Source organism: Amblyomma americanum, chromosome 6 (assembly GCF_052857255.1).
Source record: "Amblyomma americanum isolate KBUSLIRL-KWMA chromosome 6, ASM5285725v1, whole genome shotgun sequence".
NCBI classification, from domain to species: Eukaryota; Metazoa; Arthropoda; class Arachnida; order Ixodida; family Ixodidae; genus Amblyomma; species Amblyomma americanum.
In genome coordinates this window covers 96,214,841-96,336,736 of record NC_135502.1, presented here as the reverse complement: position 1 = coordinate 96,336,736, position 121,896 = coordinate 96,214,841, and the positions used below count along the sequence as shown (strand labels likewise).

Here is a 121,896-nt window from a genome sequence, read left to right as displayed (position 1 = left end):
TTCGCCGCGTAGCTGAGTGGCGCTTCTCAATGTCTAGAGCGCTTTTCTTCTTTCTCGCTGCATTGGAAGCTTTAGCGTGCTCTTACGGGAAGGTCGCTCGCTCGCGCCGTCGTCTCAGAAAAGAGCAGAACCATTTCTAGGTCGCCACAGCCGCGAATACCGGTCGCGCTTCCATAGATACAAAGGAAAACGAAGACCCGCATCGAACTGCGTGGCTGGCACGGTTGGCGCCCAGCACGCAGAAGGTGATAGCGCGAGAGGCAGCCTTGACTTTGTTCCTATATTTTTCTGCGTTTGCCGCGGCTTCGAAAGCCAAGAAAATGTGAGTTGGATTGTTTTGCTTATAGGACGAGGGTACAAGAAAAGAAGACACGTGACAAAACAACGATGCCGTACTGCGGAGTTATTTTATTGCTCACTCTATCCTACCCCTTCATTCTACGTTTCGAAAAAGTAATCCAGTGCTACATTTTAAAACGAGGACACCGAAAGAACTTGACAGGGCGAGTGCTGTACTCGAACTATTTTTATTGAAGCAGACGCATGTTAGATTTAGACAGAATGAAGGTACTGAGCGCATGCGTATTCCGTATAAGTGTAACATGTTTCTGCTTCAATAAAAATCGTTCGAGTACACCGCCCGTCCTGTCAAGTTCTTTCTGTGTTGTCATTGAAAATGTAGCCCTGGTTTACTTTTTCGAAAACAATGCGTAAACAACTAGCCCCACAAAGTGCGTTGTTAAGCAAACCTTTATTGTTACGTTTATTGGTTCAAGCAAATCGGGAGAATGCGCACGAGATAGGGTTAGCCGTCAGTCTCCCTTTTACTCTGCTGCGTTTGTGGCGGTTGCACCAGATAACTCTGAGCCCAACAGTCCTTTTTTAAACGTTCGGCCGCTGATAAGATGGTTTTTTCAATGCTGACTGAGGTTGACGTTTGGGCCTCGGGTACACCTAGCCGCATAAACATTGTGAAACAAGATAAAACCAAAGACATCCCGCTCTGGCGTAAATATCAGAGCCCGTTGCCTAACAATCCGCACGTGGGCCTAGGAAACAGCAGTGCTGATGAGGGAGACGCCACGCCTCGTGCAGCCGTTCCCTCGTTGTCGCTTCATGCAAGGAAAATCTCCGCGACTCACTCTGGAAATTCTTCCACGCCCACCGAGCCCTCACAGCGGTTAGATCCTCATTCGACGCGAAGCGAAATGGCAGCTTGAGAAGCTGACTCAAACACTATACTTTCTCCTGAATGAGCAACACGCACTCCGCGGGCCAAAGTGGAAACGCAGAATCAACTTGGCCGACACGCAACAAAACTTCACCCGGAAGCTGCGCCCCCAGTGGACATCACGATCTGCGGCGCGTAGAACTGAAGTGACTCTCGTACACAGTTGACCAACAGGTCCGCCTCTGAGTCAACAGCACCCTTCTCGCTTGACCACAACAGCCGGGCGACCGCGCTGGGTAGCTTGTGCGAGAGCGAGCTCGTCAAAGGAAAACCAGTGCAGAGGCAAACACACAGGGACGTGGGTCGGTCGCTTTCGGGTCTTTCCTTCATCGCCGGTGCGCGCCTGGCGGGGAAAACCCATTCGCCGCCCCTCGCTGGTTGTTGCACGCTCCGATGCAAGCACGCGTACGAAAAAAGGGCCAAAGGACTGCACGCCGACCTTCGCTACGGCGTTGGGGGCGTCACCTGGCCGGAGAGGAGGAAACGGCTTAGACTAGACCGGCGCTCTGTCAGGTGGTGTGGCGCGTCGTAGAATCGTCCCGTTCGTTGATGGTATCTCGCTCCTCCTGGCGTCCATGGTATCACATCTGCACAGCATCGCGGCGCGAGGATAACGCTCCTTGGCGGTCCGTCCATCGTGACGACTGAAACGGTAAGTTTGGTTTGGTTTAAGGGGGTTTAACGTCCCAATGCGACTCAGGCTATGAGGGACGCCGTAGTGAAGGGCTCCGGAAATTTCGACCACGTGGGGTTCTTTAACGTGCACTGACATCGCACAGTACACGGGCCTCTAGAATTGCGCCTCCATCGAAATTCGACCTCCGCGGCCGGGATCGAACACGCGTCTTTCGGGTCAGCAGCCGAGCGCCATAACCACTAAGATACCGCGGCGGCGAAACTGTAAGTGTGAACGGCGATTTCTCCGCTGTATTAGGGAGTTAGACGCGAACGGCCTCATAGCCGGTCATGTAGTGGAGGACGTTAGGGAAGGACAAACTATAACAAGGTGTAGTCATTATCGGTTGGATCTACACAAAGAAAATCAATGGCACGCGTTGAGAATATAGTTGAAGGTGTAGTCGAGAGTGTGACGCTTGTCTGTGCCTTTCTCCCTGTGATCGTCTGCGTACCGCTGTTCTGCCTGTTTACGATTATGAACCAACTCGCCCGAAATCTAGTTCCGTTTATTAAACGGAGGCCCCAGGAATTGAAACTAAGTATTACTTCTTGTATACTTAGTTTCTTTTTTTTTTTTTAGTCTCTTCGCGCGACGCCTGCTGAAAGCGCGGTAGGAAAATGCTTTGGAGAGTCAACAAAACTATAAAACAGAAAACATGTCGGGTTTCACACGCAGTCATTTTGTATCAAATGCCTCGAACCGCTGTCATCTTTCTTTCTGTCCTACCGACTGTTACCGTTATCGTTACACTTGGTAATTATCCCATGTTGCCAATGAAATGCCTCTGGCGCCTGCCGCCGATCATTCGACAGCGATCTGTATTCGTTTTGAAACGCGAAGACAATGCATTCCTGTGCGTTGACTGCCGACAGTGGTTTTCAGATGCGCGTCAGAAGCTAGCAGCTAGCTTGCACGAGTAGTCAGCACTTATTTGAGTTGCTAACCGCACATTCCTGGCTCTATTGTACTCTCTAAGCCAAGCGCTAACCACATGAGGCGATAATTCGCAGCGACACGCCGGGCGATGGGCTGGCAGGCGTCGAAGCAGTGCCCGGAAGCAGCTAGCGAGACTAGCTAATAGCGGGAAACTTTGCGGGCACGTAACTTCCGGTCTGGTTATTTTGCGAGCAAAGTATGTTTTTCTAGCACAGCTACATTGAAGAAGCTGCCTAGGAGGTCCATGTTACTAACGCTCGCTTCGTCACCAATGCACTATAGGAGGCGCTGTCAAGAGCCATACATCGAAACTATTCAGGTAAAACCTGGTAGTAGTAGTGGAACAAGAAAGGATGTTGTGGCCCATGTCTCTACCACTACTTGCTAGTGCCACCACAACAAAATATAGTTTAGCGCCACTGCGGTGTACCGCTTTGAAATGCAATGTATTGCCAACCAGAGAGTTTTACCTTCACTTTTATCAATCTTTATGCTGATAAGTTTTAAAGACTGTTTGATGACGCGAGGCGACTGAATTATGAAACGACGGCAGCCGATACTGCGCTGAAAACGCGCCGCTCTGACGCAGTCTCGTCGCTTTGTGCGGGTGTGCCAGCGAATGGTGACGGCTATCGCCATCGTGTACTTCGCGTCGCGAAGAGCATCCCCTCATGCAACTGCTGCTTTAACGTGGTCTCACAACCATGGAAACGTTTCTCGCGTGTTTTTTTTTGTTTGTTTCGTTTTGTTTTTCCAGTTCGATAACTGCTAATTATGTTCCAATCTTCCCAGTCAGGGCAGCATACGGGCGCCGATTTCCGCACAGTAGAAGGAACGGAAGTTATAACGTTGCGTTATTTTGCAGCTGCAAGAGATAAACTTGTTGTGGGCTTTGAAGTGATTCGCGAAGATTCCGGCGTATTAGTTCTCCCCGGAAGTGATTAGCAGTATTTCACCTGGGAGACACGCCTTTCACAACACGCCCCTGACACGACACGCACGCGGCGTTCTCTGGTCTTTGTTCTATAGCCGTCGCCGGGTTCAATGCTCGACCGCTTAGATATGCTGCCCAGGGTTTTGTCCCTGCCCTCCCCCCTGGCGTCCTCTTTTTCTATTTCTCTTGTTTGTTTGCGTCTTCTAAGCTTCGCTACTGAGAGCGTGTAGCTTCGCTGCAGCTGGTCGGCGTCTGCGACGCGCATGCACAAATGCTGCGCGGCTGGCACGGGCGCATTGCGCGCTCAGCCTTGTCCGCAAAAACGCGCGTTAAGCGGCGGCACTGCAGCTGCCGCAGCGTCTCCGCGCGTTTCATAAAGTTCGCGAAGCCACGCTAGGCAGAGCAGACGCTGGCGAGTTCAAGCAAGAGGCCAGACCAGAGCGTCCTATCGAAGGAGGTGCCTGCTGTGCAGTCTTGAAAAACTAATGGTGGTCATGGGAGCCAGAACTGTAGGTATTATTTTGTTTTTGTTATTTTGCCGCGAATTTTTTACCTTTCACAATCTTCACAGCAAGAATGATAACATTTAGTTCCTTTGTGGCAAGAACAACTGTAAGGTCAAAGAGCGCCAGGCGCAAGGTTAATCATACAAGGTCGAAAAAATTCGTGGCACTTAGCGAAAAAAAAATCCCGGCTTCTTTTTGCTGCACGGTTCGATAGCAGGTTATTGAACAAGAGAACACGTTTTTTTTTTTCCCCTGCTGTGAACCAGCAATTGTTGCCATGGGATGATTTGCGTTGGACTTCCAAAGTTCCGGTTTCTCATAGACGCCGAGGCCCCAGTTTCCCATGTGATTCGCTGCTGTATTTTTCGCTGCACCCACGGTAAAGCGCTCTAGCAGCAACAATTTTTCACGATTTTTGCTGCATTCTATGGAGCTGCCGGGACAGCACAGTGTCGAAATGAATGTCAACGCAAAATAAATCTGATTTCAGAAGACGTCGGAACGCGTCTTGCTTCCTGCTCAAGAGCGCATATAGCAGCCTGCGACCCGAATCGAGCAATCGTCGCGCTAAAGAGATCCGCACAGAAGTAAAGCACGCTTCGTTACGCAGCTATAGATGGCTTAGCCAGCGAACGAGCATGTGATAGCGAGGAATAGGTTCCTGTCCTACTTTCTTGTAATGCTCCACTGCGCTGCGCATCCTATTGCCTTTCCTTGCCCCCTTTTCATGTAGCGCTATCTTTAGGGCATCATTTGTTGTTGCGCGACTCCCACTACAAGAATATTTCTTGTTAAACACGCTCTAGGGCCCGCTTCGAAAGCGCGTCGCTTCGCACGTTGAATCGTATGTATTCCCAGCAGCCGGGGCGACGAATGTGGGATGTCTGGGCGATTAAATCACCGAACACTGTATAATGCCAGTGAAGAAGCAAGCAGCTCTACTACTTCGCGCGATTCCTTTAATGTTCCTTCAAATAGCGTTCCTGTTCTTGTGTAAGTAACGCGACCTTCGGGACATTTCTACGCGGCCGAACCGCGACGAGCAGCTGCTTGGCAGCGCCTTTTTTTCAAGGCTAACTTGATTCTAACGTTGTGAAGAAGTTAGTGGAGAAGAATCTCACAACCAGCCATCCATAATACTTGCCTACTTGATGAGGCTTCATGCTGCGCGGGCGTCTAAGGCCAAGGACCGCAGCTGGCATTACAGCACGAGTATTAGTGTGTTGTGCCGATCTCGGAGGCCGCCTCTGTGTGCGCAATAAGTAACCTCGCTCTAACGAGATGGCAGCACCCTGCGCGCAGACGAAACTGGCTCTATTGATCGATCTTTGCTCAACTTTCATGGCGCGCTGATGCTTGTTTCAAAATGTGACCTGTAATAATGAGCCCACAATTCCGTACTTATATACTGACTTATATACTGATATACTGACTGGGTCGTAAGCCAGCAAGGTTTTTATTTAGGCTCAGAGGCGCTGTTTAGCAAGAGGCGCCTCAGGCGAGGCAGTTGCGGAGCTCGGCAGGTGATGTCTGGCAGTGGAACGCCTCGCCGAATTCTGGAGTCAGGTCCAATGCAGAGTTCATCTCGGTCCACTCAACGCTCCTGAGGGCGCTGTGGTCCCTGTCACACCAAGACTTTTCCACCATGCGCATAAAGAAGAACTGGCCGTGAGAAAGCCTCCAACGAGAGTCTAAGGTCCGAGGTACGTAGAGGTTCTTCTGGTCGACGCTGTTGATCATGGACCTCAGCGCCAAAACAACACCTACGCTGCGCGAAGTGACTGTGGAAGGCCGCGAGTGCAGCCTGCGGAAGCACTGGCGCACAGCCATGAGGTTCTTCATGGTTGCTGTGGTCCAGGACATTTCGGCGATCAGCAGGTCCCACACGAAGTTGGCGATGTTCGTTCCGAGCCAAGGAAGGTTGTGCATCACTGATGAGTCCGAAAGGTGCACGAGGTCCCGGTAGAAGGACGTGGGAACGAGCAGTTGGTTCCCGGCAGATAGGGTAAGATGATGGACACGGGACTCTGGAGCTCCGAAGACGTGCATTTTCGTCTTCTTGTGCATAAGCCGATGTTCGTACTCGAGCATCCTAAAGTGGTCTTCTAAATAAGCCTCAGTCAGGTTCGGTGGATGGTTGTCAGCCGCTGCGTACTCGTGAGGGAGCAGCAGCTTCAGGCTCCTGAGGAAGGCTTTGGCCGCCAGGTGATCGCCGGCGGCGAAGACACTACTGTTCGTGACCATTTGGGAGATCGCCTTGGTGACTACATCGAAGATGGCGTGGATCTCCCAGCTTTTGCCTATGTTGGAAGACATGTCGGATCGGAGCTGCTCCCAGGTGTGTGACAGCTCGTGAACGCTCTGGTTGCAGAACACCGCTTGACTGCCGCTAGCGTCCAGTGAAAGCTCGCGTTCAAATTGGCTGAACGATGCGAGGACGCTGTACACGACAATGAAAGCGATCGAGGTCGGCTGCTTCGACGAATTCGACAGGCTGCGCATTATGTTTCGGAGCAGTGGCTTGCCTTCGACGTCAACTCGGTCGATTTCACGCAGGTCCACATACGCTGCCGCGAGCGCGTTCTTCCACTCGACTAGCGACACGGATTCGAATAGGTCGGCGAGTTCTCCGAAGTCGCCAGTTTTATTCGTCGCGTTTCCAGTCTTCTGTGTCCCCAGCTCGTTTCCGAAGTGCAGGAGATCATTTTCTGATACGTTGCAGCCGATCTTATGATTGAACTGCTTCAGAACGAGGCTGATGCAATCACTGCACCGGCTGTAGAGCTCCGTTGTCGTGTGAACCCTTTGCGTAATAGCAATATGCGTCGTAGCATTGTTGAGGGCATTGAGGATAAGCCGTTGCTCGGTGTAGATGGTCGTAGGGAGCCGGTATTGCAATGACATCTTAAGGAAGAAGCGAAGGATCTCACTCGCTGTCATAGCCTCCTGGACGTAGCCCCTGCCGATGACAATGGTCGTCAAGTTGCGGAGGATCACTTCCTTCGACCAGGGCATCGCCATACAGGTGCTGTGGAAAGCGGCCAGCGTTCTAGCAGCCGGGCTTGTCCATCTGGTTGAGCCGACTCCGCCGAGAACGTTCTCGAGGAGCCTCCGATGCACGTCCGGGAGCGTGCTTCGGTTACGGCTGGCATTGTAGCAGACGTATCCTGTGAAATTGGCGCACGGGTTGATGCTGTTGTTGATGGACTGCACGAGGTGTCGGGCGCCATCGGCGCAGCAAAAGGACGTCGCCTTGTGGTGACCAGTGGAAGCCAGTACGGCACCGGAAACGTACCAGATGACCAGGCCGAGCACCAGCGGCGTGAAGACGGCGAGAAAGACGCTGAGCGCCGGCGGTAGCGAATTCAGGCCGGTCTCGTCGAGCGGGCGGAACGACTCGGTTGGCACGTCGGGTACGGGCGAGCCCGTGCCTCCGAAGGGTCGCGCCGAAGCGGTGATGACGCGAATTCCGGCATCACTCATGACGGCCGTCATCTGCTGGCGCAAGATAGTTCAGGGCGGTCGTATAGCTGCGAGTTACGGCGACGAGATGAATGCGCCCCAGGCCTTTGGAACCGGTAAGAAAAAATGCGCGAGACGCGTGCTCACCTCCGATCTCATCCTCTTCGCTGGAACGTAGACGGCTGCACATATGTCGCTGTGAAGACGATTCGCTGTGACATAAGCAGTCCAGGTGCTGTTTGTTGTACTGATTTTACTTGTGGAGCAAACTTATTTCGGAAATAAAATTAAGGCAGAGCATCAAATCGGTCCCTTGCCGCCTTCAGATGGCCCTTTCAGCGGCGGGGAGTATGGCGGCACGCTTCCAAGCGAAGGAAGAGGAGAAGGAAGAAAACAATTTTATTGGGGGTCGGTGTTTGGGCCTCGCCGATCGTTTCATAACTGATTCCTCCTTTCGCTCACTTTGCTTTGCGCTAATAAAAAAGCAAGTGGCGCGTCAGGTTCTCGCTGTGTCTCGTAGGTTCAGCGTCACCAAGTTTACGAGACATTGCCGGCTTGTATTCTCCATCCTCATTTCCGAGAAACGATCGAAGCTTTATAGGATGTTTGGTATTGTGGCTGTGGAATTAAGGCGCGAAGAGGAAAGAAAAGCTTAAGGAATGAGAGAAAAATAGTGTTGAAAGGAAAAACACTGTGAAAGGAAGGGACAGATGTTAGAGCCCTGAGGAAATTTAAGGAGAGCCCCGCGAGGAAAAATAGTGTTCAAATTATGGGCCCGCGTTTAGTGACCAGAGTATATAGTTGGCGGTAGTCAATTAAGAAACCGTATGTTACTTACACGATGGATATATTCGTCCTAAGCGCGGTGCAGCGAAACACGTTTGATACGCAACGTCATTGATCAGGTGATGAACTACTAAGCATGATCAATGAGTTAGACAGGCCGAGCAGAACGGTGGGTCTAAAAATTCACACGCAGAAAACCAGAGTAATGTTTAATAGTATCGCAAGAAAACAGCAGTTAGAATTGGCAGCGAGTTGCTGGAAATGGAAAAAGAATACGTCTACTTAGGTCAGGTAATGGCCGCTGATTCGGATCAGGAGGGAAGTGACTAGAAGAATAAGAATGGGGTGGAGCGCGTATCGCAGGTTCTCTGAAATCATGAATGGCAGTTTACCGATATTCCTCAAGAGAAAAGTATACGGCACTTGTATCTTACCGGTACTCACCTATGGGGCAGAAACGTGGAAGCTAACGAAAAGGGTTCAGCTTAAGTTAACGACAACGCAGCAAGCTATTGGAAGAAAAATGATATGTGTAACGTTAAGAGACCGGAAGCGGGCGTAATGGGTGAGGGAACAAACGCGGGTTAAGGACATCCTAGTCGAAATCAAGAGGAAGAAATGGGCTTTGGCAGGGCATGTACTGCGAAGGCAAGATAACCACTGGTACTTAAGGGTAACAGAGTGGATTCCAAGATAAGGCAAGCGTAGCAGGAGGCGGTAGAAACTTAGGTGGGCGGATGAAATTAAGACGCTTGCGAGCATACGGTGGCCGCAGCTGGCAAAGGACAGGGTTAATTCCATGGATATGAGAGACGCCTTTGCCGTGCAGTGGACGTAATTAGGTTGATGATGATGACGATGATTATGCTGATATAATAACTACAGTCAATCTTTTCAGGAGCTTGTGATGTTTTGTCAAAGCCACCTAAAGGGGACGAATTGGACTCCTAGGGACGAATCTGACTCTGTCTCCTAATTTTATCCTGGGAGAACTTCCCCACCGCAGTGAGGAAGTGGAATAAAACTGTTTATTCCACTAAAAGTGGAATAAAAGTTATAATCTCTTTCTCTCTCTGAGACCACCGAAGAGCAGAAGGCCGTAGCTTTTGGTCACCTAGGAGAGTAACATGCGCAGCATGATTCTTATGTTCATGCTGCTTTGTTTACGTGAAGCACACCAGCAGGGAATGATTGGTTGCACTGCAGAAGGGGCATCACAAAATTATCACGTTGTAGGCTTCCTACCCCTTTTCCACGCTCTTACTTCCACCATAGGGCTGTGGCGGTTTGCGCGCGTGGAAAGGGGCGAAGTCTCTCGTCAACATTTCTTTGTGACCCCTGAATAGCCGATGCACTGACAAAAGAGCGAAAGTGGCTGGCGCGATCGCATGCACTCAATCTTTGCATTATTCCAAACCGTAGTGGCAACCGTTACGGTAACTCCTCATGAATGGCAGCTGTAGCCTCCTGAAAAATATGGGGCATACCAATATGGCGAAAATAATATTTTGCACATCCCTCTAGTGTAACCAGCATCATTATGGCCGATGTTCGCGGAGAACTGAACTTTACAGACAGCCTTTCCTCGCCATTTTTAAGTGCAGTGCGCTCATAAGCTCAAGAATATTCCCTTTAAACTGATTTCAACGCTGTACTTGAAGCAGTGAGCCTTTATTTTTCATGCCCCTTTTGGTCCAAACATGTTTTAAAAAAAGAGATTGTAGTGACCGAACACCTGCGGATAGTTATGATAGTGTCATTATTGAGCCGCTAGCACTTAATAATAATAATCATAATAATAATAATAATTGGTTTTGAGGGAAAGGAAATGGCGCAGTATCTGTCTCATATATCGTTGGACACCTGAACCGCGCCTTAAGGGAAGGGATAAAGGAGGGAGTGAAAGACGAAAGGAAGAAGAGGTGCCGTAGTGGAGGGCTCCGGAATAATTTCGACCACCTGGGGATCTTTAACGTGCACTGACATCGCACAGCACACGGGCGCCTTAGCGTTTTTCCTCCATAAAAACGCAGCCGCCGCCGTCGGGTTCGAACCCGGGAACTCCGGATCAGTAGTCGAGCGCCCTAACCACTGAGCACTTAGCGCATTCTTTTCTCCGCTCTTTAGCCTCCTGCTTTTCAGAATGATGTTTCAGCGCCGCAGGGAAACAGCGGCGAAACTCGTAGTAATCAGGTAATTCCCCTCGTCACACGTGATACACCCGACGGGCTGTTAGTCGATCTCCGGTGGCGTGTGCCTTTACGCACGCGCCTTCCTTCCGCCGTTGTCAATGAAGCGCACGTGTTCACCACGCGGCCATTCGCTGGACGTATACGCATATCCGTGTTTGAACGACACCGTGTCGCGTTTCGCGCTACGAGCGCATGGGCTGCGTTACAGTACACCGTATAGCTGCATCCTCCGGTCTGGTTCGGCTGACAGGAGACGCTGGCACGCGCATGCCGCAGTCTATCGTCCTGGTTCTCTTGGTTGTCATGTGCGGTTGCGTCTCACGCAGCTGCCTAGAGGGAAACCTTGCGCTGTGGTTCATCGGTCGCGGGAGTGCCGGGAAGAGTGAAATTGGCGTCTCGTCTGACTTGCGATCAGCTGAAAAACCTGGACCCGTATTGTGGAAGCGTGCACTAAATGCAGATGTCCAAATCATCACCATCGTTCTCGTCATCACCTCAATTACGTCAACCGCAGAGCAGTGCTCCAAATGGTTCTCCAAATAGCCCAGCCCCGAATAATACCTTGCTATAGACATTACCTTGTGTTTAAATCCACTGCGTTACCCTATGAGACCATCTGATATCCGCTATCCGAGCTACATGCCCATGCACTTGTCTATTTCTTTTTCTTAATTTCACCTACAGCACATCGTTAACTCGCATTTGCTTCCTAGCCCACTCTGCTATCTTCCTGTTCCTTAAAGGTACCCCTATCGTTTTCCTTTCCACTCCTCGCTGCGCCGTCCTCAACTTATTTTCAAGCCTTTTTAAATCCATGTGGCTCAAACTGGATATTCTCTTGCTTCAAAAAAAAAAAAAACTGCGAAACTCTGGCGCCGCTGTTAGTTGAGCAGCAGCTACCGCTGCCTTAGATCTAATGCAGTGTCCTGTTCCTGCTTTAGAACTTTTCAGTCACTATATATTTATTTATTTTACAATACTGCCGCTCTAAGCCGAGAGCCTAGCAGAAGGGCATGAACAATGAATTCTTGTTCGCGTGCAAGTATACGCGTGAGTGACACAGATAACGGCGAAACAGCACAATTCATCAAAAATACAAGCAATAAGGTAATACAAAAATACAATAGAAAACAACCTAGAATACAATGAACAAAAAATGTGCACGTCATACATCAGCAAAAACTGGAAATTTTAAAGAAACTACTGCATTTTATATCTACTTATTGAGTGCTACTTAAGAGAGAATCGGGAACAAACATTAGAATATCTTAATCATTTGTGATAAGCTCTAACTGTGAAACGAACCTGGATAATAAACTTATCGTTGTTAATGATGAGCTGAGTCCATTCCATTCTCTGATCATGCGAGGAAAAAGTGAGTACCTGAATGTGTCGTTAGAAAAAAAAAAGCTCAGTTAGCGTATGCTCGTATTCATGTCGTGTTTTTCTAGCTTGCGAATATGAAATGTACTTCGTGGTATCCATTTTATACTGACGACGCAGCATTTGAAAAAGGAACTCAGATCGAGCTTGTTTTGCTTTCGTCGATAGTGCGTTAAGGCCCGAACAGGCTAAAGGACGTGAGGGTGAGTCAGTAGAACGGTATTTGCTGTGAATGAACCATGCGGCTTTTCTTTGCACGCCTTCATGTTTAGCTATGTTAGTTGCTGTGTAAGGAAACCAAACTGTGCTAGCGTATCCTAAATTAGCTCTCAGAAATGTTTTGTACACCAGAAGATTAATATTCATTGGAGCGAGCTTTAGGCATCAATTTAAATATGAATCGGAAATGTTTACAGCGCAGGTTCACTAATATTCACTGTTGCCCTCAATTACTTACATTATGGCAAGTGCAGTTTCAGCTCAGATGTAACAGGAAAGACGAGTTCCCTGCACTTTAAACGCAAATGCGGCTACATGGGAGTAAAAAGAGATTAAGCTGTCCTCTAGCGCGCTGCCTTTAAAAGAGAGTGTGCTAAAGGAAAAAAAAAGGAAATTGGTTTTGAGGAAAGGAAGTGACTCAGTAACTATCTCGCATATCTCGGTGGACACCTGAACCGCGCCGTAAAGGAAGGGATAAAGGAGGGAGTGAAATAAGAAAGGAAAAAAGAGGTGCCGCAGTGAAGGTCTCCGGAATAATATCGACCACCCGGGGGATCTCTAACGTGCACTGGCATCGCACAGCACACGGGCGCATTTTGCGTTTCGCCTCCATCGAAACGCGGCCGCCGCGGTTGGATTCGAACCCGGGTACTCCGTACTCCGGCGCTGACCAGAGGAGAGTTTACTTCCTTTTTACTCTTTTCTGTTTAGAGTGTGTCGTCATGCAGGCCTCACTTCCGCATTTCGTGCGCTAGCCAATCGGTGCGGACAGAGAAAAGGTCGTAGATTCGGCGGCGAAATATCTTTTTTCTTCATGCAAACGTTGACTTTAAGTGAATTAGACGTTATAAGCATACCGGAGACGTACTAGCGTATACGTATACCAGTTTACCGGACCCCTCCCGCGCATTCGCAGTGGCATTGTTGGCGTCAGGCGGGACCACTGCGCGTGCGCAGGAGGGGTCCGGTAAACCGGTGTACGTCTACGCTGGTACGTCTCCGGTATGCTTATAACGTCAGTTGTCGGTTCTGTTGACGTGCACCACGATTCGTGACATCGACGATGATTTTTCTTTACTTGCCCTTCTCGACAAGTATGCTGTCAAATAGTGCACTGAGGAGGAGGAGAAGAAGAACTTTAATGGAACAAGAGAGGTCTGCCTGGTTGTCGGCCTGGCACAGTGTACCGAGATACTGTGAGTGTCCATACTAAATAGCCGTCAATCAATTCAGGGTGGACATATCTCCAGGGAACCCTTTTCCGACATTTCTTTCTGCTATCCCTGCTCTAATACATGTATTCCGTATGGCGATAACGACACTCCTGTCACACAGCACGTCAAAAATGAGCGTTAAAATGCAAAATTAGCAAACGCTCATGGTAAATACGAGGCAAGCATTTCTGGACATCAAAAATAGATGGGACGGACACTATAGTGAACTTGCACAAGCGCGTGTATGTCGAATCCAGTTTGATCCGATTCTTTTTGCATCTTATTTCCTAAGGCCTCATGATGCTGGATCGCTAACCATTCCAGACCACTTCACTCACCCAGTCGTTTTAGGACAAAGCTTCACATGAATCACCTTTAAGAAGGCCTTGTGCGCCTGTATATTTTCTCCTTAGAAACCGCGGAAGCAAAGAATGACGGCGGTAATTTCTTGTTTTCCCCCAAATTTCAACCGCAGGTGGTCTAAATTAGTCACAACCCCTCCGTTGAGCAGCTTTGGGTGCTAAACTCCATGTACCGTACATTCCTGTATTATTCAATAAAATCTGCAGATCAGCTGGATCATGCAGTCAGGGTGGACCGGCAACGATGGGAAAGTTAAGAAATCTCCGCATGAGCGCACGTGTCCTGTCACAAGTGAGACAGTGCAAGTTTGTGCTTGCGTTCATATCTTGTGAAGCCTGCAGATATCATGGAGCGGCAGATATCTGCAGAACAGTGAAAAAAGAAGCTGGAGATAAGTACTGCAGCGATAACAAGCGCAGACATATTGGGTGTCGGCCGTGAACTCCAGTCTGGCTGCATCGCACAAAAGCCGACGGCGGAGATTGCGTCTCGCTCTTATGTAACCGCATGCCGCTTTATTTCACAACCCTTGCGTTCAAGAAACTGAGCTAGCCTTCGCTCTCCCCTTCTATTGAAAGTAATTTAAGGCTCCGCTGCTTGAAATATGCGCACGCTACTTTCTCGAAATGAAAGTTTTCTCCACGCCACGTTTTCTTTCATTCCTTGCCTTGGGTCGAGGTCGTGACTTCTTTAATAACATCTTCCAAGTAAATTGAATGCACAGGGTAGCTCGAGCATTAGTTGACTACTCTTCTTAGAAGGTGCAAAAATTACAAATCTTTTTTTTTTCTTCGAAGTTTTGGCCGTTAAAACTAGCAGAGTGTGACAACCTTTTCATTGGACCGGTTGAACGATTGCTGAAGAAAGGAAACATGCACGCAGTGAGCACTTTGGCTGTATTTTGCGTTTAACTTGGAAAATATCGAAAAGAAATCTTCACCGCTCGAGGCCATTGGCGGCGGTGTTCGTGACCACTGGCCTAATGTACTCTTATCGGGGGTCGACGTTAAGGAAGGCCTTCAACAGTTGCTAAAAGCCTTTTTTTTTGGCATCAAGCCTTCCCAAAAAGAAAAAAAAAAACTCAAGAGTTAAGCCAAAACAGATAAACTTTTTTTTTTTTTGCAAGCGAAAGCTGCAGAGGGAGGTCATCATGCCTACAATGAGTTTTTCTCCTAGTATAACTTGACCTTATTTTGCATCGAGGCTCAGGAAATTTCAGCTTTATAAAATATTGCTAGGCGATGTTGTGGAAAGCACTAGTGAAGCTTCCCCGCCATGTGTCGCGCAGTGTATCCATGTCAAAGAAATTGGAAATAAATAACAAAAATAATTTTAACAGGGAAAGAAAAAAATAGATTTAAACATACTGATATTGTTCAAATACTTTTATTTCGATTTTGTTCTCCATTTCGAGATAGCTCAAACTGCCGAAATAATTGAAACCACCGGCATGGTGATGACACTGTGAGGTGGAAAATACCAGGATGCAGCATTCTTTCGAAGGGCAGACGTTTTAAATTTCGCCGGCAAACCTCCCTGGTTCATGTCATCATTCTGCGTCCCATGTCGAGCGTAAGATGACGTCACTGGCAGTTCTATACTATCTGAAGTCAAAGCAGGGACTGCAGAGCAAAAATCTTTTTCCGAAAAATTGTTTTTGGTACATTTACTCATGTGGTGTATACTGATCCAGAACATGGTGGCATTATTTAGTTGAAAAAACACATAGAACGCAGATCTGGTGCCTGTCTCATCCAATGAGTGCGGCCGTTTTCTCTATAGTGTCATCTGATCCCTATCTGTAATGCTAAATAATGATAAAAAAAACAGGTGGACGACTTCGTGCTCCAGCGAGCGTATCGTGTGGTGGCTCAAATTTCACTTTGGCACGCCACCGCTTTTTCGCACTCAAAATATTCCCGCTGTGCTTTATTTTAGTCTGTGCCGCGTGGAGAATGTATCTAGCTATTTCTTTTCACAGACGGTTGCAACAGTTGACAAGACAATGCTTGCACATTTAAAATGTATAACGATATGCAGGGTCACGCTTTTTTAAGGGGGTGTAACTATACTAAATTTCTATACTTACTTAGATGTCCCGTTTGGTCAAAAAATAAAAAATAAGAGCTGCACAATACTCAATGTCGTAGGCCGTGATCTTTCTTTTTTACTTAAAAAAAAAGCCTTCAAGCAAACTTACACCTTTGTCTACACAACCCGGAAGCGCAACTGGAAATAGAAACTGGGAAAAGTTTTGGATATTATTCGTCCATAAGAACGCTATACTTTCGTATTCCTTACGCCCGTGCGCTCTACATACCTCCTAATGCCTATTGCTGGGTGTAAAATTCCTCGTATACGAGCAACGTTGCAGCATGGTCTTTTAGAAAAGCGCACTCCCAGGAGTCAATACTGTAATAATAATAATAAATGCCTTTATTTTTCAGAAAACGTTTACAACTTTAAGACAGGCCTGCCCAAGCCACAAAGGCTTGTAAGGCAGCACCCGGCAGTCGGTGAATAACAAAGATATTGCAATACAGACGTGACAAAACAAGCAAACATGAATAACCTTAATACCAAAAGTAAACAAGAACAAGGAAACAGTGTAAGTTACCGACATAAGAGTTTTTAAGAGATGCTTTAATTGTGACATCGAAGAAACTGAAAAGATTGAATCAGGCTGAGAGTAAAAAAATTTGGGTATATAATAATTGCGAGTGAAGTGGCCATAAAGGATGTAGCAGTGAGGTACCGTAAAACGGTGGTGCTGTGGGAAAGGACGAACAGGAATGAAAGGAACCAAAAATTCACTCTCCCAAAAGTGAGCACGAATAACTACATGATGGAAGAGGGCATCAAAAGAGGGCAGCTGTAAAACGAAAATAAATTGCAGTCAGGTGAAACGTCCATGTTGCATGCCACGGATCGAAGGATGTTCCTTCGTATAGCATTTAATTTCATTCCCCACGGTTTTGAGCAGTGATAATACACAGTGACTCCATATCTGAGGATACCATAAATAAGAGCATGTGCAATAAGCTTGCGAGTCTGAAAAGGTAATGGATATCGAGCATTGTATAGTACACATGATAAACCACGAAGTGACTCCATATCTGAAGATACCATAAATAAGAGCATGTGCAATAAGCTTGCGAGTCTGAAAAGGTAATGGATATCGAGCATTGTATAGTACACATGATAAACCACGAAGTGACTCCATATCTGAAGATACCATAAATAAGAGCATGTGCAATAAGCTTGCGAGTCTGAAAAGGTAATGGATATCGAGCATTGTATAGTACGCATGATAAACCACGAAGTGACTCCATATCTGAAGATACCATAAATAAGAGCATGTGCAATAAGCTTGCGAGTCTGAAAAGGTAATAAATATCGAGCATTGTATAGTACACATGATAAACCTCGAAGCTTGTTGCGTACTACGGTAAGATGATTATTCCAAGACATATCTCTGTCACAAAGTATACCAAGGTACTTGACGCTTTTTGAAAATTAATAGGAATGCAACAACAACTAAGACAATGCGAAGAATGTAAAAACAATGGTTCAACAAAAGAAAGATTTTTGTTTGGATTATGAAAACTAACGAGCTCAGTTTTTTGTTGATCAATTGAAATAGAATTATTTAAAAACCAGTCCATAACATGAACCACATCCGTTCTAAGAGCATCCATGGCCAGAGGCAGCGAAGCATTGTTGGAAACAATAGCGTGTCATCGGCGTATTGAAAAATGTAACATTTTTTTTTACGGCGTTTGATAATTCATTTACAAATAAATTGAAAAGGAAATGCGATGAAACAGAGCCCTGTGGAACACCTGCTGACAAGAATGATTCTGCACTTCGATTCCCGTCTATTTCAACAACTTGAGCCTGATTATAAAAAAAAAAAAGTTTTTCAGCAAATCCTTAAGAGAACCCCAATATCCCATGACATCATGTGTTTTTTTTTAGCAGCAGATCATGCCGAATACAATCGAAAGATTTGCAGGCGTCCAAGAACAGACCACATGCGGATTTGTTACTATTAGAAATGAGTAAATAATATAAGTTAAACTTTCTAATAACAAGACCGTTCCTTTACCTTCAATAAAACCAAAGTGTGCCTCCGATAGGATGATATTCGCGAGAACAAGACTGTAATAATAATAATAATTGGTTTTGGTGGAAAGGAAATGGCGCAGTATCTGTCTCATATATCGTTGGACACCTGAACCGCGCCGTAAGGGAAGGGTTAAAGGAGGGAGTGAAAGTAGAAAGGAAGAAGAGGTGCCGTAGTGGAGGGCTCGGGAATAATTTCGACCACCTGGGGATCCTTAACGTGCACTGACTGTGCATAACTCGGAATAGGTGCTATTCGAGAATCTGCGCAATCGCGGGTCGAATTAAAATAGGCCTATAATTTTCAATAGCCTTTAACGAGCTACTTTTATCTAGTGGTTTAACTATGGCAACTTTTAAATTGTGTGGAATGAAGCAGTCAGCAATTAAACTGTTCAACATAAAAAGAAGTACCGATTGCAATACCGTAAAATTACGTTGGAGGTCACTCATTTTTATATTATCAATACCTGCAGCTTTCTTTGAATTGAAGCTAAAGATTATGCTATGAAAATCCAAGAGTGCAATAGAGGGGAGAAAAGCTGAATAAGCTGTGCAATATAAAGACCGTGGAATTTCATGGTGGGATAAAGGAAAATTCCTGTAAACCTGAGAGAAAAACGCACTAAACTCAGAGGCCACAGAGCGCAAGTCTTTGAAGGATTTAGAAAATGAATCGCTAATTGATTGTTTTGGGTTTCGTCCAAAAGTGCAGTTAATAGTTGACGAAGTTTTACGTGAAGTGTTGGTTGTTATGAAAAGCCGTACTCAAGTAGTTACGTTTCGAGGCTCGAATCATGGCAGTAACATTATTTCCAAGCAAGGCTTGCAACGTGTCCAAAGGGCGCCTTTTTCTGCAATGACCTTTAGAATGTCGCGCGTTAACCAAGTAACATTTGTGTTGAGTTTTTTTATCATTTTGGCCTTTTGTGATGAGGCAGTTATGGAACTGATAACCTGTACAAATATGTCATACACGTTAAAAAAATTAACTTCCTTGTGGAAAGAGACCCACAGACGATGCAATCGAACCCGAAAGTGTCGGAACTCGAAGGGGATCGCGAAGTGATACAATATAGTAAGAATTCGATATTCAACAAACAGCAATAGACAAGCTTATCTGTAAGCTAGATGCAAGAATACATTGCGTCCACGCTAGCGTCGCGCTTCTTGCAGCGACATGCCTCCCGCCGGCTTACTGGCATAGCTGCGGTTGCTAGGCGTTGGTGAGCCGTGAGCCGATGAGTCGAAATCGCTTTGCATCGAAGCCTAAGCGGATGGCTCGTAAGAACTAATGACTGCCTGTTATAAGATCCGCAACCCTGCTGCCATTACATTATAAATAGAGTAATCACTCGTTAAGACTGCCAAAGGACGGGGTTAATTGGAGAGACATGAGAGAGGCCTTTGCGCTGCAGTGGGCGCAGTCAGGCAAATAGTGATGATGATGATGATGACGACGACGACGACGACGACGACGATGATGATGATGATGATGATGAAAACTGAGGTACAGCTGATTGCGGCGACTCTTTCGGCAGCGAACCAAGTGGAGCACGCCAGGCGAAAGCCTCCGCTAGATTTCAGCCAGGTTGGCTTCACCACATCACAGCGATGTGTCGTGGAAAATGAGCGCAGGAGTGGTCCCACTGAATCACACCTCACGTTCACTTCGTCACTCGGTTTCTCACGTCACCCTACCGTCGTTAGGAGAAGCGCCACTTGCATAGGAGTGGCGCGCAGTTCGATATATCGAACGACCGCCGAAATTGCTGTTCGATATACTGCGCGAATTTCCTACAGTTTTACACAGCATTTTTCAAGGGGATAATTTGTACGTTCGATATATATCCAATAAGTCGAAATATCCGAATTTGAGTGTACCACATCCGTAAGCATGGTTGTTGTACCATAGCTTGCTGTACAGCTACCATAAATTTTAATATATTTTCTTCTTCTACAGCTGGGCCTTTTAAAGTAAAACACTGGGTAAATTTAAATAAAATGAAGACGGCACTTGCGCCACACTGTATTTGAGCCTCCTGTTGACGGGTTGACGCGCATAACCCTAAAGACAGTTTTGTGAACCTGTATGTTCCTGGAATTCAAGAAAGTATGAAAATTAAAATATTATAATGGAAAAAGTGTTACATTCAGTTAAGGATACAAAATAATAGAATTTCATCAGGAAAATATTTTTCTATGAATCGTATATTGAGCCGTCCATGTAGCACTCCCATGTTGCTTAGCGTTAAACATAATACAGTGCACATGAACTCCAATGTGGCACTTCTTACAACACAAAGTTGTTTTTTTATGACAATGCACACAACTTGCTTTCTTTTTTCCTTATGGTATCACAATGTGGTTGACGCAGCCGAGTGAGCTCACTGCTTCCGTTGCTTAATTGCATCGATGCCACAGCGTCCATCAAGTGGCTAAAACAAAAAGCACATAACGCAAGCTTGGCAGAGGAAAAGCTTAGAGCCTATTGGACCTATGGCAGGAGGCGCAAACATTTATGCAATAAACTTTTGCTGTTACTTCGAAAGAAAGCGGTGTCTTACATGCAGACGGAGACAAGCACTTTTGTCGAATGTTGTTTTCATTTCAATTCAATTCAATTCAAGGATTTTATTTGTTTCTTTCAAAATACAGAACAGTTGCTGGACCCATAACCATTGGCTAGTAAAGGGGCAAGCAGCCAGCCTGAGGCTCTCCCCTCCCTTGCCACTTTGTGATTATCATCAACAATCTGCCCAAACTCTTTCCTCTATGTAGGACACGAGGCGTGTATAAACTAAGTAGCTTGGGTTATGATAAACAAGGAGCGCTTGCTTTCTAATCATGTTACTTTTGGCAGGCGCAAGCATCTGTGAATTCAAGCTGATGGTTTATGCTCCGCCTCTCCCCCCCCAATTAGTTCCATTCCTCCGAATGGTATTCGTACGTTGTAATTTTGCTGTTTCTGCAGCACGGCCTGTTTAAAACTGTCGCAGCTGACTCATACGCAGGTTTTTGTGGAAAAAACCAGCTGCACAAAGCTGTCTCCAATAACAACAGTGCAATCTAACGGGATGGCTTCAGAGTCGAGCGGGTAGATAATTTCGCATCCGCGCTTGGGTGCGTACGCGGTGTGCAAGCTTTGACCGCGGAAGGCGCCTTTGCACAGCTGCAGTGTTCAATATAGTTTTCAACTTTAACTGACGTATTTGGTGCGTCATGTTGCGTAGTTGCAGTACTTAACAATAGTAACCAGAAAATTAATTCCTCGTTTACAGAAACGGTATCAACATTCATGATGCACACTTTACATATTATAGATCATATGGCTTACGAGGAATACCATCTTAATAGGATGGCCTTCTTTGCTGTGCAGGGCATTCCCTCTTTGCAGAAATGCCCATATTTTAATGTCTGCTTTTGCATGGGGACAAGCTTTGTTGCATACAAGACTAAACAGTGCTGCAGTAAACAGCCGGTCTATCTCGCTGACCTTCGGACAGTGGCTATCCGTTTATAATTAAGTGGTTAGAAAGGTCGACAAAGGAGAAAGTGAATTCAGGAAAAGAGCGCGTTTACATGACACTGTTACCCTTTATAAAACGATTTACACATTCAAGCAAAAAGAAGTAACGAGAGTGAAGAAGCTTATATCGTTGTTCATTGTTTATAAACGTTCCACTGATGATAGGCTCTCTCCTGGAACATGAAAAGAATTGCGAAAAGGACTTTCCTTAGTAACGTGCTCATACATAGTGATACCGTCCGATCCCTATTCGCCGTCTTCCTGAAGGTGGAAATGATCCCATACGCTGTTCTCGGCAGTAATTTGTATACTATTCAGTTTAGATTCAGGTGCCTAGACATAGAAACACGTATTAGCACCGCATACGGCAGGCCCTGCAGTACGTATCGGTGCCCCAAAAGTGAAACGAAGCACGCGTGAAGGAAAAATTAGGCTGTTTTCGCCAGTACTGTTCAGCGGGGCGTGTCACGTGCTTCCATTCTGTATGCACTCTAAACAGAAATGAGTAACAAGCAAGTAAGTTGTCCTCTAACCACGCTCCCTTTTATAGAATAGAGGGCGCTAGAGCACAGTTTACTCCCCTTTTCACTCCCTCACAGGCGTATTCATGTTTAGAGGATAGGTTTATGGTGGTTTAACGTCCCAAAGCGACTCAGGCTATGAGACACCGTAATGAAGGGCTCCGGAAATTTCGACCACCTGGCGTTCTTTAACGTGTGCACTGACATCGCACAGCACACGGGCCTCTAGAGTTTCGCCTCCATCGAAATTCGGCCCCCTCGGCCGGGATCGAACCCGCGTCTCTCGGGTCAGCAGCCGAGCGCCGTAACCACCGAGCCACCGCGGCGGGCTTTTAGAATGATAGGTTGCGCATCCGCTGCTAGAGCTCGGCGCGATTCAAATTTTTCTCCGGACTCTTGTTTCCTTTTTTTTTCGAGGCGCCTTTAATAGCAACACAATTTAGAAAATGTACTGGCCACTGATATGGCTTGCGTTAGCTGCTCGGAACGTGATTTCGGCCCAGGAGTTGCGCGTATTTCATTTTATTTACGCTTCCTTTACGGTTGCATGAAAAAAACAACTAAGAAATATGGGGGGGGGGGGGTAAATTAACTACGCGAAGGACATGTCATTGGGACCCTTCTGAGGTGGAAACATACGCGCGCTCAAACATATGCGCGCTCAAAATTTGTGGCGACCCATCAGTGCCTACTCGGTAAGCCTAGCAACTGCTCAAATTCACAAGTAGAAATAAAAAATCGGACATTTTTCTGCCGAAAGTTTGCGATACGACCGCTTGAGACGAACTGCAAGCTCCGCGCAGAAATCATTTGCCGAGTGTGCTTAAATGTTGCGTAGTCGACGAGTAGCGATGAAGCGAGGCTCCCGTTCCGCCAGGCGCGGCCAAGATTTTCCCCCGCTATTTGCTTAGGTGCGTGCACACGCTATGTCCCGAATTTAGCTCTTGAATCGGACGCTAACCAAAACCTCGAACCATTCCTTGCTTTGTGCGTGTGTGCAGTAAACAAGCTTGCGTTTAAATCTTGGTTTCCTAGGTGATAGGTTTTCTGTCAAAAAAGTTTCGAATTTACGAAAGGAAAAGCGGTAATCTGGAGAGGCAAATTATTGCAAGCACTGTGACGACCCACCGTTCAACAGTGCATGCCCTGGCAAGGCTTTTTTTTTTTTAGATAGCAAGGCGTAGCACTTTAATTTTTGCACTAGCTAATGTTAATAGTTGCTGATGAAGTAGATAAAATTAGTGAGGTCGAGATACTGCAATGCATAGAGAGCGATTCAAAAGCTGCACACTCTCACTGCCCCTTGTTCATGCTCTTTGACTCATAGGTCTCCGTTTTCGTTACATCCTTCTCCGTTCTATATTATTTTCAAACATCAGAAGCATAAAAGACCGCGTAACGGGAAGCTGAAGGAAGTTGAGAACCATTGCAAATACTATATCGCTTCCAGCGCGCACGCATATTTTCTACCTCGGATGACTCATTTTTCGCGAAGAACGACTTATTTACGGCCGAAAGGAAGCCACCTCTTACGTTTGCATAAGGAATCGCGCGCCCCTTCTCGGGAGAATCACTCACTCGCACCTCCCCACCCTAATTCGCGCCCGCACCTACCAGTATGTAGCGGGTGGTGGTTGTACAATAGCCGGTGAGTAAACAAAAAGAACACGGAACGGAGGATGTCGCCCAGGAGTTAAGAAACTGTCTTCTCGCGCACGCAGTCCGGCGACACTTGAATCACGCGCAGACTCCCGGATGTCTCTCGTTCGCCTCCACTTCCGCCTAGCACATCCGTGCACGTAGCACTGAGCACAGTGCAGCAAACTCTATAGCGACTGCTAGCCCCTGTATGGCACGTTCTGAGCGGAAATCGACGCTCCTCCTGCAGGGTATACGGGGACAGGATACGCGCAGCGTTCTTAAGAAATTGTTCGTAGAAATGAGTTTATTTTGATCGGCGAACAGCGCTGGTCGTCATTGAAGGAAGGTGGCGCAGTCACTCAGTTTCTTCCTTGTTTGGGGGCGAGGCTCTGTGAGTAATGCAATACCTCATTCTGCTGAAGCATCTCCAGCTATTTCGGACAAAGATTTTGAAAATTTGGAAAATTGTAAGATACTTTTTAGGGTAATATTGAAGGTAATCGTCCATTCTTCTGATATGAAGCAAAATCTTTCTTGCAGTGTGTTTCCATCTGTCGCATCCAACAGTTAAAGAGTCCCATGGGCAACGCTCTGGACAGTAGAAAAAACGTTAATAGGAAAAAAAATCGACTTCCGTCGGGTAATATGCAGATATGTTGATTGTTATAGTGAAATCTTACCTAATATATGAAAAAAGTTTTGTTCATAAACGGTTTCCCATTTTAAAAAAAGCTTTGCCCAGAATTGCTGGGTTTGTTACGGTTTTCGGCAGAAAAATAAGGCGTGCATTTTGTATTTGTTTCACTTTGATAGCGGTGTTTTCGTGGTACCTGTCATACTGAACATGATTGAACGGAGAAGATAGACAACGCATGCTACTGCTGCGGGTTCCATTTGAAATCGCTCAAAATGTGCATCAGGAATTACACGTTACTTCATCCATGTTTAATTTCACAATAAACTAGGAAACGAAACTGACAACAAGGCAGATTCAAATGCACTATAAAATCATGGTAAGCATGAAGGTATCAGCCGTTGCCACCCCCGCGCATCCCTTCATAAACTTGTGGAGTCGCTATACAGACAACGAGAAGTCAATGCTGGCACTCGAGATTGCGTCCGGGTTTATGGTCAGCTTCGTCCAGTTATTTATTTAAAATTGAATATTTTCTCCTTCCTCAGTTCTGTCATGTTTTGCTGTGCACCGTGCAGTGCCCAATCTCTACGGCTTATTTTGGCAACGAGGAGTTCCTTATCGTGCACCTATGCCTCAAATTATAGGAGCTCACCCCGGCCTTGTGAAACTGGCCGATATCAGGGCAGTTAGTTATGCAGCCCTGCGCACAAATCATAGCCCGATAGTAGATGCATGCTGCTTATATATTCTTATTAGTGCGATACCATTAGAAGCCTCATTAAGGAAAAAGAACTGCGTTGTTATCAGTACTAAAATTTGCTGATTGTTTGGGACATTTGTGGCCTCGTCAGGTCACGTGACGTTCCACGTGGAGCGTCCCTCCACCCCCTCTCTCTGCGCGGAAAAAAATCCCGCCGTTGAGGTCTGTCATAAAATTCGCGGATTGGCTGAGACAGTTATGACTTCATCAGATCACGTGATGTGCTACGTCACCCTGCTGCCTCTACTCCCCCCCTCCCCCCCACCCCCCCCCCCACCCCGCCGTCCTGTCTCCACCTGCATCGGTACAAGCATAATCGTCATTTCATCAAGGAAAAGCGCATTGCAGTCTGTCACAAAATTCGCTGATTATAAGGCTATCGCATTGCCGACACATAATGTAACTACAGCTTCCCCATAACTTTTTCTCCGTTTAAGGAATCTCCTGGGTTCGAACCCGACCGCGGCGGCTGCATTTTTATGGAGGAAAAACGCTAAAGGCGCCCGTGTGCTGTGCGATGTCAGTGCAAGTTAAAGATCCCCAGGTGGTCGAAATTGTTCCGGAGCCCTCCACCACAGCACCTCTCTCTTCCTTTCTTCTTTCACTCCCTCCTTTATCCCTTCCCTTACTGCGCGGTTCAGGTGTCCAACGATATATGAGACAGATACTGCGCCATTTGCTTTCCCAAAAAGAACAATTATTATTATTATTATTATTATTATTATTATTATTATTATTATTATTATTATTATTATAAATATTATTATTATTATTGTTATTATTATTATTATTATTATTATTATTATTATTATTATTATTATTATTATTATTATTATTATTATTATTATTATTATTATTATTATTATTATTATTATTATTATTAATGTCGTACTGTAGTGCCTTTCTGTTTGGGTATCACCAGAGAAACAAACTGCAGGTTGATAGATAGGTGGGCTGGCCTTTTCCCTTAAAGACTGGAGGCTACGCAAAATTAGGGATGAAGAGACAGGAGGGCACTTGCAGTAAAAACAAAACTGTATTTCTCATAGCGAGCCTAAAGTGTAGGCGCGAGCGTCGCCCGTTTTTCATTGGCCGACTTGCCCACCAAGTCGCGAGAGCACCTTCGTCCGTCCGTCCGTCCCGGGTTCGCGTACACAACATGCGTCGAGAGCTGGCCCATCTATCATCCCCCACGTCCGTTACCTCCACTGCCGCACTTCCACGTGCTTGGTCGGATATACGCGTACGCGTTCTTCGTCGAAGAATGCAACAAGGCCCACGCGCTCTTTCCCCCTTCTCTTCCTGCGAAGCTGAGCTGTCGTTTTTTTTTTTTCCCCCGCCTTCGGCTTATTTTCTCGCCTCCTTTCTTCTGTCTTGCGCGTCGCTCATTGTCTCTTATGCGTTTTTTCTTCCTTTTCCCACCTTTTTCAGGCACCGCACGTCGGCTCGGGTGTCTGTCGCTTCGCACTTCGCCCGAAAGCCGTTACACCGCTACCGCGCCAGCTCTTGTCTGAAAAGTGGAAGCGCTGTTGCCGCGCCAGTTGAACCGAGCGTCGGTAAAGGTGACAGTTAGTGCCAGGCGACGAAGGCGGCAGCGAGTGCGGCGTCGGGTGAGTGCACTGTGAAGGCGGACCCCACGTCCGAGGCAACCATGACGACCACTACGACTACGACCGCGACTACCCTGGACGCTTCCAAGCTGGAGAACGACCAAAAGCAGGTGAGAGTCTACCTGATGTAAGCCAGCTGGATAGCCGGCTTGTTCTCACGACACAAATTATGGGCACATTAATGATCGTTACTTTTATATAAGCCTAGTGTTTACTGCAGAACAAAATTGCAGGAACATACGGAGACGCAGAGTTGACTGCTGGGATTGAATATGTGAGGGCAGACACTAAAGCGAATTCTATAGCCTGCGAGCACTGTTAACTGCCAGTGCTGCTCCCCTCAGCTACTTTCAGCCACTGTCGTCGAGTGTACTGGCAATCACTTTTCATCTCAGCCGTTTTATTTTTCCTTCGAAAACAGAAAGGGCGAGCTGTACGCTTAAACAACAGTGGTCTGATTAACGGCGTGACGTCATCAGGCGAGATGACAGCTTCTCTCTTTCTACGGGCGGTTGCAATCATCTGACCAGGACAAAAATTATGCACAATTCACTTTGATAACTTCACGCCTAAGCTAAGAACCGAGGTATTGTCCCTAAATTCCCGCCGAACACATTCTGACTCTTCTAAAATTCTGATCCGCCCTCTTCTGTAGTTTTGTTTCGTCTTCAAAGCAAATGCGCGCGAACAGGGTGAAAGGGTACATATTTTGATACCGTCAGGTTGTTCTGTTAGACTGTTTACAGCTCGCTCGGGGCTGTGGTTAGGCGGGAGCGAATCAACACAGCATTTACAGCCTCAATCGACCTTAGCGTAAATTATATAAAATTTTTGCTCTGTCACTGATAGGTAATCGCCAGTACATTACGACTAATAAGCCGATTCGTTGAACGCTCTGCGTAATCTCAGCCCTGGTACATTAACCTAACCTAAGTTTAGAGAGGGAAAACAGAAAACTAATCACCCTGATTTGTGATGTGCCCGTGCAAATGCTGTGGATATGTGAACGCTACGTGTCTCAGAGCACACAGCGCGAAGGCTTATATACTTATTTGTAACCAAGAGCGCCTTGGTCCTTACGGATCAGTTGTATGCAGCAAGCAGATGGGTTCGTGCTTTGATAGCTATAATACAAATATTAAAATTTGAACTTAACGTGTACAGCAACAAATCTGCTCTATCCAAAGGCACATCATGCGATTTCACTCTGCGATAAGTATGTCACATGCTGCAAAGTCGCTGATTTTAAACAGAAAGCAACGATAACTTTTGCATTGTTTTTTAGGCTGCGTTCTACTACTGCCTGCATGTCAAGGGTTGCTGTGTTTAATCTGAAACATTGTGCACAGTTAACAGCGCTCTTTCTTTGTTTTTGTTTTTTTTCAGAGGTTTGCATGCAGTGTTTTACAATTTTTATGTGTGTGCGTTGCGCTCCTGGAAACGCCTGTGCATGTGTGTTCCGTGTTCCATGTGTATGTCTACGTTGATGCATCCCAAAGTTCATGCTGGCCTAAAGATGGATTCATACCAACTGGCCCAGAGTAATGCCAATTTGCTTACGGGGAAAGGGCACCTCTTGTGCCTTGCCGATCCATACCTTATGAACACCCGTGCTGTCTTGTTATCCTGGCTGTTTCTTGTGACAGGAATATCAGAAGTGCGTAGATTGTTACGGGTTTCCCCATCATCTGCAAACGATTCGATGACTGATTGCTCCGCTGTAAGCGAACGTCGTCGCGAGCGTAAAGCCGGTGCCAAAGCGTTACGGGATTGCCTAATGGCGCACCCGGAAGCCGCGCTGTTCTTTGTTTCTTAGCTAGCGATGCGCCGAATGCTAGGACGAAAATATCATGCCCTACTTTTTGACTCGTTCGATTTGTTCGATTACCTTTGCGGATGCTACGTATTTTCATGCCTGAAATAAGGACGCTGGGCACTGCGTAAAGATTTTTCTGTGCCAAGGCATTTATAACGTCTCTTAAGGCAAAGAATAAAGACTTAGCATTATACCACGCAAAGCTGGGAAGAGAGACTGCTTCGAAGCTTTGTAGTCTTTTTACTTAATTTCGAAACAAACGAGATTTGCAGGAGAGCGCGAGTAATAGTTTTTTTTATTTTCTTTACGCTTCATATCGAGGGCAAATATCTCGAGAAATACCTGCAGAAGCCTCGACCCAGAATTTATATGCTTAAAATCAGTTTTTTATATACATAGTTTAGTATGTCTCGTAAAAGAATTTTTCCTCTCTCTAATGCCCCTGTCACACGGGCATTTCGAGGGCCCTCGAACCGATAGTCTATCGACACAAAGGCAATCGAGCGCTGCCACACGGGCAGTTTCAATGGCTATCGAGTCAATAGCCTATCGAGTCAACGGAGCAACGCGGAACTCCATCGAGATTTCGAGGGCCTTCGAGCGGCGCCAAGTGCATTTTCGTACACGATACATTCATGGTACAAAAGCATGGACAAACATTATTCGCCTAAACTTTATTGCAAGCAGCCTGTACAATAATTTTAAAATTGTATCAGACTGGTTTTAAGCGCATTAAGCACATTAATTTTGCGTTGCAGTCTTTGCGTTGCTTGCGTACTTAACGTTGACAACATGGCGGCACCCTGCCCGCCCGCTTCACAGCGATAACAGCTTCGTCGCTAATCCCTCAAAGCAATATCGTGTTCTAAGCTGTTGTATTCGCCTTCGATTTGCCCATTCTTACCCTCGCATAAAGTTTCAAGAGACAAATAGCTGTTGGTTTTCAGATATCATAGCAATTTCCCAGGTCTTAAGCCTGACGAAGCAGCGCTCCGACGCAGTTGGACGGGCTTGGTTTTGGCTCGTCTTGTATTAGAGTGGCTACAGCAGTGTCTGCACATGTCCGTCGCGTACGTGCAATTAAAAGGGTTTTGAACAACTTTCGCGTATGCGTGTATTTCAGCATTTAGTATACATTTATCAAATATTTCTGTTATTTTTGCAAAATCCAAAGTAGCGATTGTGGCGCCACACATCCGTGGCGTAAGACACGAGAACCATTTCAATGGCCATTGAGATTTGCCGTGTAGCAGCGACGAGTTCGATGGCGATTGAGAATCTCGAAGACCCTCGACTCGAGGGTGATTGAAACTGGCCGTGTGACAGGGGTATAAATCGGCCACTGACTTTCCTCTTAATTTCGATGCTCAAAATTAGTTACTATAATGACTCATTTAGCGCAAACTTTATCGGCATTACTGTGAAAGAATTAAGAAAAATGTTCAAAATTTTTCGTTCTTTTTTTTATGTCAGCAGCGTAAATAAAAACAGCGCAGACGCTCCCTAATTCCTTGAACTATGCTGTCGCAGGATTTCTTTGCATCATTCATGATGTGATAACTTGCGTAAATATAGCTACTTGAGGGCAGAATCTTAGACAAATCTGGTAGGAGGGCTCCACTAAAGTTAGTATCTCATTTCCACCTAAACAACTTTATTACGCGTGCTTAATATGCGTTGATTTGCGTCCGCTATATTGCTGACAGCATTTATAGGAACCATAAAATTCCTTTACCGGTCACACTCGCTACTGATGTCGCCCCTTTCAGATGACAGGAGAAAGAAAGGTTCCAAAAGAAAAGTAAATGTTCGCGCGTTTACGTCCGTGTGAACGAGAGAGAATAGCGGTTAGTCTACACTTGCGTGTCAAGAAGGCTGCAGTGTTCGAATTGTGCTCAGCAGAAACAGCAAAAATTGCATTGCTAGGGATTGCTTTCGTTACTTAAGCTAACTTTAATAGACAGGCAGATACCACGACATGTCTGGCAAATGTTTCCTCATGTTGGCCTTCATCTATGCCTGGCCACAGAGGAGAAGTAATCTCCCTTTCGGCGTTTTTATTTTGTTTTCTGTGTCCTCTGAACAATTTTCCGGGCACTTGAACCTCGATGTCAGCCTTTAGGGTCTGGCCTTTTTTTTAACCGTTATGATTGTCAACTGCGCGTGAGCACAGCCAGCGGCACTACAGCGATAAAAGGAAAAGTTCACTTTGCCAGCCTGTCCTCTGTCTCCCAACATTTGCATATTTTCTAACTATACCGCTACACTTCATTCTCTGCTGTAGCTTCATATGTCTCCATCTCCTACTTGTCCAGTCCACGGCTATTTGCTCTGCTAATTATGTACTGCCCGAATCGCTTTTTTTTTGTTCAATTTAAAGCAGAATGCCATAAACTCGCGTTTTCCCTCGTGCCAGCTTCGCTATCTCTTTGTATCCTAGCGTTACTCGATTTTGTTTTCTTTTCAACTCACTTTTTTCTATTTAGCGGTCGCCACACGTGCAAAATAAAGCACAAGGCTATAATAGATGCGCCCCGTCCGTCTAATGCAAAGTCTGTAGCATGCAAACAAAGCGACTGCGAGTGTAAGGGAGATAGATGACCGGCACTTGACCATTCAGCGCAGACACCACTCGAGATAACTTTTGACAATGCACTCCAGATCACCACTTTCGCGAACAAGTCGCAACAGTAGCAGTTCTTGGGTTATTCTTAGGGAAGCTCTCGCAACCATAGCTCGAGTGGCTTCCTGCGGAAAGGCGTCACGATAAGCCCCGAAAAGGTCGTCCGCGTTCCTCTGTCGCCTAATGACACAGTGCAAGGCAGTGACGTCAGTGTGACGGATGCTCTCCTTCTTTGAAGATCTGCCATAAAGTTTAGATATGTTTGCAATGCAAAAATACCGCGATATACCATTTGCGATGCAAAAAAGTGTGTTAGGAAGGACCACTGCTAGACAATTTATCCGGTATTGCTGTTTCTTGCGAGCTAAGAGGCCACACTATCATGTTGCCACATTTATGAACAACGTATTAAGTATGGCGCAGTTAAATATCATATATTATCTACACAGAAGTATTTGATAGCTTCCTTTTCTAGGGTGGAATCGTTAATCCCGTGCTAATTTTTTAAACATGCCACATTTATATGAACTTTAGCAGATGGATTGATCAGTTTGCATAATCGAAGCGCATAATTACTGCCACTCTGCCACAAGCCTTAGTTTGAGATCTGAAAAGTAGAAAAAAAAGACGTCCCTGGGACGACTTCTACAAATTTGATAGCGAAATTTGTACCATCTATACCGGCTAAAAATACTGAGCACAAACGAAAGCATCCATATATTTACTCAAACAAATTTCAGGCACCCATGGTAAAATATTTTATGTAATTCATAACAAACGTTAGCAGCGCGTAAGTGCGGAATTCCACCTCATCACTGATAATTTCTAGTGCTTCAAAAAAATTATTGAGGGCCAAACCAGTTGTGGATCTCCTCTTTCCAGTCATAAGACAAGAGTATTTAAGAATTCCAAATAAATTTAAGAGGTTGACCAGCCACACTTCGATCTTACTTGGAGCCACCCACAAGATATATCAGCCCCATAAATATATCTAATAGCCTTCCCTTCCAGAGCAGAATTATTAGGACGCTGGTAAGTTTTTAGTGCGGCGATTAGCACATCATGATAGCTGAATTTTATCTTATCACCACTGCGGTGACAAATACGTCGCTTAAAGAAATATCAAATACGCAAGTCATTGTAAGTTTATCTGAGCGCTGCTCAATAAAAAGGCTTCTCTGCAGCGTTGTTCGTTTTAAAGACTGCCACGAAGACAGTCTTTCTTCCCATGCAGAATAGTGTGACTTAATTTTACGTTAGACCCCATGAATTCACACTCACTTGAATGACAACCCCGTACAGTGCAAAAAAAACAAAAACACCTTTGTCTTGATGCCAGGTTGCTAATATCGTAGAGACAAAATGTAATGCTCAAAAATAAAAATGTACACAGGCTGCAGCAGGTTGCATCTGTTTGTTTTTTTTTCTATATTTTTACTTATCTCATTAATAAACTATTTGATTGCCGTTCAAATAATTTTCTCTTTCAATTAGCTGTTGCTCAGTGGTTATGGCGCTCGGCTGCTGACCCGAAAGACGCGGGTTCGACCTCGGCCACGACGGTCGCATTTCGATAGAGGCGAAGCGCTCGAGTCCCGTGTACTGTGTAATGTCTGTGCACGTTAAAGAACCCCAGGTGGTCGAAATTTCTGGAGCCCTCCACTACGGCGTCCCTCATAGCCTGAGTCGCTTTGGGACGTTAAACCCCTATGAACCAAACCAAACCAATCTCAAGCTGAAAACTTCCAGGCTTGTTTCCAGTGTAACAACCCGACACGGAAGCACACTCAGGTGAGGCGAACTTGACGAGGATTATATTCCTTTGAGATTAATTCTGAGAGTACCAGCAAATCCAACTGAAGTCATGTAACGCGGGAAGAGAATCTATGGGCAATAATTTTATTTAGATTGACGCTGTACTCCTACCGGTGGTGTCACTGCTTTGTGGAAAAAATACTGTTTTCTCAAGGATATTTGACTGTTTCGAGGAATGCCAAGAATACTTGACGAAGGACAAATACTTAAAGGGCAACCTTGGTCTGACCTTTTCTTAAGCCATCCTTCCTTGTTGGTGTCCCCATACAATTGACGCTAGCCACGTGGCGAAGGATACGTGACAGCGCAAGTGTAACTTATATTTGTCGAGATCTGTAGGCCAATACAAAATCGATCTTTACATAAATCGTACCTCCTCAATTTTTTTTTTCCTTAGTCTCCGGTTGTACCTGAGTGTGCTTCCGTGTCGGGTTGTTACACTGGAAACAAGTCTGACAGTTCTGAACTTCGTGTTTCTTTCCCGTCGTTGGCTCCGCAGCTTTAGTCACACAAAAAAAGAAAAGACATACTCACCTTGTAACCCGGAAGACAAAGGCGCGGAAACTTGACAGATCGCAGTTGGCTTCTTTTCGACGTGCACCCTTTGTCTCTGCCTTTTGGGCAATGAGCGCCTGTTACGTTACTTCGCTGGTTTTCTTACACCCGTGCGTAGCCCTCAGCGTATTGTCGGGTCTCTCCGCAAATGGATCATCGACGAACCCACGCTTCTTGCGTCGTTATGTGCCTTCGTGACGCAACCGTGTTAAGCGTGCCCGGGAGGGGGTCCTTTGCTCTGTCGTGCGACCGTCGAAATGCGTGAACGCACTCTCGTGTGCCGTGACTGCGTGGGGGCTCCTGTTTTCCTTTTCGTTGTTTTTGTGTGTATCTGTGCGTTTGTAAACCGTGCCGAGCCGGTGCGCCAGGCCAAGCTCTTCGCTTTCGTCATCTCTGACGGGCCCCGTAACGATGCGGCGGAACGCGCTAAATTTAGTCAAGGCCCCATGATTTCGGGGTCGGGCCTGGCCGTGAGTCAGTCAGCCAGAGTTGTCCGTACCACGCAGCGCGATAGGAGTCGAAGAATGGCAATGCGTAAGACTCCTGGGAAATCTGCCGTCCAGATTTATTTCTTCTTACTTAGCTGATCGATACGTGTTCCTTAAAACTCGTTCATATAGTGCGTGGGAAGACTGTCACCGCAGCCGCCTAAAAACGAAGAAAAAAGCGAAAAATTCTGGTGTTCACGTATGCAACGCGATGTCTTCAAAAAATAAAAGAAAACGATGCCGAGAATTATCGATCGTAGAGTGCACTTGCATGCACTTGTGTCCATGTCCATGCTCCCATCCATTCGAGGTAAGTAATGGGACCGCTAAACTTAGGGGAAGAGAAAGAGGGAAAGTTTTTTAATAAAACAAATTTTTAACGCATTTTAAGCATAGCTGACTTGCTACTCAATCCAGCTTTCTTTGGCATCACTTTAATTATGAGGTAACTGTAGAATATTGTAAGGTGCTGTTATTAACATATTGATGGCAATGGTCTAACCTTCGGAAACCTTGCAAAGTTTTCCTTTTAAAGTTCATCCTGTGCTCGCACCGGGTATCTAATACCCCCCTGCATTTTTTTACAATAAACAGCAAACAAAAAACTGCAGGAGTCCAGAGGAGGGATCTGCGTATACAGTGACTGTTATGCTGCAGGTTTGCGATTTGGGAAAAAACGCGTTCATAAACAGCTCCCTGTTGGAAAGAATGCGCTTATGCAGAATTTTTCGGTATGCTGTGTCAGGGAGGGGTTTAGGAGAGAGAGACGGTAAGCTAATATGTTCTGTCGCAATTTGCCCTTTCTTCAATGCCCGGACCGCCATGTTTGAACCAACTAGAAACCTCCAACCCGGAACCAATTAGAACCGCTGCGTTACCAGCGCTTTTTGGTGAAATTCGTGACTGCGCCTGTGGTGGCTACTGTGAAAACGACCGAACTTCGTACGCATTCAGACAGACCATTGTTCTTTAGCAAGAACAAGCCGAGTTTGACTTCAACAACAGTGGTGCGCCCCGAAAAAAAAATTAACCGTATAATCAGTACGGTAAAAAGATAGTATCTTTGATCTACAAGATTTGGAAGGTATGTAGCTCATGGGCCGTACCGATACGGCCATTTCCATTTGCCGTTAGGTGCATACAAGGAGCACAAGGTGTGTGCGTCGATGACCTCGCTTCCGAAACATTCCTGTACGTATGGCCAAGGATCCTTGCCGTCATGACAGATTGATTCATCGCTCGCAGTTCTGTACCGAAGTCCAGCCAATTCGAATGTTTCAAAGTTTGATTTGTGATTTTTGAGGGTTTAACGTCCCAAAGAGACTCGGGCCATGAGGGACGCCGTAGTGGAGGGCTCCGGAAATTTCGACCACCTGGGGTTCTTTAACATGCACTGACATCGCACAGTACACGGGCCTACTTGTAATTGCAATATTAGGACGCATTTGCCTCTCTTCGCTTTTGAGACGTGCTACCGCGCGGAAGGGCTTTCGCTATCTCTCGTTCGCTGGTATCCTCGTCTTTGCCATTTGCCTTCTATTCCAGCTGTCTTCGCTGGCGGAAGTATCTTGCCACTCGGAATCGGTACTTCAGCGAATACATGAGGCAGATTCAGAAATGTAACCACCGATCTCTAGAATGTCTGGCTTTAGAATCAAGATTCGTGGAGCAGTAGCATGCTGCCACTTTAACACTGTAGCCAATGCAAGTGCATTCCTTCACCGTCAGCACTTATTATTATTATTATTATTATTATTATTATTATTATTATTATTAATAATAATAATAATAATAATAATAATAATAATAATAATAATAATAATAATAATAATAATAATAATAATAATAATAATAATAATAATAATAATAATAATTGGTTTTTGGGGAAAAGAAATGGCGCAGTATCTGTCTCATATATCGTTGGACACCTGAACCGCGCCGTAAGGGAAGGGAGAAAGGAGGGAGTGAAGGACGAAAGGAAGAAATAGGTGCCGTAGTGGAGGGCTCCCCCGTCAGCACTTCCCAGTTTTCATATTCGAGCCTAATCTCGGTCGCCTAGCTCGTGTCAAATTGTGAATTATCGGGCGGTAGTCTCACTTTCAGGCGCGTGAAGTTGAAGGTATTAAGATAACGAAACCACGTCTAAATGTTAACTAGGCTTTCACATTTGAAGTACGACACAATGAATTACGAGATAATAGAAAACTGTAGATTATAGCTGAACACGCCGCGGTGGCTCAGTGGTTAGGGCGCTCGACTACTGATCCGGAGTTCCCGGGTTCGAACCCGACCGCGGCGGCTGCGCTTTTATGGAGTAAAAACGCTAAGGCGCCCGTGTGCTGTGCGATGTCAGTGCACGTTAAAGATCCCCAGGTGGTCGAAATTATTCCGGAGCCCTCCACTTCGGGACCTCATTCTTCCTTTCTTCTTCCACTCCCTCCTTTATCCCTTCCCTTACGGCGCGGTTAAGGTGTCCAACGATATATGAGACAGATACTGCGCCATTTCCTTTCCCCCAAAAACCAATTATTATTATTATTAGATTATAGCTGAACAGCTGAATGGAGGTCAAAATTCTGTTGTACGACTTCTCCTCGCGCTGTGTTCTAAGAGATGACTAATCTTCGGAAAAGTAAAACAACCTAGTCCAGAATGTCGTGTTAAGTAGTGCAAGATTCGTGGATTGCGGGATTTTAATGTCCCGATGAGAATCACGCTGAGGGGCACCTTATTGTAGGGCAGAATATTGACGTATACCACCTGGGGTTCTTTAACATGCGCTGACATTGCACAACACACGGCCGTTTTTGTATTTCGCCTCCATCTAAATACGACCGCCGCGGCCGGGGTCGAACTCGCAACCTTTGGGATCAGCAGCCGAACACCGGAACCACCGGGGCAGGTGTCCGGTGCAAAGAGAAAACGGTTAGTTACTCGGCGACTGGGGAAGTGTGTATAATGGACAAATCTGTTTATTATAAACAGGAACCATTCAGTAACCTAAGCGGAAGCCAGCTAAAAACAGAGGCCATTCAAAAACATAACTCATTCTGTCCTTGATAACTTTTTTTTTTTGCCTTGTGATACAACTTCGCGGGGAAAAGACGTCTTAAACTTGCAGTCACTTTTAACTGTCACCATTAAGCATTGGCACACTCGGTACCACAATGTAGTGTTCAGGGGCTCGTCTCCGAGGACTGTGCCGCAGGAAGTGAGAGGAGCGATAATCTTTCTCCCGGCAGGAAAGACAACGAGCCCACGACCTTTGCCGGAAGACGTAAACAGGCCCCTCCCTTTGTCACCGCTAGCGTCCGAGTTCCACTTTCAGAATGCGGGGTAAGAGCGGCGGTAACCGATAAATATTCGAGGGAAAAAAAAAAAAGCCGACAAACAGATAGCGGCGGCCCCAGCCAGTCGCATGGATTGCGTCTCCCTTCTCTAACCTGTGGGCGGGACGCTGATAGGGGCATTCCAGAGCCTGTTAAGGGAACAATGCGGATGCGATAAGCGTATACTCTGGGGGCTCGACTTGTGATACGGCGTCGATTGAGGCCCCAGAGACCCGAGGACAATCCTCCGCCTCCGGGGAATAACTGTTGTCGCCTGTTTGTGTGTGCCGATATTCGAAACTGCAGTAATTCCATGCAGTGAACACCGGAGCGAATAGAAGTGACAGCGGATGACCATAGAACAGGGAATCCATTGAACGTCAAGAGTGGATTTAACGGAGAAGGAGGGAAGCCCTCTACACCCCCACCCCCCTCATGCCCCCCTCCAAGCAAAACATTTTACATGGGACTATTAGGAAGCTTCCTTTTTATTTTATTTTTCGAATTCAAATGCCCCAGAAATACATGGCTTAAATGGACCCCCTCCCCCAACCACCCTTTCCAACAGTGACCCACAAATTCGCCCCCGCCGAGCGCGGTACTTAGCAGGTGTTATTAGGCTGCATGTATGTGGCAGCGTTAATGTAATTCTGTCCAATAATCTCAACCACCTGCAGTCCGGCGCCCATGATTGCGGCACAGCACAGTCGATGAGCGATCAGGCATGCAAACGGGAGGTCTGTCCGTTTTTCGGCCTGCGCTCTTCTATTTTCGCGCCAACTGAGTGTGTCACGTCGTACGAACGCGCCAAAATTTCTACACACCTTCCTTCGTCAGTCATTGCACCATGACTGAGTATTTATTTCCTCGTTGTACCACCAGGAGCCAATCGTCAAATGTGTGCTCTTCTCTCTCACGAGGTGCGTGAGCGCAGTTGGTTCTGTACAACAGGGCAGCACGTGAAACGATTGGGATATGCCTAACGCGTTGCGCGTCACTTTCCCAACGCCGTGGCACAGGCAACACGCTGCACCGTACTACGCTCGTGAGTGATACGGCGGCAGCAGCCTGCCTTCCACGCCGCCAGCACGTGCACCGTTCAGTGCTCGCGTGACGCTCTCCCGTCGGCGCCAGCGGAGATGACGGCGCCCTTGTAACACCTGACCCTCGATTAGACGTGGTTTGTTCAGTGCGTGCGAAGAAAATGTCAGCGCAGCGGGGAGGCGGTGTGGCAAAGCGGATCGTGTCGGAAATCTGCTCGAGTGGCGTCAACGAATGCTACGCGCCGCTTTCTCTGACACGGCGGTTTTGTTACAAGACGTGCTTCCGCTTACGTTGTCGAACGTGCCCGGTCTGTCGTGCAGATGAATATTATTTCTTTTACTGTTTTGTTGACAAGATAGTGAAATTAATTATCGAATTAAATTAAATGAGAGACAATTTCGAAGAAAGTCATTTCAAGGGTTCTGTAGCAGCAGTAGCAGTAGTAGTAGTAGTAGTAGTAGTAGTAGTAGTAGTAGTAGTAGTAAGTAGTAGTAGTAGTAGTAGTAGTAATAATAATAATAATAATAATAATAATAATAATAATAATTGGTTTTGAGGGAAAGGAAATGGCGCAGTATCTGTCTCATATATCGGCGGACACCTGAACCGCGCCGTATGGGAAGGGATAAAGGAGGGAGTGGAAGAAGAAAGGAAGGAAGAGTTGCCGTAGTGGAGGGCTCCGGAATAATTTCGACCACCTGGGGATCTTTAACGTGCACTGACATCGCACAGCACACGGGCGCCTTAGCGTTCGTGTGCTGTGCGATGTCAGTGCACGTTAAAGATCTGTAGGTTCAGGTAACCATCGGTCGTGATTTAGGCCACAAGACGGTTGTTACGTGAACCCTAGAAGAGAAACAACTCAGCTTTACACGATACGGGCTTCTGGCTCAAGTAGTGGCTTTGTCTTGGCGCTGTGCCTGGCAACGTCGATGCTCGCTTGACCTTTTTAATGTTAAATGTGACGCAGCTGTGAAAGGTGGTGAAATTAAAAACACACTTTGAACAATGCGTGATTTAATAAAGAAAACAAATAAACGCGCTAATTTTCAGCGGAAAAGGGCACCTTTCTTTACCGGTATGAAGCGCAGCTGGAATGATATCGCCCTCATTTGCTGAGAGTTGAGGTGAAAGTTCTTGATTAGGTTAGTAGGGCGCATGATCAAAAAAAGTGGGTAACGAGGAGTAGGCAGAGTCTTCAATGTTTGCACGACCGCCCATGTTCTGAGAACGCGCCCTGCCGTTCGAACTACCGCTCCCTTCAGCGACCGACTCCAATGTCCAAATGGTGTTTGCAAGATGTATACGGCTCCCTTAGTGGCTTGCTGAGATACAGCGTGGCTGTTCAGCACAAGTTAACGAGACGGATTCTTCAGCTGCTCAGCGTATAGTTATAGAAAACCTTAAGGACATCCCGTCTCGAGTACTTACCTCACCAATGAATAACTTTTTCGGCGCTTCCTGCATTTGTACTTTACTGCAGAGACTCGGTTCAGAATCGAACTCAGAAATTGACTTCGCTTTTATAATGATTTCACCTTCTGCTTTGTAATAGCTCAACTTCGACAGAGTCGCAGTGAGATCGTCGGCTTAGAAACAGGTCCCATTTGCGTCATGATAGGTTAGGGACAAACTTATACTCAAGGTTCATCAATGACAGGCTTGACAACCCGGCAAGATTGGCATAAATTTAAACGCATCTATCGATAAGGGAATTGCAAACGCATACGTGTCAACCAGTCCCTGAATGGTAGTCGTAAGGTTTATTTCTTGTTCAACATACAGCCCCGTCCTGGAAATTCAAATGTGATGGCGGTGGTGGAAGACATGCATGGACAGACTAAATATCCGTTCCCGGCAGAAATCAGTGCCAGATGGGAAAAACCAATGAAACCGAGGAGGCCAAGAAGCTTTAGACAGGAAAACAAGCTACGGCAGTTTGTTGGATACTGTATACTAAGGGAGTATTTACTCACTGGCATCTACCAGAGCAAGCGGCCGCGGTGTCGTGAGTGGTTATGGCGCTCGGCTGCCGACCCGAAAGACGCGGGTTCGATCCCGGCCACGGCGGTCAAATTTCGATGGAGGCGAAATTCTAGAGGACCGTGTCGTGTGCTGCGCGATGTCAGTGCACGTAAAAGAACGCCAGGTAGTCGAAATTCCCGGAGCCCTTCACTACGGCGTCCCCCATAGCCTGAGTCGCTTCGGAACGTTTAACCCCCATAAACCGTGCATAAACCAAACCGCATCTACCAGAGCGCAGCCATACGGCTACAAAGAAAAGCTCTACAGCTTCCGCAGAAAGTTTGTAGCTAAAGAAAAATGTGTTCTGGTCCGGGGTTCGAACCCGGGACCACCGCTTCGCCGGTGCGGTCGCTCTAATAACTGAGCTAACTGGGACGGCTCGCTGAGCATGAGCACAACGGCCCAGTTCGCATTGCGACTGCTCTGGCGAAGCGGTGGTCCCGGGTTCGAACCCCGGACCCGAACGAATTTTTCTTCAACTACAAAGTTTCCGAGAAAGCTGTATAGATTTCCTTTGTAGTCGTATATGGCTGCGCTTGGGTGGATGCCAATGAGTATTTACTCCCTTATTACAAATCTACTCTACCTTGGGGGTTCCCCCGAACAGTTGACCAACACCGTAGTAACTCTCTGAAAGAGCGAATTGGGAAATATTTTGACAGCGGCGAAATAAATACTGAAAGGTGGTTGTGAATTCTGTGCACTTCTACATTGTCTTGACGTAACACGATATTGTATCTGCCAACTCCTTTCAGGCACCTCAATTCATTCAGGCCTTGCTTGATCAGTGTGGCTGTGCAGGTGTATGCATGCCTCGCACACCTCTGTAAATATTGTGCAGCCCCACTGTGCACTTTACACAATACAGCCTGCGTCATCCTCTGTGTGCAGAGCGCTTCACCAGAGCGCAGAGGGCAATAAAAAATGAAATTATGCAGCAGCCCATGACTCTCGCGTTCAGTGCATGCATGCACGTGCTTGTTTAGTTATGTGGCTCCACTGCAGGCCAATCTTTTTGCTGAGAACCTACCTAGTAGATGCGATGAGATGCCGCTTTGTTTGCAGGTATATACGTGCACTGATCAAGCGCTCTACGCAAGGGCGACGTGGACTGTAAAATCAATCTAATATGGAAGAGAACAAAGCTTGAGCGTTGAATTAATTAATGCTTCTTAATTACTTATTACAAGCACAACCTTTTCCTTTTTTCCAACTATTTTACCCTTTTGGCGCACAATATCGAAAAGTAACTTTAAAATTTAGTACAAAGAACCAAGTCATTTTTTTCTTTTTGTGAAAACCGATGTTCCCTTCTTTATTGGACGGACGTGTACCTCTGTAGATGTTGTTCAGCGCCTTTGAATATCTTGAGCAGCACCTTCGAAAATCTTGTGCAGCCATCTGTGGATTGTGTGGCACATTTCTATCCGGTTCACTCAAAGGCAGCCGTTTAAAAGAACGGCGTTTCGGTCCAATAGAGAGAAATCCATGAGAGAGAAATTCTCGACCCTGTAACCAGGGGCGTGAAAAAGGCCTGTCAACCGGAGCACCCCCTCTGCAAGCCTAGCATGGCCGCAATCTTCGCGCCAGCGGGAACCGACAGACGGCGAGGCGTGTCCCCGCGGGCTTCCTTGTCAATTCGCTTACGCGCTTCCTTCGTTCGCCGCCGACGCCGCTTCCTTCCTCATTTTTTGTGCTTTATCTTCTTTTTTCTTGTTACTTTCTAGCCGGTCTCGCGATTTCGCTATAAAAAAAGCGTATGGAGACCTCGCTACGTTGCGCCTGCGAGGCAATCAACAAAATTATCAAAGCTGCCGTTAACGCCTCCTGCTCCCTCTCTTTCTGTCTGCATTATGTAATATTTCATCCCCACAATTTTTTTTTTCACGACTCTCGGGTTGCGGCCGACCGTACGCAAGGAAGATAGAGGATAGAGATGGCGCGTAGTCGGCAGACGACGAGACCGAGATAAGATGTAGCGCACAGGCGTTCGGCGCGCCTGGGCCTACACGAATCCGTTTCTACCCGTTAGGCACAAAAGAAGGCACGTGTGGCGAGTCGAAGTAGCTAAGCAGTTGGCGTATCGACTGCTGGAGAGGGGGGGGGGGGGGGTTCAGTCGTGCGGCATACCTGTGGACAGTGTAGCAGAGGAGAGGCCTTGGCCACAGTGAAGTTGCTTTAACATTATTAAAACCTAGCCCCGACTGAAGATCGAGTCTCCTGCCAGTAAATGAGAACACAGGGAGGAATGTGAGCAATTTGGCGCTTGATCTTGGAACCATCAGGCATAGTAAGTGAACCAAAATGGGCTTAGAGATACGGACTTGTGCTCTTTCTCCGGTTATCGCGGTCTTTTGAATTTCCGCTTCTTGTGAAGAAGCTGCAGGACGGTGGCGATAATAGGGCAGACTACTCCTATTTCTACACGTTCCCTGTGACGAGCCACGGGGATCGTTCCAACTATCTCCATTCCTTTATTATAAACCGATAATCAAGGACCCTGAGGACCCTCTGTAACATTTTTTTTAATATATAAAGCCCATGCGCTGCTTCAAAACGAAATGCTTCACCAGCTTTAATCTAATGTAAAATGAGCCGCCAAGGCCGCTCATTGGTGGGGCTCCCAGTCTGCGCCTGCAGCCAGTACCCGGGAAGTGGCACGCCCACGAGGTGGCCTTGAAAGCACAGAATATCTGCTTTCCGGAGAAGTCTTTTCGTCACAGACTTGCATATCTGCCCCGGCGACAGCATTTTTACTTTTTTAGGACGACTTATGTCACCCTATTCTTTACCCCTCCAGGCATGGCCAAGAGCAATCAGGCTGTGGCTGTGGTGGCCATCGGTGGAGTTTCTGGCGCGGGTAGCGGTAGCTCATTGGCTCTGACGGTCGGCTGCTAAGTCAAAGGCATAGCGGGATCGAATCCCGGCTGCGGCGGAAGCCTCGTTTTGGTGGCGCTGGAGTGCAGAACCAACCTCGCGTTGTGCTATGTCAGGGCACGTCGAAGAACCCCAGGCTATCGAAATCAATCCGGAGCTATTTACTGTTGCGTCGCTCATATGCTACGTTGACATCTACTCGATACAGTGCGGGTCGAGTTGATTTTGCGAGAGAAGAACGACTTTTGAGAAGGAAAGCCCTGGCCAGTCCTCTACACTTTCCCTCGATGTTTTCCGCTTTCTCTCAAAAAGTGTACTCAGCTCGATTTTTGTCGAGTTCATGTAAACGCAGCGATCGCTAACTAATAGCTCTGAAACATTAAACCTCAAATACCAATGATGCTATACAGCTTTATGGCAGGGAGTGGTGTGACCGCAGTCCACGTTTCCTTTGACAGCAGAGGGCGCACATAGTTAAGCCGCATGCGACGGTGCCGTCATTATCGGGCGTCGCACCTCGTGCGTAAAAGCAGGGCGATATATATTTAGCGCTCGGCCGAGCGCGTGTAGCTCGTTTTGTATTCGCCTCGCGCTGTGGCCGACCGTCGCGCGCGACATGTTGCTGGTCAAGGCCCCCCACTCGGGGCCTTTTTTCTTCCCCGTGTTGTAAACTGGCGCCTCTAACCTCCCCCAATTCCTCTCACGCACGCATTAGTCTAAGCATGTACAGCCAGGCTTTTTTTTCCCTTTCCAGCAGAGCGCCCTTTAGGTGACAGGAACTATCCAATCTGCGTTTGCCACTTGACAAACGTTTCAGAGGCTGGGTGTCGTCAGTATTAGCCGGGAACTCTACAAGGCACTATATGCAAAGTTGGATGTTGTACCCTTACACAGGCATGGTGTCGTGAGTATTAGCTGGGAACTCTACAAGGCACTATATGCAAAGCTGGATGTTGTACCCTTACACAGGCAGGGTGTCGTGAGTATTAGCTGGGAACTCTACAAGGCACTATATGCAAAGCTGGATGTTGTACCCTTACACAGGCAGGGTGTCGTGAGTATTAGCTGGGAACTCTACAAGGCACTATATGCAAAGCTGGATGTTGTACCCTTACACAGGCAGGGTGTCGTGGGTATTAGCTGGGAACTCTACAAGGCACTATATGCAAAGTTGGATGTTGTGCCCTTACACAGGCGGGGTGTCGTGAGTATTAGCTGGGAACTCTACAAGACACTATATGCAAAGTTGGATGTTGTACCCTTACACAGGCATGGTGTCGTAAGTATTAGCTGGGAACTCTACAAGGCACCATATGCACAGTTAGATGTACCCTTACACAGGCAGGATATCGTGCGTATTAGCTGGGAACTCTACAAGGCACCATATGCAAAGTTAGGTGCTGTACCCGTAAGAGTACAACATCTAACTTTGCCTTGTAGAGTTCGCAGCTAACAAGGTACAGCATCTAACTTTGCCTTGTAGAGTTCCCAGATAATACTCACGACACCCTGACTGTGAAACGCTTGTCAAACGGCAAACGCAGATTGGATAGTTCCATCGATAACGAAGTCATGTGGGCTGATTGTTTACTCGCTCAGCTGACGACACTGAAGGACGCAGACAAGATAGCGTTAGGCATTAACTGGTCATCGTTTCAAGAAACTACCCACCGTGTCCCGCATTCTCGGACAAAAATTTTGAATATTGGAAAACTGTAATGCACTGTTATGGTAATATTGACGGTAATGATTCATTCTTCTCGCGTGTAACGAAATCTGTTTTTTTTAGATGTTTGCATCCATCGTATCGAGCAGTGAAGGCTGCCATAGAAACCCAATGGGGAGAGGTTTTCTACGGTAGCAAAAACGTTAACAGAAAAAAAAATGCAAGGCTGCCATCGGGTGGTCTGCGATTATGTTGACTGGGGAGCTGAAACCTTACATTATATAAGAAAGAATTGCGTTCATAAAGTGTTTCCCGCTCTAAAAGCTTTTGTTCAGAATTGCTGGGCCCGCTACTGCAAACATTGCTGCGCGTGCGAAAGCAACTGATTTGTTTTTAATATGGGTGCTTATGAAACTTCTTCGGCTATTTAGGGCACAGCACCTATATTCGTTCCCGTCTCAAGCGGCGGTCGGGTGGATAAGAGTCCACAGTTTCGGTATTATCGAACAAACAGAACAGGGGGAATTCCTCGGCGTGAAATCGGTAGCACTTGGCAGCCGAGCCAAATGAGTCATCGCCAGCTTGTCAGATAGGAAGACTCTCATCCAACACTCTTCGAGGTTCTTTTTCTGTCCCGTGTTATCGAGTCCAGGAGGTCCTCTGACATCTCGAGTGTTGCGTCTTTCGGCAGGAGCAGGTGTGATTGATTTGTCGCACAATCTGCGAACGACGAGCATCAGTCTGGCGCCGACGAGTAATCTCGTTTTCTCTCGGCGAGACTGTTTACAAGAGCTCGAGTTGGCAGAACGTGCGCGGTGCGTAGACTTCTGCACACAGACCGAACGGGGTGCACGCGTACCAAATGAGAAAGGTGTTTGTAAACAGCCGTACGACAGTCGATCAATCTCTGCGCAGGTTTTTTTCCTTTGTGTGTCGATTCGGCGAGAACTTCGTGGCGGTTAATACGCATCGAAATCAGTCTCTAAGGCTGCTACCCCGAGCTCTCGTCCCAAACAGACGGATCCGCGTGGGTTTGAGGTAGCAATATTGAAGGGGCAAATTACAACTCCTGACGACACTTCTCTGCAGTACTTTTTTTTTTCGCTAAAATAATCGTTCTGTATAGCGCTCGTACTGTTTGCTATTCTTCCACTTCTTTAGCGCTGTTTATTCATTATGTTCTGCACACACCCAGAAATTCTGGGCAAAATAATTTTTGAGCGGGAAACCGTTTGTGAACGCAATTTTTTCGTACAGAATAAGATTTCACTATAATAATCAATGTATCCGCCGATCACCCAACGGCAGTCGTTCTTTATTTAATAATAATAATATGTTTTTGCTATCGTCAAAAGCGCTGCCTATTGATTTTCTATGGCAGTCTTAACTGTTCAATGCGATCGATGGAAACACTTTAAAAGAAATATTTTGCTACATATCATGATAATGGACCATTACCTTCAATATTTCCGTTCCAGTGTCTTACAGTTTTCCCATTTTCAAAATTTTTGCCCGAGAAAGGTGGACTTGTACTGCGCGAGAGACTGAATATTCCTCGTGGCTATGACAAATACTCTAGGTCGGTCAGCCATCCTTGTCGAACACTCTTAGGTGTGAGTCAAATGCTACACTGTGCAGTCGAATCGGCTTGCGACTTCCTAAAGGGCCGCCCGAATTTCATCATCTCCTCTTCTAAGCAGCCTCCTCCTTATAACTGCAATCTTCGCGCTAAGTAATGCCCCGACAGTATCTAACTGGACGTTTATCAAATTGCCTCGACTACTTTAAAAGAGACGTCATCCGCATTCCAGACGGCCCCATGCGGACTCGCCGAGCGTCTCGAGGTCACGACCTTTCGGTACTCGCCGCGGTTAGCTCGGTATTATCAGCACATCCCGCCGCTTTGCGCGTGTAACCACGCGCCCAGTCTGGCTCCATTGACCGCCTGTTCTGGATCTGTCGTCTGCGGGCCGTGGCGAGGGCAGCAGTTGGCTGAGGAGAGAGAAAGAGAGAGGGAACAAGCCACAGCCTACTCGGAGGATGGGGAGAGAGAGGGGGAACACACTCTGTCGGCAGCCGATCCGGCAAGAACCGACCGGCCCGCCGCCGGCCGTTTGTCACTAGTGCTCACGCGACCTACGAGATCGCAGGTTCAGATTCAAGCGCTGCTACACTGTGAACGGGGCACGGCTGTGAGAGGATGGGGGGGTTGCGGGGCGTCTGCCTTATATGTTGCTAAGGGCGGCACAGCAGAGCTCCCGCGCCGCTGAGTCTGGATCCCTTGGGAAAGGCAGTGTAACGCGAGACACGGGCTCTGCAGAGGCCGCCTGGCACCACGCAACAAGGCGACGACCACGTCACAGCGAAGTGTTTAGCCTGTCCGCTGCGGAGCTGTTATGTCTTTGAATGAACTGCTGCCCGCCGGCTGCGTAGCTCCTGCCTAACGACGTGCACTCGGGCGCCGTCCCGGGCATGTCTGTCTACGATGGTGGCAGTTTCACGCAGCGGGTGTTTGCGAGACGAGCGCGACGCGGCGAACTCTTTGATTAGCTGTGCGAGTTGTCATTTCTCTGGCGTGGGACTTTTTTGGGGCTGAGGGTAGCTATCGTCCTCTGCCATCTGCCTGTTCCACGCGACGAGGTTTCTTTAATCTGCAGCCTCGACTCGGCCCATGAACAGCTGAATATTTTAAACGCTGAGAACAACTTACCGAGGGATTAGTTTTCATACACGTCCGTAGCAGTGCGTTCTATTCGCATTCAATCCATCGAGTGATTTCTCAGTCTAAGTGCGTCTTACTCGCTACCTCACTACTGCAGCGGGCTGCAAGGGGGAAGCCCCTCTGATCAATGAAGCCACCAAGTGTGTGCACCTGTATCTAACAGCATTTCCGCCTTTTTGCTTTAGCAGTTCGGTACAAATTAAACTAAGTGTGGTTGAGTCGCTATTGACAATGACTTGCTATGGTTCAGTCGCTGTGGTCACATGACATCATTCTGGAACCTGCCCTGAAAGGGACACGTCCCCGAACACATTATGCGCTGCTGGTCTTAAGCAGAAGTGCCTCCCAAGACTAGCAGTGCATACTGTGTGAAAAAGTTCAGCGAGATACACGCTCTCCATCGTAAAAAAAAGAATCGGCAGAGATGCACATAATGAGAATAAATTGCCCGAAGTGACGATATGTGTGGCAAAAAATAAATATAAAGAATTTGATGTCGCATGCGGGACACTCAGCCAACCTTGCATATTTGGAGGAAATCTTGCCCGCTTGGGGGAAAGCCTCTTGAAATTTATACAGTGTTCACCATATCTAATGTTTGCCCAGACTGCTAGGCCCCTTTAGAAACAGAGCGGAAAAATGGCAATCGGGCGGTCTTGACGCTCTTTTCGCTGTTCAAGCCTCTAGAGCGCACAGGATGCTGCATGCGAAACTTTGCAATTTCCGTCTGTATGAGCAACGCAGAGAGATTTCACCGCTGAGGGAAAGAGCGCCGGTTCACACCAGAAAGCAGGAAAAACAGCGGTGTTTGCACCGGCGGTAGGCTTTTCTGCTCTCCGACGCAATACCCAGAGAAAGGGAGCAGGGGGTTCCGAAAAGTGATTGACGGACCTGATGTCATCGTCACAATAGCGCTTCCCCGTGTCGTGTCGTCGCACGACCTTCCTTGAACTCCGAGCGTGCTAAGCTGGACGTTCGTTCTTGGAAGACACTGCGAGTCACTTGGTTTGACGCCCGTAGTGCGGAGGCGTGTCCTGACCGGAAGCTACAGCCGTCAGCCACATTCAAATTTAGCCGCAGTTTTACGCGCTTCTCGCCACTCTTACGATGTCAACGTGTTACTGCGCGTCTTGCAAGAATGCCGGGGAAAACCGGAGCGTCGTGTCGAAATAGATCGGGGGAAAAGGGAAGAGTCTGCGTCTTATCGTCCGACGTTAACGCTTAGCGTAGCGCATCGCGTGCAGACAGGCCTGACCTCCAGCTTCGCGCCGGAAGGGCCCAGATGTTGCTTTGTTCTTCCGCTATCCGCCAGCACCGCATTCATCGTATATTCGTTGCCTGTCTGCTTGCGCTGTTCGGTTTTGGTTCCTTTCTTTTTTTCCCTTTCGAAAAACGAGAAGCGAGCGGCGAGCGCGCCAAAATAACGATCCGCTTCCACGTGAACACGGTCCGGAGCCCACGAGACGATCACATGCGCGGCGCGTGACGTCGCCTCCTCTTTCGACCAATGAGCGTGGCCCGCTCCGGCGGCGTAGAGGCGAGCCCCTCTCCCGCCTCCGCTCGGCGCCGCGTGAAGCAGACGACGCGCCTGCGACGCGCACAGGACAAAAAAAAAAAAAAGCTAGCCTCGGTCACAGATTCGCCTCCCCGGCGAGACTCTAGCCCGGCACCCGGGGCACTCGATTTTCAACCGGGCTACTGACAGAGGTCACCGGCAACGAACTCGAACGTGGAGTGAGATAGTGTCCCGGCATGCCGTTGCTTAAGTTTCAAAAATAAAGTACACCGTATAACGAATGAAGTCGCCAATAATTCGAGGACGTTAGCGCAGGGCGCGAAGGCGGGTGCCGCCGCGAAAGGGGCTGGAAATGAATGACCACGAGGTCAAGTGCGCAGTTCGAGCGCTCACTGCGGCTCGTCAGCGTATAAACACAGCCGCCCCGAGAGCGCGCATAAAAACAGGGAATTCGCTTTCGCGGGGGCAATGCCTGCGGCGCGCAAAGTAGGCTGTTGCGCCCGCGCAGTGCTGTGCGCACGGGCCGGGCGCACGCATGCAGTGCCCGGATGTGCGCAGCAGCAGACGACGGCCGCGGCCGCCGGCGGGCCTAGCGGCGCGGCGCATGCGCCGAGGGGCGGCCGACGTCACGAGACCTATAAATAGGGAGAGCCGCGCCTCCTGCGGATAACGTGCGCACTCTCCAAGATGCCGGCATCAAAGAACGCAGCCAAGTACACGTTCCTGCGGAGCGCGATGGTCGTCGCCCGGCCGGACAATGTGGAGGTAAGTACCCGGTGCCACGTTTTTCTTCTTTTCTCGGGTCTGTGGACGCGGGGGCTTGCAGGCGTTTCCAGGATGCGGTCGGCGAGCGAGCGAGAGCGTGTGTGAGAGTGGATTTTGCCGGTCGTCCGCCGCGGGCATTGATGCGTCTGCTCCGATGGCGCAGGTCAAGATCAAAATGGGCGGCGAGACACCGCAAAAGGCGGACATAAACGCCAACGCGACGCCCCAGGACCCTTCTGATCCCTGGGCGCTACCTGTCCTCGAGGACCAGGGGGTCAAGTGGTCAGGTAATCACCCCACACCGGTCGTGGCTCTTGGTACCTACCACTCGTCGAGCGAGAAAAAAAAAATGTTCACCCCCTATACCTTGTGTTTAACGACGCTTTCGTCGAGTGTCTAGCCGAGAAATTTTTTTCTCCTACGACCGTGTAACACGTCAACGTCTTCGGGTGCCCGCCGCGACCACGATGCAAGACCTCGTCGACCGACATGGCGCCGCCCAGCGGATTCCCATTCATTCGATACCCGGCGTCTCGGCGGCAGCGAGGGCGTCTTCTGCGCAGCGGTCTTCGGTGCACGGCGCCTGCGTTGTGTGGTGCGGACGACAAGCTCGCCTTTCCTCGGGACATTTCGCCGGCGGCCCTACTTCTTCCGTTCTTTCGCTCTCCCCTTTTTTTAATTCTTTTTTTACTCCTCGTTGGCGCTGTAGGATCCGTTTCTTTTTAGTGCTTTCCTCTCCCCCTCCTCGGCGCCTTGTTTGGCGACCGAAGAGCGGGTTTTTTCAGCACCGTCTTGAAAACCAGACGAAAAAGTGGCGCCAGACGGGTTGGAAAGGGTGAGAGAAATGAAAAAGAAATATGGCGCCAGACACGTGAAGAAGCCTTCCAGCAGCTCGCCGGGGAACAATCGGAAATTGGGGCCTCTGCTTGCAGTAACGTTTGCGTTGTATGGAGTTCATTGATTCGTCTGCAGTCATCAAACGTTTTATGGCTGCTTCTGTTTCTCTGCTCTTAATTTTCTGCGCCTTGTGGTGTACAGCCCCGTATGTGTGCGAGCGCCAACGTGGACGTTGCAGATAACGGAAAGTCGTTTTTTTTTCTGTCCTTCTTGATCATGCTAAAGATGTATTCTCTTCTTTCGATACCGCGGCATTTAATTCCTGCGCTGTCTTCAAACGCGTTGTAACATTTTGTTGCTGGCCACGTTCTCCTGGTTTCAAAGATACCCGCGGTATCACGTGTTGGTCCATTGCAGGAGCAAAGTGCCGAACTTTCGCCGTGTGGAACTCGTCACTGTTGCGATCAACTCGCAGTTTTGGGAACGTGTAAACTACGATTAGATAGTTTTCGAGGCCATTCATAAACTGTCACTTCCGTTTTCTTGTCTTCTGTTCGTATCACCCTGTTCCGTCTTGTGACGTCATATCTTGCGCTCTTTGAATCAAGGCTTTAATCGATAACAGCTGGACATGCCGCCGATTTCACGTGGTCTTTTTTTGCTTCTTTCTTTAAATTCATTTCTTCAAATTTCTTTAAATTCACCTTTAAATTCATTTCTGGTGTTTACATCATTAATTTGTGCACCCTCGCCTGAAGTTTAGTTTACAGCGTCTAGTTTAGCTACAGTTTGTTTATAGCGAGTTCAAGCGCACCGTCATTTATAACGCGAACGTGATAGGTTGCGCGGGACCAGGGAATTAACATTTACAAACAGTTAAGTGGCAGTTAGACGTCGTACTCGGTACATGGAGCCCCTGTACTGTCGAATCCTCGGTTCTTTGTTTCATGTGTACATGTAACTGACGCACCATAGCCGACTATAAGCCTCCATTCTGTTGTATCTATATCAGTGAAGCCTTCGAAAGCCCAGCGTTATAAGAGCATATCTCCTGTGATAACATGGCGTACGTTTCCTAGTGCAGCACCCGGGTGCGCCATATCAGGCCGCATTTGCCTGATCCCCTTTCGTTAGCTTTAATAATGGTTGCTTAATCTACGATATATATAGTTGTAGATATATAGTTATGCAACAAAAAGTTATACATAGAAAAGTGCACAAGGGCGGGGGAGGGGGTTATGTCTTGAAAAAAATTGTTTGTTTGTTTACGTTAGCCTTCAGTCTGCGCTATTTTCATTCACCGAACTTTCACCAACGGCTCGCAATCTCCCGAGGCGTCTCGCTCTGTTTATGCGGGCGCTGGCAGCCTTTCCTTCGGTCTCCATTCAGTGCGCAAATTTATCGGCCGCGTCAGAAGGAGCCAACGCGTCGAAGACTATTTCCAGACTCCGTCGGTCGTGCGTGTATACATCGCCGCTCTCTCCTCCCTTTCATGCGGATTGTGCATCGTGGTACTCTCGCTCACACCGTACACATTTTTTTTTTATTTGGGGTGCTTTCAAGGCAAGCTTTATTCCCTCTAGTATTGCTTCAAGTAGGTTTTCTTTGTTGTACACGGCCCGAATACTGCGTGGATCAGCAAATCACGTCATGAATGGCACGCATCGTTCCGGCTTCTCGCGCTCAGGTTCATCGTCTGCTGCAGCTGAATATTAACGCTGAATATTAAGTCGTCCAACGCTATCGCCCTTCAAAGTGATCTTCTCGCCAAAACGAAACTATCGTTTAGTCTGTCGCATAGCGGCAAAGATCGGTGACCCTCCTGTTTGCTCATTTAATTTTTTTTAGAGGATTTTGGTCCGAAGGCGAAGGCCGGAGAACAGGCCGATTACCTCTGAGATATATGCGCAGTGCGCCTGAATCCCTTTTTTTTTTAAACACCTGCCATCTAGTTGGTCTAATGTTGAGGGGAGTCCACCAAGGTGTAGATTTGTTATAAGGGAGTAATTACTCATTGGCATCCACCCAAGCGCAGCCATACGGCTACAGAGGAAAGCTATACAGCTTTCTCAGAAACTTCGCAGATAAAGAAATTCGTCCTGGTCCGGGGTTCGAACCCGGGACCACGGCTTCACCGGAGCAGTCGCTCCCTTCCTTTGCAGCCGTATGGCTGCGCTTGGGTAGATGTCAATGAGTAATTGCTTCCTTATTACCTAGCATCTAGTCTAGCGGCAGGTCTTCTGGTCATTTGTTATTTGCTCGGTTATAGTCGCGACCGGAATTAAAACTATTTTTTGGCTATCTCTTTTAACGCAAATATGTCAGTGGATTATGACAAAGTATTCTTCGGCACCGTGGTGTCGGGAAATAAATTGCAGCGTCGTCAATATAATTCCAGCTGCTGCAAGGTATCGAAACCGCTGTCCACAAATGCGTTGCACAAGTAGCTCGCCTTTCACTGCTTCGGAGAACAAGCGTGTTAAGCGCAGCACGTGTTAAACTCCGCGTGCTTTTAAACCACGAAGACGAGCGGCGTTGCCTAGGCGATTACGTCCCGCTTCTTAGAAGTGGAAAGTGTGCAGTAACACCTTAGGATGAATAGCCGACGGGCTTTGTCGTCGCTCGCTTAAGCCATTGTCGAAGGCCGCTCCATAGCGCGCGAAGATCACATGCGCGGTACAATGCACAATAGATGACTGGCGACGTAGTGGCTTGCGCTGCGGGTAATGGACTTGCTGCGAGGGGGGATATTTCGAGCTATGCCAGTCTATACACAGGGGCTGGTAGCTTTGGAGGCAAGCTGCGTGGACTAGGAAGTCCTGTCGCGAGCTCATTTATTAACGCAACCATGTGCGTCAACACAATCCTGTTTTTTTTTTTTTCTGGCATCATAGGACGCCCCGAACCTGGTCGCCTTTGTTGTGAAATTGGAAAGGCTTAGGCGAAAGGTTTCGCCTTATGGCCACGTGGCCCGGTTACTTTGGCGCGTTACTGTCGTGTCCTCACTTCCTGCAGAAGCGTCCGTGGGTTCTGTGCGTACACTCTAAATATAAAGGAGTAAAAAGGGGGTAGGCTGTCCTCTAGCACATGCCCTTTTATGAAAATAAGTAAGTTACACCCCTTTTTTACTGCCATATGGGCGTATTCTTGTTTAGGGTGTACCATGTGGCCCTTGTAGACATGCTTATCACTGAGCCTGTGTCTGGTTTCCACGGCTCATTCTATTCCTGCTGGGTCCATACATGCCGCAGGTTGAGCAGCTTCACTAAAATCGCGTCTAGCATCTTGAAATGGGTGTGGCTTTGAGTTAACCGTGCGCCGATTTCAGATATTCTCACGCGGTGAACGCTTCTTGATTAGCCATGTAGGTCATGAATATGCGGTTATCTTTCTCGCCATCGAGATTTTTTTTTTAAAAAAAAGCTCCGACGATGCCGGCAATACCGCGGGCAGAAAAGTCCTTTCGACGAGTGCGCCGCCCGGGTCGTCTACTCTGAAGAAGCGCGCAACACAACTGCATCAGGGTTGGGGATATCACAACATAAGCGCTTTTATTCTATGAAAGGGGGACAGCACAAAACGAGTTGCAACAAAAAAAGCAGGTGCCAACAGTCCATGTCCCGCTGTGTGCTGCAGTACTCCTTTAACCAACCGCAGCTGGGGAGGGAAATTAACATTTTGATGTTTCGCTAATTAAAAAGTGAGGAATTAATTCTTAATTAATTGCGCTTATAACTTGATATTTTGATTCGCGTTTTGTATAGGTAAAGAAAAAGTTACGAACGCACTGCTTGCTTGTTTGGAGGAAGATTGGGCGTCGGCCAAAGGCGTTGCCGGAGCTTCAGCGCAGGATATAGTTGCATTCGGGCATGGCCGTTTCGCACTTCAAGAATTGAATGCCTCATCAAACTTTCGCCCGGCTTTCCAGCTCCAGTAATATACGGTTAGGTCAACCCTCTATCTCGCGTGTGCCGGTCGCATCCAGACACTGCAGGCTCTGCGATGAGCAGCAGTTTCCTTTGTCTTTTTTCTTTTTTTCCCCCCTTTTCCTGCGCGCCTGAGCTGGTGGGCGTGCATTGCGTGCCTTCCGCCGGCGTCCCGTTGATCGAGGCACTCGCATTTCCTGCGCCGTCGTCTGGCGTACGCGGCGCGGCCACACAGACACACGCGCGGTGCCTCCGCAGGTGCATGCAGTGAACACGTGGAGCGGCGCAGCCGGCCCGAGCCACACACCTGGCCGGAGCCCCGACTTGTCATCCAGCTTGTGGCCGTCGTGTCGCTGCACAGGTTTGACTCGTTGGAGGGTCGGCCGACCTCCGCGCCGGTTGTTTGCGCCGGTTTTTTTTTAAATCTCCGAGCTATACACTGCGGCACCCTAAAGCCCCTGCTACAATAGGCAGTCGTGACATTTTTGTGCGGGTCTTGGCGAATAATTCTGAACGGTATTGACGCCAGCACATCGTTGTTGTTCAAAGTGTTTTCTTTCAGACATTTCAGTGAGGTCCAGGGTTAGAGAGTTTGTTGCAATCGAAATCTTTCTCCGGCATTATTCGGGTCAGTGACTGGCATTTAGTCGGATTTCTTTTTTTTTTTGTCCCTTGCTACATGTCCCCAGGCCACATGATCACGTGGCACAGACGCATTCGTATATTCGCATAAAGCTGCGACATTTGTTTTTCTATAGCTCGGCGGGCGAGCTGTGAGTACCTGGCCGTTTTGAAAACGGCTAAAAAAAATGAAATGTAAACGTTGTGCAGATTCTATTTCTTGGCCTGGCGATGACTCTGCTTAGCTAGAGCTGATTTTCTAGGCTATCTTTCCGGTTCGAAACGCGCTGCTTGAGTATGAAGCCATGTACTGCAGGCGTGTGCAATGCGAGAGGGAACTCACTGGTACTCGAAAACATATGCTTTTACCTTTCCATCGAACTTGTTAAGACATAGATCACGAGTCTGTAGAACTGAAAAAAAAAAACAGAATGCGTTCCACTCCTGCCTGAGTGATAGGTTGCATACATCCTTCCATACAGCTCGAATTTACCATACAGTGCGGTTTACATCTGTGCGGTTCGCTTGATGGACGCTTTTATCAGCACGCATTAACAGCACGATGTCTGTACAGATACCCTGTAAGCTTGCACGCTATTTCGTCGGGCACTCTGTTAACCGCATGTGGCAGTGGTTTCGCAGGGACCGTACCGCTATAACTGTTGTCAACGTAACTGTGGTGCAGTGCAGTCACTACTACACGAATGTACAGTGTGGGGCTGACGTTCGCAGGATGGTTTAGGCACCGATTTATCGCCTCCGCTTTGTGTCGCGGTTCATCGCACGTGGCCGCTGTTCCTCGTCTCGCGTGACTTCGTTCGCTGTAATGGAAGCGAAGCGGGATGCTTCCGTCGCACGTCAGATCGAAGCTACCCTTTGTCCAATTCTTAGGAAAGGCGTCTGATGATAGCATTTCGCTTACCTCTTAACGCTCGCTTATCATGACCGACGCGCTATATATAGTACGCGCTCTGCGCTGCTCGTATCTAACAAAGAAAGGGGGAGGGGGCCCATCTTGGCTATTCTGGGGTGAACAAATAGAAAATGGGCCGTTGTTTCGTCTCTGCAGTGAAAGCGTGGCATAGCTTGCGTATAAGGCTTCATGTCGTGGTCTTACTGGATCGACTTGCAGACTTACAGTGGATTTTGCAGTATCTTATAGTTACATGGAGGTAATGAGGGCTTGCAGTTTCTATGTAACGCTGAATCGTCGTTTTATTCGGGTAGGGGTAAGACCGTCCTGGAATCAACGCTCAGTCAGTTCCCATCTTCAATGTGGCGTATACGTTTTTTTTAAATACTTATCCCCAACAAGATTATAACACACAATCCTTACACAAGAACCGCCAGCCAACGTGCGACTGACTTAGCGAGTCTAGAATCCTCTAATTGCCTTCAAGGTTTCAATGTACGCGAGCCAGTCAGGCGCTGGACCCTCGAGTTCTCGTTCGCTGCCCACGCTAGATGAACAGTCCGTGGGGTCGGTTGTTAGGGAACGCCAAAACGCAACGGTTCGCTTCTCACAGTAGCGTCTCCTCGTCCCAGCATGACGACTCATATGAAAGGCACAAGTTTCACACAATGGCACGACGCGGCGAAGTCCTACGTGCCAGCGTCTGTGGCCCGTGCCTTCACTGCGGGTGCGGTCGCAACAGGTCGTCGCTGGCGACGTGAGAAGCGGGACAGCCGTTGAAAGAAAGCGTTTACCCTTAGCCCGTCTGTTCGTTCCTCGGCGAAGGCTGTTTTTTTTTTCATTTCTTTCCTCCCTCCGTTCACGTCGCCCACAGCTGGTGCATTGCCAGCCATGCTCCTCTCGCTCCGCACTCTGGGGCCCACAGTCCTGCTGCGTGCAGAAATATCGCCCCCGCCTCGCCGCAGCGTTTCGTGTGTAAAGGCAGCGGTTCGGTAGAAGAGTGAGTCTTCTTCGTCCCTGGCTCTACGGTTGGGTTGTCACGCCCCCACCCTGACGTCACGGCTGCCGCCGTTCAGGTCGTGCCAGCGTCGCGGGTGTGACACGCACAAAACTCTGCGCCCTCTCCGCTGTTACCTATAGCGTGCCGCGGGTGAAATGTGCCGGTGTTTGTTTACACCGTGGTCGAGGCTCTTTCTAAGCCTGCGCCGTCTGTGCTGTGTCATCCGCAGCTGGACCAGTGGCTCTCATCTTCTAGGCGACATGGGCGTTGTTATGCTGGACAATTATTAAGCGACGATCCTTCAGCTACACTGCTGTACAAGCGAATCGAGGTAGCCTTCTCCGCCTTGTCAGAGTTCGGGCGAAACGCGTTTCAGAAAAAGGGGAAGCTATGGTTACGCTGCCGTCTCAACGATCTTTCATCCCATCGTTGCTGCCTATTAGGAGCAATAGGGTGGCGACAATTCACAATTAGCTCGGTTTCGGCTACACGTTGCGGTTGCCGTGCTAGGGATCACTCCGAATCTTGCCGGACGTTCCGACTCGCTACTGGCGTCTTTTTCCTAGCTGCACGACCGTTCGATCGGCCGGTCCTCCCCAGTTTGCCGTGCGCTCTCGGTGAGGCTGATGTGGCGTCTCTTATCGGGCGCCCAGACTCTGCCTCAGCTGTCTGTTCGCCGCGTAGTGAGCTGACGCCAGATTAGCTGTGGCAGCTTCCGTGCTTGCGACGGTGTCATTTCGTCTCGGAGTAGTACACCTCCCCATGGCGGGTCGCGTAGTTTGTAGTGATATAATTGGAGGCGCTAACTGCTCTGCGCGATGAGGGTTAAAGTTACGCCTAGGAGGAAGCGTGCGTCACTGATCACAGCAGATACGAGAACTATCCGATAAGACGCGTCTGTTGTATTGCCATCACTGCGACAGATCAGTAACTGTTGCCACTATTTGGCCCAGGATCCTAGCGTGCTAAAGAAATCCAGACCGTTCAAGCTATCCAGGGCATTCGCCCTGATGTCGGCTATCTGCGAGAGCGTAAATCGGCCCTATTTCGCGATGTTTATCTTTCAACATCAGGCAGTGGCATTTTTTTCCCCGTCTCTCGTGGTCTGCACCGGCGGTTTCTAGGCAGTTTAACGACTAACCAAATCCGACTCAAACGGCGGTGTTATTGCTCTGTGCGCACAATACAACTGCGATCAGTAGCCGCAGAACTGTCACTATTTGCCGCTTGTTCTTTCTGCCCAGTCGTTGGATTTTTTTTTTCGCTACACACGCGCTCAAAATGGCTCGGGCACAGCCCTAACACACACTCCTCGATATTCTTGTTATAGTGCCAGTTCGATTCATTTTTATTTTTGCGCTTTGCTTGCTCCTGTTTGGCTTAGCGACGATGCCCTTCAGAGACGCGCTAACTACTTTGCATGTGTAGCAGTTCAGCTGAACGCCTAAATTGTAAACACGCGCCCGTAGTGCGACTGCGTCCGCATTCTCGCCTCCTCTTCGATGGATGGCTTAACTCCTTCGCGTCCTGCAAATTCCAGGTCCCTTGCCTCGATATTTTTGTGTGCAGCTTAATGCACGCGCACCGAGCAGCGTGGCGTCACCGTAGTCATGACGAGTTGCCCCGTTTGACTCTTATAGGAACACCCTGCTCGCATTTTCGCCACCCCAATCTGCTTAAAACCGCGCTTAGAATTCGGTGGCGAAATGCCTCCTCTCAAGAGCCAGTGTGCAAAGACATGCGGCTAGATTTATCCAGCTGAATTTTTTTTTAATTAAGCATTCAACTGGATTAATCAATGCTGATCGTGCGGTTCAAATGGTATGTGTATGCTCAACTGGAACGTGCACGTTCTGAATGAACATTCACGCCCATCTCGAATACGCATGTTCAACTGGATCTCTGTTGGAATTGGCTCTCGGTTCCTGCCTGCGGTACGACTCCCAACGGGTCATCGCATCAGCGCTTCCCCGCCGTCCACCAGCAGCGCATTCATGCCTGTCAGTGTACGCGTATGTTTATAGCGGCGCTCTTGCGCGTCCGGCTGCCTCTGCGGCTGGGGCTGGCGCGCCGTGCCGTCATCGCTCGGGCGGAGCGCCCCGGATCGATAGCGGTGGACGGCGTGACCTTGGGCGCAGACCAGTCTGGAAACGCTGGCGCGCAGCTCCAAAGGTCGGCCGAGGGCGCGGCTCGCCCCAGCATCAACAGTATCCCCGATAGGCCGCGTTCTCTTCCTTCCGATATTAGTTTTCTTTTTCCTCGTTTCGTGGCGCTGCGCGCTTGGGCTATTTCTGCTCCAGCCTGTTCGCGCGTCGCCAAGTTCTCGCATTGGAAGTGCACGAAACCGCAAAAACCAGCTGCAGTGGAATCTGGGCAATTCGAACTCGCCCGTTGATAACTTTGCTTATTGGAACCTGCACTTTGGTTAAGTCAACATAAAGTGTATTTAATAAGCTCACCTCATTCGAACCGTGCACAATACGAACAAGATGTCGATCTCCTTCGCGTTACTCTACGGTTCAGGGGACGTAAGAAGTTTGAGGGAAAAGGGTTCGGGGATGTAAGGGGCAAGGAGAATATTTTTGTGGCCAGGAACCATACGAGGAACGTTTTCGTAGATTAGTGACGGGACTATGGCTTTGCCGGCGTTACGGGACAGTCCAGCGTTTCTCTAGAGAAGCCAAATCCTCTAGGGATTATAGGTAACTGGGCAGCGTGTTTTGTCTTCACCTCTCTCGTCGCTTCTTTCGCTGGCAGCGTTGGTAGCTGACGTGCTGAGTAGGCTTCTCCACCAGTCAGTGACGATAGGTCGTGACTACTGCACTTTCTTTACACAAACACTTGACTCACTAGTTTCGAAGCATGACCCTGCAGTAGCTGGACTCGGGCTATGGTGTAAACTTCATGACACAAATTAAACCACGGTGAATATCTCGCTGTTGTCATTCAGAAACGTGAGGCACAGGCCAGCGTGGGAGATAAGCCGATCAGCATCAACGATAGAAGTTCACACACTGGACGTTGCCCCCAAGTAACGCAAAATGTTGCCAGAACGTTGCCCCTATCGTTTCCAATGTCAGCGTATTACGTTGCCTGATTGCATCCTAACGTCACTTTTTTTATTACCAGGCAACGTTAAACAATAACACTAGCTCAATGTTTAGGTCACGTTGACGTGACATTATTATGACGTTCGATTGGCAAAAAGTACACAAAGTAACGCAGCCTCTTAATGTCTGTCGGCTGTCAGGAAATCCTACGCCCACATATCCTATGTGAAAAAATGACCGCTGCAAATGTGAAGCACAGAGAGCCTTTCAAAGTAACTGATCGCATGCACGGTGCTCATTTGTTACAGTGGAAGAACGTAATTTACACTTGGTAATTCACACAGCAAGCACTTCCTCGGCGAACAATAATGCATCAAACACTATGCTACAGCAACATTACGAACCAGAAAACGCCACCGCGCTGCGCTCACATACGTATGAGTGCATTTCAGCAAGCTTATATACTCCCCACATGAGACCCTGGTTTTAGAGCCAGTGATGCTCACCAATCAAGCGAAGTAGTTTCGTGCGTTTTTGAACTTCTGATGGCAAAAATTAGAAATACAAGTGAGCATGATCATGTTGATAATGCCTTTTATTAAAAAAGCCGTATTATTACGCGCTGCTGTCTTTGTGCGAGAATTATCGAACTGCATTCCATAAAAATGTACATGCTAATTCTCAAGGAGGCGCCTTTCCGAGCACTACTCTTATGGTGCTTTAGTATCCTTCAGTTGCAATGCATTCACTTGGCTCAGAGAAGCAGCAGGATTCAGTAAACTACATTACCGGTGCACCATCGGCCTCGTCAGTATTATATGCTGAAAGTTCACAATTTAGACTAAATGTCGGTGCAATGTATGCCAATATATGCTATATTGATATCATTTTGGAACTTTTAGACAACGTACTAGATGCAACGTTAGCGTAACATCACACTTTGTTGTCCAACGTTGCTCTCAATTGTTACTGACAGGCAACGTTGCAGCCACAGTGTGCGTTACTTGGGCCAGTACTTCCCTTCCTCGTTCAAGTGACCCGAAAGACGCGGGTTCTATCCCGGCCGCGGCGGTTGAATTTCGGTGGAGGCGAAATTCTAGAGGCCCGCGTACTGTGCGATGTCAGTGCACGTTAAAGAACCCCAGGTGGTAGAAATTTCCGGAGCCCTTCTGTACCGCGTCCCTGATAGCCTGTGTCTCTTTGGTACCTTAGACCCCGATAAACCAAACGAAACTTTTCTTCAAGATTAAGCTGTCCAGGTTATCTGGACGTAATACCAAGTTAGAACCGAGTCTGGTGTCGCTCAGTGTCGTGCGGCTTTGGTCGAAAAGAGAATGACCGTTTGTGCGTTCCCGATTACCTAGCCAGCTTTCATGCTTTTCCCACTTTTTCTGCTGGCTTGCAAAGGTGACATCCCCTTTTATTATTTTTTTATGGAGTCTATCCCTCTGCCTGCCCACCTAATCCTGTCTATACGTGTCAATGCCCCCCCCCCCCCCCCCCCCCCCCCACACACACACGCCAAAACACGAACGTCCGTGTGTCCTGACAGCTACAGGGCGGAGGAGTTGGGTCAATGCTTCACAAAGCGCTGTACATTACCCAAAGTGACCTGCAGAGGGGTTATAGTGACATTGCCTGCATAATGTCCGCGCCCTCTGGACCATGAGTGGCAAGGTAGGTATGAGCGCACCACAGCGGCTGCCGCAGGTGTAAACCTGTCGTGGATGACAGCCGTGACGTTTTATGCTGACAGTGCTGTCTGATTGTCTGTCAGGCTTTGGCGTTCGCTGTTGTTGGCCGAGCGCCCATTGCGTAATACGGGCGTCTTTGCGGCCAAGTGCCTCCGCTTGTGCAAGGCCTTCAAAGGTTATTTGTCCCTTCGCTTGGCTCTAGTTGACTCCGGAGAGATCGTGGAACGTCAGGATTGTTAACCCTTTCACGCAGTTCAATCAGAGGCGGTTATCACGTGAACAGAGAGTGTGCTCACGTGCTTGGGCTGTTGCTACTGCGTGCTGTATTTCCCAGCAGAAGAAACTGATTTAGAAGTCGGCTTCTTTCGTGACTTCATCAAAATCTTATTATTTGATTACCGTCCACTTTTTTTATACGTGGCTATTTATCGCTATTATATTTAAACTGAACCTCTGCTGGGAGCCCTTTTATGTATTTGTTTAAAATGAGGTAACACTTAAGGAATCTTATGCAACTCACAGCCTTTAGTCGCATGCTTCTGTGCTGGTGTCTAGTCGGTATTCATTCAGGTAAAATTAACACCTTGATTAATGTTTTCTGCTGCACCATGCTTTAATTCAATTGTTTTGCAGGTACAGTCGGGGTCAAAAGTCTGCGGACCACGTGTTCCTCAAACGAAGCCGATAGCTGTGCTATTAGCCGGCTGCTGGAGACCACAATTGTGGGGGTGAAAGTCGAGGTTTTGATCTTTAATCTCCACTAGTATGGCTTCCAGCCGCCTGATAAGAGCTGTCGGCCTCGTTTGGGGAACACATGGTCCAGACCTTTCTCAGTGATTGTACATGCTAAAGGAAAAATTGTCCGTGTTCCAGATTGCCTGTCCTCATGCAATGTAACTTAACAAAAACGCAGGTACTTATGAAGGGGTGGCTGACCGCTTGCGATCTGACGCTGTGTGCCACCTCAACGTACTTTGACACCTTTTCTTCAATTTACATTTCCTCGCTACGAACCGTGCGCAGTTCTCCCTGCCTAACCACCCACCTCTCTCGAGCCTTCAGACAACTTTGACCTGTACTTCGGGTCTTTCCAATGACCTCTTAAACAGCTCTTTCACCAGACAGCTCAGTGACATTTAAATGTAGAAAATGTTTGCATATTTGCTTCGTTTTTAAGCAGCAGCGCCTGTTAGCTGTGGACGCTTTGTTGGATCTGAAATGCGGCGGGGGCTTGTGTGTACGGACGTGATGGGGGTCGTCAGGTGCTTATTTGTCGAATGAACAAAGAACGACGCGGGTGGGAAGAGCGCAACGCTGTATACAGGCATTGCATGGTAGTGTTCCCTCATTCAGTGAGGAGAAATTGGCTTTTATAGAGAGACAGTAAAAATCCTGCTGTTTCGGTCGTATTAATCGCCTTTGGAGGGTTAACATATCTTCAGCCTTGGTAAAGTGCTGTTGTTATATGGCACAATTTCCATTGTTTGTACATGGAAGCAATTTTTTTTCACGAAGGCTTCTTGAACTGTATATTTGAGTATTTCGAAGGAAAACAGATAATCACATAGTTATGCACAAAGCGGCAGGTCGTTGTGATAACTTGCAGCACCTTGCAAGTCATAATGCAAATACATCGTTGCCGGTACAGCTGGTCTATTTTCAAGATTAGTGTTACTTTGAAATAGGTTCTGCAATTGCCTCCGATAATATTATCAGTGCTGTGTGCAGACTTAGGCACGCAAATGAGGCCGTATCTGTAGCGTCTTTTCGGCTTTTCTATATAACGCTGAAATTAGTAGTCGTGAGATCAGCAGTGCATTCACAACGGCCTTTTTCGAAAATGCTTTCATGTTTCCACAACTTTCGTATTAAAGATGCCTTTTCGGTCTGGACCCAACGAAGGAATAATCGCAGTGTCTACTTGAGCGCCGCCATACGGCAAAAAAGAAACGTATCCGGCCTTTTTTTTTTCAGGGCCCTATTGGTCTGCTCACGTGGACATTGTCATTGTTCCTTCCTTAAAATGTTTTTCGAATTGCGGAATCGTACCGTGTCCTATTAGACTGTTGTGCAGAAATCTTATTCTTTTCTTTTTTATCTTATTTCTCTTATTGCTTTGCTACAATTATTTTAGAGAACATCACAGCGCAAACAAGCGCGAACGAAGGCAGTAGGCATACAGTCAGTACTAACGTAGACAGCGCAGGACCTTTTTTCGTGCCTCCTTGCTCTGTGATGTGCTCTAAAATGAGACGGCAACAAACCCGAAATGTTAGTGCTCCTGATGCTTTCTGGCCTGTACGAGTTACCGTTTATGGCAACTGGTGTTGCGCCACCTCCCTTGCGTGCGCAGAACTCACCGCTGGTGGCAAGTTCCAGAGGGTGGCCCTGGGCTTGGGCAAGGCGGTATGCCTACTGGGACTCCTCTACCTGTTCATCTGCTCGCTGGACTTCCTCAGCTCGGCCTTCCGCCTGGTCGGCGGCAAGACGGCCGGCAAGGTCATGTCCCAGAACGAGGTGCTCAAGAACCCCGTCGTCGGGCTCATGATCGGCGTCCTCTCCACGGTGCTCGTGCAGAGCTCCTCAACGTCGTCCTCAATCATCATCACCATGGTCGGCGCGAACTGTGAGTACGCCTCGGGGTCCTTGTTCCTGTACTTGGTGTGCTCTCAAGTGTTGAGTACATGTCAGTTAAACTTGATAGTTGCTTACTGCAGCTTGTCGAAAGCACTGCGTGCTAAACTTGTGTCAGTATGGGGCTTCGAAGAGGGAAGCAATATTCGTAATGGAAGTGTGCGCCCTTAATAGTGTAGTCCATTACTTCGGATCTGCATCGTGCTGTCGAATGTCCCGCTGGGCGAACGTGGTGGCATCGGTCTCTGCTTGCTAGCTCACGGCCTGTACTTGGGCTCGTCTCTCCGAGACGTGCCTCCAAGCGTGCATGTCAGTTTTTTTGTTTTTTTCGGGCGCGCGTCGAAACGTTCTCGGAGCTGTCGTTTATTCGATAGGGAATACTTTTAGGTCAACATGCTCGAACAGATCTATTCGGTCAAATCTGTAGTCGATTCTCTCGTCACTTCCCTTTTAAACGGTCAGAATAGTGTACATGTACATGTCCTCATGGTATTCAGGAAAATTCAATCGGGGCAGTAGCCGGTACAAATTAAAATGGCTGCTACAGACTGCAGTCATTCAAAGGACGACCGCCATGTGTGAAGGTGGCTGTTGCAATTATTTTCGAGCGCTGTATCTAGCCCTCGCTGACTTACAATGTATATGGTGAATACCCCTGTGTAATGTCTTCTCATTGCTCGTATTCTGTATTTTGTTCCATCGCTAAGCTTCCTTTGTCAGTTAAGCCGCTTTTTTATACTCTTATGACGCGTATTCACGGGCCCGTTTCGTACTAAAGTACCGTGTGGTGCTGCCCTGGTGAGTTACGGCCACGGTCTCAAGTGGCCTCGTCTCGTTCGTTTGCCCTTTCGCATGCGCTGCCGGCGGCGGACAGTGATCCAGGTCCGCGACGCCATCCCCATCATCATGGGGGCCAACATCGGCACCTCGGTGACCAACACCATCGTGTCGCTGATGCAGAGCGCCGAGCGAAACGAGTTCCGCAGGGCCTTCGCCGCCGCCACCGTGCACGACATGTTCAACTGGCTCACAGTCATCGTCCTGCTGCCCTTGGAGGTCGCCTTCGGTGAGCCTTCCCGCGGCGACATTCATTGAGTTTCTGCACTGTACACGCACGTGTCATTGCCCACGTATCTTAATGCACGCTGCCGGTGCTTCGTAGCTGCAGACTAGACCCTCGAAGCATGTACCCCTGGAAGAAGACTACAGCTTTACTAGGCCTCTCCTGTTTCATTGAAATACCGTTGCGATATGTCATGAATTATTCGAAAACTTTAAATGAGGAATGCTAAACATTTTGATCTTTAAAGCTGGTGTATAAGTTTACTCCCGGTTGCGAACGGAGGTACACGGGCAACTTTTGCTGAGCACCATGGATGAGTTTCAATCCTGTTCTCTTTAAAAGCAAACGGCCAAGTATGGAACGTGTAATGAAGCATTCAGCGCCACGACAGGTCTTCAAACACGGCTCGAGTCGTTCAGCTAGGTTGTGCAGTTACCACGTCCGCAATTCGGACTCCCTAGACTGACTGCGCCTGCGAAATTTTCCGGGGCCGGTCGTCAGCATAAGCCGGTGGTGTTTAGGGTACATGAAAGTTTTTCCCGAGAAAGGGACGGCCGGGTTGGATCGAATTCAAGGAACACAACCTAAATATGGCATTATTGTATGTAAAAGGGAAAGCAATAGTAAACTTTTGCGTTCAGATGTAGAAGTATTTCCCAAGTAGTGCCCAATATCCATTAAATCATAGAACGATCTGCAATTCAGTAAAACAGGACACATCTGCTACAGAACTTATTTACTACCAGTAGCTGGGTTATGCAACGATGGCTATTTACTTCAGCACATGCCGACGAACATTGAAGTAGATAAGGTGTGATGCGTATCGTACTCTTCCCAAGCGGACAAGTCATCAGTGCATCTCAGAACGCTCCAAATTGCATATTATGCTACTGGTAGAATGCTTAGGGGAATCCTACAAGATGGACTAGATTCGTAATATGGGAGCAATCACTCACTATCTTGCACCCAAGCATAGCGGTATGACTACACTGGGGGGATGCTGATGAATAATTACTCCCTAACTATTTTATCATGCTATTATTGCCCGCATTTCCGTAAGCGGACTTTTAGTGTGAGCTTACTGTCAGGGTATGCCCACCTTTCTTATGCACACATTGTCACTCTTCAAGAGTGCGTCAGCATAGCTTATTCTGTATCTAAAGCACTCAGTGTCGTTAAATAGTTGTATCCTCTTCTCCTGTAGGTGTACTGTATCACTTGACAAGTGCCATAATGAACTCAACCAACTGGACTACCAACAAGAGTGCTAACAGAGACTTCTTGCAAGTCTTGACAAAGCCATTTACCAGCCTTGTCATCCAGGTAAGCAGGACATTTTTTTTTCACCACTGCAACGTCTAGGTTAGTTATGTGAAGAAAATGTAGTGGAGAAAATTTGGATTCAATTCATGAACTGCCATTTTTAGCATGCTTTGTTTTTGTTTTGGATAGAGTACCTTTCCGCTTGGTGGCTCAGTAGTATGCTTACCTTCTAAGGTAGGATAACATGGTTAGGTGGGCTCATGAGCTCATTTTCCTTCCCCTTCTAGTTGGACAAAAAAGTCATCGAGAAGGTTGCCATCGGAGATGAGGCTTACTACAACCAATCTCTCATCAAACGGTGCTGCAACATGACCAGCGATGGATGCGCCAAAAATTGTAAGCAAAGTCAGCCTTTTTTATAGCTCAGTATGACAGCTTCAATTTTAGTGATTCCTGTTCATATGATTTTGCGGAATTTGGCACAGTACGGATAACCGCAACTGTTTTCCCATGCTACTGTTGCGTTTATTTAGCCATCTATGCTTGAGCAATCTCATGTCAAATGCTAATCGTGTCTTGACATCACGGGAGTGAATGTCCACATTGGAACGACATGGAAGCTCCGGTTACAAAAATGATAGCATTTGTGCACCGAACTTACGTGCTGTGATGCAGACTTCTCGGAATTATTTACGCGTGATTGCTGCGTGACAAGTATGCTGAACGTTCCAACATGGTCAATGTCTATTCATAACTCCTCTGGTAGAATGTCTTGTTTGCGAGGCTGTCTTGCTTGCATTCATTGAGATCCATGTATTCTCTGGTTAGCTGGGCCACGTGCTAAGTATTGAACGCTCATCGTTTCCACGTTAATAAGTAAAATGGATCAACACGTGCTTCAGAACTTTGCTTGCTTGAGTGATTCAACTGTACACCGTTTGCGCGCAGGTCAATTCGCCCTGGCCTCCCTGGACTGGCAGGACACCTTCGTCGGCGTGCTGTTGCTCGGCATTTCTCTGCTGACGCTGTGCGTGTGCCTCATCCTGATGGTCAAGCTGCTGCACTCGATGCTTCGCGGCCGCATCGCGGTCGTCATCAAGACCACCGTGAACGCCGAGTACCGGTTTCCGTTCTCCGTGCTCGTCGGCTACATCGCCATCCTGCTCGGCTGCATCATGACAATTCTCGTCCAGAGCTCTTCGATCTTCACCTCTGCACTCACTCCCCTGGCGGGCATTGGCGTCATCAGCCTGGAGCGCATCTACCCTCTCACCCTGGGCTCCAACATCGGCACCACCACCACGGGCATCCTGGCCGCGCTCGCGGCGGACTCCAGCCGCATCAAGCACACGCTGCAGATCGCCTTCTGCCACCTCTTCTTCAACGTCCTCGGCATCCTCATGTTCTACCCGCTGCCCTTCACTCGCATCCCCATCCAGCTGGCCAAGATCCTGGGCAACACGACCGCAAAGTACCGCTGGTTCTCGGTCCTCTACCTCATCTGCATGTTCCTCCTGTTCCCGGCCGCCGTGTTCGGACTGTCCATGGCGGGCACGGTCGTCTTCATGGTGGTTCTCATTCCTCTCCTGTTCGTCGCGCTCGTCGTGATCGTCGTCAACGTCCTGCAGCGCAAGGTGCCTCACGTGCTTCCCGAGAGGCTGCGCAATTGGCTCTGGCTGCCCGAGTGGATGCGTTCGCTCGACCCGCTGGACCGCGCCATTGCAGCTGTCGTGGGTCGGTGCGGATGCTGCCAGCGGCTGTGCCCGCCGCAGACGGCGCACGACGCCTCGGCGATGCCCACGATGCGGGAAGTCTCATCCCAGATGAATTTCATCGAGTCGCGCAGATCGTCCTGCCCGTCCGACTCGCAGTCTGACCTGCAAGCCTTCGAAAACTCTGCCTTCAACTGGACTAAGGACAAACAGAACGGTGGCGCCACGTTTATAACCCAGCTATAGCGCTCCTAGCTGGTTCTAAGCTGTGATGTACATACGCGTACCTTTATATAATGTGTATTATATATATATCTGAACTCCTGCCCTGTAAATAGAACTCCGAAGTGTGCATGTGTGAGTGAACGAGTGATACGTGCACGCGTTTATGTGCCTGTAGCAAACGCGTTGTTTTGCACGGGTGCGCCTGACGACGTGGGAGCCTTACCTATTTAACCTAGAACATGCATTAGAGCGCGAGCCGCGAAGATCGCTAACCTGCTACGTATTCATTCGTCCTTAGGTTCACACGCATGCACGATAGTCAACTGTGGCACATAATGCTGTAGATGTCTACGTGGTGCTGTGCTGTGGAGATGGCAAAGATCGCCAGACTGATGTGATAAATCTTTTCATTTCAAACAAACAAAACATAGCTGGCAACCGTAGTCAGTGGCGTAGAATCGTAGCGTCTTAGACGACGACTCAGCGAGCTGTGAAACATCTGTGCTTCTGATCTCAAGTCAGTAATGCTAAAGTGCTATGTATCGATGTCTAGGTCTGTCAGACTCTGTTAGCGATATTGTCCGCCAAATGGTGTAGTACCTCGGTAAATAATGTGCCATCCGGGAAGTGAACTTTGCCACTCTTGTACAAGTATAGCTTACCGCGCTCCGTAGTGACTTAATATTAGACAGCGTACCGGTTTTTAGTTAGTTTTTATTGCGCTGTTCAAGCCGACGGCGAGGGGTGCCAGCGGCCACGATGTGCAGAACGACCTTGGAATGTGACTTCTTTTCTTCTTCTTCGAGGCAGCATAGGCAGCAAGGCAGCGCGCCAACTCCTCGAGAATGCAGCACATGCCGTAAAGTGGCATCCCCTGCCTTTTCGCGTTTTATCTTTAGCTGCTTTTTGTTTCAAGTCGCCTAATGTTATTTAGGTTGCATCGCCATTACATGTTTTATTCTCCCCTCTTATACCTTATCGCCGAAGAATTTTCGCATCTGACCAGATACTGTCCCCATACCCGTTTTATCTTTTTTATATATATAGAAAAAACGTGACACGACTGCTTTCAGCCGATCACATTTCTAGTTTGTTTTCCGACGCTCCTCCCTATCGTCCGCACGTACTTTAAGGCAACAGAAACACATTCCAAGCCTTCAGACGATCGCTTCTTATCGTCTCAAGGAGGTCTTCGAAGACCCTTACTCTAAAGCCTCCTCCGTTTGCCAAGGTCTCCTGTATATCTCGTTGCCAACGCATATTCCATCCTTTGATGTCGCTACCACGTACTACATCACTTATAGCCAGGTGCTTTCTTGTACATCAACGTATGGGCATGTATAGCACGTTACTCCTAGAGCAGCCAATCCGCGTTCGCTAATATTGCCGTCTGTATACACAACACCACTGTGTATAGTGCCTGCAAAGTGTGATGTCCTTGTCTTCCTTGTGCAGTCTAAAGCACGATTTTGTTGTGCGCTGTCACTGCGTATAGTTACCAAAGCGCGGCGTGTGGTTCGCAGCCTTTCTTGGAAGGTGAACGAAGGCGTTTTGTCGCCTGGAGTGTACCTTTTTCATGGAGCTTCGGAATGACGTGTTCAAAGTTTGTAAGCTGCCGTGGCTGTATTGAGTTCTGATGTCCACTGACAAGAGGGATTTTTCTGTATGAATGACGCACGTTTGTAATAATTAGTCCGCGCTTGTCCCTGAATTTGTGGGCACAGTACGAGCGCGATTTGTGGTTAGTGCCGAAGTTGTTTTGTATGGCCGACGGAGCGGATTATTGGAGCGGCTGAGAGTGCCTGTGTTGCGTTACATCTTATGGCGAAAAATCATCTTTTGCATTATTTTACTTTTCGAAAGAAAGGAAGTCAATTTCATCGTTTATTTATTACTTTCAGTGTCAACCTCCTGAACAGCGAAAGAATCGCATTTAATCAGTACAATCAAGGTTGAACATACTGAAGCATGAATAATAAAACCGTTTTTAATTTTTTTCTATCGAATGTTTCGTATTCTCAATTCTACTTTCGACACCTGGAAAAGTAGATGCGGACGCATGGAACGCCAGTGCAAGTGGACAGGTAAAGTAAGTACCTTTCTGTACTGAAATCTACCACCAACGAGTCGTCGCACTTTTTTCGTTGTTTTGAGGGCTCGTTATATTCATACGTGGCAGTGGTAGAGCTTCGACTGGCTATATCTGGCACCGGGCCGGGGGGGGGGGGGGGGGGGGTTAAAGCGTTTCAGGGGAAGGGCTTTGCGGGGACTTTGCTTTACCACTAATTACCTTTTTCTTGTTGAAGATTAGCATGTATCCTTGAGCACTGACCCTGACTTGCGAAGTTAGTGTTAAGCGGCGCTAAAAAACTTAATTCTCTGCCAACAGCCCAAGCAACCACAGATATCCATCGGACGTTCGAACTAGATCCGAACGACCTGTGACGAGATTGGACGTCCATCGGACGTACAAACAGAATCCGGTTTCGGACATACTTATCCGTACGTTCATCGGACGTACGAACAGTGTCCGGTTTTGTATATCTGCATGAGAGACGAAGCGTACGTCCGAGGTCTGTACGGCTGAGTATTTTCCCAGGACTTGAGTACGGTCGTTTTTCATTTTTTTTGCACAAAAAATGCGCCTTACCTGTTTGTATATTTTGTATTCTTTTTATCGAGAAAGACTTATCCCGGAAATAAATTTTGTGAATTTTATGAGCAAGTTGGCTCGAAATCGCATTAATTCAAAGTGCATATCTGCTTCCATGAAATTTTTTGGATCAGCTACAGGGTTTGACGCGGATACGTTTGTAAATTGGACAGTTTCCACAATCCTTTCTGTAGTGCAAGGGCCGCCAATGACCCAAAATAATTTAAGGGTGGAAGCATATATTGCACAATTTTGAAGAATATCAGTTACTAATTCTAAGTTTATAATACCTCTACAAATTATCGAAATTGTGCGACATCATGTCCACTTTGTTCGTTATTGTAATTGAAAGCATTCGTAAATTCAAAACTGCCGCCAAATACTCCTGTCATCGTCATCATGTATGTCAGTTTGCGGTCAATCCAATCCAATCCAACAGTCAATATTGTGGCGCCGTTGTCATTTTGTTGTGTAGCGTGGTGCTGCTTTAGATCTTTGTTACTACCAAAGCGTGGTTTTGTTTGGTCTGCGGACAAAAGTGGTGTGGCACTTGAGCAATTCGAAAGACGCAGGAAGCGCCTGAAGCTCTTCTGAAACTCTGGAATGCCGTACTTCGCCGACTTTGGATGAAAGAAGGCTTAGTGTGAAGGCCATAAGTGGTTGCCTATGAAGGTGAGTAGTACACTGCTTGAAAATTACTTTTGGGCAATGCAGCAGGATCATATAGCATTTATTCGTAAGAGACTGGGGTTTCTTGAAAGCACGAGGTGATGGCTTCTTTGTTAGCCGCGAACATCACAATCTTGCCGCGCAAAATGTGACATACTGTGCCAGTTCACTTTCTACCATCGCTGTAGATAATCTGATTTAGGTGCACTTTTTGCTCAAAATCTTTTCATCATAATCAGTTTCGCAGTTTTTTATACCTCATTCATCTACTACTTTTTATGTCATGTTTTATGTGTTGAAAAAGGAGTGCTATTTCACTATTTCCTGTGTGATCTGTTTTCCCGCGGCGACGTGAAGATAGCATTGTTGCTACTGGCTGTGCTCCGAGATTTGTTGAATACATAAATGCATCTGTACTCCTGTTACACTGGATTTTAAACAGTTGACATTCAGTACATGAAGTGCCAATCAGCTTCCTTTGGTGTTATCCGGTAGAACAGTGTCATTGTCTAGTGATAGCAGTATCAGTAAGAAAACATGCATGATATAAAAGCTATACTACACACCTAAATTTTAATGTCAGTATACTTATTCTTTCTACATTCATTTAAAGACTATAAATTATGATGTAAAATACTTGCTTCTTGATCTGTAATAGGAGTGCTCTGTAAACACTTCTGTTAATTGGTTGATGTTTCCTTACTCTACTGCACTTTTGCGCGAGTTTGACAAGACTGATGTTTGTTGCTTTGTCGTTTCAGAAATTCTGTAGGTGGGAAGATTATGGACGTGCTTTCCAAGCTTGTTATACCTGAAGTCAGATATTTTACGAATATAAGCCACTCCTCTCATTATGTACATCACGACAATAAAATATGCCTGCTGTACATTAAACTGTTTTTCATTTTATTGCCTCGCGGGAGTGACAAAACCATGCATGCACCATATATGCAAATATCCGAGAAAGATCCGGCAACGGACGTCCTCAAACGGACGTCCGACGGCGAGACAAACGTATAGCTTTGGACTCCCATCGGACGGCCGACGGACGTCCACCGGCTGTTTGCGGATGTTCAGCGGGCGTCCGGAACATCCGAAACGGACCTCCGTCGGCCGTCCAGTGAATATCTGTGGTTGCTTGGGAGTGTCCCAGTTTTCGACTTCAGAGCGTTAGCTACGGGAGGTTCTTTACGTTGGTTTGCTCAGCAAACGTGAAGATCAAACGGAAACATATGGATAAGGTTGAACCCTTTAAATCGGGCGGTGGTTCAAGCCACCTATAGCTATGACTTGTGAAACTTTTCTCTTGTCTTGATTTTAGCCATCAATCTGATAACCTTCGCTTGGTTACTTCTGCCCCCTTAAAATCTACTTTCCCTTCACCGTTCCTAAACCCCAATGCTTTGATTAAATCAGCCCCTCTGCTTTCCACTGCAGGCTGAAGCCCTTTGCAGAAAAGTATGAAGTGTTCAGCCGTTGCCTCCTCCGCACGCAACGCACAACGTGTCTATCTCGTGGTACATGGCTCTATATGTATTAGCCCGAAAAACTCCTGTCCTGGCCTCAAACAAACAACAAAGAGCTTCCCCTACAATTGTCATGGATATTTTCTTTGGCAATTTCCTGCTTAAGGATCGTCATGTTCCCTGTGCTGATTTTGTCAGCATCCCTGTTTTGCACAGAGCTCTCTCTGTTTCTATAACCTTTTTCTAAACCGATAATTGCTTATTTTCTCCCCTGCTGCTGTCCAGATATTTGCTTGTCAATTTTCTAGTTCGCTTTTACCATTTCGTATCAACATTCCTTACGTACAGGTATCTGAAAACTTTCCTAGCCCACTGCTTTTCCCCCATTTTTCTCAATCGCTCCTCAAATGCTATCTTACTGCTAGCCTCTCTGCCCTCGAACGACGCCCATTCCATATCACCCTGTACCCCCTGATCTGGTGTATTGTCATGTGCTCTCAAAGCTAGCTTCCCTACGCCGTGTTGTTTGATTTCTAACCTTGCTTGAACGTCTTGTCTCATGCACACGACCGCATTGCCGAAAGTCAGGCTAGGAACCATCACCCCTTTCCAGATCCCTCTTACAACTTCATACCTATTGTAATTCCACAGTGCCCTATTTTTCATGACAGTTGCATACCTAATAGTTTTATTCATTACATATTTTTCATGCCCTGTCAGATACTCATCACCGTTATTTATCCACACCCGAAGATACTTGTACTCATTCGCTACCTTTAGCACGAACTCCTGTATTCTATGCTCGCCGCCCTCTTCATTAAATATCATGACTGCAGATTTTTCCTTACTATACTTGAAGCCTAATCTATCTCCCTCTGCACTGCATATGTCTAACAACTTCTGCAGGTCTTCCTTGTTGTCAGCCATTATCACTATATCGTCCGCGTATATTAGTCCCGGTAATGTGTTTAATCCATTTTCCTTGCTTGAAAAAAAGAAAGGTTGAAGCCTAGTCCGCTCCTCTCTAGTTTGGTCTCTAACCCTTGCAGGTACAACATGAACAACAAAGGGTAAAGTGGGCATCCTTGCCTAAGCCCCTGCTGTATCTCTATAGGCCCTAACACATGGATGGATGGATGGATACGGCTGAACCCTTTACATCGGGCGGTGGCTCAAGCCACCTAGCCATGTCTTGTGAAATTTTACTCCTGTCTTGCTTTTAGCCACCAATCAGATAACCTTCGCTTGGTTACTTCTCACCTCTTAAAATCCACTTTCCCTTCACTATCCCTAAACCCCAATGCCTTGGGTAAGTCAGCCCCGCTGCCTTCCACTGTAGGGTGAAGCCCTTTACAGAAAAGTATCAAGTGTTCAGCCGTTTCCTCCTCCTCTCCGCACGCAATGCACAAAGTGTCTATCTCCTGGTACCTGACTCTATACTTCTTAGTCCGCAAAACTCCAGTCCTGGCCTCAAACAACAAAGAACTTCCCCTACAATTATCATAGATATTTTCTTTGACAATTTCCTGTTTAAAGGTCCGGTATGTTTCTAGTGCCGATTTAGTCAGCATCCCTGTTTTCCACAAAGCTCTCTCTGTTCCTTTAACTTTTTTCTTAACCGATAATTGCTGATTTGCCCCCTTACTGCTGTCCAGATATTTGCTTGTCAATTTTCTAGTTCGCTTTCTCCATTTCGTGTCAACATTCTTTATATACAGCTATCTGAAAACTTTCCTAGCCCACCGCTTTTCCTCCATCCTTCTCAATCGTTCCTCAAATGCTATCTTACTGCTAGCCTCTCTGCTCTCGAAAGACGCCCATCCCATATCACCCTGTACCCCCTGATTTGGTGTATTGCCATGTGCTCCCAAAGCTAACCTCCCTACTCCCCGTTGCCTAATTTCCAGCCTTGCTTGAACATCTGGCCTCATACACAGGACCGCATTCCCGAAGGTCAGGCTAGGGACCATCACCCCTTTCCAGATCCCTCTTACCACCTCATACCTATTGTAATTCCACAGTGCCCTATTTTTCATGACAGCTGCATTCCTACTAGCTTTATTCATTACATATTTTTCATGCTCTGTCAGATACTCAACACTGTTATTTATCCACACCCCAAGATACTTGTACTCAATCACTACCTTTAGCACGAACTCCTGTATTCTATGCTCGCCGCCCTCTTCATTAAATGTCATGACTGCAGATTTTTCCTTACTATACTTGAAGCCTAATCTATCTCCCTCTGTACTGCATATGTCTAACAACTTCTGCAGGTCTTCCTTGTTGTCAGCCATTATCACTATATCGTCCGCATATATTAGTCCCGGTAATGTCTGTTTAATCAATTCCCCTTGCTTGAAAAAAGATAGGTTGAAACCTAGTCCGCTCCCCTCTAGCTTGGCCTCCAAACCTTCCAGGTACAACATGAACAACAAAGGGGACAGAGGACATCCTTGTCTAAGCCCCCGCTGTATCTCTACAGGCTCTGATACATTTTTTCCCCATTTTATGAGCACTCTGTTACCTCTATATATATCTTTTAAAAGATTAATTACTCCATTTTCCACATCCAATGTGCCCAATATGTCCCACAAATGCTCCTGAGTAACGTTGTCATAGGCTCCCCTAATATCCAGAAATGCTAGCAATAAGGGCCTATGTTCCTTTTCCGCAATTTCTATACACTGTGTCAATGAAAATAGATTGTCCTCCAACCTCCTTTGTTTCCGGAACCCATTCTGTAGTTCCCCTAGCACCCCCTCGTTCTCCACCCAAGCCTGCAGTCTATCCTTTATAATTTGCATCACCACCCTGTAAACCACAGACGTCACTGTTATGGGGCGATAGTTACTTACGTCTGCTTTGTCCCCCTTTCCCTTATATATCATGTTCATTCTACTTAATCGCCATTCATCGGGGACTTTCTCATCCACTATCATTTTGTTCACTACCTGTATTAATGTTTGCTTGGATTTTGGTCCTAACTTCTTTATCAACATAATCGGGATACCATCTGGTCCTGTTGATGTGCCACTAGGAACCTTCTTCTCTGCCCTTTCCCACTCCCCTTGCTCAAGTGAAGCTATTGCTGCAACCGGTCTATCCTCCTTCGATAAATTATGTACCACGTGCTTATGTACCACATCCAAGACACAAGCAGCGCCATCTACCTCACGGGTTATGCACTACTATTGCAATTTACAGCCACCTTCGCTATATGCGGTATATTTCCTCGTTATGTAAGTTAATAATTTTTATAAACGTGTGCATCATAACACGACGAGTCGTTTGGCACCATCTTGAACCCCCTGAGGAAAAGTCATCGTTGCGAATCCCACACAAATTTTGGGCTTCATCTCAATTAGTAATTTTATTCTCAGGAACATGTCAAGTCATTTGATACCACTTCGAACAATGTGCACCAAATGGGTGGTCCCCAAGTATTATGCAAACGCTGGTCCCCCGGGGGGGGGGGGGGGGGGTCCCACTTCGATGGCCGCTTACTGGCACATATATAACGGATCGAAAGTATAGGTATCAATTGAGGCGCTACTTGCCCACTGTTGCTATGTGGCAAAGTGCGGTCACGTGGTTACTATTACCTTCATTGCAGAGAGACGCGTCCTTGACAAACGTAAGTAGTAAGAGCTATAGCTCTTAAAAATGCTCGGACTTGGGTGTTTGGAGGAAAATAGTGTTTCGAATGAAACCAAAAGGGGGTGGCGTTAATGGATGTCTCACGTGGCGAGAAGTGGGAACAAAAACGAACCGGTCGTTGAAGCCAGCAAGATGCAGTAGTGGAGACAGAGCTGGAGTGACGTTCTCAACGCAACTATCGGGTAATTATAAGAGCGCTGTACAAACATTGCTGGCGGTGACGGGTGGTAAGCACTTAAAGTTGACATCTGTTAAGCACTCTAGAAATATGGTTGATAGAAATCGTTCAGTTAAACTCCTCTCGTAAACAGTCCGCTGTAATGGCTAAATTTTGACCACCAGTGCGTCACTACTCGTATATGTGCACACGTCACAGCAATGGTGATTCTGCATTAACCGTCCACATCAGGCTGCCGCAACCAACAACAACTTGACCTTAAGTTGTCGTGCAAGATAATAGCCAAAGCAAGTTGCGGTTACTCCTAATTTATATCTAGTTTAGATTAATAAGAAGACATGTTAATTTTGCCTAACTAGCTGTACCGAACTCGCTCAATCCTACCTTTCTTGCGCGTCCCAGAGTTAGAAGAAACAATTCAACGTTCATCGTCCTCCCCGCAAAGCCAGCTTCGCATGCAAGACCACCTTATTCGAACACTTTCGCGAAACGAAAAAGCTCGGCTTTTATCTTTCTTTACATAATATATTTCGTTCCCGGGTTACCGCGAAACCACTTTTGTTTTCGAGCCTGAAAATTTTATGTTAAAAGCGCAGTTCGCGAAAGAGTATTGTTGAGACTGGAACAAGTGCAAAAGCACCTAGGTGAAAAATGCAATAACGAAGAATCTATATAATGTGGGTGTCCACGGGAAGCTACCAAGTTTTTTTTTTTGTACCAAACTCGGGTCTTTCTGAAGCGTGAGAATTGGATTGGCTAAGCAAGGAGGTAAGCTATGCAGCTGTGGCAACGGAGTTCCTTAAACAGACCAGTTACGAAGCACCTAGTCCAAACCGGGCTTGATACGTGTTTGGAGGCTAACAAATGGTGGGGACACCGCTGAGCTGTGATGACAGCTATCGGCGAGCCAGTCCAGGTTTTCCTTCTGATGTCTTCAGCAGTCCTGATCAGTTCACGTGAACGCCGTAGATGGCGCGGCAATTCGTGAGCTTTCTTCAAGATTTTTGCTATTTAAAGTGGCGAGTTTTCAGGGAGCGGCCTTCGTGCGAGTAACGCAGCTCATATGATGAAATACATAGCGCTGCGTGTTCTGAGTTGCACTTACTCCCTGTTCTTGTAAAACAATAGAAACTACCCCGCGTCAAATCTGGGTCATCCATCAGAGTATGTCTTCCCGTGCAGCAGGACAAAACTATAAGCGTTTATTGTATCCACTGGAAAATCAATAATGTTATATTAGCGGACGCTGACTTTCCTCGCCAAATTAGGCATTTTAAGACATTCAATCACTGTGCTATTGAGCCTGTGAAGGTTCTCGGTCAGTTCTGTGTTCAAAGCAATACTCCACTATTACTTTCGTTTCATTAACTCGGCAAAGCAATGCTTCAAATAAGTGCACGGCCGCAAAATGAGAGTGCCAGTAATGGCGTTATTTTGTGAATGGCGGACAACGAGCATAAATAATGCTGTTTTCAATGCCAGCCCAACTGCTTCAAGTGGCGTTATCTGCGCAGAATAACACTTCAGATCCGGGTACTGGCTTTCCGCTGTCCAACGGGCGGAAAGCAGCAGTAAAAGCAATGAAATCCGTCACGTGCATGGTGCAATCGGGAATTGCGTCTTTTTTCTTTCCTCGAGGTCAAGGGCGCTTTCCTCTTCAATACTGCTGATCAAGTGTGAAGGCAGCTTTCAAATGCGGTAGATGCGGCTGAAAACTGCGTCGGTGAATTAAATATCAATTATCTGAAGCATTTCTTTTGCTTCGGGTCAGGTTGCAATGGCTTTTGGGAAAGCGATGGCATACAGTCGACAAGGTCCACTCACAAGTTCGGTTTTGTGTTCATCATAAAACATGATTTGAAAGGCCTTGACGTAGAAGGCTGCCGGTCAAACGCAAGCACGGCACAATGACCAGTGTCGTAATTTTGCGGTATAGATTCTAAGAAATATATCTGAATAAACTGGCATAACATTACACAAAATAAATAAAATTAGAGATTGAGGATAATCAGTAGCGCTAATTAATCGGCTTATGAGGATTCAACATGCACGGGGCATCCGAGCTTCTACTATAGTGGGATCAGTTTGTTTTCTGTCCAGCAAAGTTAAACCGAGTTTTCCATATATACTACTGCACCGCTTGGCAGCAGGCTATAAAAATTAGCGACCCATTTCTTTTCTCTACATATACTTAATTAAACAGGCTACTGCGCATGAAAATAACACCTAAAGGCATCAAACTTTATATTTTTTTGCTTAACCGCTTTTAACGGGTTGAAATTCCAGTGCGTAGTACGTTTGCCTTTAATTTTATACTCGCATTAGACTATTGAGACTGCGCGTTTTTGTTTTTTTTCATGCGTATGCTGCAACCGCATTTTGTAATAGCGCCCGACTGGTTTTCCAGCTTTTTCGTATGCTTCCTTTTCGGGCAATAAGCATACTTACGAATAAACGCATTGCAGCCTTTTTTATGGACTGTTCATGGGTATACCGACTCAAATTAGAGGAAAGAAGTCAAATTAAATGGTGAAAACTGCTGTCACGTGATAAACAAAATAAAAGAGCTTATTAGGTTGGAAATGCATTTTACAGAACAATTCCGCAGAGAAAAGAAAACTCACGAAAAGAAAGGAAAATGTTGCAAGAAAACTATGTTGCAAATGAATGACCCATTCATCTGTCGTTTTTTTTTTTGAACTGAACAGATCCTTGTGTATATGTACTATATCTGATGACAAGCTAAGGAACACATACAGATCATCGAATTCACACAAAGTGCAAGGTGAACACAGCGCGAGAATTTGCAAAGGGGTGAAAAAATAACAATAAAGCGTAGCTGACTGTCGGAGGTGTCGCAAAGCTAGGACTAAACTTGAACACCTTCCCAATATGTTGACCTTTAAAGGTAAGCTAAACATTTTTTTTTTCAGAATTCGAAGAGTTTTAAGTGTTAGAATGTATCATGGATCAATTTTGTCCACTGTATCACCAAAAAGCAGAAAACAAGATGTATGCACCTTATACTGACAGCTTGGCGTGGCCACAAAATCACCGTAAAGAGTGAAGGAGGATGTCAGACTGCCAGTTAATGGTTAATGGGATCTCAAGACTCAAAACAGCCCTGTCGCATATGATACACGCCATGGTCGAGGGCTTCAGATTTATGCGCAAGACCTGAGGTTGGTAATGCGCAGTGACATCTCATTGCAAAGAAGCCCTTGAATTTGCCTGCATAGGAATGCTGCCTCTTTTACCTAGATTGAACCGGCGGCGTCTCTCTTGCAGCGCAATTCCTCATGTCCAATAGGTACCGCAAACGAATTCAACGTGTATGATTGGTTTTGGTTTTGCGGGATTTAGCGTCCCAAAGCGACTCAGGCTGAGGGACGGCGTAGTCCTGGAGGGCTGCGGCTAATTTCGACTACCTGGGGTTCTTTAACGTGCACTGAAGGTATATCAGTTTCCTCACACAATAAGTGAAATTCACTGGCAGGTGCTTAGTACCGTTTTTAATTGAGTTTTTAATCACATTCAATATGGCTGTGAACTGGGCGAGTTGGTACTGATTCGTATTTGAACAGCGCAATAAAACAACGGGTCAGAACGAAGAATGGACACCACAAGCGCTGACTCGCAACTTGATTTTTATTAGCGGCAAAGATCTCTTAAATACCAGGAACAGCAACACAAACGAGAGGAAAAAGAAAAGAAAACAAAAGGAAACACAACAGCTACCCATCATGCCCACAACGATGACAATCGGCAAAAGCGCAAAGCTACACATCCTGGCCGGGTAAGTACATCATCTCTTTATCAGTTAGAGTGATAGAAGGGTCTCTAATGCAACTATCTGTTTCCAAGTGGATGTGAAAAGCCTCTAATATTGCACGCGTTAGGCAGTCATTATGTTTCCCTAAGATGGCGGTGTTAGAAAATAGAGGGGTGCATGTACCTTCTCTCCAGTGACGGGCAAGATTACAAGATGACCCATTATCTCGGGACCTCTGGTGCTCACTTACACGAGCGTTAACACAGCGTCGAGTCTGGGCAATATGTTACCCCGCAATTGCACGGTATCCTATACACAACACAGACATTACAGGGCACAAAAGGGCTCTTATGGTTGGTCTGACAGACTTAGTTGACGTAGTTGACTTCTGCGAAGTGATTGAGCATCCGTCTCGCATGCGGGAGGTGCGGGGTTCGATCCCCACTGCCGCCGAGTACCCACCGGTAATACAATGAGTACAAGCTTTCCCCTGGTCTGGTGCTCGGCTTATTTATGGTGAAATGCTTGGGAAATGGGTCTTTGACCCCACCTTGAGAATTTGAAAATACCTTGTGCCATGGCGCTCTTTGGCCATAGATGCCCTTGCGCCATAAAAATTCATCATCATCATCATCATAATCACCAATAACCCGGGAAGGAGCGATGCTTTCAGTATTGATGTGCAAGACCTTTATTATTCTCTACCGCATGGTGAGCTCATGAAGAGTGTTAAAATGTGCATTGCTGATCACAACAATGAAACGGAATTTACTGTGAGGTGCAGTGTGTCCCTTGAGAGCTTCTTAGAGATTTTGTCTTTTTACCTCCGTTCAACTGCCATTGAATGGAAAGGAAAATCGTTTGTGCAGAAAGATGGAGTGTGCATAGGATCTAAAGTGTAGCACCTTTACTAGCCAATATGTTCCTTGCCAGGGTAGACAGATCCATAGACAGTAGATGTGATGGGCTAGTTCTGAGAATCTTTCGGTATGTCGATGATTATATTGTTTTTCTTAAGAAAGGGAACATTATACGTAGGGTGGTAGATATACTGAAGGTTTTCAAAGAAAGCGCTCTTGGCCTAACTTTCACGACTGAGCTTACTAAGGAAGAGGTTCTTCAATTTCTGGATTTAAGACTGTTCTTGGGTCATGTGTGTTGGGAATACTCCCCTCGCTCTACCAAGTCATTCCTAAATTACCAATCGTGCCATAAAAAAATTGGTAAAAAGTGGCATTGTTTTTTCTAGCCTGAAATCTGCCATGAACAAGTCATGTCTGGAAAGAATTAACGAAAGCATTTTGCGTCAAAATGGCCGATTGAAGCCTAGCGGTTACCCCTCTCATCTGATTTCTAGGGAATGCGATAAACTTCTAAGATGGATCAAGAGGGAGGATAAACCAAAACATGAAAAAAAGAAGTTTGTGGCGGTGCCTTACACACAGTGTAGGACATGGTTTAAAGAAGGTGGCGGCTAGATACGATATTGACGTGGTTTTTTGAGCGCCAAGAAAACTAAGAGGTGTGTGCAGGCAGGTGGAAGCGAAGGCAAAAGTAACATCTGCTAAGAAAAAGAGTGGAGGCTGTCTGACCAACCATAGGAGCCCTTTTGTGCCCTGTAATGTCGGTGTGGCGTACAGGATACCGTGCACTTGCGTGGTGACTTATACTGGCCAGACTGGACGCTGTGTTAACGCTCGGGTAAGTGAGCACCAGAGGTCCCGAGATAATGGGTCTTCTTGTAACCTTGCCCGTCACTGGAGAGAAGGTACATGCACCCCTCTGTTTTCTAACACCGTCATCTTAGGGAAACATAATGACAGTCTAACACGTGAAATATTGGAGGCTTTTCACATCCGCTTGGAAACAGATAGTTGTATTAGAGACCCTCCTATCACTCTAACTGATAAAGAGATGATGTACTTATCCGGCCAAGATGTGTAGCTTTGCGCTCTTGCCTATTGTCACCGTTGTGGGCATGATGAGTAGCTGGTGTTTCCTTTTGTTTTCTTTTCTTTTCGGTCTAGTTTGTGTTGTTGTTCTTAGTATTTAAGAGACCTTTGCCGTGAATAAAAATCTAGTTGCGAGTCAGCGCTTGTGCTGTCCATTCTTCGTTGTGTCCCGTTGTTTTATTGCGCTGTTCAAATATGAATTTTTGATTACAGGCCAAAGAAGCCTCCCAGTGGCACTAGAAGCGTATGTAACATCTGTTTGTCTCATTAGGTACAGCCCCCTTCTCATTATCATCAGCCCGACTACGCCCACTCCAGGACAAAGGCCTTTCCCACATCTCTCCAGCGGCGGACACCCCTACCGCCGCAAACTTAATCTCATCCGCTCCCATAAATTTCTATAGACCGCCCTCTACTATGCTTCCCACACCTTGGAATCTAGTCTGGCACCCTTAAGGACCATCGATTATTTTGCCTTCGCGTAACATGCCCTGGCCGAACCCATTTCTTCTCTTGATTTCGACTAGGATGTCATTACCCGCGTTTGTTCCCTCACCCACTCTGCCCGCTTCCGGTCTCTTAACGTTACACCTAACATTTTTCTTTCCATACCTCGTTCCGCTTACCTTAACTTGAGCTGAACCCTTTTCGTTAGCCTCCACGTTTCTTCTCCATAGATGAGCACCGGTAAGATACAGCTGTTATATAATTTTCGACATGCTCGGCCTATAAATTATGGTCGAATAAAAGTCTTTACTACTACTACTAATTTTCTCTTGATCGATACTGATAAACTTCCATTCATGATGTGAGAGAACCTGTGAAATGCCCCTTCTGATGGCAATGTAATTCCGCTCAGGGCCATTAGATTCGTTACGCGTAATCCCGAGCCCTTGACAGCTGTTCAAGCAAACAAATTTCGTTTAGCGACCGCGAGGATTCTTAGATATACTTACAATAGGAATACGTTCACGCTATTTCCAATATCCTGCACTGCGGCAAACAGAAGCATGGAGATGTGCCCTAGAACATGTTATCTTCTTCACCATCGTCAGCCAGATTTCGTCCACTGCAGGACAAACGCATTTCCTATGGACACAGCCATTATTCATGACGAGAACGACGGCAACACGTACGCATCCACAATAGTCTCCCACAGGAGTAGGGACGATCGGCCAGCTTGTCGCCGAGCAGTTACAGTTGCAGGCCCAGTAACGTTTCATGCTGTAACTAAATATTAATAAATTAAAACCTTAATTACTTAAACATAAAATTTATTGTGTGCAGTTTTTCCCCAGAGCAGCTTGGGAAATCACTGCATTTCCCCAATTTGCTTTAAGGTATTCTTTCGTTAATCCTTGCTACTCTTAGGAATTAATGAACTCCAAAGTTCAAAAATCTGGCAAGTACTAGTCGCCGTGCTTGTTTGAGAATTCTTTTGGGCACTCTGCCACGCATTTCAAGCAGAGGATATTCGTGAGAAAGTTTGTCGCCATTACTCGCTAAACCTACGTGTTAAAATAAATGTTCAGAATCCGTTTCAAGCTTCATTAAAGTTGTATAGGATGTATAGTTCCCATTGGAATAAGAAAAAAAAAATACAAGCACCAAACAACTAGCGCGAGATTGTGCCTTGTGACTTTTACAATAGGGGCTGGTGCAACGTCAACATGACTACTGCATTTAAATTTCAATTGGTCAGTTAGTTTTCTTGAGCGACACTCTAAATTATCGAGCTCAAAAAAAAAAACTGAAGTTGCAATGTCCTATAGGTCACTAAACTAAAGTCCCGAGCTGCCAACATGCGGTTGAGTTAAGCGGAACATCGTATAAAGGCTAGAGCCCTTAATGTATCATACTTGCGGCCATGACCTTGTGTGATCTTTTTTAATGTCCGGTCTCGAGTCATGACACACCGATGACTAAATTATCTCGATAAGAAAAAAAAATCCTTGCGCATGGCGAGATTCGAATTACCATCCTTCGCATCCGCTGCCGAGAGTGCAAACAACTACTCTACTTCCTGCGAACGTATCGCATTTCCGCAAACACTCTCCAGTGTCCTAACGCTAGACAAAAAAAAAAGGCAGTGGCTTAGCTCTGGTTAAGCCTGGATATACAAGCGAAAAGCTTCAGTTATGCTTGGTTTGACGTGTCCAGTGTCTCCGGCATTTAAGATTCACTAACAATTGTGGACTCAACATCTTAACCACACATCAGTGACATAAGCAGGAACACTGCGCTAGATGCTTTTGCCTCACCGCACTTTAGGATAACAAAGTTCCCACTGAATTAATTTACTTATCGCAGATGTATCGGCACCGTGAAATGCGCCTTGTCTAACATTCTTCGACAAAAATTTTGAGTATTGAAAAATTGTGAGATACTGTTATGAAAATATTGAATGTAATGGTCCATTCTTCTTATGTGTAGCAAAATCTTTTGTAGCGACAGCTACGTTACGGTAGCATTTCGAGCCTTCAGCGTGGCGGCGGCGCCGTGGCGATGGCGGTGCCGCCACACTGTCACGGGGTTGGTCACGTAGTGCGGAGCAGCTACTGGCGGCGCGGCGCCGTGGCTGAATACGTGGTTCGTCACGTGGTTCGTCACGTGGTTGGGCACGTGACCAAGTTCCACTCGGCCAGCTGTAGCTATCGCGTCACTCCAGGTTTAACCAAAGCTAAACCCCCGCCAATTTTTTTAACACGTTTCTATCTATCGTATCGAGCAGTTAATACTGCCATAGAAAACCAACGGGAGACGTTTTGAACGACAGCAAAAACGTTAATAGCAAAAAAAAATGCAGGAAAGCCATGGGGTGGTCCGCGGATATATTGAGTGTTATACTGAAATCTTGCATAATATGAAAAAATTGCGTTCATAAACTGTGTCCAGCTCAAAAATGCCTTTGCCCGGAATTGATGGGTATGAGCGAGTATAAAGACGCAGTATATAGGATACATAAGGGAATAGTTATTCATTAGCATCCATTCAAGCCCAGCCATACGGCTACAAAGGAAAACTATGCAGATTTCACAGAAACTTCGTAGTTGAAGAAAATTCGTCCTGAGCGAGTGATCGAACTCGGCACAGCTAACTGCCCGAGGCAGTCACTCTATCAACTAAGCTTGCAGTACCGCCAGCAGATGTCAGCGTGGTACCGAACTTATCAGCAGCTCAAACTGGGAGTGGTGTAAGTCGAGTGCACTTAGGGTGCAGCAACCATCAAACACAGAGCACTGCGATCTGTCGTGAACTGTGACCAAGGCGGACGCATCGCTCCTCAGCTGGCTGAGGCTGGCTAAGACCACTGTAAACTGCTTTGTAATGTTTTTTATTTGATTTTGGTCCTGAATCCTTCCTTTGTACACACTGTACTGCCACGTGACCAATTTCCCAGTTGTGCTGAAATTGTAGTAGAGTTTTTTTGTGTTATTATTTGCATGAGTTCTTGAGGATTATTTTCAGACATAAATTGTTTTCCAATATCTTATTTCTTTTAACCTACTGTTACCATAAATTCCGGTACTATGTAAGCTGCCTTGTGTTTACCTTGGGCAAGCCTTCTAAATTTTAAATTCACGTTCACGCCTTTGTATCCTTTTTCCGCAAACTCCTACGTTCCCATGACCTTGCATAAGGTCGGCTGTATGTGTAAAATGAATTAATAATAAATCATCATTTAATCACTAGACTTATCTGTCGTCGTCTTCGAATGAGAAATAAGCCGAAGCACGAGAAATGCAACGCACAAAAACGCGCGAATCTTGCCACGAGAAGCGAAGAAGACGTTAGGCCTCCGTCCGAGATCCTCTTGGCCCCAGGAACGCTCCGGCCACAGCGACTTTCCAGGCCCCCTTCCGATCCTTCTCCAAGAAATCGGACCGAAAGGGCGATGCAGGGTAAGGCCAATTCTGAGTACGTCCGTCCGCGCGCATCGTGGTGAAGCATAACGCATTCGAGCGCAGCAGTATACGCCATCTGAAGGGAGTCTGCAGGGAGCGGGAATCGACATCACGGTTGAGGGGGAAAAGGTACACGCTACAGCCGCCACAAATCATCATTTAGCTGGTAAACGCGATCGGTGAAATGCCTGCCTGTCTGACACGCGCACTTCCACGGCCGCTGGGTAAAAAGCGCGTTACAGTTGATTTTTTTGCGGTTTAGATTTTAAAAATAAGGCGCTGATTGTATCGTGAATGCCGCCTTCACGGAATGTTTATTCGGCTCGGCGGACACAAGATAAGGACATAGCGGTCAAATTTATTTAAATAACTAGCCAGGTTTCGTTAATTATCTTTTTAACTCTTCACTTTAAGCTGCATATTGCAGTCCCAATATTGAAGACTGTAAAGAATCAAAGCTAATACAGTCTGCAGCATGTCCCTAAGTGCAACAGGTATTGAGATATTCGCGGTTGAATGTTCAGCCTCTTCGGATCCGATTCGGGAACTGAACGCTCAGAGTGCGTCGGAAATACCATCCACGATACTACGTAAGAGATTGACGAAATGACGACAACCGACGGCACCGAGGCTATAGCTGCTTCTTGTCCGAGTCAGGGCGGAAAGGGAAATCTTGCGCGTTATCACCGTGCTGCTTTTTCGAAGCCGCTGACGGCAGGAAACGTGCCTCCAAGTTCAATGCCAGTGACGAAAAAAGAGCGCGTGCTGCTCACGGAGGCAGTGACTGCGCTCTTCTCGAGCGCCTGCATGCCGCAGTAGCAGCTATAGCCTTGGTGCCGTCGGTTGTCGTCATTTCGTCAATCTCTTACGTAGCATCGTGGGCGGGATTTCCGGCGCACTCTGAGCGTTCAGTTCCCGAATCGGATCCGAAAAGGCTGAAAATTCAACCGCGAATATCTCAATACCCGTTGCACTTAGGGACATGCTGCAAATTGTATTACCTTTGAATCTTTACAGTCTTCAATATTGCATTGCAATATGCAGCGTAAAGTGAAGCGTTAAAAAGATAACGAAACCATCAAACCTGTTTAAATATTTTAAGCGCGTGTACACTTAACAGTGTTAAATCTCCTCGATATAGGCGGCGTAGGTGTCTGGTGTGAGCATTTGTTCTTTTGTCATGTATATAGGAAAACACGAAGTGTGCGGGGGCCACGACAGCAGCGTCCTCTTTAATCGTGACTGTTAATGACACTCGTTTAATGCTCTTCTCCCCCGTCTTTGGCGCATGGAGTGAAATCGTGAGTGTGTCCGTGTAGAGCGCTCGAGCGGCCCTATGCAGAGCAAAGGCAGAGAAATTGTAGAGGAAATCAAGGGTCTCACAATCAATATTTTCACTCGAACGTGGCAGCATAGACCTGCAAACAACGAAGGTATTACATGCACCGTACCCTAGACAGAGTAGCTGTACTAAGATTTCCCTGTACTTGTTCCGCAGCATCCCGCTCTAGCGCTCAAGACTGCTTACGTCTGTACGCTGCCTTCACTATTGCATTGTATTTATCGAGAGCAATTCGGGTAGTAGGCGTGTTGCGCCGCTTTCTGAATGCTTCCGAAAGTTTCGAATGCTTGCGAGATACATTGTAGAACAGCTACAAGTCTGGAAGTGCTAGAAAATTTACTTAGGGAGTGAACGATGGTCTCTGCGTTGACTGGTAAGGGACGGCGCACGCGAGTATTTTACCAAAAGCAGCTGAGCATGCTCGTACCGCCTGCTAGCCGGTTCCCAATACTAGACCGATCTCCTTCAAGCTTGTTAAAGACGCAGCTCTGGTGTTACTTAAGTGCAGCCGTCTTCTGAAACCCGCAAATTTCGATTAGTTGCCAGCTGTTTGTAACAGACATCCACGTGCCAATGCAAATGACTGCTGAGATACACCACTTGATCTTCTGCGTGGTCAGAGGACAAATCAGCTTAGAGCTTGCGAAGGTTCATTTGTCTGGAGGAATTGACAGAAGCTGATTAGTCTAAAGGCACAGTCGGCAGCAGAACTTTACGGGGCGCGCGTGCACCGAAAAAAAAAATGATTGTAGCTTCGACGTCGCGATATAGCTGGATGATATCGATACATATAGAGAGACCACGCACGTCTCATACTTTAGTCATTTAAGGCGACTGTCTTGAATGACTGTGACAGCATATTCTTTTTCCCGCGCACGAACATCCCGCAAACGTTTGTTGCCGACTGTACACTGGCGAAAAGGGCCTCACAGGTCCACCATGTAGAAAAAGGGGTTCTTTGCACGCCCGTTCAATACCGGGTTCAAGACTGGCAGAGTTTTTGGGATGAACTCGAGCGTTGCAGCTTCCATTCCAGAGGAACCAGCGAAGAGCACGGCGAGTGCACCCGACGCCGTGGCTGAGCAGAGTGGCACGGCTGATGCCCAGAAGGCTTCTGCTGACCGTGTCAGTGAATCGGGAGCCTTGAAAGACTCCTCTTCGGCATCGCGTCGTAGTAGAAGAACCAAGAGCTCCACTTCGCGCGAAGTCAGCAGCGGGCCGGGTTCTCGGCGCGCTAAACAGGTACGCTGGCAAAGCCACGTCGAGAAGCGCTATTTGTTCTGTCCTGCGGTTGCCGCGGTGGCTCAGCAGTTATGGTGCTCAGCTACTGAACCGAATGACGCGGGTTCAATTCCGGCCCCGCCGTGGTCGCATTTCGATGGAAGCGAAATGCTAAAGGCCCGTGTACTGTGCAATGTCAGTGCACGTTAAAGAACCTCAGGTGCTCGAGATTATCCGTTAGAGGGTAGAGGTGATAGAGTGGAGTGGTTGTAGGTGGCGCTTTAGACCATGCGTTTTAGACGTTACCAATTACGGACACAAATGGCATTTTTTTCTCGCTTTCATTTTGCAATCCAACATTGATTCAGAGCCCACGCTCAGAAACTTGTTTTCCACAGGAATTCAGTTAGCATACGAAGGTTGGCGCGCCATATCGAAATGATTCAAAATAACTAATCGAAAATTACTATGGGGATTCTTAAGTCACCTTAAGAGTGGAATGCGATAGAATTAGATATCACGTTTTTCTCAGGTTCTGTTGCGACTTCTGTGTGTTTTTTCCCTCCTCAGTGTAGAGGTCTGTGATTGGTTCGTTTTAGGCCACGTGATCTAGCGGCGTGATAAATTTTTGGGGTCACGTTACTTTGTAACGTCACACCTCTCGAACAGTCAGCGAATTTCGTGACACCGGACGGCCCCAGGTTGACCCTGAAGTTGACTCTAATGCTATCTAGGTTGCTGTCTAGAAACTGTAGCTCACAACCCTGTGGGCAGGGTGGAATGACGTCACAAAGTCTCGTGACCTCTCTCGACCAATTATTCATTTAACTGCCACGTGCCACGGTGGGCAGCTCGCTCCCAATCCGTGGCCATATTTCCACCTGCTACGGTGGGCAGGTTGTGATTTTGCTTCTGATGTGAACCCTAAAGCTTCCGCATTAAAAATCATCAAAAGGTAAAAACGTTCATGTACTGTTAGTGCGCGTAAAGATCCCGTGGTCGTCCAAAATAATTCGGAGTTTTCACTACGGCGTCACCCATGTGACGCTCCATGACTTTAACCTCACATACAATACCATACCATACCATACCATACCATACCATATGGCACTGTACCATATAACACCACACCATATTATCAAAATGATTCACCGATAAGGATGCCCACAGCCTCCAGCAGCAGCTCTACAACTGCATTCAAGTTAAATCGGGATAAACTCAGTCCCTCTGGCTCGCCGACAGCGGCGAATTAACCTCCGAATGGCGTTTTTTTTTTTTTTTTTGAAGGAAGCAGTCGAGGTGGCGAGTGAAGCAGCAGCCAAGGACGTTCCGCAGCCGTTGCCCACAAATCCAGAGCCAATCACCGACACTGCCGCAGCTTCCAAACCTGCGGAGGAGGCCAAGAAGACCGAGCCTGCGGCTGAGCAGGGTCAGGGCCTTGCAAACAATGCGCGCAGAACTCAGTACGACTGCAAAATGATAACAAGCGAAGCCGCCGTCATCACACTAGTCTATACGGAGTAGTGTAGACTAGTTAGCAGGCACATAGTGTGGTGGTAACGTTTCGTGACCGTTCTGTAGGTTATTAAAAGTAGCATCGTGAATTGTGTAACGTGCGAATGCCCTCTTTATTCTGCAAGCCATCCTGCGTTGCTTAAGGTTCAGATGATGCATTATCTACTTCTTCGAAAGAAGTACCGTGAGGCAATGCTAAGTAAATTATTCAAGGAATTTTTGTTTGTATCAGTTTGTCTTGTTTGACACATGTTGATAACTCCAACCGACCTGCGTACAGAAGGGCGGGGGTGTGGGGGGAATTTTAATAATACACATAGCCGCCACGTTTTGAAGCTTTCGGAAATTTAAGGGCATAATAATAATAATAATAAGGAGGGAGTGAAAGAAGAAAGGAAGAATAGGTGCCGTAGTGGAGGGCTCCGGAATAATTTCGACCACCTGGGGATCTTTAACGTGCACTGACATCGCACAGCACACGGGCGCCTTAGCGTTTTTCCTCCATAAAAACGAAGCCGCCGCGGTCGGGTTCGAGCCCGGGAACTCCGGATCAGTAGTCGAGCGCCCTAACCACTGAGCCACCGCGGCGGGTAAGGGCATAAGCGTGAACAAGTATTTTGGGTGTGATTATAGTGTGTGTGATAGAATACTTAAGGATATTGTACTGCTGTGTTCCTGCCACCTTGCAAACAGAAGCATACCCACAATGCGTCGCATTGCTTAGTTAGGGCACCTTCAACTAGAAACATTATTTTTTCGAACGCGCGTGCAGCTTTTCACCAGCAGTCATGTGAAAAACAAACGGCACAAGATATTCCAGGGAACGAGGGTGCGGGTAAGCTTCGTTGCAGCACCAGCCAAATGGTAGGGGTGGCAAGCTACTATATGCCACCAGCTAATTTCAACATATCGGTAGGCTACGATTACTCTAGGTGACGCGCATAGAAGTGGTAAATGTGCTTAAGCTCCTGTCTAAACACTGCATCAAGTGGCTGATGAAGTGTCGCAGAGAACTCCCCTATAGTTCTAGTGCAAAATGCTTTCGCTTCTGAATTTGCGTCCTCTTCAGGCAGCAGGCCTGCGCTTTCTTCAGGGGGGCATTACTTTCCGGATTGGAAGTGTTGTGGCATGATTTGCATTTTATAAGGTGGAAGAAGTTTTAAATTTGTTTGAGCAGTGAGGCAGCTTTAGTACAGTGTAACAAGCTTTTGTTTCACTTTATGTCCTACAATACTGACGTTCTTATGGTTTTTCTCCGCTGCCATTCCACAGTTGTGTCAACCAGTGGTCCCACAAGCGATCAAATACAAGTCCGCATGTCCTTGCCGAGCGGATCCGTCGCGCACATGGTATTGCAAGGTGAAGCACTCCTCATATCTTGCATTGCGCCATAACGACTTGTCCGAGCGCTTAGCACCAACCCTGAGATATGGTTTTGCCGGCCATGAGAAACCTGTACTTAGTTCTACACTTTGATGTCACACTGCACTGCAAACTGCAGCTGCCGTCAGCGCTTAAGGAATCGGACTGAAGTTGTCCGCAAGTTGCGTAATCGCTTAAGTGCGTCCTGATAGTGGGATTGACAAAGATGCTTGACTTGCCTGCGGTTTTGGTATCCTACGCCAAGAGATTAAATTCGCCGAATTCACAAACATATATGTGTTTGTCATAAACCGGTTTTCCGTATGACACAGACATCGGTCCATGGTTCGGCCCATGGTTCGCTGATGCCAGCACTCTGTACCAGAAAATTGCGCCGCAGTGCATGCAATACGGACTCGGTGGTAATCAATATTACATAATTACAAATGCAGCCCTCCTTATAGGACGTTATAAAATCAACCCCTATACAGCACTCGCAGCTCGCGGACATGACTGCGTGAAATCACGACCGTTGGCGAACCACGCAGCTGTGACATTGTCACTATAGGAGCCGCATGGTGTCACGGTGGAGTACAGCATTCGCCGGGACAACGCGGTCCCCGTCGCCGCGGAGCCTTGCTATAGTTCCCATCGCCGCAAAGTCGCCAATGCTCTACAAGTTCCGGTTGTATGCCTAGACTTTTGTGCAATCAGCCTACAGAGCCCCAAGGAACGAGGTTTTCCGCGGTACCTCTGGGGAGAGGTTGTCGCCACGGAACACGGGGCTGCCTAAGAGCTTTAAAAAAAAAAACGCTGCACGTTCGCAACAGCTGTGCGCGGACACGGGACATTCACCTACGTCACAGAATCCGCCATTTTATAGTGCTGGTGGCGTTGGGTGGGTTCGGACCTTCTTCACGAGCGGTCATGGTCTCGTTGGCCCAAAAGGAACGAACGCCATGCTTGGGCGCGCTCTTTCCAGAGTATTTGGTGCTTTATTATCGTTCGCGGCTATAACCATTATAATAAACAAAGAATCAACAGATTAAAAGCGAAGTGCACGTTGAAGATCCCCTTAAAGCATGCTCGAATGAGAGCGTATGATCGCACGAATTCTTAAGCGCTTGCTGCGGCGAAATAGCGCCGATGGTACCATCCTCTGAACCACAACAATATGACGCTGAAGTAACGCTGAAGTCAGGCAGGGACGCAACACAGCGCTGTGTTGTGTACCTGCCTGTGTCCTCCTCCTACGTCCCGTTCGTTGCGCTGTAGTTATGGAGTTATGGAAGTAAGGCTCGTGACGTCACGTCGTCACCACCATCATACTACATCATGATGCACATGTCACTGTATGTATGTCACCGTTTATCGCATCACCGTATGAAACGAGTAACACGTATGCGACGATGGAAAAGGGCATACGGACGGCACGGTGCACACGTGTCTGGGCGCTGTGTACTCCGTGGCGTGCCTGGTGCTGGCCATCCTGTGCTTCCTGGTGTCGCTGGACGTGCTGAGCTCGGCGTTCAAGCTGGTCAGCGGCCGCGCGGCGGGTCGCGCGTTCGCCAACAGCCGCTTGCTGAGCAACCCCGTCGTGGCACTCATGATCGGTGTCCTGGTCACCGTCATGGTGCAGAGCTCCTCCTCGTCCACATCCATCACCGTCTCTCTGGTCGGCTCAGACCGTAAGCAGCTTCTTTCGTTGTGCGTATATGCAAAGCGTCGTCGCTGCTGTTGTCGGTTTTCGGTCCAAAATGATCGTGCTGCGCCAGACTTGCGATAACTGCAGGTTTTTTTCGTGACCCTCATGACTCATTGGCTCATGACCCTCAGTTATACGAACTATGCTTTCTAAACACTAACATAATGAAAGAAACACGCCTATGTCCTCTGGGTATGCGTTTCTTGTTCGGTGTTCATGTTTAGCAAGCGCAGTTCATGTATTTATTCCGCGAATTAGACGAAAAATCTTCCCAGACGTCAAGATACTTGCTAGTTTTCCAGCCTTCAGATTACTAACATAAAGTACCTCGCTATTGCGATTTGTCCACTCGCTCCCGGAAGCGGTCACTGTATTGCGACAACCGGGTGAATGGTAATGTTTGGCTGGAGAGGGAAACCACTCTGAGTTTAAATACAGCTGTAGTCGTACACAACTCCAGAACGAAGCAGCAAAAATTCCTCAAATAAGGCTCTCCAGCCAATGGCGTCGACCGTTTGACATGACGTCGCCGTTACTCCCCTGGCGTGACATCGCAGGTGGCTGGCAGGTGCGCCTCCGTGATGTGGGATTAATTTCGACGTCATGAGAGTCGCTCGATGCCACTGGCTGGAAGGCCGACTCTTGAGTTGGTGCGCTAGCACTAAGACCCCCATTCACCGGTTTCGCCGATTTGTGGAAGAAGCCAGCTTGACCTTGGCCGAAACCGGAGTGAAAAGCGAAGTACTAGTACGCTTAATTTGCATCTGGCCTGACCACGTATACTCTATCGTATGTCATTTTTTTAGCTCACATTCATCTTTGTGCATATAAACATAAAAGTCTTGTGGTCCTGTTGTCCGTTATCCTGTCCTTCGCGCTAAATAAGATGAATGTGATGTCAGAATACCAACTAGCCCATAAATTACTTTTTTAAAGTGCTTGAATTTCATCAGATTATAACACGTCAGTCCAGGTGGAACCCTGTTGCTCGGAGTATTTGTTGAGAACGGTGCATAGAAATGCTTGTCCGATTGTCGATTCATGCGACAGATGGCGTGCACGTTGCGCGCACACTTTTAACGGACACTGTACTATAGTTATGTTCAATCAGTTAATTACTCACTGGAGCATAAATTTAACACAACAGAAGGCAAATGGCCAACAAAGACAACGCAACGACTCACGAGAGCTAACTATCCAATTTAATCTCCTTACTTCTAACCTCCACCGGAAAATGTGGATGCAGCAATTACAAGCTAGTCCAGAGATACCGTCTGTTGACGCTGTCTCCCACGACAAAGCAAAGAAAGTTAGCTCGTCCGAATGTGTGTGTTCCTCCTTTCCTTTCTTTACGTTTAGTACCATTCTGTTCACACTTCAAAAGGACTGCGCGCGATTGCATAATAATAATATAACAATTGTTTTTTTGGAAAAGGAAATGGCGCAGTATCTGTCGCGTATAAGGTTGCACACCTGAACCGCGCCGTAAGGGAAGGGATAATGGAGGGAGTGAAAGAAGAACGGAAGAAAGAGGTGCCGTAGTGGAGGGCTCCGGCATAATTTCGACCACCTGGGGATCTTTAACGTGCACTGACATCGCACAGAACACAGGCGCCTTGGCGTTTTTCCTCCATAAAAACGCAGCCACCGCAATCGGGTTCGAACCCGGGAGCTCCGGATCAGTAGCCGAGTGCCCTAACCACTGAGCCACCGTGGCGGGTGCGATGTCATGCCCCAGAACAAAACTTTGGCAGGAAATAACTGCAAAAATATTCAGAGCTAACGCCCTCCTACACCTGGTAACGCTTATAACTAACTCGTCGCGATCATTTCTTGTTCGAATTTTCCTGTATAAGCGCGCTAAATTACACGCATCGCCGCTTTTTTCTATTATTTGTAGCGGAGTTAATAGCCCCCAAATTTTATATGTTTGTTGAAAACGGGATTACAGGCCGCTGCCCATCAATCGGAGAGTATATTCTGCCATTAAGCACAGCGAAGTATTGGAAGATTACCACTTTTGCCGTCGTTCCCGATGGATGTTCGCAGTGCTGACGGTGCGCAGCGCGGTGCCCATCATAATGGGCGCCAACATTGGCACCTCGGTGACGAACACCATGATCTCGCTGATGCACATCAAACGCCGGGACGAGTTCCGCCGGGGCTTCGCGGCCGCCACCGTGCACGACGTCTTCAACTGGCTCACCGTTCTCGTCCTGCTTCCCTGCGAGGTGGCCTTCAGTCAGTATTCACCGCCACAGTGGATGCTGCACTCGCAGTTTCGCTTTGTCGCCGGCCCATTATTGTCTCTACAGCTGGATATACAAAATTACAAAACGTCACGTTTTGCCCCGAACCCTCAGACAAAATGTCTCAGTGCAAAGGACAAAATTAGACGCCTCTAAAGAACAAACGCACTACACAGTCTTGCGATGAATAAATATGAAGTTCGCTCCATAATTACCAGCGCGATCTCTGTGAGTCTGTTCGCATGACAAATACTTTAATCGTCCCATATTCATACTACCGTTTTTTAGCATGATAGTTGAAAAGTGCTTTGAACCTCGCTTGACAAAATACTTGTCAGAATTTAGCGTTTTATCACTGCATCAATTCGGATTACGACCAGGTTTTCTGCTAACCTTACTCTATTGTCTTTTAGTGTAAAAAGAGCGCTATTGATAAGGGAAGTTTTGCTGGTGCAATATTTGTTGATCTAACCAGGGAATATGACTCAATTATTCATCCTCTTTTATTAGGTGAACTTAAGGGAATGGCATCGCAGGTTCGGCATTATCCCCTATTACAAGCTGCTTATCTGAAAGACAACAAATGGTTGGTATCTCTAATGCGCTTCCAGATTTTTCAAACATAGATACAGGCGTCCCCTCAAGGTTCTATACTCGGACCACTTTTATTGGTTTACAATATTGACTTGCCCGATTGCCTCACTTCCTCACAAGCCTTTCTTTACGCGTACGATAGCACCATTCTAGCCACTGATAGGTAATTAAATTCCTAAACTACGAAACTTAGCATTGATTTTAATAATGTTCTCTGGTGTCGCTGTAACTGCCTAAGTATAGATACGTCTAAAGCAGCTTACACTGTCTTCATTTCACGTCATAGTGTTGTGCCAAAAATACTAGTAACATTTCTACTTAACCCATACAAGTGGTTAACCAAAGTATATTTCTTGGGGTTGTCCTCGATTTCCATTTCAAGTTCACAAAGCATATAGCGCACTTAAAACAAAAGCGTGCATACGACATCCGTGCACTACTAAAATCGCGGCATTATTTCTCTCAAGAAACATTACGTTTCCTCTATTTCGCTTTTATTCATAGCCACATTACCTATTGCATATCATCATGGGGAAACCCTTATGAGACTCGTCTAGCCCGTTTACAACATTTAAAAAATGAAGTCATTCGTATTATAATGTATAACAATTATGCAACAGCGTAGCAGTGCACTTCCACTTCATCGTGACCATTGCATACTGCCAATTCGCTCCCTGGTGAAATTCAAACTTCTTATCGTTATTTTTAAAGCTGTCAGGAATCTTTTTGCAATCAATTTGTTTTCACTAGCGAGCTCGTTAACAACAATTCAACAAGTTTTGCAACGAATAACCACTTGCTCCGAACAGCGCTTACTAATTATTGCAGACAAACCAGTTTTTTTTTGTGTGTGCATTGTTAGTTTGGAAACAGCTTGCTACTGACATTAAACGTTCCGTATCTTTGGGTATTTTTAAGCATGAACGACATTCACATTATAATGGCCTTACCGCAATTTTTTCGCTGAAACTTTGTAACGCATGTTTTTCTGCTCATATTGATTTTTCTGTCCTTTCAATGTGAACTGCTGTTGTTCTTTTTTTATTGCAATTGAATAGCTAGCAATACAGCCTTCGTGCACTGGGGCCTCCACCTGTATTATAATTTATCTGCAGTTTATATCGCAGAATAAACCATCTTCAGACACAACACATGAACCAGTGGACGCGTGATGATGTAAATAGGCTATTTTGACCTATTATCACGTGTTCATCCAGCAAGCAAGTGTGTTGCGACAAAATATTTGTAAATGGCCGAAATAACCTAACACACCTTATACAGACGGCCATGATACCTTTGCACGACCTGACACCCTTAACAGCTGACGCTGGAACCCGTCGCACGTTGCGTAAATATCCCTTAAGGTTTCTTTTTAACTCCTCCACGCAGACGTATTGGAGAAGTTGTCTGATTCATTCGTGCACGTCATCGACAAGGGCCAGAGACTGGAGTCGAGGAACTACCTGAACATCCTGACCAAGCCCTTCGCCAAGATCATCGTTCAGGTGGGCACAGAGAATACAACAATTAGAAAAATCTAGCGTACTGTCCTTGAGAGTGGTGTGGGCAAGAAGTTGAAACAGTGCCAATACTGAGAGCAACACAACAGCTGTGTAAGGTTATCGTAATCGCGAAAGTTCTTCAAGCTAACGGTATGCTAAGCACTATAAGTAGCATTTCAGTGAGCTAGAGTTTTCAGCTTATTCTAATGGGAATAATACGCGCACAAACAGCATTCTACCCCACCAAGAACGGTGAAAGGTCCCCATGAAAAGAAGGGTGCGCAATGACATCAGCAAAGGCAATACGATATTATATAGATAATAATATTAATATTGGCGGAATTCTCCACTCCGTGTCGTGCCACTTTTCCTGCTCCTACATTGTGTATCCTGGTGCGGAACCTTGCTTTCTTGCCTCCAGCCGTCCTATACATCAGCGACAATGAAATTTACGTTTTTTTTTCTTTTTGTTACGGCGATCACAGTTTAAATAGAGGCGAAATGTCAGCGCACCGACCTACTCGAGACAAGACGGTCGTGAAAGAAACCGCAGACGATCAAAAACGATCTGCAGTTATAAACTTGTATACGTCAGTACAATAACTCGGATTAATAGGATGTATCGCCCTTTTCGGCTACCTGCTCACGCATTGATAAACCATACGCCCTGCTTTCGTGGAGTGCTCACAAGAGGAAATCGTTCAGCACCTCTTCACGACGAACATTTGCTCCCAACTGCACGAGTACATCATCGTATCCACAGTGTGTGCGCTTAAATACGTCGTGCTTTCACAGACTTTGAAAGTAAAAGTCCGATGCCTCGGATGCAAACCTTCTCGATTTCCAAAAGCTCTGCTGGTGCAACTGAGCACCGCACTTAAAACACGACCTTTTAAGTCTGCTCATTTTTGTTCTTTGTTTCTGCCCTTACGCACTTTAGCGCTCATAAAGTGAAAGTCTCAAATCAACATTTGATTGATCCGCTTCAGCCGTCGCCACTTCCTCCAGAGCGCGTCTTGCTGCTGTTACAATGAAAGAGCTGTGTCCTGAACTATTGGCACTAGCCTGTAACAACAGGATAGTGTCAATAGCAATGAACTTCTAAACCAACAATAAACTGTTCAGCCAAAAACCAACCAACATTCAACTGTTAAACCAAGACGCATTTAGTAGCGCCTCCGCAGTGGCTCAGCGGTTACGGTGTTTGGCTGCTGACACGAAAGACGCGGGTTCGATCCTGTCCGCGGCGGTCTTATTTCGATGGAGGCGAAATTCTAGAGGCCCGTGTGCTGTGCGATGTCAGTGCACGTTAAGGAACCACAGGTGGTTGAAATTTCCGGATCACTTCACTACGGCGTCCCTCATAGCCTGAGTCGCTATGGCACGTTAAACACCATTAACCAGCATTAAGTCGCAACGGAAAGAATTAGGAAAATTAATCGTGTTCAGGCTCGAACCACACGACTCATAATTGAACTAGAATCAGCATTAAAAGAAAACTGCGTACAAATGTATTACACAATCGTAGGCATCATTACATCACCATTGTTTCTCGCGTTTCATTATGAATCTTATAATTACAGCTCTGGTAATACCACATTGCGCCATACAGCTTCTCCATCTCAGCAGCAGACGCACCCCACCATGCCACTCGCGCATATCTTCTTCTCCTGGACAGTAATTGTGCAAACATATTGCTCTGGGTTAATATTGAAGCACATCAAAAGGTTGCAGCCCGGCGCTTCAAGCAGTGCTTTATGGACCATCTTTTTTTTTTAATTCGGTGAGCCAGACCTCGAGCATTTCAAGGTCTTTATTCTCTATCGTGAAACAACGCGCACAGAAAAAGGCGCAACACAAAAGAACTCAAAACGATCTTGTTCGTTCAATCCTTTTATGTCGCGCCTTTTTAGAGTGTCTTAGCGTTACTCTCTTCTGTGCGCTGAGCCGAACGGTTCGCCGTAGTTGGTTTAAATTTAATATCCCTGTCAGACGGGCATTTCAAAGGCCCTCGAGCCGATAGCCTATCGACTCAAAGGCGATCGATCGCTGCTACACGGGCAGTTTCAATGGCCATCGAGTCAATAGTCTATCGAGTCAACGGAGCAGCACGGAACGCCATCGAGATTTCGAGGGTCTTCGAGCTCTGCCCAAGGTTGCTAGAGTTGCTTCGAGCGACTCCAACGCTCACTTTCACGACTCATTCACGGTACAAAAGCATGAACAAACATTATTCGCCTAGGCTTTAATGCAAGCAGTCTGTACATTAATTTTAAAATTGTGTCAGACTGGTTTTAAGCGCATTAAGCGCATTAATTTTGCGTTGCGGTCTTTGCGTTGCTTGTGTACTTAGCGTTTACAACATGGCGATTCCATGCCCGCCCACTTCACACCGATAACAGCTTCGTCGCTAATCCCTCAAAGCAATATCGTGTTCTAAGCTGTTGTATTCGCCTTCGATTTGTCCATTCTTACCCTCGCATAAAGTTTCAAGAGACAAATAGCTCTTGTTTTTCAGATATCAAGGCGATTTCCCAGGCCTTAAGCCTGGCGAAGCATCGCTCCGAAGCAGTTAGACTGGCTTGGTTTTGGCTGGTCTTGTATTAAAGCGTCTAAAGCAGTGTCTGCATCTCTCTGCATCTGTCTCTCGCGTACGTGATATGAAAAGGGTTTTAAACGGCATGCGCTTATGCGTGTATTTCAGAATTTAGTATACATTTATCAAATATTTTTGTTATTTTTGCAAAACCCAAAGTAGCGATTGTGGCGCCACATAAGTTTGGTGTAAGGCACGAGAACCATTTCAATGGCCATTGAGATTTGCCGTGTAGCAGCGACACAACTCCTTCGAGTTCGATGGTGATTCAGAATTTCGAAGGCCCTCGACTCGATGGCCATTGAAACTGGCCGTGTGACAAGAGTATAATATTTCTTGTTTTTGTGCAGGTTTTTTGTTGTTTCCGGTGGATATATATGCCGTGCAGAAGTAATTGCGCATATTTATTTTCTTCCCTTCAAATGAATATAAAAAGGCTTTCTAGGGTGCCAACATTACATCAGAATACCAAAAATCTTATGCGCGACGCATTATTTTACTAGTGTCAGGAAACCATCATGTCTACTTTTTTGTTCTTTTCAAATAGAAAGCATCAAATGGCACACGTTCGAAAACGTTCTATTTTGACAGGGCTATTTCAGTGAATAGGCACTTTTTGGCCCCTGCTGTCAGGGTATGAAAACAAATGCTATGCATTCGTTATGCTCTGGTAACGCTGCGTTCATTCGGCGCGAACGGATCCTGAAATATTATTGGTTTCGCTTAAAATCGGTGAGCACAGCCGCGGCCCAGTTAGGCTGCAAAGGTTTCTGGCGCGACAAGACAGAGGCGAAAGAGCGGAATTGGACGGGAAGCGCTGCGGCCCACCCACGCCGTTTCTTCCGTCTGCTTCTTTTCTCATTCAAACCTGTCCAGCTTAGTATGCACCAATTAGCCTGCAAAACTGTACTTGAATTTACTCTTGCTGTCGGCGTACAGATGGCGCTAGTGCGTTCTTTTAGTTCGGTAGCTGTTTGTAAGACACAGCACGCGATGAAAGCCTCCTTATAAAAATGATCTATAGAATTTCTATAGACATTTTATAGCCTACATTGCATTCGTATAGATATTTTATTTTCTCTTTGCATAATCTATAGACCGTCTATAGACAAAAGTCTACTACTAAAAGAGTATCACCGTACATCTATAGATTCTCATAGACTGTCTACAGGACTTGTATTGTATATAGACAATGAACTATAGAAAGTCCCTAGACTTTTTAGACAAAAGTCTGCGTACAATTGATAGAATGTCGAAAGGAATTTTTGTAAGGGCTGCGCTCATGGTCCACAGGGAAGCGAGGCATGGCACTGCTAAGATAAAAAGATGCAGCCGCAAATACTGAGTTTTCAGTGATTAAACGCGATGACATGTTTTGCGTATTGTTGCCCACTGACAGTTCTTCCTTAGACCTTGGCACGCACTTTGTTCCAAAACAATCGGTGAGCTTCCTTCAGCTGAATCCTGCAATTCGTGCTCAGATAAAATACGTCATATTCTTTCAGTGAACTAGCCACTATTCCCAGCCAGAATATTCTGCCCGTCTCACTCAACCTTCAACCTTTCCGCGAGCGATACAGTACTATAACGGTCTTCCCGATCGCATCGCTACCGTTCCTGACCCTGCAGTTTTCAAAGGAAAAGTATAAAGCTCTGGTGCTCTTCCTTTATTATATGCTGATTAGCAGTTTGCTAGCCATTTTCAAATACGCCCTCTTTAAGCTATTCGAGTAATTACTTTTTTTGTAATATTCTCCCCAACCTCATACTTTCTAGCTCTCTATTCGATATGATTTTAAATCACATGCGGAATTTATATAATAATTGGTTTTAGGGGAAAGGAAATGGCGCAGTATCTGTCTCATATATCGTTGGACACCTGAACCGCGCCGTAAGGGAAGGGATAAAGGAGGGAGTGAAAGAAGAAAGGAAGAAGAGGTGCCGTAGTGGAGGGCTCCGGAATAATTTCGACCACCTGGAGATCTTTAACGTGCACTGACATCCCACAGCACACGGGCGCCTTAGCGTTTTTCCTCCATAAAACTTCTATTTTTGAAACCACATATTTACTTACTGTATACAAATTCGTGAGCTGCTTTTTGTGTCCTTCTCTTTACAGGCCCACCTCACATAATATCCATGTTTCATAATATTAGAAGAAATAAAAGGTAGACCTGGCCACAAAGAGCCAATCAGTGAGCACTATGGGGATATAATAGATATGAAGCAATATGAGGACTGCGGAAGGCTTTAATAGTTCCGGAGCTGGCATCTGCGAACGCGGTAACGTACTCCAAGTCAGATGTGCTGAAAATAATTGAGATTAACAACAGAATGGTTGATAGATTGGCTCTAGGGGCTCATAAAAAGACAACAAGTGAAGCTGTACAGGAGGATATCGGTTGGTCGTTTTCTGAAGCAGGGGAAGCAGAGATCCTAATATCGTTTGAGGAGAGATTAAGAAAAGCAGATGAAGAGAGCTGAGTAGCCAGAGTCTTCAGGAACTTGTACAGTAAAAAATGTGGAAACGCGCTGGAGGATAATGACTAAAGAGCTCCCTGCACGCTACACATGCAACAATGAGAAGAAGGAACTTACCGCTAGCATCAAGTTCTCGAAACCGAGACAGATAAGTGAAGATAAAATAGAGACAGAAAAAGACCATTGCGTGAGTGCAGAGCCATAGATGCCAAAATTCGGAAGGAAACGCTGTATAATCGTTCAAGAGGCGGTATATCTTCTATTTAAAACATCAGGTTGCCATCGAACAAGACAATATTGTAGTAAGTATGAGAAGGGAGATGATATTTGTGTAGCGTGCGGGAGCTGTGCAAAAAAAAATAATTAAGGCATTAAGCAGACTATGCAGCTATGCAGACAGGTGTCGAAGAGGACATAGTGGGCCTTTTAGTAACTTTGGGTTTTAAGACGTGTGAAAGCGAAATTAACAAATTAACTAAGGTGGTTGTCTGGGCATGCTGGTGACCCATGACGGAAATGTACATCGCAAAGAAAGACGAGGACGCAAGGAAGGCACATGGGACAGCGCTCGTGTGTCCCATGTGTCTTCCTTGTGTCCTAGAGAAGACGACCACTGGCAGCGTAAAAGCGGAATGAAAAATGGAAGGAACCACCAAAAACATAAATATACTAATCCTAGACCATATAGAAAAGATTAGAATGACAAGGAACCGGAACAGGCTTAAAAATGAGGAAGAAAAAGAAAAATAAGAAGTAAATAAAACGGAAACAAGCTGGAATTGACACCACTCCGATTCAGAGGGGCTGCCAATAAAACCTACCTATATACTATGATAATATACGTAGCTTACACCTCGCAAGTGTATTTGCAACAGTCGTTTTAGGCTCTCGCTTGTGGCAAACGCTTCTTTGCTGCGGCATATTCGGTAGACACTGGGAGGCCTTCACGCCGAATCGCCTTGCTAAAGCCAGTGCAGGCACAAGGTCTAAAGCGCCGTTTTATCATTTCTGATTTTTTTTTCATTTGTGACGTCAGAAAAGTGCGGACAAAGAGAGGTAAAGACGTAGCAACAGAACACATTCCTGCATGCATTTAAAAATGCACTGGGTGCGCCTCGGATTCTCACCTGTAGTATGTATCACGTTTAACATTCTCGAACAAAAATTTTGGAAATTGAATGTGTAAGACACTGTTACGGAAATATTGAAGTCATTGGTTCATTCTTCTGATATCTATCAAAATCTTTCTTTTAGACTGTTTCTATCGATCGCATCGAATGGTTAAGACTGCCATAAAAAACCAACGGGTAAAGCTTTTGACGATAGCAAAAACATTAATAGAAAAAAAATCCTCTACTGCCGTCGGGTGAGTTGCGAATATATCCACTGTTATAGTGAAGTGTTATAATAATATGAAAAAAATTGCGTTCATAAACGGTTTCCCGCTCAAAAATGCTCTTGAACAGAATTTTTGGGTACGTGTGTTGCATAGATTGCTGGCACTCTCCGCGTAATGATGCATATAGGATGAATTGAACAGTGCACGTGTGATGAGCTTCGCCCAGGGTACCTTCCCTAGATCCACGATTAACTGAATCTTGCGGTTGTTTCCATTTTTTTTACAGCTGGACGACAAGGTCACAAAGGAGATAGCTATGGGCTTGGAAACCAATGGCACCATCCTGAAGCAATGCTGCGAAAGAAACGGCTCCCAGTGCGTCACGAAATGTAAGTCATTACCTCAACGTTTCTCCAGCGCGGGATGCGGTTCTTCGCTTTTGATTCACTTGCACCACTCTTCCGAAAGGCTGAATACCAAGATGCCATAAGAGCTCCTGAATCACCTTGGCTTACTGTACATACATCATCAACCTATGGGCTAACTTGGTAGCATCTTGGTGTCAGTAAATGGGGGGCCATGGGCCAGATGCCATCTGGCTTGGTAGCATCTTGATGTCACCAATTAGGGGACATGGATTGCCACGGGGATGGGGCAGGCCATCAGTGAAGGCCATTAGTGAAGGACGCTTAATAGCCCTTAATGAAGAAACTCCTGCTGAACAGTATTGTGATTGTGAACGTGAACAAGTCAGAAATATAAACCTCCTTTCGCGCGCGAATCATAGTCGGCGAGGCAATAAATAATAATGGTAAGACTTTATGGCTATTGTTGAAATACCACGGCCTCCTGAGTTCATGCTTCGAGGATATTACATTGGATTCCTCGATTATTTGGCTGATGAAGGAAATGGAATGCAGAAATCCGCTACCGAACGCTGTGAACTGAAATCGATCTTTTGGAGGGTGTTGCCGGTTGATAAGCGAGCCTATAGTCACTGTCCATCTTCCTAGAAAAAGCATGGTCCATGATAATGGGTCAAGACCAGGGCAATGGAGTAACTTGCTGGAACATGGTCCGCAGGCACCGCGCTCTTCAACTGGCTAAACATGGGCGACACAGCGACGGGAGTCTCGTGCTTCATGCTCTCGGTGATGGTCATCCTGCTATGCTTTTACGTCATGGTTAAGGTGCTCACCGGACTGACGCAGAGCCACCTCGTCAAGGTCAGCATTTCTTCACTGACGCACCGGTTACTGCTCGGCTTTAACTTATATCCAGTCTAACCATCATGGAAGCACAGGTGCACCTTTGCAATGGTTTATCTATCCATGTTCTGTGCTTGTTTATCTCCCTTCCAAGTGCGCACATGCACGGACGCAAAGCGTCATGAAACTAGCCAACGCTCCAAATTATGCAGGTAGAGCTTTTATAGGTGTAAGCCTATAAGAGGTTGCAGGTGTTCACCTATAAGGTGTACACCTATAGGATTGTTTATGTGGAAGCCCGTCTCACCAACACGCGTCCAAGCTCACCTGAATATGCGAGAAGCACCCATGTATTGGCAAACATAGATAACAGGTTCAAAGATGAATGGACCTCTATATGTACTCTGTTAAAAAGATACTTTACGACAACTGCATTCTATTAGTTCGAAATCACTGCTCCAGACGTACGAAGCCCGAGCAAGAATCTTGGGATCCTGTTTGCTTGTCTTGTCTTGTGCGCGAGAGGTTGCTCGGCACAATCCCTAAGGGTGGAAGGCGACAGGAACAGCCACCTGCCAGTGCAGTGGCGCTGCACCACTGCTCTGGTGGTCGCACGAGGACTCGCCGCCATCTATGAATGTTAAGTAGAGAATGACCAATTCTGCATATCGACCATTAGCTGACCAAAGCTGTCGCGTCATACCGTTAAGGCGGAGCCTAAGTTCCCCCTCCTATTGAAGAATGAGTACCTCTTTTGCGCGGCTATTCGGTTTAGCTACATTAAAAACCTACCACTTTTTTTTATTCCAAACAAAACTTACTGTATGGCTCTTTCCGACTACGCTTTTGTTTGTGCGGCAGCAAAATGCGCGCTTATTGCTTAAAACGTTGCATTCAAAAATTGTCCCACCACTCGATTCAAATTCGTGACGTCAAAATCGTAAATGGCTCCGTGATCCTCGATTGGAAGTTAATGACTAGCCTCAGGTATCCGCTACAGAAAATTTATCGTGAAGGAGAGCGGCTTTCTTGCGAAATCTCCGGGTGGTATTTGTATTTCGTTTTTTTTTGCCTTTTCTAGCGTTTATAAACATTTCATTTTCAGTGAAACCAGCGTTTTTGTCACTCTGATGCAGTGATCTATCGATAGAGACATATTTCCATTTGGTCTCATTGTCTCGTTAAGGTTCTTACTTACTGCACAAACGAATATTCTGCTCCATTTCATATAGTACGGTAATACAGGAGTATTCCAGAACAGCCTGCAAGCTAATTAATATTAATAATTTATAATAATGATAATTAATGGATGGAAATTTTTGTAACTCTTTCCTTTCGTCGTGAAGACGGGCAATTTCAAGGTGCCGCGCTTAAAAAAAACTATTCACGCATACATTTAAATATTTTGAGCCGCCGCGGTGGCTGAGTGGTTATGGCGCTCGGCTGCCAGCCCGAAACACGCGGGTTCGATCCTGGCCGCGGCGGTCGAATTTCGATTGAGGCGAAATTCTAGAGGCCCGTGTGCTGTGCGATGTCAGTGCACGTAAAAGAACCCCAGGTGGTCGAAATTTCCGGAGCCCTTCACTACGGCGTCTCTCATAGCCTCAGTCGCTTTGGGACGTTCCCCCATTAACCAAACCATTTAAATATTTTGTGCTATTCAGCACATCGTAATGTAGCTGAAATGACAGATCGGTTATCTAGAAATTAAAAATGTAACTTTCTCACACCTTGGTGGATGCCTCAACCCTGCCGCGAGGAAAGGGAAAAAGGTGTGAGTGAAAGGAGCTTTCTTTTTAATCACATAAATAAAAAGCAAGATATTTATCATGAATAAAAATCTTTGTTGGCAAAGTCTGAGAGACTGGCACAAATATGAACTATAATTGGTCCGAAAATAGAACAAAAATTGATGTAAGTTCTATGCTTTACTGTTAGAGACGAGAATTAACTCTTACAGAACTGTTCATGTTGAACATTCCGAAAAGTAAAAAAAAATCAATAGCTCGCGCGAGGCGCTTTGGGATAATCCACAATGCAGTGCCAACGTCGATTCTGGGCCACCTTGGAAAAAATTTGACCCGCTACACCCTTGGTGGTACGGATCTCTTAAGAACATTCCCGGTACCTTCAGAGAGGCTCGAAAAGCAGCGAGTCTGGTCGACTGCGCCGAAAACGACATTTACAGACGAGCACTTCTCGATAGCCCGGGTTCGACAGAGCAGTCATCTGTCCGAAATGAAGTCAGATGAATGGACGTCACAAGTCCGACTTTCTCGGATAAAACTTTTGAAAATTGGAAAATTGTAAGGTACTTTTATGGAAATATTGAAAGTAATGGCCCATTCCTTTGATATGCAGCAATATCTTTCTTCTAAAGTGTTTCCATGAATCGCATCGAACAGTTAAGACTGCCATATATAGAAAACCAATGGGGAACGCTTTTGACGATAGCAAGAGCGTTAATAGCAAAAATAGCGTAAGACTCCCGTCGGGTGATACGCGAGTAAACTGATTGTTATAGTGAAATCTTACATTCCATGAAAATTGTTTTTCAGCAGCGCAGAGGACAAAGGACGAGACAAGTGCACAGACACGGCGCTGACACTGCACTTGTCTCGTCCTTTGTCCCCTGCGCTGCTGAAAAACAATGTCACACCAACTTGCCCAAGCTTCTACAGTATCAGCATTCTATGAAAAGCTGCGTTCATAAACGAAAATTTCCCGCTCAAAAATGCTTCTGTCCTGAATTGCTTGGGTATGTCTTTTCATAAACAGCTGACACTTGCATCTGCAAGATCAAGTGCCGCTGCTGCGGAATCGTGAAAGTACCGCAGCTAGCTAGCTGCTGATGATGATGATGATGGACTTTTATGGCGCAAGGGCATCTGTGGCCAAAGAGCGCCATGTCACAAGGCTTTCTTCCTTTTACTCAAGGTGGATCCGAAGACCCATTTCGCAAGCATTTCACCCTAAATAATCCGAGCACAAGGGCAGGGGAAAGCTTGTACTCGTTGTATCACCGGTGGGTATCGGGCGGCATTGGGGATCGAACCCCGCACCTCACGCATGCGAGGCGGATGCTCAGACCACCAGGGCACCGCTGCGGTTTCTACTGAGCTGCGTCGGCGCGAGCCGAGGACACATCGGACGCCATGATCGATGGCCGTGATCGCTCCGCGTTCACAGGTTTTACTGAAAGATTAGGAATTCTCCCTCATAGGGCTGACCAAAAAACCGTGTCCGAAACTTAAGTGCAGTTCTTTGGCAACACACTAGATAGCGCTGCTTGTCCACAAACGCCGCACAGCCTCGTGCTCCCTCTGCGGCGCCGCGTTGGGTGCTGCCTTCCAGGACAACGCCAAGTGGACACTAATCCTTCGGTGGCGCAGGTGCTGACGGTGTGCGTGAATCGCGACTACAAGTTCCCCACGTCGATGCTGATCGGCTACCTGAGCCTGGCGCTGGGCTGCCTCATCACGTTCGTGTTCCAGAGCAGCTCGGCGTTCACGTCGGCCTTGCTGCCGTTCGCGGCGCTGGGCATGCTCGACCTGAACCGCGTGTACCCGCTCACGCTGGGCTCTAACGTGGGCACCACGGCCACGGGGCTGGTGGCCGCGCTGTCCGGAAGCCCCGTGACGCGCCAGCACGCGCTCCAGATCGCGCTGTGCCACACCTTCTTCAACGTCATCGGCATCCTGCTCTTCTACCCGCTGCCCTTCCTTAGGTGAGTCGGCGGCCGGCTTCCGTGAAGGAAGAGATGGCGCAACCATCAGCAGCGATGGAGTCGTTTGGAGACTTCACGAAAGAGGTGTAAACAGAGTACCAAAGTGCCCTGGTAGCAGCAACTGTGTTTTGTTTTTCAGAGATCTTAAAGGGGTGAAGTGCTTTGTAACATGTTCTGCGTCCTGGTTGTGAAGGTCAGAGGCGAGGACATCCTGGTGGGCAGTTATCGCATGTGACACGTAGGAGGCGTCTCGTGCAAGGGGAAGCCCGAAGGTGGTGTGATAGCCTCGTGGTGGAGTGGTTCACGCAGTCGGTATGTAAACGGAAAGTGAAAAGAGGCAAAGTGCGGGAGGATAAAGTGGGTTGACTCTTGAGCGCCATTGCTAGTTTAATATGGGTGTCAGCACAACCACCACATAGCTAGCAACGGGGGATGCCAGGTTGCATCATAAACGAAGTTTGTTACCAGGTCCCATGCCAGGAACTGCGTTTGTGCTTGGCTACTTTAGGTTTGTTTCCATGGTGTGAGGACAGCGGTAGGCTGTAGCGGTTCAAGCGAAAGGTTTTCAATAAACTTCTGTGGTGCTTTCGGTGGGCGGTGTATTCTTCTTGAGTTCCGTTGTTTTAGGGCCACGGTATTCGCTACTGTAGTCCTACGGTACTCGATAGGACCGCTGTATTCGCTACGGAGTGGGAGGACTCTTTTAACGCGATTGCGTTGAAGGTGCCGTTCTCTGGAAACTCCGGCGTCGGCGTTGTGAGTGAAAAATCACGGGCATGGCCCTGGTGGGTGGTCATCAGAGAGCAACCTAGGAGGCAGGTGGGCCACCTGGGTAGCATGACCTTGAGCGTCATCACAACCTGCCCACCGGATAGTGAGCGAACTGCCCACTGTGGCAGGTGGCAGTTAATTGGTCGCTCGGGGAGAGCAGCCTGGGTCGCACAAGGCCCACCGCTGGGAGCACCTGCCATAGCAGAGCAGTGGCGCATCGCTTAACCGCTGCACCACTGCGCCAGGAGGGCTATGAGGACTACCAGGGATCTATGAATGTAAAGTAGAGAATGGGCTTCTGCATATATGGGAATTAACCCATTACGCTTTCGAGTCATACGCGTAAGGCGAAGTTTAAGTGTCCCCTCCAATTTTTTGGTTTCCCGCTATATATTGCTGCTCTGTAGCACACTCGGGAAATACATGAACGTGGGGTGAGCTGTCTTAGGTAAGGCGCACGTGTAATCCGCACAGAGCGTTGGTGCACTCCGTACCGCAACAAAATCACCTAAAGACGATGGTGCTGGCCAGATTATTTGCTCAAAGGGGGCGACCGATTAATGGCCGTCAGTGTGGTGTGAGCCGAGCTCATTGCAGGGCAGCTGTTGGTAGATCATTCCCGTTTTATCCGCAGGCGTTGGCGTAGTATCATGGTTGGTCAGGTGGCCAGTGCCTCGAAAATAAGAGGATATCAGCATTCGCAAATTCTCCAATTTCAAAATCACAAATCTCAAAAGCAAACAGGTGCACTGGATCAAACCATTAATGAGAGCACCATCGTCCAGTATTTTTTAAAAATCTTACTTTCTTTGCGTAGCAAGGGCAAGATAAGTTAATTTATTCGGTCCGATTTCATGACTTTAGCGTTGTCACACTGAAGGAACGTGCGGGTATCTCTCATGCGCCAAAGTTGCACCCCAGCCAATAAAAGACGCCGCAGTGCGGCGCTGCGGTTTGGTTTCGAAGTTTAGTGTGCACCGAAATGCGAGCACACGGAAGGCTTTGCATTTCGCTTACAACTCAATGAATCATCCGCTGCCTGAAATGATATCGTCCGCAAGTAATCGCGTTCAATATCCCGCCACGATGGCTCATGTATTATGGCGCTCGTCTGCTGGGCCGGAGTACCCGGGTTCGAACCCGACCACGGTGGCCGCGTTTCGATGGAGGCGAAACGCACAAGGCGCCCCTGTGCTGTGCGACGTCAGTGCACGTTAAATATCCCCAGGTGGTCGAAATTATTCCGGAGCCCTCCACTACGGCACCTCTTTCTTCCTTTCTTCTTCCACTCCCTCCTTTGTCCCTTCGCTTACGGCGCTGTTCAGGTGTCCAACGATATATGAGACAGATACTGCGCCATTTCCTTTCCCCAAAAAAACAATTATTATTATTATTATTTAATAGCAGATAATCATAGCCGCTGATCCACAACGGGAGGTACAATGATACAACCCATGTCATTTGTTGCTTGTGCATAGCAAACTTGCCTTCCTCTTGATATTCCCAGCCCACTTCTTACTTCTCCGAGATACTTAGACAATTAGAGTTACCTAGCGAACTCTCTCACTCCTTTCCCCCGAAGAAATGCGGCTGAGGCGAATGTGTCAGCCGAGCACTGCTGTCGCCGCAGACTGCCGCTGTTCATCGCTCAGCGGCTGGGGGAGACAGGCGCCAAGTACCGCTGGTTCGTGCTCTTCTACCTGCTGCTGACGTTCGTGCTCATTCCGGTGGCCGCGCTCCTGTTGTCGCTGCTGGGAGACCTCCCGTTCAGCATCGTCACGGTCGCTGTCGTGCTCAGCGGAGTCGCAACGATGTTTATAAACTTGCTGCAGGTGCGCTGCCTTTAATTGGACTCCTTAACCACGCCACGAAGCAGCATTTGAGCGTGCGGACAAGTCGATGAAAGAGTACCGTCCCTTGTCATGCTGGCCTGAATATGTTGTTGATTCAGATGCATTGCTGGAGATACCGTAAATGTTTATTTTTAGAGCGAAAGCTCTGCTTCACGACCAAAGCTGCAAAAGGCGATTCATCGCTGAATCCTTGAGCATGAACTTGGATAAATACATAAATAAAATAAATACTGCCGCGACTGGAATTCGAACCTGTGGCGGCGCGGACAGATCAGCTTCACTGGCCACTGCTCGGGAGAACTATCCTGTCGCTCCAGCCAATCACGCCTCGTGTTAAACTGAACCACACACCCGCGCTGTGCACTGCACATCACCGTCTTCGTTAACTTCCATCTGCGGCGCAAACAGATCAGATAAGCTTAACCTCGATCAGAGCTTAACCAGAGTCTAATATCGTCGCCAGACATGCCGACGACCCAGCGAAGCAAAACTACGAGCCAACCAGGCTAAACACAATATTTCGCATGTCTGCTCGGTCTACCTATTTTAAAACCCTGCAATCTTTTTTGCTTTATTTTTTGTACAATGTAGATTGCCCTTCTCAACACTAAAAAAATGATTACGAAAAAAATTTCTAGAGACAGCTCGGAGATTTTGCTTGAGGCTCTCTTGACTGAAGCGTCATTCTTCAACAAGCTAACACGGTGCTGCGTGTGGAGCTGTCACTGGTGCTCCTGAGATCGTTAAGAATGTCGAATGTCAGCAGGGCTTAATAAGCAAGCTATTTAGGAGGCAAAGCCCCCAGTGCAGACGAAATTTAGCTAAATTTAGCAAGCATAGTATAAAACAACAGTGAGCTGTACAAATTCCGAGGATTTGTTCCTGCGTATTCAACACGTTTCTTTTTCTTCAGTTTCAACCGAAGTCATTTGTGAAGGGAACCATTTAAAACCGCCGGAAACAACTACCAACGTTTAGTGCGCTTCAGAAGTGCATCGAATCGTTTGCGTTCGAGGCTTATTTTCATCCGTACACAAGGAATTTGTAACCCTGTTAAACCTATAAAGAACTGCGGACATTCCTCCGATACTCTGACCATCTACCAAGTATTTGTGACCATGCGGCTAAGACAAGTCAGCCACCACCTGTTCTGCGCACGGTGGTCGAAAGTGAGCGTTTTTTCTTCCTTTTTTTGCCGAAATAAGCTCAGAATGGTAGACGCTTGGGCTTGGTGATGCATTTCGAGGGTAAAAAACGTAGTGCAAAAAAAAAAAAAGAAAGACGTGCGAGCCTGTCTTTCTAAGATCTCGTCTTTCTTGCGCTACGTTTTTTTACCCTCGTAATAATATATAACCTTGCTGGCGGCCATGTTTCTAGCCTTTGAGGGCCCCGATACCATTGAGCCTTGCCACTGGCAAATAATGGCTCCATAGGGCTTCTGTTTCACCATGATTTTTTACAGAAGACTGCCCAGGAAGTGTGTTAAGGCGATTGGGCATAGGTATCCAATTGCGTACAAAAAAACACAAATACAAAAGCAAACTTTCAGCACTGGCAAGAAAGTTAGCTGCATGCAGTTAGCTCCACGGATTTTTCAGAACACGCATAACGTGGCCTTTGTTTTTACGTCGTCAAATAATGCCTTGACGGCCCTCTCTTTTTGTTGTTTTTGCTATAGTAGGAATCATCATGGAACAAACTAATCCTTGTGTGACTTGTTCAAAAAACAACCCACGATCCCTTTATGGGGTGAATACAACGCAGTAACGCAGACGGAACGCAAAAAGGAAATCGGAGTTATCGTCTTCACTCGGTGTGAAAAGCTGAGAGTCCCTGGTTACGACATCGTGCGCTGATGGTGGGAATAATTAAGCCGAAGAGAGTCCGACCTATAGATAGCTCTTTCTGTAAAAAAAAAAAGAACTTAGGGGATGTAAACGGCGTGCGCGTACACAAGGCTTGCCGGTGTGCCCTAATACAACCATGTATATACCCTATAGGTCCATTACCATGCGATGGAAGCGCAAACTGAACGCCGAAGCAGTGGCCGTAGCGGTGACCTATTGATTTGAGCAACCGCCTTGAATGAGGGAGGTACGCGGTTCGATCCTCAGTGTCGCCGGCTACACACATGATGAAATGAGTACAAGTTTTTCCCTGGTCTGGTGCTAGGATTATCCGCGGTGAACGGCTCGGAAAATGAATCTTCCGCGCCACCTTGCGCAAAGGAAAAACACCTTGTGTCGTGGTGCTGTTTGCCTGAAGCTGCCTTGCGCCATAAAAATTCATCATCATCATCATCATCATCATCATCATCATCATCATCATCATCACAAAATGAACAAGGGGTGGTATTGAGGGAAGCCTTGGCCTTTCGACCAACGTTCCGAAGAGAAAACTTGCACTGATGAAGACAAGCTTTCGTGCCAAATCGTTCATCAACGCACTGCGACTTCCCTCCATCCCCTTGTTCAGTTTGTTTTGTGAACAATTCCATCTTCTCTGCGCCCTATCTACCGTCGGGCACCATCCATTTGTCATCCGCATTCTGCCCGCGGCAGGAGAAATGGCCGGACCTGCTGCCAGTGTTCCTGCAGAAGTGGGACTTCCTGCCGTTGTGGATGCACTCGCTGGCACCCATGGACCGCTTCTTCAGGCGACGCCTGGAGCGAATGCCCTTCTGCGAGGTGTTCCTCAACGAGATGTCCTTCTCGAACGACGGCGCAAGCCCTGAAGGAAACGTCGTCGACATTTAGGGCGCCTCGTCTCGTGTGCTATAGTTAACGTTTTACCGTCACACTCTGCATATACGTCCACACTACATACCACACCTCAGATCGAATGTCACCAAAAGATACTGCCGCCTAGACATTCTTGTGCTCTAGTATTATGAATCTGTATGCTATGCTTTCTAGTTTTTCGACACATGTGAATCCCTGCCTCAGCAGAAATAGTTTTGAACTAAATGACATGTTGTTAAGTACCCGCAGAACCATGTTCCGGGACCTGAAGAGTGTTGCATTTAAGTGTTTATTTGTGGCGCCCTCTTTCGCTGCGCCATTTTTTTATGCGCTTCTATCATTGGTCCCCTAATGTTGTATAATACCCATGGCAAGACTTGTTCTACTTGTTCATAAGCTAAACATGTAGGTATGAGGGTGCGTAAGCACTTAAAAAGATGATGCCCTAATCACACGAATTATTTCCTTTGTTCACGTTCTGCACACCTTTAAACCTACGAACACACACTGGGAACTTTCTGCATTCGAATGTGTGTGATAGTACCTTCCATTCAACTATTTGTTTTGCCGACATGCGTAAAATCATGTCGATAAACGTGTATTTATCTGAAATTTCTATGAAGCGCCCTTGCTCGCCTGAGCTGTTTGTAGCATGAAATGTGCCATCGGGAATAAATGTAGAAACCACTAAACGTTGAATTTTGGTTACTCGGATTTCTATAACAACGCGCGATTAACTCACGTCACGAAGAATGCGCGCCTTCTTCCCAGGCTTCTGCCGTTACGCATACCGCAAAGAACCCCAGTTTCGAAGGTGGATCACCTGCTCTTACCTCGGTATATTGGGTTGTCTTCGTAGTTGCTCAGTCATCCAACAGGCAGGAGGAAACTGCAACAGCTTCAACTTAATTTATTGCTTCAAAAGCAAGAGTTGGTTTTCAGGAGTACTTAAAACTTATGAGATATTCATTCGAAAACCAATCATAAATGACCATGGCGATTCAACGGGCAATTCACGATACTCCAATACTTCTCTGACAGCAACATCCTCACATAACTCGAAGAAAAGCATACTTCCTTCTTGTTCACTATAAATAGTACGATCTTTATTTGCAAAGTTGCACGGCTGCTTTGTAGATAGTTTGTTTCGTCAAATCCTAACAAGGCAATTTTATGTCCACACTCATATTTCACCGTTAGGCTACTGCTATGTAAATGAGAACGCGTCTTCTGCACGTGGTATGGCACACTGCCAGACGAAAGATCAATGAAGAGTCATTCCTGTCTTCAGTTAAGTGTTCAGTTACGATGGGTACCGTTGTCACCTATGTACTCAGTACCTGGCAGAGGTATGAAGATGGGAGGGAGCAGTTGCAGAGGCTATTATCATAGGAGGTGCCGCGCCTGAATTTTAGCATCTCCACTTCCATGAACCGTAAAGCACCCTAAGAAATGACAAACTAAAAAAAGAAGTCGCATGATTGCGACGTATGGTTCTGCAGACAGACCACACAAGCGAGAGAGAAATATGAACGGAAAGGTAGGGAGCTTACGAACCAGAAGCGCTTTGTTCCGCAGTAAAGGGCAAACATCTTAGAGGTTCCCACAAACACTCGCGCATACCTCTACGGACTTAGCAGATTGTATTTAGGCTCTACAAACACTCAGGAACGAACCAGAAAGGCCCAAATGCCGGGTCTATGGCGACTTCGAGGATGATTTCCGCATTTTGCGACATTGACCGGAAAGATGGGCAGTCATGAGGGAAAGTCTGACCGTGCTCTGTACAGCAGGACATGGAACAAGAAGAGACAAACACTGTGCTGTTTGTCTCAGCGATATGTTGGTCTCTTATTGTTCTATGTCCTGCTGCCTAGAGCGGTTGAAAAAGAAGGTCGTTATGAATTACCAACTCGCCCAATCTGCCGTTCTTCTACGATACTACCCCCCCCCCCCCCCCAGGACTTTATAAAAGTGGCTGGCGGATCCCCCACCTACCAGCATAAAAGGGTCAAACTTACCGCATGTTGGATGGCATCTATAGTAGATAGTGAACAACTCCAGGCGAGGATTTTTATGTTTACAAAGTTAAGCCTCTTTCGACACGACAGTATCTTCGTATCCTCAGTGCGCATAATAACCTGAAACAGGACACCTGAAACAGCACCATGCTAGCGCTCAGCATAGCGAATTTTCCCAGAAGCGCCAGAGAAGGCCTGTGTGGAGTGCAGCGGCATATTAGTTGAGCGCCGTGGTGATGCGACCAGAAAACGAAACGCGTTCCATTAAAGCACCGCTATCCATGAAATAGCGCTTCGAATAAGGTTAGGGCGCTCGACTACTGATCCGGAGCTCCCGGGTTCGAACCCGACCGCGGCGGCTGCGTTTTTATGGAGGCAAAACGCTAAGGCGCCCGTGTGCTGTGCGATGTCAGTGCACGTTATAAGATCCCCAGGTGGTCGAAATTATTCCGGAGCCCTCCACTACGGCACCTCCTCCTTCCTTTCTTCTTTCACTCCCTCCGTTATCCCTTCCCTAACGGCGCGGTTCAGGTGTCCAACGATATATGAGACAGATACTGCGCTATTTCCTTTCCCCAAAAACCAATTATTATTATTAAATTATTCAAAACGGAAAAACTGGCATGAAGTTCGTATACGGCACGGCGTAATAATTTGCAATGAGTCTTTCAAAAAAGGCCGCAGCGAGATTCATTCGCGTTGAGGCTTTCGTAATGCCAACACATAAGACCTCCAAAATCTGGCGCAGCGGCCGGGTTCGACCAAACCCTGCGTTCATGCGCCTGATATCGGAGGCCAGGACTCAAACTCTGGACCTTGTTATCAACAGAGAGATGGTGCTGGTTCATTCTCTGTCGATATCAGTAGCAAAAACTGATTTTCCTATCCGTATGCTATGAAGATCAAAGTTAATGCGCTTACTTCGTGTTGCGTGTCCACTGAAAGAGATCAGTGTTGCGTCTTTCGACAGCTACAGCTTGAATTCCATGAATTAAAGCGCCGCCGCTAACAGTTCCGCTGTTTCGTCATTTTTTGCGAATATTCACGCTGCAGCGGATAACAGCCCAAATATTCGATTCGGTTCTCTTACTTTTCGCTCCGTATTGGATTCGGTTTTAGGTGCGCTATTCGTATTAGATTGAGTAGCAAAGCTAGTGTGTTCCATAAGGTATTAAAAAGTACTTTTCGCATTCTTCAAGCTTCGAGTAATTTTGGGTGGCACGCTTCATTCGTTAACAAGTTTTGTATATAAAAGGTGACCTGCCAAGCCAAGTTGAAATTCTTCGTAGAACATCAGCTTAAAAAAACTAGGAGGTAGATTTTCACTCCAATGCAGGAAGACGAAAAAAACTGCGCGCTTCTGCTTGTGTAGAACACGCTAAAAGCCTTGAAGGTAATTGCACTGAGCTAAAGTAATCGTGCAGTAACAACCACAGCAGGCGCTATCAGTGTGCGCATCGTCTTTTTCTGAAGCTAAGAAATTTCTGCTCTTAAGTCCGCACACTCATTTCAAGAGTCGTCAGCTCCTAGGTGCTTTTGCAACCGTCAGCATTCTTTGCAGCATTCTTCTGTCGTTCATTGTGCCGTGTGTTTGCGTGCGTGGAAATTAATAGGATAGGTACACTTGCATCGTAAATGCTTATCAAAAAACAAATTTTAATTGTTAAGACTCCAACAGCTGCCTGCTGTACTCTGTTGTGTTTTAAAGAAAAAGGAATGCGGTCACTGACCATGTCATGAAATTAACAGACGTTTCGGAACCTCGTACGGGTTCCTTGATCACTCAGCGGGACAAGAAATGGTTTCTAACATTGTTCCGAGCACAAAGTGACTCAGTTTTGTAAAATTACTGAAGTCCTTTCAAAATCTCCTTTCGATGGCATACGAAATGTAAACATAAGCGCCATTGCCAACGTCAGCAACAATGGCTGAAGGTGACGGCTCTCGCGCCTCGTGCCAGCACGCGACATTCGGCGTCCGATGAAGAAGAGCCCAGCGAGCACGGCGCCGCAGGAACCACTCGCTCCACCCACTCGCTTGTCTGGCAGCCTTCCTAAGTCACCCTCGGAAGTCCGAGGCAGCTCCTAACCTGATGTCGGACTCCCAGACATCCCTGACGCGCCGCCGGAGCAAGAAACGGCCGGTGTGCCAACCTCAGGGGAAAAACCTCTCAGCACGCACAGGGAAAGGTGAGCTGTCACGACCCGTCAGTAGTGTCTACTGTGCTATGCGAACGCTGTGAGCGCGCACAATCAATGGAGTTAGAATGAAGCGCAGATAAGGATTTATGGTCTTAGGCTGCCGAGACCGAGGTCGCAGGATCAGACCCTAGCCGTGGTGGCCGTTCTCGATGGTGGAGAAATGCATAGTAAGCGCACGCCCCGTGCCTTGTCAGTAGGCGTCCAAGAACCAGTGCTCGAAGTGCTCGAAGTTAGTCCAGGGCCTTCCACTGCGACGTCTTTTTCCCTCTTCCTCATCCCAATCCCTCCTTTTCTTTTAGTCTTTTATTTTCTTTTCTAAGGCATGCAGTAACTCTCTCACTTCGCGGTGGAAACCTCAACCGCGCGGTGAGAGAAGGGAGGAAGGTGGCTGGAGTGAAAGGAGAAAGAGAGAAAGAGGTGCCGTTATGAGGGTTTCCGGAATGATTTCGATCGTCTGGGGATCTTTAACCTGCATTGACATCGCACAGCTCACGGGCGTTTTTTTTTTTTGCGTTTCGCCTACATCGAAACGGACAGAATCGAACCCGGGTACTCAGGCTCAGTATCCGAGCGCCCTGACCACTGAGCCACAGCGGCGGATCCCTCCTTCGTCCCTTCCCATACAGTGCGTATGAAGCGTCTCGACCAGGAGTGAGGCAGTTACTGTGCCCTTTCCTCTCCTCAAAAGGTTGAACTCATCAATACCCGCCGCGGTGGCTTAGTGGTTAGGGCGATCGGCTACTGATCCGAAGAACCCGGTTCGAATCCAACCGCGGCGGCCACGTTCCGATGGAGGCGAAACGCTAAGGCGCCCGCGTGTTGTGCGATGTCGGTTCACGTTAAAGATCACAAGTGGTCGAAAATATTCCAGATCCCTCCACTACGGCATCTCTTTCTTCTCGCACCGCCTTCTTTATCCCTTTCCTTACGGCGCGGTTCAGGTGTCCAAAGATATATGAGAGAGATACTGCGCCATTTCCTTTCCCCAGAAAACCAATTATTAATTATTATTATTATTAACTCATCGGAATACGAAGCGCGAATGAGCCGAAGTGCTACGGCGCCTTTTGGCTTGTTTTTTTTCCAACCTTTGTTTTTTTTAATGTCGCTACGCTAGTAAAGCGCCTGCGAAAGCGAATCACTCGTGCTTCTTGAATCCTTGGTGAGGATTTCGACGAAAACATGGAGCGGTATAAGCCGACATGCTTGGCGTTGCAAATCATGGGCGATGCTGTCAGGTGTTCACTTATTGAACGTTCTCGTAATAAATATTAATGACTAAGAACTATTTCTTGTGCGCGGATGCCGTCAGAGCGATTAGGTGTTCCCAGCGATGCATCACACTGCCGCAGCTCACTCATCTTTTGATAGGCTAACAACAACAACTCGATGGCTCGGTGAGGGGCTGGACAGAAACGCTGTTGCAAAATTCTTTTTTAGCTCGACTTATAAGCGGCACAAGACAGGCGTTTGTCCAGTTTATGTGTCGCACTAAAAAAATAATTTTCCTTGGTTTGGTTTCTGGGTGTTTAACACCCCAAAGCGACTCAGGCTATGAGGGACGCCGTAGTGCAGTGCTCTGGAAATTTCCACCACCTGGGGTTATTTAACGTGCCCTCACATCGCGCAGCACACGGGCTGTTTGGACGCCATGGTCCTGTATGCGACATAGTAGTCGCACAAGTCCCCTACGGGAATACGCTTGAGAGAGGTTGCGTCACTCGATTACAGTCATTCATTTCACGCCACTTTGCACCTGGTTCCTATGCTTAAAAGAGTACTCAGTGTTTTCACTGATCAGTCTAAAGAAAGTGGCTGCCATCCTGCCGTAAATCTTTCATCACAGCTGACACAACTGTGCGTACAACAGCATCTGCCCTGCGCAAGCGTGGCATCCAATGTTGTAATCAATTATTCCTGAAATTATACTCATTAGTTGTCATCACCGCTTAGCTGGACATTTGTATATCCCAGAAATTAAACTTCACAGAAACCTTAATTCGTTCTTGCAGACGAGGCATGCTCCGAAACCGCGGGCAACTTCCTGGTGACGTCCGGATGCCCGCCTTCGAACTCTATGAGCAGGCCGTCTGCGAGTGCGCAGCCGTGTCCAGAGACCACCGCCGCGCCACGGGGCCGCCGAACGCGAGACAGCGGAAGCCAACCGGCCCTGGAAGATCCGGCACGACGCCGTGCTGCTGAGTCGGCTGCTGCAGCGGCGAGCAGAGCACTCTTCCCCACGCCCTCGGGAGGCACCGGGCGGGACGTTCGCCCTTCGGACGAGGCAAGGGCCACGGGGGACGCAC

At 47.0% G+C, this 121,896-nt stretch overlaps 3 protein-coding genes across 6 annotated transcripts in view; all 3 read left to right on the top strand.

Moving 5' to 3' along the window:
* Nucleotides 1–1,749: 1,749 nt before the first annotated feature.
* Nucleotides 1,750–70,913, top strand: LOC144093887 (sodium-dependent phosphate transport protein 2B-like). 4 transcript variants are annotated; one of them, XM_077627633.1, is made up of 8 exons: nucleotides 1,750–1,883; nucleotides 26,550–26,838; nucleotides 50,133–50,256; nucleotides 64,364–64,636; nucleotides 65,519–65,710; nucleotides 66,912–67,030; nucleotides 67,258–67,366; nucleotides 67,919–70,913. In XM_077627633.1, the coding sequence occupies exons 2-8, from the start codon at nucleotides 26,770–26,772 to the stop codon at nucleotides 68,926–68,928; spliced, it is 1,896 nt and encodes a 631-aa protein (XP_077483759.1). In that variant the 5' UTR covers nucleotides 1,750–1,883; nucleotides 26,550–26,769; the 3' UTR covers nucleotides 68,929–70,913. The 4 variants fall into 4 exon arrangements, with proteins under 4 accessions (XP_077483759.1, XP_077483760.1, XP_077483761.1 ...); XM_077627634.1 differs by lacking the exon at nucleotides 50,133–50,256; XM_077627632.1 differs by lacking the exons at nucleotides 1,750–1,883; nucleotides 26,550–26,838 and adding an exon at nucleotides 49,807–49,969.
* A 21,622-nt stretch (nucleotides 70,914–92,535) lies between these two features.
* Nucleotides 92,536–116,035, top strand: LOC144095394 (sodium-dependent phosphate transport protein 2B-like). Its single transcript, XM_077629148.1, has 9 exons — nucleotides 92,536–92,599; nucleotides 94,021–94,290; nucleotides 96,357–96,548; nucleotides 98,540–98,655; nucleotides 105,355–105,457; nucleotides 106,152–106,294; nucleotides 109,669–110,003; nucleotides 112,405–112,606; nucleotides 115,189–116,035. The coding sequence occupies exons 1-9, from the start codon at nucleotides 92,557–92,559 to the stop codon at nucleotides 115,381–115,383; spliced, it is 1,599 nt and encodes a 532-aa protein (XP_077485274.1). The 5' UTR covers nucleotides 92,536–92,556; the 3' UTR covers nucleotides 115,384–116,035.
* A 5,579-nt stretch (nucleotides 116,036–121,614) lies between these two features.
* LOC144094856 (sodium-dependent phosphate transport protein 2C-like) overlaps nucleotides 121,615–121,896 on the top strand; it is a 10,063-nt gene continuing 9,781 nt past the window's right edge. The window contains exon 1 of the mRNA XM_077628737.1: nucleotides 121,615–121,896. This exon is cut by the window's right edge and continues 495 nt beyond it. Coding sequence (XP_077484863.1) covers nucleotides 121,668–121,896 — 229 coding nt within the window. The 5' untranslated portion in view covers nucleotides 121,615–121,667.

Coding starts and splice junctions, on each gene's coding strand:
- LOC144093887 (XM_077627632.1), top strand. CDS start 49,892: ATGCCGGCATCAAAGAACGCAGCCAAGTACACGTTCCTGCGGAGCGCG. Junction 49,970..50,132: donor CCCGGCCGGACAATGTGGAG/GTAAGTACCCGG, acceptor CCGATGGCGCAG/GTCAAGATCAAAATGGGCGG. Junction 64,637..65,518: donor CACCATGGTCGGCGCGAACT/GTGAGTACGCCT, acceptor GGCGGCGGACAG/TGATCCAGGTCCGCGACGCC.
- LOC144095394 (XM_077629148.1), top strand. CDS start 92,557: ATGTCCTTGCCGAGCGGATCCGTCGCGCACATGGTATTGCAAG. Junction 106,295..109,668: donor CGCAGAGCCACCTCGTCAAG/GTCAGCATTTCT, acceptor TCGGTGGCGCAG/GTGCTGACGGTGTGCGTGAA. Junction 112,607..115,188: donor TGTTTATAAACTTGCTGCAG/GTGCGCTGCCTT, acceptor TGCCCGCGGCAG/GAGAAATGGCCGGACCTGCT.